Source organism: Pangasianodon hypophthalmus, chromosome 3 (genome assembly GCF_027358585.1).
Source record: "Pangasianodon hypophthalmus isolate fPanHyp1 chromosome 3, fPanHyp1.pri, whole genome shotgun sequence".
Classification (NCBI taxonomy): Eukaryota; Metazoa; Chordata; class Actinopteri; order Siluriformes; family Pangasiidae; genus Pangasianodon; species Pangasianodon hypophthalmus.
Genome location: NC_069712.1, coordinates 17,879,390 through 18,014,578, shown reverse-complemented (window position 1 = coordinate 18,014,578; position 135,189 = coordinate 17,879,390). Strand labels below are relative to the sequence as shown.

Here is a 135,189-nt window from a genome sequence, read left to right as displayed (position 1 = left end):
AACCTCGCGCTGTTTGCCGGTTAATATCCCCTCTGATGAGTAGATTATAAGCTTGGTGAAGAAACTCGGAAAAAGCCAGGTGAGACGCTTCTGCCTAAAATGGAACAAGACACCAAAGTCTCTCGCGATTCTGCTGGAGAGAGGACTTGCGCCGAGCATCCGTGTAAAAGTGGCGCGTGGCCGAGGCGGATGGAGGTGTGTGGCGCGGTGGCGGTGTGTGTGGCGCTCTGCCTCTTCTCTCTCGGAGTGTGTGTGCTGGTGTATCTGCGCACCTCGGAGCTACAGGCCAGGGTAAACAGCTTGGAGAAGCACAGAGAGCCTCAGCAGTCAGCCTGGATGGTTCTCGAGCAGGTGGAACCAGTGCTCTTAAACCGCCTGGATCAGATGCTGGAAGAGGTCAGTGCATTTGTGAGCCTGCTGAAATCAGGATATGGGAAATGGTACTTTTGATGCATGAAGAACAATCAGGTTGTTGCAGATATGTCTTGCAAGGATGTTGAATTTAGGACACATTCTTGGGCTGGTGCTAATGTCTTATCTAGATCAAGTTGACTTTAAATCATATATCACATTATTAGGCTTTAGTGACATGTCTGTGCTCTGGCTTAGAGATCTTTGCTAGGCATGAAACGTTACTTCTCTTGACTAAATGCATTTTTTATACCACAGAAGCAACTTTTTGGGCCTTGTAAAATAATTCACCTAAGAAAAAAAAACAAAAACTTTTTAACAGGACTTTAAGACACCTGTGGGTCACTAGGGCTCCACTAGCCGGCTCTTCTCCCTGTAGAGTCCTTTCTCTTTGTTATTTTACATCTGTTTGTGCACCATTCACTTCCACTGAGCACCTGGACTACACTATTTGCTACTCAATTCCACAACATTTGCCATTGCAAAGCTGATATTGCTGTATGTAGGGGGCGTAATTAATGAACATTCTAAGTGATCTCTGATTTTAATTTAATCTCTGAGAAAAATTGAGTTAGGTCAGAATAATGCTGTATAATTTGACATTTCACATCCTAGGCTCACCAGTGTGTGCTTTTTCAGTTGCAACAATATTTATGGTTATTTAGACAAGAAATGATTTTTAAACATGTTTAGCCTAGTTTGTATGATCATATGTTTTGTAATGAGCTGCACTTTTTTCTATTCCATAGTGTGCAGTTTTTTTCTTTTCAATTACTCCTGCAATTACCAATCATGTGAGCCACCCATCTTCTTTATTTGTATTTTTCCACATAAAAAATCCTAAATTCAGACTAGGAACTATCAGTGTCAAGAAAAAGGTCAGTTAAAATGCCTTAATTCTTGTCTCACAGGCCACCATTTAACCTTTAAGCATCCCATTTCACATTTTTATGAACCTCTAAGTGCTTTCAGCACTAGCCTCACACACAAAATTTGTGCAGTTTTGAGTGCGAAACAGTGAGGTGTAGAAAAGTGAGATATATAGACTCTCACAGCTATGCTTTCCTCACACAGGCCTCTAATGGTCACTCACCCAGCAGTGTGTAAAGTATGTGCTGTGCTGTTGTGTTTTGGGAAGACAGAACCCTGCTTTTGGAATCTCAGTCCATAGTTAGTAAAGCTGTCAGGACTGCAGAGGACAGTCAAGGCCTTAATGAAGCAAAGCAGACTGCAAGAGAGGCAGCCGGAATGTCTCAGTGCTAAAGTAAAGTGAGTGGGACTCATTCCAGGTCTGGGTTAGTGCTGAAAAACACATCGCAGTCATTTACAGTGGCGTGCAGGTGTCTAATGATTTGGCTCTGTATTTGAACTTATAGTGTTTATCTGATGTGGTCAGGTTAATGTCACCATGAACTAATTCTATTTTTGCCACTTATGTTTAATATGTGCATTTCAATTTTCATTACTCAATCTTTAACTTCAGAAAAACAACTTAAATCATCTCCAGACTCCAAACTAATAAAATCAATAGACTTCTTTTACTACTGGAATATAACAGAGAGAGATATTTTCTTGGCTGCAAAGTCTGGGTTCATTGAAATAACCACACATTGGATTTTAAAAAATGTAATTTAATTTTATAACTTCGGCTAAAGTACTCTGACAGCAGCTGCCTTATTACTGTGATTCCCGTAATGTCACTATTCACGCCACAGCACGTGCCAGGTATCATGGAGGCACTGAATCATAAAATAAACTGACACTGAGAAAGATGCAATAATAATAATAATAATAATGATAATAATAATAATAATGATGTGTCTGTTCAAACGGAAAAGCTTATTAAATTACAGTGGGTGTTCAAGGTTTTGCCGTGTAAAAACAAGTGGTCTCAGCAAAGACTGCGAAACTGGAAAATATGGGAATCATCGTGACAAACACTTTTAGAAATATCAGTGCACAATACTACTTTGGAAAAATAATTTGAGAAAAGTATGCATGCTTTTCAAATGAGATATTTTCCAAGCCTCACTGTACTTCTTCAAGAACAGACTCTTGCTAAACCCAGCTATTACAGTTTACTGTAATGACGTTTCTCATTTTGCTCATCTCTTATTAATCTTCATTAGCTCTATTTTTGTTTTACAAGACACTCAACCATACTCCAATCAGTGTCAGTGTTGTGGGAAAAATGCTTGCTTGTAGTGCCTGAGCCTGGTCTGTGTAAAGACTTTTGCAGCTGGGAAGAGAGTGTGCCAGTATCAACCAAATAAACCCCTGGAATGAATTGTGGTTAGCGTAAACTGGGGCCAGAGAAATATGTTGGATATAACTCTAAGAATAATTTAACACAACTATTTTAATTGTACATTATTGGGCATGTGCTGTGTTCTAATCATAGTCATAGTAACTGAATTTGTTTACAAGATTTGCAAAAGGGTCACCTGTAGGCAGGTACTAAGTTGCCACATCTCCCTTTTCTATCGAACAGAAATAATAATACGGCATTGACTGTTATAATGATCCTGATCCTGATTCTGATCCTGACCTTAGTCAAAAGGGCTTAAACCTTATTTCACTGTTCCTCACATCAATGGTCACTGATGAATAGTAGCTTCAGTATGCATATATCACCGTGGTAAATGGAAAATTGGTCTTTGAAGTATATATATCAAGTGTTGCAGCCATGTATTAGAAATGTGCCTTAAATGGGCATGAAAGTAGTGTTCGAGTAATAATAAATGTATGAATTATTACAGTAATAGCGCTACTAGCTGTGCTTGTTAGTGGCCTCAGAGAACCCAGATAAAGAATGACTCCATCTGCTATGCAAATGGAAAACATGGAGTGTCCTTGCTAAAGGTATATTGTTTATGTATTCAGGTTGACTGTTAAATTCTATTCAGACCAAGCTTGATATTATTTTATATCCTCCTGGGTGTCTGATGATCCTGATTAGTCATATGTAAGGTCATTCTTGGTATAACTGAAGTCTTCTTTGTTCTTTTGTAGAAGTTAGCGTCTCGTCTGCCCAAGACCAGAGAGACTCGGGATGTCTCCCACGCCTGTCTGTGTCCACCAGGTAGGTCTAACCATTTGTATGTGAACCCAACCATACTGACTATACAACACCTGGCTTTTGAAGAAAGCCGTGCTTACCACAGTTTAGCTTTGCTTTGTGGTTAAGTCTTTCACAGAGGCTTTTTGAGACTTCCATTCACAAATCCCACTCCTATTCTGGTCCTGTAGGTATATTTGAAGATGGCTATTTTTAGGCATGGCTGTGGGATGAAAACATATCTGATGTCAATTAGATTCCATGTCCCTCTGTAATTTGAAAGATGTAAAAAGTGTGTGTAGAAAAAGTCCATTCTTATTTATCCAAACTAAACAGAGTGCACTTGTGCCTCTGATCTGGCATCTCTATAGTGACAGGTGCAGTCATATTTTGGGCTCTGTTGGCAGTCATTGACTTTCACTTGTGTCATGGTGGGTTATGATGCAAAACAGAGTGACAGGATGGCATCATCTCAGAATTCCATTGCAGAGCAAACCGTCAAAGTCCAGAGCTGATGGCTAATAAGTCACACTGGCTCAGTGGGGTCATGTATCCTAGGATATAACCTGAGTAATACAATAATAGGAACACAATGTGGTCTAGTGATATAACAGTGACCACAGTGTTAAGGGAGGAATGTGGGCATAAAAGTAAGGAGTTTTTAGCTATTGTCTGGTTACTGATGCATAACTCTGGATCTGTAATTTCTTACCTTTCTCTGGAAAACAGGACACTCAGTAAATAAGAGTGTCAGTCATGCAGATATTTGTTTCCTTACTCCAGACTCCAGGTGCAAGCCATTAACTTGTGTGTGTGAAAGAAAAAGAGAAAGAGGTGAGACAGCACACACATCTGAGTGTTAATTTGCCCATCAGCAGTAGCCATCAGTGTGTTAACTGTCCGGATGGCCCAGATGGTGACTGTGTTTGAACATGTTTGTACTTTATGACTTTGCTGTGAGAGACTTCCTGGTCTCACGATGACCACAGTTATATTTGTTGCTGTGTGAATTCTGTCTTTTCTGATTCTGAGTTAGTCAATGCTTTAATATAAAAGTGACATGTTTATGCATAAATAATTAGTGTAAAATACTGCAGGGAAAGTTCTGTTAGATAGGATTCCAGTAGTAGTCTATGTTACATGTATGCTTACTAATGTATATGTTTACTGTGTGTGTGTGAATATAATATGAATATGTATGTATATGTAGTGCTCTCCTTCGTCCAGCTGCTGCCTGTCAATCATTCCCTCAGGCCGTGTTCAGATTGCTTCCATTCCTTTGTTTATTTTCAGTGCGAAGGGACACGCAGTAGTGGCCCCCATCCGCGGCCCTCAGACAGCTCTCCTGAAATGCACACATGCTTACATACAAAACACAGACTTCTGCTTGGTAGACAACTAAACTTCTCCAAGGATATCATCTATCATCACATAACCCCAGCATATAAAAAAGTTCATTTATTTCCTTAAAATAAATTTCCCATAACATATTTTACAGGGTCATTAAGCTCTTGCACAATACCTACAATACAAGAAAAATATTTCACCACATTTAAATGAATTTAATTTCATAATTATCCAGATTATTGCTTGCATTTTCAGTTAAGTTCACGGAACTGTCTTATTCCCATTAACTGTGCATCCACCACACGTTTGAAGTCAAACTGAAATCTGAGTTTATTCAGAAAAGCCCCCGTCTTGGCTTTTACATGCCTATCTAGATACCCCCTTTTTATTTCAAGTTCCCATGAGGAAACTCACATGAATTTGTCAACTCTGTGGTCCAGTTGGTAAAGTTAGATTTCTGTTGAGTGGCCTTGACATCCAGTCACAGTGTGTTAATATGGAAAAGCTTCAGTGTTACTGCCTCTGTAATGTTAGCTGTTCTTTGTTAACAGCTCAATGAATTGCATAAATAGGAGCTTAAAGCAAGGTTTAGCCTGGTTTACAATAGTGAAACATTATTAAATACTCCATCAATAACATTATTTTTCTTTAAAGCAAATTCAGAAATGACTGCAGTTTTCTAAATGCCACCTAAAAAATTTGGCATCATAAGAATGTGACCCAGTGAAGTCCACCTGACATTAATCAAGCATTGTGCGTCACTGGTCACTAAGGTCTGTGCCACGATAGGTCGTGTCAGGATAGTGTGTGTGTTTATGGCGAACTTTAAAAGCCCTTAATAGCTGATCCTTGAAAAACGTGATTAATTATTGCTTGCAGTGAAGAAAAATGGTGTGTCATTTTTCAGAATTTGAGCAAAATGTTTGCATGTGTTCTTTCATGTGACTAGTTATGCTTTTGCAAAGATTACTGACTGACTTGTCAAATAGTAACTGGCAAATAGCAAATTTCTGAAAGTCAGTGCTCAAGATTATAATGTTCTGTATTCTATATATCTATCTTTTTTAAGCCAAGCAAACATCATGAGATATTATATTATAGCTTAGATGTTATAGCTTAGGCCACACATTATAGGCTATGCTGTCATTCTCTAGCCAGCTGGAAAAATCATACGTCCACAAAATGGTAGTGGTTCCCAACCTTAACCTTTTGCCTTCGAAGAGCAGATTAAGCACCATTTATGAAAAGTAGCTCATGAAAGCTGCCCTAAGAAAGAGTATTTAGTGTTGCTGATTATGAAACTGTGGTGTTTAGAGGTGTGGGGACAGCAGTCACTTTCTTCTTCTCCTTTTCCTGAAGTAATATCCAAGAAAATGCCACTTAGACCTTGGATTTATTCCAGGAAGAAGGTATGCTTTAATTCAGAGAGTTTTTAAACCTTTAAATGGGTAAAAAGTTAACCTCAGTTGATCTGTATAAGATGTTCAATTAAATTGCAGGACATTTATGGCGCTTGTTAAAGATATACTGATTCTCAATTTAAATCCTACAGATGCGGTCAGTTTAACACTGCTAAACCTGCCATTTTCCAGATTAGCTTCAGAGCATAGGTTGCCTGTGCAACCGATCTTGAATCTGTGTGATCCTTTTAATTTGAATGGAAAAATCCAGATTTTCATGAATGTTAACTATGTTAATGTTAATCTAACTGTAATGCTATTAGTCAAATCCTGCTTTCACATCCAACTGTACTGTGAGCTTAGTCAAGCAGACGAGTATGTGTAAACATTATTATTCAGCATTTGGCATCAGTTTGATTGTGACTTAGATAGTGTTGCTAAGTGTGTCATAGTGACACAGTATGTGATTGGATCACTGTTGCACGAGCCATGTACTAAAACAGACATACATGTGTGCTGTACATAAAAACAATGATTTATTGATGTGGAAAGATCGATGTGTGGCTAGGTGTGTTTGTTGCCCATAATTTAGTGTTGGCTAGTGTTAGTAATGTGTTTAACTTACCATATGGATCAAAGCAACGATCGATAACCAAGGTGAGAACAAATATCATAGGTGATAACACAGTACTGGATATTCTTTGGTTAGTAAGAGATTTTCCCATGGGACATAAGCCAACGGCCGTGTGAGAGAACAGGAAAACTTTCATGACTGTTAGATTGAGTCCAGGTCTCAGCCTCAGGAGTTCTCTTGAATCGACATATTGTTTGCTGAAGAGCCGAGTGGCATTTTCTTGGACATTGCTTCAGGAAAAGGAGAAGAAAGAGGCCGCTGTGCCATCACTTTCATACACCACACACCCCCATAACTCTCATTTCCGCCTCATCAAAGAACTTCCCAAAGTACTTAGCTGCTTTGTGAATGAAATTGGACTACGGGCAGGCATTGGTTTATTAAAGAGTCTATCTTTAAATGTGTATGTCACACTCACTAATTTGACTCATCTGGAGATCCAGTGGATTGTGTTTGCTGTTTGGCTCATGGAAAGAATAGGGCAGAGTCTCATGTCTACAGAGGTCATCTGCAGTGGATTAGCCATGAGGAGAAAAGAGAGCGAGCATGGCAGGAAAGGCCAGTGGATAAAAGCCTCTAAAGCCGCACCCTTCCAGCTGCCGGAAGTGAGCTTTGACAGTTTATGCGGCCAGGGTCCGAGGGGAGGCCATGTCTAGTGTGCGTGAAACCAGAGCTGGACTGCACGGTCTCTAAGTATGGCATATTTGTCATAGCAGCTTCTACACACCAGCAATAGCAACAGCAAAGCACACAACACAATGCAACACATTATTTGCACAAAATGTGCCAGCCAGAGGAGACTCTTACAAACAAATTTTCATTGTTTACTCAAAATTTTATTCTACACAATTATTTGTTTAATAATTATGTCTATTCAGAGAAAAAAAATATTTTCCTGAAGATTTCTAATTGATATCTAATAGTGATTCTCACTTGTGTTTTATTTAGGTGTCCACTTTGTCACAAATATTTCTCATAAAATTCCTTAAGAGACAAAGAGACTCTTTATTAGAGTAAAGCAGTCAAAACACTGAAAGACTGTACATCAGCAGGATTCGAACTTGTGATCTTCTGGTCACAGAGCAAAAACGTTTCCTTCTATTGTTCACTGGTTAGTTTATTGATTTATTTTTCAAGTGTTGGCTGAAGAACTGCACGGTAATATCTTATTCAGGTGCTCACATAAATGTAAGTCTTTTGCTCACATAAAACCTAATAAATAATTTAATATGCACAATAAATAAGTAGACCTGAGTATTTAGCATACTCAAATACTTTTCTTTAATACCTGTATTACTGTGTCGGCAACTAAAACAATAGTTTACTTGAAACCTAGTGTGTCTTCCAGTATATTTACAAATAGCATATCAAAAATACAAAAGTGTAGGTTTCTTCAGATATAGTTAGACATGATAGTACATTAATAATTACAAAATTAAACTGTACATCTCTCCGATTATACTTTAGTATGTCCGCAAGTAAACTTACTAGTATATTGTGAAATTGAAACATAAGAAACTTATCAGATCCGAACAGAATATGTGACTGTGGAAATCTCTACTGAAACTCAAGAGGAGACATCCAGTATGTGAGAAAGTATAGAGATAATATGAACATCTCTTTTTAGACACACTCAGCTTGTTTAATTAACTAAGATTACTTGTTTCAGTCTGAGTTTAATTGCTTTACGTTTGTAGCAGAGTGCAAATTATACAGCAACACCTGCAGTGGGTGGGTGTGAGGGGTCAGCATGCAAACTAGCTATCATACACTTAGCTAGGTTCTAGCTAGGTAATTCTAGTTAGCTAGCTTTTTACTGAATGTGAAATATCAGTCACTTTTTAACTGATAGTGGCAGTAAGAGATGTGGAACAATCTGGCACAAAAAGGGCTACAAATGGCAGCCTATAGTTGGATAACTAGTAGCAATACAGCTAGTATTATATATTTAAGCAGCACAAAACAAGCTACCAAAATGAGCTTACTGGTGTGGAAAATGCTTACACAGTTGAATTTATATTATATGACTATTCTGGCCAGCTGCTTCACATAAAGATTTATGTAACTACATTTCCTCTTTACAGTGAATGTATATCTAGTGAGGGAGTCAAGCTTGAGGAAATACTAACAGTTAATATTAACCATACCAGAAAATGGTATGGCCCTTTGTCTTGGTGTTTAAAAGTCTTTGTCACAGCAGGAGAAACATATTTTAGTGTTTCCTGTTAAAATTATTGAACAGTTGTCATTTTTAAGAACCACTAACCTTTTGTATTGAAGTCTAAATTACAGGTGATCAGACCTGCCAAACCATCCTATACCCTGATTAATGGCATTAGCAGTGAGGACAAGACAGTCATGAATGTTGAGCAGTGTTGCGTGAAGACATTTAGACTGTTTGGTTGCAGAGGTTCCATACTGTCTCGTTAGAGTGCCCTCTTGTGTCAGGACTTTCACAGGTCAATGGTGGACGTCAAGCACCTGGCATGACGGGCACTCAGAGAACGCCCAGTGCACTGTCTGATGACAGACCCACGTAGACTGTACTGGATCAAAGAATGACTGTGTGTGTGAGCAAGTTAGAGAGATAGAGATTCGGAAAGGAGAAAGAGAGGGTGGGAAAGAATGAGAGAGCACCTGCGAGAGCACATGGGACGCATATCCAAATTAAGCCAGTCCAGTAAAGCCATTTAATCCAAATTTAAAAATACCCCTCAGATACCCTGAAGAGGCAAGGCCGCTTCACCCTTGTAAATGAGAGGCAGCTTTAAACTCCATGCTGAGGTCAGGCATAGAGGTCAGTGGCTCTGGCCATTTAAGCGCCCCCAAGTTCAACTTGTCATGTCTGCTGACAGGAAGAGGCAGTGGCAGATCTCCTTTCCTGGCGTGTGATTAGTTTACAGCTCAGCTGCCAGAGAACACTTTTACTGGGAGGAGAGGTGTTGTCCGCTAACTGTGCCCAGCAGACACACAGTCTCCCGAGAGAGATAGAGAATGTATGAGGAAAGAGCGTAGTCACAGGAAAGTCTGTAGTAGACAAAAAAACGGGTGGCTAGAGAGCACTGACAATGTGAGAGGAGGAGAAAGACAGACAGGGAACGCGCGCGTGAGTTGGAAATGAAGGAGAACACTATGTGGTTAGCCATCTGCTTTTCTCATTGAATATTGACCGAGGATCTGCTAGTGAAATCCCCCTTACTTGCCCATGCTCTTAAAAACAATGACATCTTAAACTTCTTATTATTTTATTGAGAGGAATTTGCCAGCCACCATTTAATGCTCATTTCATAACAAACAGTTTTGCAGGATTTGGCATGCATTTATATACATAATATATTCCATATGAGACTGAGGAGGATAGGGCTTGAACAGAGATCTATGTTTATTTGACCAAATACATTTCATTTTGTGTATTTTAAAAGTGGTTACACAGCATATCAGCACTCCACATGAATTTTGTGCTTGTGAAAGGCCCTCTGAACTGTTCATTCTGGCCAGAATCTAAATCATGTTGTCCCATGCATTAGGCTTTGAATATCTGGGTCTGGTTTCATCTTATTTCATTCCAGGCATGTTTCTTGAATAATAATGAGAGGAAATGCATGGACGGTTTTCTGTGTGTGGCCAAACGCGTGACTAGTTATGCTTTTACAAATAAATGCATGATAGTGAATGTGTGGACGGGGTTATTAGCCCAGCGCCACTGAGCCTGCTATGAAAATTACTCTTGGACAGCTTTTAGCAGAAGAAATTTGCAAACAAGAGTGTCTGGAAGAGCACAGTTTAATTTCTGGATAAATAAACACAATGGCGTGCTAAGTGCTGGAAAATTATTTCCACGATTTTGCGTGTTGGATTTGGAGGTTAATTCATGGCAATGTATACACTGTTTTGGAAGAACATGCCATGGATGGATGATAAATTAGTGTGCAAATACTTCTTCTGTGTTGTTTTTTATTGTAAACCTTCAGTGTTTGCTGCCACAAGCAGATAAATTATCAATGACAAAAGCATGAAATGTGCTTTTATATTTATTATTGTTTGGTGGTGTGTAATGTATTAATAACAAAGCCAGATATAAAGAATAAATGCTAAGATACACTATATTGCCAAAACTTTGTTGACACGTGACTATCACATGCATATGTGGGCCTTCCGCAACCTGTTTCTACAAGCTGGAAGCACAGAGTTACATAGTTTCCCTTCACTGGAACTAAGAGGCCCAAACCTGATCCAGCATGACAGTGCCCCTGTGCACAAAGTGAGGTCCATGAAGCGGTCCATGGTGTGCCAAGGTTGGAGTGGAAGACCTCAAGTGGCCAGCACAGAACATTGACCTCAACCCCACTGAACACCTTTGGGATGAACTGAAACACAGACTGCACCCCAGGCATGCTCTTGTGGTTGAATGGCCAAATCCCTACCACCACTCTCCAAAATCGAAATCCAAAAACGGAAAGCCTTCCCAAAAGAGTAGAGGTTAATATAACAGCAAAGAGGGGGGACTAAATCTATGATGAATATACAACAAGTACATATGGATGTGATGGTCAGGTGTTCACAAACTTTTGGCCATATAGTGTAGATAGTAGGTAAGTAAGCAGTTACACATACAGTTTAAAGTCTTCCTACAGATGCCATTAAAACGGTGAGAAGTCCAAGCAATACAATAACTCTCTTGTGTAAATGAAATGCCAATAACAGATATGTGGTTATTTTCACCATGATTGAAGAGGATGTTTCAGTTACTCACTAGAGTAAAGGATGCATCCTATGGTTTTAAATTGTTTATCCAATTGCAATGTGGATAGTGCAATCCAGTCATGTGTGTTAGAGTCACTCTTTAAATTAGATATATTGCTGAAATACAGTTGAATGTTTAACAGACATTTAAAAAACAGTCTAGCATTTTAGCATATGCTGTAGACTGTCCCATTAGTTTACAGTTTGCAAATCAGCTAGAACCCATCGGGCAACCAAACTGAAGCAAAATTACTTTTTTGCCTATATCTATGTATTTGTTCCAGCATAATTGAATTGCATGCTTCTGAAATAAAATTGAAATTGAAAGATGCTACAAAGTTGACCACCACAGCAAACTGTCTCACTACGTATTGCAAAACTGGTGAGGTTATAAGCTTTTATCCATAATTACATCTTTAAAACCCTCTTACTGATATTATGTGTAGGCCCTGGTTTCAGCTTCCTGCAAAGCAGTGTGTGTTGGCATGGTCTGAACAGGCCCCTTGCTTGCAGCAGACTTCCTGTGGGCATCAGAGCACACGCTGCTGTCCGCTGCTCTGAGGGAGCCCGTTCTTATGTTAACAGCTCTAGGCTGACTGCCAAAAACAACACTTTATATTGAATCTGAAAGTTGGAAAAAAAATCTCCCTCTGGAGTATTTCTGTCACTGGGCACAGCAGCCCCGGTAGTTGGAATTGTAGTAGCTCATTTCAGAAGGTCATGCATCACCTTTTGGAGTCCAAGTCTAATTATGGGCTCAAAGGTTCTGGGGTAAAGGATGTTGCCGGTCCCTCAATAAGAAACAGGTCCCCCTTCATAGGTGAACCACAACCTTTAAAGCATTGCAAAATTGCCCTGACATTTCCAGGGGCTCTTTATGCAGTGTAAAAGAGGTCTGTTAAAGTCTGTATGTTATTAAGCACCATTAAAGGCACGAATTTGTACGTCTCTCTGTGAAACTGTGCTGGAACAGAAGCCCATCTGCTTTGCATCAGCCACTAATTTCTGGTAACGAACGGCCTCAGATGAAATTTTATATTGTAAGGAAGTGATAGAATCTTTCCAACCATGCAGTCATTACAAAAAAAACATGAATTTCACCACCGTGACCATCATTGTGACCATTTCATAAACTGTCATTTTCAGATGAAATGATTGTTGTGAGCCTAGACAGAGTTTCTCAGTCATTGTGAAACAACAGTAGTGAGAGCTGTTATGTTTTAAGATAATTATTCTTCAGGGTCTTGATTATCTCAATAGCTCACAGGTGATTCTGGACCTTGCAACCTACATGGACAGGGCAAGAATACATGGTAAAATCATGACATAAAAGGAGAACCTTTCTGCTTGAAATAGAAAGACTTGAAGGTAGGGGTAAAAGTAATGAAGGAATCAGATTCCTGGCTAAAACCTTGCCATCAATGCTATCCTTATGTGAATAAAGACTAAACCAGATGTCTGTGCATGAGAATGCCTTACCTAGATGACTTACCTTCATCTTTTATGTCCACATCAGGCTTTGATTTTGTGAATTGGCTTTTGCCATTTCCTCTTTGGTTTAATTTCCTTCTCCTATGAAATATAAATGCTCAGGTATAATGTTATGCTCATGCTATTAATGACCCATGAAAATATTGCATCACCTGATGGTAATGTTTAAGACATATTAATTTAATCTGACTTTGATGGTTTTCAACAATATTTGAAATATTTTTAAATATTTTTTTTGTCCAAATCTATAATGATGCATGATCTATGTAAAGCAAGGTGGTGTCAGGGACTTCTGCATGACCTACAGTCCTGTGTAAAAGCCTTAGATGCCCTAATTTCTTCAGTTTATTTTAATAAATGTTTTAACACAAGATTATAAAAGTGCTATTTCTGTGCACATTGCATAGTCCTTTTATAGACAGAGAGGTTAACAAATGCATTACAAATGCGTTACAAACACCAACATCTATTGCCACTGAGGTCATTGCGTGAGTGAAGATGACGGGGTGTTATATTACAGGCTAAAGAAGATCCTCAGGGCATACTCTGACTCTTAACCTCTCACCCCTCATCTCTAGAATTACCTACAATCACTTAGTGAGGATGAAGTAGGCTTCTGTCAGCGAACTCTGCGTCTTAATGAAGGGTTTGTTCTATAAAGGTCAGCTCATAGTTAAATGAACTATTTTTTTTATTTTCTTGCTTTCATAACCTACAAATAATCTGTCCTGTGATGGTTTGCTGGTTAGTCAACACAATAGAGTTCCCATCAGCTTCCTCCTCGTAACTTATCACCCCCATATGAAGTGCTTAGAGATGTAAAACTTTTCTTCTCCTTTGCCTTGTTGTGTCTCAGGCCTGTCACCTTTTACCCCCCTTGCTCTTTCAGTAGCATTACCTTAAGAGACCTTGCATGTCTCGAGATTCTTATCTCTTTCTTGTTGCTGTTTTAATGGTTTCCCTCATCATCCCCTTCTTCTCTACTTTCTCTAGTGTGTTTCTGCTCCAAAGTCTCTTTTATTTGAAGCAACACCTCTTCCCTTAAGCTATAATAAGGGGGATATGGATAAATAAAGGTCAGCAGGACCTCTGTTTATGATACAAAGCCAGTGTTTTATTAGAGGGCTTTCATGGTTTTATCAGCGTGCCTTACGGGCATATCGGATTTATAGGTAGCAGTAGGCAATAAAATTGACCAGATTTCTATTTTGGGGTCTGTAATATGACCAGTTTGTGACTGCATACAAGATGTTTCTCAGTAGATTCAAGGAATTTTACAGACTATTATAAAATTATTTTTAAAATACACTTACACCCTACAGTCTTATGGAACAGAGATCAAATATAGAATACCATAAAAATATATATACCATTAAAAGTTCTTTGGTTTGTGCCTCTGGGGGAATCCTTAAAGGTTCTATGTTTCCCTGTTAGAGAGGGTTCCAACTAGAACCCTCATAAATTTACCCATAACTATCCAAAGAACCTTAAAAGAAAGATTTTTTGAAGAATGTATGAAGTGCATTATATATGTAAACCTGACCTTAATTGAATCTATAGTTTAATTATTACATTTATAGTTTATGTAATAAACTAATAAAAATCACAGAAATGTGACAACATGTAAATATTGTTCTCTGTTCAATTTTATTAGATTAAAATATAAGATTGTTAAAGTTGTCCTAGACCTCTTAAATCAATAATGCTCCAGTTCTGTAGAGGCTACATAAATTTTGATTTGGATGAATTTATGAACTGGTTCACAACAGATTAATTGGAAGAATCATTTCAAAAGAATGATTTGTTCATAAGTCAGATCACTCACTCATAGCCAGCCAGATTTTGTTCTTCAATATTTCCAAGAAAAGAGTCTGAGCTGTGCCTCTCAGGGCTTTCAGTATTTTCAGTAAATCAAATGGTTGTAATTGTTGGCTTTGATTAATGCAATAACTCAGTTTATGTTCAGTGAATCAACATGTTAGCATTGAGAGCATGAGAAAGTAAACCAATGATTATGTCAAAGAATTTATCCACAATAGCATGAGTCGATCGAAATCTGTCACGTGAAGTACTACACTGGCAGAGAACAGGCAGATTTTGTCGCAGATTTGTTGTCAATGCCATTTTTGAGGAGGTTAATTAGTTAGGGATTACTGATCACCAAACCAGTAACATTTGCTCAACAAGTTAAAAGTTCTGCTTGCTGATTTTAGATTAAGCAACTGAGCAGTAGCACCCATGGCTGCTGTTCTCTTTCTTAATCTAAAAACCTGTGCTCCTCTTTTATTTTTTTTGCGTGTTTTTTATGTGGTTCCACTTTTCTTCATCTTTTAAAGGAACAGTTGAATCACTTATTATCACGCCAAGCATTGCTGTCATTTTTTTTACTTTTGTGTTCTAAAGTACTTTAAATTCTTTATTCATTAGAGAATGCAAAAAAACTCCCACATAGAGTCTTGCTTTTCTACCTTTGTCTTGCAAAGCTTTTAGAGAGGAAAGTCTCAGAGGCGAGGAGTTCTATGCATTTAACAGAGACCCTGGAGCTAGACCTAGCTTCCATTCCTACTGTCGCCAAAAAAACTAGGGACCTCAGGTTGACTTCCTTATGAAAGAGAGGGAGAGAGTGTGGAAAAAACACCAGGAAGATAAACGATTAGGGACAGAAAAAGAGTCACGTTTAACTTAGCAGGGTTTCTTTTTATACTCAGAGCCAGTTCCACTGTTTGGTTCATTTGCCATGAGAAGGACTCGATAATGAGCTCACCACAACTCATTTACCTGAAAGTCCTGTTACATCGTCAGAAACACAAGATGGCATTACTCAAGACAAGCTGATCATTTTCACAGAGGTCTACCAAAAAAGGGGGGCTTACGTGTTTATCAGTACACTTGTCTAAGAGAAAGGTCTATCTCTGTTTCTGATTTTAATTTAATTTTATGACATTTCCTTCCTTTTTGAGCAGTTAATTATTTGTTGTTCTGGGTAGGAATGTTTGCTAATTTAAATAACCCAATGTAATATACCATGTTCAATAGCAGAGAGCTTGGATAGCCAATTATCAATTCACAAATACCAGAATCCAGACGGAGACGAGGCCCACAGGCTAGTGTTGCAGAGAGGTCTCGACTGCTGTCAACACAGTATCCTGTCTACTAAACTCACCTCCTATTTTGCCAGCTAAGCAGAACAGAGCCTTTATATCAAATACAGAACATGTGAAAAAAAAGCTTTCCTAGTAATATAAAGTAATACATTTCTATTTATTAAATATGTCTATATTTAATGTTGCTCTATATTTAATATCTCTGACAGGACTTATTTTATATTTAAAAGCCCTGAAATGCTACAAAATAGTGCAGAGCTATGGTTGTGTCTGGTGTAGCACCCCCCCCCCCCCCCCTTTTTTTTTTTACAAAGGAATTTAACAGCAGTTATTCAAGAAGATGTTGAATACAAGTAATAGACAAAATCACAGGATGCAGCAATCTACCAGACTTAGTCCATTGTCAGAAATTATTAGGAGTGCTCATGCCCTATTTGAAATATTAGCACAGTAAAGCAGCAACAGGAGAAACAACCAAAACTCAAGGAAATATGATAACAGAAGAAATATTTGGAATGTAGACGGATTCAGAAAAGGACTTGTTGCCTATTTGTGCTGAGAACAGAATTTTTCATCAGATGGTACAGCTGGGGATGTGTCATTTATGAACAAATCATCAGCGTAAGTAGAGAAAAGATGCTGATAATAAACAAACCCATGTGTTTGAAATGTAGATTCCACCATATCCATTGATTTGTAATGTCACCTCTTGTGCAACAGGATATTCATGACATATATGAATGAAAAATACTGTTTGAAGGAAGTGAAAGTGTTACTGAGCATTGCAAAGAACAGGGGCAATTCTGATTTAATGCAATAGCAAGTACTTGTTGATTTCTGTAAATTTGCTTTGTTACATTGTCCATTGTTAAAAGTGCTATATAAATATAATTGAATTGAATTGAATTAATCTGTATATGCATATCCTCTAAATGAGGTCAGAGGCCAACTACAGTTGTGTGTCACCTTGTGAGACTTTTTCGTGATGCAAGCTCTGGGAAATTACTTTTGCATGTGTATAGCGTGTGTGATTATGTATATTTGTGAACATTGCTGGAGAAGGAGGTGACAGGAATTACCAAACAAAGAAAAGCAATTGGGCTTGGAGATGTAAACATGGCCAGCTTCCCCTCTCTCCTCATCATTAACCTAGCCCCAGTTGGTTTGCTCATCTCACCACAAAGCATTCGTTTGATGTCCTCTAGATAAACAAGGTTATTTACAGTGCTGAGGGGATACTTTGCCCCTCACTGAGAGGCCCTCCTCTGGGAGGACAGGGTGAGGTATGTTCACGGTGTGTGTCAATGAGTATGTGTACAAGCGTGGGACAGCGTCAGAGCCTTGTTCTCGAACACAGAGCAAAACATTGATTGGACAAGTCAAATACACACCATCCACCATGGTGACAGGGATGATCTAATTGAGACCTTATGTCTCCAAGACACTTACTTTAACAGATTGTGCTTCTCTGATCTAGTGAGGTGGAAAAAACAACTAAGGAATGGAAAATGTTTACATATGTGCTCCTTTCAGTGTAGTTTATAGGACATAAGAGCACACCTCAAACAGACTCACTTTCTTTTCCACGAATTGACTATCCATATCTGTGTATGCTTGCTTCTGATCTGTGTTTGGAATTGCTGAAGGCTGCAATTCTATGCTTGGCCTGTCCATGCCCTTCTGTCAGACTCACAGGGGCCTCTCATTTTAACTTTCAGATAAAGGCAGACTGGAGGGCAACCTCAAAAACTGATATCATATTTTACTGTAGCTTCAGAGCAGCATTTGGGCTAAGCCATTAAGCAGTTAAGACATGCCTGGGGAGCTAGAGGTAGAGATTTACTCTTAGCTTTTCAAAGGGCACCATGATAATGCAACATAGTTGCGGTGTGTGTGTATGTGTGTGTGTGTGTGTGTGTGTGTGTGTGTGTGTGTGTGTGCGCGCCTCTCTTTTGTCATGTAGAGATTTCCATTTCTGTATTTGCCATCTATCAGCATCAACTCACTATGAATAAAAAACCTGATCTTAATGATCTTATCTTAATCCTGAGATTTAGAAATATGCAACAATAGCATCTAGTCCCATGGTAACAGATCACATAAATCACAGCTTTATTAGATGAATTCTTTGATTGGGATATTTTTAAGCTGGAATGCTTTGAAGAATGAGCATGGCACCTATATAATAGCAGAGTGAAAATGCCAAAATATTAACTTTACCCATAGTGATATTTTATAGACTTCTCTTTTTATTATCTTTTTATTTTTCTCTATGAAATTTTATTATTCATTAGAGTTCAAATTCAGTATGCGTGCATGATTGAGGCAAAGCTGGCCAGGGCAATCACCTCTATTCTTTGGCATCCTTGGTAATTTGTGGACTGTTGAAATATTGCGGTTCATAAAAGTATACAGAACTAAAATGGAAGGGACTCAAGAGACATGAAATACACACAACCACTTTCCTGCTTCCCTACTAAAGACCTGCAGAAATTTGTCATACAAACTCACTCATGTCCTACAAACTCACACAGACAGAAACATGCTCATTCACACAGTAAGGTCAACAATAGCTGTCTGATTTGCTGTTCACTGAATACATCACCTTATTTTGTTGTACCCATTCAGCCTGAATTTTGGGATTAAAGCATGAGATCACCTCAGGGCAAGCCACCTTTATGACCTTGTCCCGTAGCCTAAACATTGCTCTCTTTGTTTGACTCGGGTTATTTGCCTTCACGGTTGACGCTTCAGCTTCGGCCTGTTTTTTTGTGATTAGTGACGTGTGTTAAGAGGGATTTCCTGACGTGTGAGGCCTTGAGGATGGATTGGGAAGGACACCACAGAGTGACGCTGGAGGGCTGTATGCATGATCAGATCAGGATGGCGTCCTTCATCTCAAATGTATTGTGTGTGTGTGTGAGTGTGAGTGGTAGACGCTGTAGGAGACCCAGTCAGCAGTGCTGGTGTTTGGTTCCAAGTTCTGCTTGGCTGATCAGAGGATCAGAGCTGTAGAAGAGAGGATAACTTGCGCAGGAGCTCACATTGTTGTGAGCACAACAGACTAGTAGCAGATGGTTGGTGAGCGAAAGTGGTTTGACACACACACATTGGTATGTTGAAGAGCTTATAGATCCATCTTATTTTGAATTTCAGATCCAGTATATGGATTATTTATATGACATTTATTTCTCACTATAGATTTTGTTTTATTATTTAGATGAAAGAAGCTGTGGTAAAGCCAAATCTCATGAAAGCACATTTTCCCATTAGAAATGTTGATTCTGGAATACCATCCAATTAGACATGACTTTTCTGTAATAAAGATTTGCATTTAGAAGAGGTAATTGAGTTCGCGATTATGGGGGCCTGATGTCTGCTTCTCAGGCTTGGAGCAGCTCAAGGACACAGACTTTTGGATGAGTGACAAAGCAGGTCATTTGTTTTCCACAATGAGCTTGCTGACTTCCTCCGATGTTGAAATGCCTTGGGGGCAAGCGTTTAGTTCTTGTGCACAGCATTCCAGGATTCTGCTGCTGAATGAGAGAAAGGCTGTATGCTCTGGTGAAAAACATTCAAGCCAAGCAAGAGGCCTGCTCCATGTTTGTTTTAAGTGTGTGACTTTACTACAGTGCATGCATGATGGACTGTGGATGTATACAAAGAGCACTCATCTTGGTCTGTTTATCTTATTTGCATTTTAAAGCAGTGATGAAATACTGCTCATATAGGAAAGTTATGAATTTGCTTGATTCCCATGTAGCATTTGTGCATGTCTTTAGTGCACTGACTAAGATTTGAGTCCAGACTCACTGTGGGCTTACTGGAGTAAGGAGACTGGAGTGCCTCTCTACAGGCCAGTGTAGTTTATGCTTCAGGGGAGACAGAGTGTTTGGATTCCAGGGCCTAGGCTGGCACGCAGTGGTGTAAGGTGATGAGGAGAAGTTGGACTCTGTTTGAATTCATAGAGTTCAACTAAAGCAGCATTAAAGAACACAGGCGTACTTCTCGTCCTACATCACTCGGAGTAACAGAGGAAACAAGAGATAAATAACACAGAAGTGAAAAGACAGAGAGAACATTTGGGATTGGGAGGATTTTGGTTTGTGTGTATTCTGGGATTTTTGAAAGTTGTTGTGATCAGTATTGAAGCTTCCTGAATGTAGGAAATGAACAGAGCTTATTCTCTCCAAAAAACATTTCACAAATGCTTCCTCTGCATGACATCCACCTGGTATCGTGAATCACATTAATGTGATGCTGTTTCCTTTTATTTTACATTCAGACCAGACTTGGATCTTGCAAATTCCTGAGTCATTGACCTTAGGCTATCTTGTAGTTTATCTTGTAGAGCTGACTGTCAGATTGTTTACTGTACTGAAAATGGCTGATTTTTACTCTGCCTGTGTAACACAACGCAGTGTGAAACTCCAGGTCTAGGACACTAGCGTTTGTGTCACTAGGGATTATTTTGAGGTGTAATTGAGAAGCGTGTTGAAAATACATGGTATACCACAGCAACAGTCTCAGACTAAGCTATACAGGGTCACTGGACATAGCAGCAACAATTTACAAGCAGATTGTGCTTGGTTTGAGTTTGATTATTTTTGTTGTAGCTTGAGTTTTTTCAGACAGATTGTACAGCAGAGGCTGTGGAAGAACACTCGATGGCTTTGTGTTTGGGAAATGAAGGAATGTGCATGTGTCCTTCATACCTTAACGTTTCTGGATCGAACTCAGTGTTCGAGGTCGAGTCTGTTTCTCTCATCTGAAGGAAACTTGATACTTTCATGTGATTTTCTCTTTTTTAGTCCTGTTTGCCTTTTGTGTGGATGTATCATCCTTCAACAAGTCTAGGTTTATTTTGCTACCCTGTTAGAGGGGCTTGAAGTGCCTGATCGAGTGCAGACCCCTTTTTTTGGTAATGGGTGACTAAGCAATGGCCCGTGGCCTCGAACAGAAGATTTAAATGCATTATGAACTGTTTCAAATCTCTTAAAGGTAAAACAAAATCCTTTTCGATATGCATTCCAATATATTAGGAGCAAAAGGATTTAATCAGTAAAAATGCAGGTGGAACTCTTGGTTCACATTAGATTAAAAGAAAGCACTTTTGATTCTGTAGTCAGATATTTACTACAGTTCTCACCAGGAAAAAATGCTCTGCTTTACTGCCAACACTAAGCAACAGTTAGCTCAGTTTTCAAACAATTAGCACCTGCCTGCTTGACCATTGTTCATTGATGCAGATACTGAATCTAGCTTAAACATTAACAATCATGAAAGGAAAGAAAAGTAGTGTAGTTTACACAAGCAAGGGTGTAGAAATGAAAGCGGCTTAACAGAAAGAGTGACTTGCATTATTTTAACACCCTTCTGACACGTGAATGTCACAGAATTTCAAGTGTCAAAAGAAGCACCATATGAGATTCATGTAGACGCAGGCTCATCTTTCTCTTCTCAGAGCTGAAGGAACACCTTGGCTCAGGCTCTGATCCAAGTGTCACTTCACATGACAAGGGGTGTGCCCTCCCTGACGGGAGCGAAGGATATTTGTAAGCCATATTCACTGTACATTTATTTACTGTACTGGTGGTGTGTTCTCTGGCTGAGCTCTGTTTTTACTCATTATAGAAATACTTGCAATCATAAATACATTACATGGGTCATTCTGCCCAGTAACTCTCCATTTGACTGCACTCCTGCTCCCCAGTAGGTCTGAGGCTGTGCAGCTCTTTTAACACTTTAGTGCCTGTGTAATGTTTATTCCAACAGCTCTGGTTTTGCAATCAGCCAGCAGGCAGCACTCATTTGATAGGCACTTTTAACACCAGCAATGATGTGTAGAGTGCTCTTGGCCATATGCCCACTCTGGAACACACATGGTAAAAGCATCAAGATGCTCAACGTTTATTTCAGCAATGCCACTGAAGTCTGCTCATCAAGCTTCTGTTTTAATAACTCTTGTCATGGCAGTGTGCCGCCCTTTTCTCTCAGTAACCTAATAGTAGTAGAGATATGCTCCCTAAGCACCATATCACCTTTTTTATGCCCTGGGCTACAGTATTTGAATGCAAATTGTAGGTGGCTAATCCCTCAGCATGGTGGTCCTCTGATGTCCCTACATCTGTAGTCTTTCGTTTAACTGATCTGACAAAACTCAGGAACAGATTTATCTGACTTGATCCTGTTTTAGGGGAAAAAACTATGTGATACCTACCCATGTATGAATTTCATCATGAGCACATTTAGGCTATAACAAGGCTGAATTATAAGGAAGAATAATTGGTGTTTCAGGAACATATTCTGCTTGTAAATTACAACATTTGTCAGCAGTCTCTCGTAACGTGAGTGATTTTTTTTCTCTTGCTGATGGATTGTGTTGTGTACTTTCTTTACTTTTAGGGGGGATTTTTTCCCCTGGAGTACAAAGAGAAATCTGTTTCAAAACAAGAGCACTAATCTTGTCTTTTATCACCCTCCCAACATAAATAAAGTTTCCCAAGGGTTAAAGATGGCCTTTCAAATATGGACATGGCAATTAGGATTTCTGTAGCAGAACCATAAAACACCACAGATTTGTACGTGTAAAACCCTTCTGCCCTGCTGTAGTTTAGATGTTGTTTTAACCTTATCAAGGCAGCCATTTGTCTTCCATAAGCAACATGTTTGTTATTCAAGAAATGGTCATGTGTGTGTGTGTGTCTGAGTAGGAAAAAAATGGCTCCTTCATGTCCCAGGCTGCTCCTAGGCCTTATCTTTATTGTGAATAAGAGTTATAGTGTGAAATCAGAGCTCAATCATTTCATTCGGGTTTAAAGAGTTTAAAGACACCTTATTTACTGGGCTTAGTAGCTGTGTGAAAGCAGGGAAATCACTAAATTTTGCTGGACCTTGACCCTCCTGGATGAAACCTGATGGCATCTGATGTAACTTCACCATTCTCAGTTATGGGATAAAGTCATATATGTTTCCACATTGTCTAAGCAATGAGCATCAAATAAGAACTGCCATAATACTGCATCACAATCTATACTGTCCGTATCCTCTCAATCTACTGTTTCTTTTTCTTTCTGACACCTTTCAGTCATCCAGGTTCTTGGGCTGAGATCCAAGTTAACACTGGATAGTTTTACACCATAAATGTTGCTTGAAGCTATCTCAGTTACATCAGGTATTTGAAGCAATGCAAACACCAGTGTGAGACCACATAAAGTTCTTTAGGTTAGCTTGGTGGAGAAGGTTTTGACTTTCACTGTGCTGCATTCTATATACATCAACTATGTATATGTTTCTTATATTCTGTACCTGCAGCCTTTTCTCTTCAAGCCCCTGGCAGAGTAGCTGCTAAAATGTAATGTCTTAAACATGTGTAGGATCTGGTAGGTGTTAATGCAACCCTGCTCTTTTAAATCTGCATTTTATTTGTGATTGATAAGCTGAGCTCAGGACTTGTAACTAAGGAATTTCCTGTTGTGTTTAGATAAAAAGTGTGACAGTATTTCTCCCTGTGGCCCTGTTGCTATTCCTGTCACTTCAAAGTGCTCTGTTTTTCTGATAATGAACTCAAAATCTCTGTTCACTTCCTGGCTCTTTCTTTTGTGTTGTTGATTCACTAAACAGGACCCAATTAAAGTGGAGCATGTAAGAGCTTACCATGTCAAGCAGAGTTGGTGCATTTCAGTTCAGTCAGTCCATTGAAGGAAGTGAAGTCAGAACAAGCCCTTATTAATCTCTGTGCACCATAGCGAAGTCTACCCACACTTTTATGGTACATCATAACTCAACAAAAGGCAAGCTGGAGTTTGAAGCAGCACCATTCCCTTGTTTCTATGAATCTCTGGAACATCCATTCACTGGGCATGTGGACTGTGTGATGTGGTGTTAGCATGTGCAGTCATGTGAAAATTGGATTACAGAGTAACCATAGGTGTTCTTGTGCAGGCTCCATTTCTGGATTCTGGACACGTCATAGGCCTGCAATTATGGATAAATTTCTTTGGGGCTGCAATTTAATTTTCGAACAGAAAAAAAAATGAAGATTTATGTGTTGTTCCAGCACAGGAATCATCTCAATGGATTGGAGTAGGAAGCTTTTCTTCCACCCAGACTGGAAAAGGTGGTCAGATTTTTAATGTATACTTTTTCCTCCTGAGAGCAATTTGGGAGAGTGATGGTAAAGTCAGGTTAATAGTGGCTTTTCTGGCACCACCACAATGGGGCCTTTGTGGTGATCTGTAAGAGGCTTGCTATAATTATTTAATCTCAGACTTAATGGCTCAGTTCTTCATCTCTAAGGACTGTTTGGGAAAATATTACAGCTTCTATCTTGCCACAAATGAGCCTGAAAGATTGCAATAAGTGCATGTAACTTTAGCCTTCTGGCCTTTTGAGAAAAGCTGCAGTTGAGACAAGGTAAAAAATGCAGAGAATATAGTGCTACCAATAACTAATGGAATTATCATTGGAACTGCATAGCCAAATGGAACCATTTTCTGGATTACAGAAGTTGTTTTATAGCATTGCTGGCTTATGTGGTTCCCTGTTTTCACATTTTAATTTTATAATGCCAGCACAGAGGGGACATAAGAGTAAGTGAAAATGACTTGTGTGGTGATTCACCTGACTCGACCTGCATACAGGAGGAGTGTGGATGATGGACTGATGGCTTCTCTCCACGTGAGATTTTTCTGAAAATATCTAAACCTGATTTGGGTTTTGTTTACAGTTTATTAGCTCCATGAGGATAGAAGAGGTGCATGGAGAATGGTACCCATTTTTCCAGCAAGTTATTGCATCTCCTCAGCTTTCTAGAAGGGTCTCATAAAAGTATTTTTATTTGGAGAAATATATTTAACAAGGCTATATATAAAAGATGTGAAATGCCATGAAAGTTCCTTTTTTAATGTGTTCAATACACCCTCACATTGGTTTTATACATATTTGGCTAAAAGAAGAACTCATTTTATAAGTAAACCCAAACTCCACAGAAGATGTTACACCGATTTAATGACCTCAACAGTAAAAGAGGTAACGTAAGGTTAGACTGGCCATACTGTAGCCATTCTGTGAACCCTGTGGCTTTGATAACAAACCTGAGAAAGTTAACCTGCAGTTAAAAAACTCTTAGACAAACATAGACACATTTATCAAGTATTTCTCATTATACACTATATGGCAAAAAAATATGTGGAAACCTGACCATCATACCCATATGTGCCTGTTTCAAAACCCCTTTGCTGTTATAACATTCTTCACTCTTCTGGGAAGGCTTTCCACTAGATCTTGGAGTGTGGCTGTGGGGATTTGTGCTCATTCGGGCACCGATGTCAAGTGAAAAGGCCTGGTGAGACATCAGCATTCCAATTCATCCAAAAGGTGTTCAGCGGGGTTGAGGTCAGGGCTTGGGCCACTCGAGTTCTTCCACATCCACCTTGGCAAACCATGTCTTTATGGACCTTGCTTTGTGCACAGTGGTGATAAAACACGTTTCTAGACAATTGTGTGCTTACATCTTTGTGGCAACAGTTTTGGGAAGGCCCACATATGGGTGTGATGGTCACGTGTCCACATACTTTTGCCCATATAGAGTAGGATTTTGATAAAACAAATATAAGATTACTCACCCTATTGCTAGACAGTTATTTTATTTCAGGATTGAAATTGACTTGTTATTAAGGGCAGATAATTTTGATTATTTCTCTCTGTCAATATATCAAGACCATTTCAAGCTGAAAATTAGAAAAGAAATATCTAGAAATAGGCAGAATAATCTTATATTTGTTTTCTCATAATCCCATAATTAGAAATGTTAGATAGACTAGAGAAATTTTAACTTGCCAAGATACCATTTTTTGCAGTGATATAATGTTCTGGGTAAGTCAATGTTTCACAAAACCTAAAATCTGAGATTAGAGAAACATCACAGCACTTTCTCCATGCCAACAGAACCCCAGGCCAAGTGTTTTATTAAGGTTCCTCTCTTCCCCACTGCTGTGACATTCCTGTACTATGCTTACAATGCAGAAGGCGGAAAGATGACACATGTGTTCTTGGCTGGTGTGGTGTCTTTACAGGGGCTTTCAGAGGAGAGGGGAATCTGAGAGACTGGCCCAGGATAAGAGGAGTAGTGGTGGGAAGCAGGGCTTGGGTATTTTGGGGTATAGTATTCCAGGATCTCTGGAGTGGGAATTAGACGCTCTCAAGATGGTGTCCCATTTGGTCTGGGCCGCCTAGTGTATTGTACGATAATGAAGGTAAAAGGTCACGCCCATGTTGTGTCACCTACGAAAAATGAGTATATTCCTCATATTATACAGAAATTTTATTTTTTTTATCCATATTTTATGGGGTTTTTTTTAAATACTGCAAATTGTGAAGACATGCATGTAAAAGAATTGTGGCCTATGCAAGGCATCAAATGGCTTTGGATTTTTTTTATTTTTGTTTATCACTATGGACAGATTCAAGGCAGAAGGTTGTTGTATTTGTGTGTAACAATTTCAAATGGTCTCTACATGACATTGCATAAGGAGAAAAATAGGCAACAGGTGGTTGCAAATGACTCAATACTGGAGAGAGGAGAACTTCTAAATTGTTCTGTACTTTCATTAATATTGCACTTTAATATATGTTTACAGAAGCATATGCAATAACCCAAATGTTCAGTAATTCACAGTAAACAGAGAAACACTTTTGAACAGGATTCCTGTAGACACCTTCATACACAGTGTATTTAAAGCCAGTGCTTTATGTGCCTTTTGATAAAGGTTGTCTATAGATGTCCCAGAGCAACCCAGCAGAACAGGAAGTGGTAGCGAGCCCAGAATGTGTCAGGAATCTGAGTATACACTTCCACATGCTTGTATATAGGGTTTCACCTTTCACAGCCACCACTCCTCTGACCTCAGTGGCCTGACTCTACACCAAAATGGCTACTCATGCCAGCACTTTTTTGGTACCACTGCCAATCATTCATAGAAGGTTCTCTGCTTTTTGCTTCCTGTTTATCATGTGTCTGTGGTGATTTTGTTTTTAGCTTGTTTTTTTTGTCAAGTAGCATTAAAGTGTTTTCCGCTGACAGATTGACAAACATTTTTATTGCACATTCCACATTGTGCTGTGGCTCTCGCCGGGTGTGAAGATATGGCTTCAGTGAGGGAGTAAATAATTCTGATGCCTGGTCTGATTAAATACATTCCCAGTCAGGTTTAAGGAGTACGAAAATGCTTTCTGAGTAATTTAGTAAGTCCATGTAGACCTGTGGTCTGTGCCAGAACATTTCTAATCTGTAAAATTATATTGCATAAATTAAACTGTCCATGTTTATTTAAGAAAGGAGTTGTAAGCCATAATGTCCAAAATTAGAAAGCCCTAATTTAATAGAATCCAAAATAAAGAATGCTAAATTGCATGTGTAACAATATTCAAACAAAGTTTTAGCATGTGCTAGGTGTTCTCACAACTCAGAACTCAAAACTTAACTACATTTCGAAGAGACTACCAAAAGAGTGAAAATGAAACTTGTCACATTGTCTGTAATTGTGCATGTATAACAGTATTAAAGGCAGTGTGAGGTGTCGAAAAAGTGCTCTGTTCATAATATATGAATATGAATAAAATCTTTTCACATACTCTGTTTGAATCCTGTGTTCACCAGAGGTGCAATCATGTGGAATATATCAAATATGAAACCATTTTACCATGAAAATATTTAGTCATACTTTAAAGAAACTTTCTCATTATTTTGAGATACTCATACATAACACTGGTAACATAATGGTGGAAACAGGCTTATGCAAATTTAATACCTGCTCTTCAGGCATATTATTTTCCCCACGCAATCCTATTACGAAGTTACTTTGCTTTCTTTTGTAGGTTTTGTCAAGATTGCACATTTTTACACATGCAAACTTTTAATAAATCAGGTTCTGAATCTTTTTATTCAATAAGCTATTCTTTGTAAAGTATAAGGTTTTATGGAGGTTTTGAGAGTATTGTCCTTTCATGATGTCTACATATTTTATTGCTTTGGGGTGACTCAGGGTCAGTGTGGCAACATGGAACTGTACCTTATTACTTCTAATGACTTACTGCTAATTGGTTTCAATACACTGCTGCCTATTCTTGTTTGACCACGGATTTCTTGTGTGCTCCATTCTGGCATTTTCTACAAAAATACCACTTGCCACTTTGGCAGTGGTTTTGATAAATATCTCCTCTAATTACTAGAAAAACACAGGGCTCTAAAAACAGGAAAAGAAAGAATAATTCATAGACTCATAGGAAAGGTTTGTCACTGTGGTGACCGTGCCATTACTTATGCCTCCCTTAATTATTGCATATTTTTCTTCTTTTTCACTGGAGTACGTTACATTCGCCTGAGATGTTTCTCTACATAGACCTAGGAGACGTACATCTTTGTCTCTTAGGTCAGTTGACTTTAAGTTACAGATCATTTCTTTACATTTCTCATTCCATTTATCTCCATTATGGAGTGCTGGTTCATGTCCATGTCTGTGTCCTTTTTTTTCCATGGGCTATTTAAAAGGAAAGCTGTCCTACGCCAACTTCCATTTTCACGCTATTTTAAACGTAAGCAGCCCGGAAAGCAATCTATTATTCTGCTCCTATGCATTCTGCCTAAAGGAAAACAGCTTGATATAATCATTTACTTTCAGAAAAAATAGCTACCTGTCACAAATTGTTTGATGGACTAGTTTGTGCTTGTTCAGTTTTCCAGACTGATGGCTGAATGAGATGATCTGAATAATTTTATCTGACAGGAGGTATTTATTTGTCATAAGTGATTTTCACTTTTGTCTATGACAAGATTCGGAATATAACAGTGCTTTATGAGTAATTGCAAACATTACTTTCATGAGAGAACATTTTAATAAGACGATTCCAGAGCACTGCCTTTTATCAGTCCATGATGCAGTATATATGATATGGTACTCACTTGAAACTAGATTAAAGATTAGATTAGATTAGATTAGATTTGGGGTTAAATTTAGGGTTAGTAACACTATTTTATGCGGTACTCTGAATATTACCATCGTCTACTCTGCTGTGATGCTTTTCTTTCTTTCTTTCCTTTGCAATAACAGACACACTGAGTGTTTTAAGGAAAAAAAAGCAGCAGTGTAGTGACTGTAGAATTAAATATGATAAGCCAAGCAGCTGCAAAAGTACTACTTTTCTGATAAAATAGTTAGGGTTTTCACTTTAAGTGCAGTGTGTGATAACTATGTCCCAGTAGTGTGCTGTGGTACACGAGCATCCGCCTCCCCCTCTCCTGTCAGCAGTGTTTAAGACTTACTAACACACTGCCAGAAAAACCAGCTGGATCTCTTGACGGGCACTGACATCAGGCCTGTGATCTACTACTTTATAAACACAGCTCTGAAATTAAACTGCTTTATTTATGTGCAGGGCCGACAGTGTGACTCAGTACAGAAGATGTTTACCTTCCCTACAACTTTCCTCTGTGTGTCTTAGACTGAGCGGGATAAAAAGAGTCATCAGGGATGCACTGATTGCACCTGTACTGACAGAGAGCATGGCCAAGGCATGCTGTCTGGATCTTCAGAGTCATCACGTATTAGTTTATACAGGTCAAATATAGTACTAGCTGACATCAAGAGGTAAAGGGTCTAGTGTTGTTAAACTCATTTAGATTTACACTTATTCATTTTGCAGCTGCAGAAGGCATGGTGGCTTAGTGGTTAGCACTGTTGCCTCACACCTACAGGGTCAGGGGTTTGCTTCAGGGGTTTCCTGTGGGTACTCTGGTTTCCTCCCCAGTTCAAAGACATGCGTTGTAGGCTGATTGGCATTTCCAAATAGTCCGAAATGTGTGTGTGATTGTGCGCTGCAGTGGGTTAGCACTCCATCCAGGGTGTCCCCAGCTTGTGCCCCAAGTCCCCTGGGATAGGCTCCAGGCTCCCCCACAATCCCGTAACCCAGTATCCTGGGTACTGGATAAGTGGTACGGAGAATGGATGGATGGATTTTGCAGATGATTTTATCCAAACGACGTAAAATCGAGCTGAGCAGGTGGGGGATAAGGGCCTTGCTCAAACACCCAACAGTGTTAGCTTGGTGGGACTGGGCTTTCAACTCACAATTTTCAATCAGTATCCCAAAAAATGAATCATTGAAACACCACTAAACTGATCTGCTGAACCTTATTAATGTCCACATTGATTTGTTACTGCATATGACTAACACCAATCTCTCTTTTTCTCTGTTGCAGGTCCTCCTGTAAGTACAATAGACCTGTTGTCTTTGTTGCCTGGATTGCGGTAAAGTGACCCAAACTTTGTGTAGTGTCTGTTTGTGTGTGCTGTGCTGTGCTACGTGTGTGTGTGTCTGTGTGTGAATATGAGCTAGCATGTTGTATCACAAGTCACCTTGTCACCTTTACATACATTTTGATATCAAATGCGAACTACATTCCGGAGTAGATTCTTTAGATTCTTTCTACACTGTTAGAAGGGTTGCTTTGTATAATTTACGAAAAATGTTTGGAAGACTTTCTGATAAGGAAACACACTGTTGTAGGGTTGTACATAGACCTTGTATGGGTTCTGTAAAGGGACAACCGTAGAAACCATAAATGTTTTTTTTTTTTCAAAAGTGTAAGTCTTTCTGCAGCATAATAAATCTCAAAAATATGAGGCAGTAAATGGCTAAGCAGATGAAAGGAGAGAAAACGCGAGGACTTTATATGTGTGATAAAACAGCAGGACACATTCAGACCTTTTAACCACCATTACAAACCACAGTTCTCTTATACTTCTTTGACTCAGGCCAGAGATGAATGGTGCATTAACACTGAAGCTGTAGATTATTTTCCAGAGTTTGAGTGTCATCTGTGTGTCACACTGTGTGAGCACAGTATTTTGGTCCTGATTAGTCTCCACTTTTATGTTTATATTTCATCTTTATATATATGTATATACATATATATATATATATATATATATATATATATATATATATATATATATATATATATATATATATATAAAGTGCTATAAAAAATTTAAAATAAAGCATGAATAGACATAGACATTAACTCAAGCTGATAAATACAAGCATTCTTACTGATGTGAAGATCAACAAGCATACCTTGATGAGGAGAGGAGAGGTGGCACTGAGAGGACTAAAATTAGGTGTGGTTATGGACAGCTGCGTCCATGCTTTTAGAGATTGAAGGTCGAGCTCCTCCTCTAAGCCCTGGCAGTGATTAATGATACAACAACGACCACAGACATAATAAAAAGGCAGCCTTAACGCACTGGAAGAGGAATAACTGGAATAACTACTCAAAACACAAAATCAAAAATTAGCAATATTTTATAAAACAAAACAATATTTGAACTGTCTCTTGTGCAAACAATAATGCATATATCTTTCCATGGAGTAACATAAAATATTCAGGTCTTTTTAAGATGTAACTGAATCCACGCCCAAGGTTTTAGCTTGGTGTGCAGTTTATGGAAAGACAATGATAAAAAAAGAAACCCATGTGCATATTATTAATAGCACAAGCAAGCAAGATCACATTCTAAATAATAATTAAACTACAGTTACTATACTGAAAGTAAGGAATAAACACTTCAAAATGTGATGTTACATGGAAATAATCAATAACAGGCTGTTATTATAATCCACTATAGTATAATAATCCACTTCACCACCGTGAAGTGGTTTATTATACTATAACAGCACATCCCAAAGTGTGTTATTCTTTTTATTCCACAGCAAATTACCAACAATTGCAATTTTGAATTTAATAATGAAGAACACTATACTTTTTAACCATTCATAGTTACATTTAATATGACTATGACATTAATCTGACTATACATTTAATCTGTGAGACAAGTTAGTTCCTGTTATCACTTACATTATAACAGCTGTAAACAGTTGTTCCCTCCCCAGCCTCTCTTGTCATGTTACTGAGAAACCGAGAAGTCCTCTTTCCTGAAGACTCTCTCCCGTAGTGGAAAACTTACTGACACCCGAGATTCCTTCCATATATGTTAAATAAACGTCTACTTTCAGAAAGCTTCACCAAGACTATGCATCAATGATTATACATTTTTTTTTTGTTAAATATCAGCACATTTTCTTAATCCATTTATTAATCTTCTTATTAACAGTCAGAGACTTCTATGCTGTAATAGAAAATTAATCAAAACCTTGAGATTCCAGAATTCAACAGCACTGTAGTATACTGAATATGCATATGGCTAAATTTGTAATCATCAGCTAGTGATATGCTCAAATCAAAATCAGCTTTGAGGTCTGTCAGTGTCAGGAGTGATTAATTGGCAATCAGTGGTGAAGTGACAAGTGCAGTGTTTGTTTCAGATGTGGTTGGAAACAGTCAAACACTCCTCTTGAGTGATGGATGGTTTCAGCTCTTAGCTTGTTGGCTTCGTGCTGATCTACTACTATGGTGCACGAGTGATAATACTGAGCAGGGAGGTGAGGTTCTAGACCAACATTTACACAAGTCAGTTAGCATAACATACTTACAGATGTGATTCCAATTCTACAACTTCAAGAAATTGACCATTTCCTGTTGAAAGCAGACACATTGATGGATTTAAATACATAATTGTCTCTCATTTTTTACAGGTCAGCTAACGTGGGCATGGCCTTTAGCTGGGTGTGAGGCAGGACTAGTTCAAATTAGCTTTTAAGCGTCACCAGTCCACAGCCATTAAAGTCTGCACACTGAAAATTGTATCCTGTTTGAAACAGACATGAGCTTAAATTTATGCACATCATTACAAAACCTATCGTCATTTAAATAGCACATTTCATGGCAGCCCTTTGGGTGTTGTATTTACGTAGACCCCAAAATGCCACTCTTTGTTTCAGAAATAAGCAATTTTTTAAATATGTTGTCAAGTAGTCTTTTTGTCAGTAAGGAGTTTAATACAAACATGTGTGTGCAAGGAAAGTGACAAGAATGCTAAACGCTAAATGGTGGATGCTGTTTATCTAAAATCCCAAACTCTTACCAGGGTGCAGTTAGAGAGAGCTTATCCAGGCTTATCCTCATTAAAGAATCCACCAAGAAAATCTTTACTCTCATTACATAAGTCATATTCCAGCAGCTGCAATAAAGGTGTGTGGTATAAATCTGTTGGAGAAAAATTGATCCCACCATTCTGTGCTTAAAAAAATAGGTGGATTTATTTCGATCTGATATATTTCACTAGAAGTGAATGTCTGGATGTTTAGGGTCTCACTGTTACCACTGAGCGTGGTGGTACTGTAACCCCTCAGCCCCTGTGGGGAACCTAATCATTCCCCCAGAAGCACTGTAGCTGTAATGAGTGCCACATGTGTGCTGCTACCGTGTAGCACAAATGAGAGGCTCTTTTCCGGTAGCTGACCTTTGACCTTGCCAGACACATCTCTTGGCCAGTCTGAGACGTGCCCAGAAGCCACTGGTGGCCTTTTCCCACTCAGCATCTGGTTTTAAGCCTCAAAGCAGGCTATATACACTCCTACACACTTACACAAACACTTCATCCTAACCACACACACACACACACACACTGTTCCCACTTGATCGCATCTCCGTCTCTCTCTGTTTCACTCACAAACACACTGCTTTCTAGGACGCACACAGCTATTTGCACACCATGCTGCCTAGATTAGTTATTTTCTCTCTTAAGCATTTTGCTTCACACATGCTTTCCAACTTACACCACTGTTCTTTCTCATACTCTTTTTTTCAGAGCTTGTAAACACTCATCATGGTCTGTCATGATACCCATAAATAACAGATCTACAACTCTGCAATATCAGAACCTTGCCTGTAGGCTGAAAAGAGATATGTCTTACTAGATTTATATAAGGGCCCCTATTTTCATGATCACAGTGCAAGCGCAAAAGATAAGCAAGGAATAAAAAAATTGCATAATATGTTCTTCATATTCCTGTGACTATTGGCACAGGTGGTAACTTGGCAAAGATCAGTGCAATTGTAAAAAAAAAAAAAAAAGAAGGGTTGATTCTGTTAATTATTTCATGTTCTGAGCATAATAACGTCAAAAATAATTAACATTCATCAACTGAATTTTTTATTTTTATTATTTTTTACATAAAAAAACAATTCAGCTAGTTTTAAGCAGTACTTAACTTTCAGAAAAGAAAAGTAAGTAGAAATTTTAGAAAAAGATTCTTCAGGGGTTCCTCTGATAGTCAAGGTTCTTAGCTTCCTAAAAGAATTCTACTTGGAACCCTTTCTGGTAGGGAAACATGTTGTAGACTGTAGAACCTTTAAGAGGGTGTAGAACGTTTGACTTTTAAGGATTCTTCCAAAGGAACAACCAAAGTACCTTTAGGGGCTTCTAAATTTAACCTAATCTACAGCCTGTTTAAATTAAAGTGAGATGGCCGAGCAGTTGTTTTTAAGTTCAGATCAGAAAAAGGTATTGTTCTGGCATTGTATTTGTGCTAAGAGCGGGTAACTCAGCAGGTGTTCACATAATTTTAGACCAAAGTCAGTTTAAAACTGCCTCTGCTTTTGACGGTTCTGAATGTCAAAGCCACAGAGTTCCACTCTCATTTCTGCGCATGAAAACAGCAACCGAGTGCAAATGAGAAAAAAATTGGTTACACCCTACCAAATTAACAATATGCTCTCTTAGAGAAACATCAGTGTGATAAAACGTCTCTGCAGTTTTACTCTTTAAATGGCTTATAGCTTCTTCAAGCTATAAAAGGCAGATTTATTGTGAATTACTGAGTCATTTCTACAGTTTATGGCTGAATTCAACCTGTTACTTCTGAACAGATTATGGGCAGATCAAAGAGCTGATCCAAAAGACGATAGAAAGGATGTTTTGTCTCCCTAACAGTTTCCTCTCTGGCTGAGTCTTGATAAATGACTTCCCTTTCTCAATAGCAAGCCAAGAATAAGACCCAAACACACTTTCAGGGTTGAATGATCTATGACCACCACTTCCCATGATGGCATTCAATCACGAAAAGAATATTTCCATATGAGTGATATAACAGCTATTAGGTTTTGGCTGTAATGTGGTATAATCTTATAAACCCACATTTTAGAAGGAGAACAATCACGGTAGTATGGATATCTTTCTTTTTTTAAATAACTTTGGTTAATTAGGTTTCTGGTAGGACGGGAATTAATAATTCAGGGTAATAAAAAAACCTCTGCCTGCATGACCACACAATCTGTGATATGCTTTTTGCATGTGTGTGCATCTGAAATCTATTCAGACTTATACTCTCATGTTGATATAAAAACCCACAGTAAAATCACAGCGTTTAGTCTTTTATTTGGTTTCCAGTTTTATTCTTAGTAGGGGAAATGGTGCATATCAACTTAAAGCAGTCTGTTATGGAAAAAGATTTCAGATGCCAATTTTACAATGTTGGAGTGGAATGTTTTCACTGTTTGTGGAGTGCTCTTGCATTGCTTTAGCACACTCAGGCCTTGCCACAGTGAACTCACATTGTAAAATTTAAGACTCTTTTCTAATTTCCAATCTCCTGTAATATAAAACAGACTGATGAATTTAGAATTTTATTATGGTTTGGCTGGGTGTTGGGATGTTTGATTGATGACAGGTTCTTTCTTTATTTTTGTACCCATCTCTCTCACCCTTTTTCAGGGTCCTCCTGGACGAGCTGGCTTTCCGGTAATTGTCTCAGAACTGTTCTGTTGTGTGTCTGTCTTTGTCCATTTCTAGAACTTTTCCAGTCTCTAGTGTATTTTATTGAGAAGCTGTTCAATATATGATAAATTATGAGTTTTAGATTCTAAAATACAAACATATAATACATCAAAGTTCAGCTTTTCCAATAAGATAGACAATGAGACTATTTTCAGCAGCAAAGTTGAACAACCCATTAGTGAAAATACACTTGCTGTCTTTAGGATGAGCTCGTTAACGTATTTAATTTCAGTTAATTGACGTATTTAACACATGTAAAGTCAGTAAACCCAGGCAGTCCAGCATTACCATTGGCAAACTCTGCTTTGCACGTTTGTTCGCATCTTCACAGCCCCTTTGCGCTTTGCCTTAATGTCCTCTTTAGAGTTTCTATTGAAATACTAGCATTACTAACAAAGACCTAAAACACACCTGGTCTTCATTAAAGCATGTTTTAAGGAGGCTACCTAAAGCTCACAGCTGTCAATTATAACAACAGCAAAACGCTCTTACACAAGACACCTCAGCTTGTGAAACCCAATCATAAAGATCTCCCAAAAAGTGGGTGAAATGGAAGAAACAGCACATTCATTCATACATTTGACAAGTTTGAATATGAAACAGCACATATCCTGCAGATATTTTAGAAGGATTGCTCTATCTGGAAAAATGTATTCTGTAGAATATATGGGCACATGTATTAATAAATACCTTTAAATTAATTCACCAAAGCATGCATTTGCTCAGAGTGATGGCTTTGGCGTGATTATTTTATTTAATTTTTGATGCCAAGTTGTTTCAGTTGAAACTGCTGGTCCTATTTATCAGTAAACATAAGTAAAGATTGCTGTTTCATTCACTATCTAAGCCATCCTACTGAATATTATAAAGATGATTGAATAGGTAGTAGATGTTGATACTAGCTTGGCAGTTTAAAAGAATCACTTTATTCTTTGTCAGTTATTAAATAATTATGTTTCATTTGCAAGGTTCTGTTAAGTTCCTTATGAGTTGTAGTAATGAAGTAATGCACTTTGGTGTTTCTTGCCTTACTTAAGAGCAGTATCAGAGTAGAACAGTATAATCAGTGTCAGCGTATCTAGTTATTTAAATAGAATTTTTCACATCTATGAGTTGGATTCATACTTGCTATTAAGTACTATATATTGTATTGCATGTTATTTGTCAACATTGCTACATCTTTGGATAGTTCAAGAACTCAGATCTTTTGCATTGTAAAGGTCAGAATGCTGACTGCATTCAGTTTCTACAGTTATATGACATAGATTTAGCTTGTAGAGGGTATGGAGTAGCACAATAAAACTGAAATAGCATTTCTTGGAATCAGCACCCTGGACAGATCCATCTGGACTCTGTGAGCATTCCTCCGAGGACTTTTACTAATTTTCTCAAGATTAAATCAGGAAGTCAAATTAGATAGGAAAATAAATTGCACTATTTATAAGTAGCTTTCTCATAGCAGTATAAATAAATAGCAACCAATATGAAAGTATTATGTCAGAAACCATGAGAGCAAACAGAAGCCCGCTGAGCATAATACCCAGGCTTGTAACAAAACCTATATTTTTGACCAACATATTTTGGTCAGGTAGGGCCAGATCCCCTGGCCTGCACCCTGCCTGGGCTCTTGACAGCTTCCCCAGTTCCCCAGTCCCCGTCTGTGATGACTGATTGTATGCTTGAAAAGTGAAACTCTAGGCAGTGTAGATTCAGTGTTTTAGCCTAAGCTTTAATAGCTTTGCTGACCTGTGGATTTAGGGCCTCTTGGCCTACACCATTTTATCATCCCTCATTGGAATAAGACATCAGAAGGATAGCACACTGGGTGAAAAAGCTGAACTCCTAGTGGTCTGTCCAGCCAAATTAGTGGTAAACATCAAAAGCTTAAGAAAAACTTTATGGAGGGAATTTAGCAAAGGCAATGGTTATGTTGAAGTTTTTGTATTAGTTATAAAGGCATGATTATGCTATATTTAAATGGGAAAAAAAATTTAATGACAACTAAATAATCAAGACTAATAATGTGCTGATGCTGCAATGACTCTTACTGATAGACGTGATGATTGGTAACATTGATTAATATGATTAAATCATTAATAGCTGCAAATGTAGCCTTTAAATCTCTACAATATTCACCTAACTGTCAGTCACTTGGGGGAATATTGTTAATTTATTGGTATTGCATACATATGGTAGATGGTACATGTATCTGTTTTCCACATAAGATTCAGAATACAGGTTTAGGATAAAGACTATATTGTTTCTAATACATAATCTGAGCATCAAACAGTCATGTATTATATTAATAATGTCACCACATTCTTAGCAACTTCAAGTCTAAATAGCTGCAGTATGGTGAATAAAATCAATGCAGCGTGAGGGTCCGAACTGTATTAACCTCATTGTGCTTCTTTTCAGATTTAAATAATCACTGATGAAATTTGCTTTCTGATCCACTTTCTGTGTCTGTGCTTAATCTGGCCTTGCATAGTTGGCCATTGGCCCTTATGAATCAGATCATCTGTGGCATGTCTGCATCAACAGCATTCAACCAACAACTAAGATAATGCTTGAGAATCCAGAGCACTGCATTGATGTAATATCGACCAGCTTGACTTTACAAACAATCTTTACTTGTTCAAACATAGTATTTAATTATACATAAAGTGTATCTTACTAAAGCAGCTTATTTGGAAAAAAATCTTAAAAGCCTATAAATGAGATTTGTTTGTAAAGTGATGCTGTTGCTAGTAACACTAGTTTTACTGATTCAGAATTCTATCAGAATTACTGTTTCTTACTTTACTCTTGACTTTGCATTGATCATTAGGGAGACAAAGGATCAATGGGCATTCCTGGAAGAATGGTGAGTGATTTAAAAATGTGCATTAAGCCCAGCTAGTTAGTCTGTACAAGCAGGCTATGGCATTTTCAATGATTAGCTACCAATGCTCAGTGGCATGCTACATCTAATGGAAGGCTACAGTGGATATAAAAAGTCTACACACCCCTGTGAAAATGGCAGGTTTTTGTGGTGTAAAAAAATGAAACCAAGATAAATCATGTCAAAACTTTTTCCACCCTCAATGTGAAATTACAAAATATTAAAATTAAGTGAAAAACAGAAACAGGAAAAAATAGAAAAAAATAAAAAATTTACAGTAACCTAGTTGCATAAGTGTGCTAGGCCATTCAAAAACATTGATCTTCTTTAGGTTAAGCCATTCCTTTGTTGATTTGGATGTACGCTTTGGATCATTTTCATGCTGAAAGGTGAAATTCCTTTTCATCTTTATCTTACTAGCAGACACTTGAATGTTTTGCACTAAAATCGACTGGTATTTGTAGCTATTCATGATTCCCTCCACCTTGATAAAAGCCCCAGTTTTAATTTTTCACTCAATTTTTATATGATGTAATTTCACATTGAGGGTGGGAAAAATTCTGACATGATTTATCTTAGTTTCTTTTTTTTTCTTGCATCACAAAAACCTGCCATTTTAACAGGCATGTGTAGACTTTTTGTATCCATTGTATAAAGTGAGAATATTCATGCCATGTTATGTATTTACCTTTTTGTGCAAACCTTAGGCCATATGTGATATTTTGCAGTTTTACATAAGAATCTATGCATACATAAAAAACAGTATATTCTTTTACTTTTGAATTTGTTAAATCATAGTGATATAGCCACATCTTTGTGTAAATTATATGAAATGATCAGGAAATATGCTTATGTGTGCTGATGAATAGCCAAGCTCTCCACTCATATGGTTCATGGCATTTGAAAAGGGTCAAATAACAGGACTTTATTTATTAATTATTCAGAAGAATAGATTGTGATGCGTGTGCCTTCTTAAGGTGTCAAAGCAGTATCCATCCTAAAGGGATATTTAGAAAGGATTATACATAGTTTCCTTCCTCATTTAATAGAATTTTGTGTGTTGTGTGAATTCAGACATATTTCCATCCCAACAGAGCATATTATGTGTAAAAGAAATCATGACCTGCTCTAAAGACCTGACGTGCTATAAACACTAATATTTAAACAATCAAAACCCACTGTATAACTTAGCCTCTGTTCATGTTACTGTAATAGTAAATAGTTGACATTTGTGTGAACATGTAAGGTATAATTACTTCTTTATTTGAATAATAAAGCTACAGTGGTGGCCTCCAGACAGACTGGTTTATAATGGACCCCTTGTGCTCCTTTGGGATATTCAAGAATTTGGACCATTTATGTATTAAAAAAAACCAAATTCTCTTTAATAGCAGGTTTTTGGCAGAACTAAACTAAGCACCTTATATTACACTGTAGTGTTAAGCTGCTATGTAGTCCTGCAGATTCTCAGAGGAAATGTATTTTTAATGCTTATTTGCTTATTCAGCAGACCTCCTCCAAAAACTGTCTGTGTAAAAAGTTAGTGGCCCCCATCTACTTTTCATTCCTATTCATTACATAGCCTAGCAGTGTGTACAGCAACACTCTGCTCCAGTGCTTCCATGCCCCCATGGCCTCAACCACATTAAATATTCCCATCCCAGTATCCTTTCTCCCTGACCCAACCTTTCAGTGCCCCTACTCAGGCTGCTGCATGTCTGTGTCCTCTCCATGCCTCTCTAACCCTGATTCCTCTCTCTGTCTCTCTCCTTCACACTGTGCATGTGACTGTGTCTGCTGTGACTGACCAGGGCTTAAAGGGAAACACAGGGGAAAAGGTAAGTGCAGGACGGCAGCCCGCCTGTGCACAACTGAGAATTCTCTCACTGTGGGTGGTTTGGGGGCTTAGTCCAAAGTACAGTGTGTGCAGTGTCATGATTTATATCAGGGAGACTTTGGGCTCTATCTTGCATAGGCCTGGGGGGGGCTCCATTTCTGAAGAGATTTCCCACAACGGTTGGATTACGTGCATTTATTCACTCTGAAGTAGCTCTCCAAAACTTGAAGTTTCAGACACCCAAGACTCCCTCTTGTAAATAGTGTAATGTTTGGAATGGAAGAGGTTTAGAAAGACTAACTACTCAAGCTTTCATAATCCCAGTTGGTAAAATAGATCTGTGCTTTTGGTATACTCTACTATTTTATATTATATTAATTTTGCCAATATATATTATTTCTGGGAATGCAGAGTGGATTTCTAGGTACTGTTATTTGATTTGCAGTAGTTTCTGTTGTGGCATTAGACATTTATGAACCTGTAGCTAAACCAGTCCTTTGTGTCAGTGCAGACACGGTATTATGGGTTCTCATTCTCCTGGAATGGTCTATGATATCTGAATAAAAAAAAATCACAGAGAAGCAGTGTACAATCTGATTCATATGTGCGGTTTTCTACAATGCAGTCCTCAGTGGACCCCAGAATGGTCCACATCCCAGTTCGCAACACCTCTCATACAATTAATACAGAATACCTGGTACAGGTGTATTGGGAGCTGGAAGAGAGCAGAAATGTGGGCTGTCTTAGGGCTCTGGGTTGGGAAATAATCCAGGATATAGCACTCCAGCAAAGCATGATTAAGCTAGCTGGTCTCTGAAATTATGGAGAAAAATAAACCACCAAATCATAAAGTGGAGTTGTTTAAAATGTGTGGGTTTGGAGATTTTCAACAGGACTACATTCAAAACTATTTGTGCAATTTCCTTGTGTTTCTCTGTACCGCTTTTTCGGAAGTTTAGGTCATTTTTACAACTGTGGTTAAGCTATGGCTTCCTGCTGCAAAAAGTAGTGATTGAGCAGCAGATCCTGGTTGATGTATATTGCATATTTAAACAACAGTTTAAGATGTAGACACTGTCTGGAGGCATACAGTCCTTAAGCTCTCAACATCTATCCTTTTTTCAGTGATAACATATATAAAGTTCAGGGAAGCATTAAAGAAAGAAAAGCAGGAAAAGCAATAATGAATTGATTGACTGTTTCAAGACTCTCTGTCAGTACATTTCATTTTTCTTAGAAGGGCTTTCTTGAAGGAATTGAAATCGAGTAAGTCCATTTTGGTCATTAGTGTTGTTGATCTGAAAACTGCAGTATAATTTATTTGCCGGTTTTATGGGTGGATTTCACTCGTGCTTTGACTGATTATGTATGGACTTACAGCTGGGTTATTTGGCCATTTCCAACTACTAACTTTTCAAGCTCTTCCATTGTCCTGTTGGACAGATCTCTGTAAGATTCTCTTGGATTACAGCTTCAACAAATAAGCTTGGGAGTCTTTTTCTTTTTCTCTGGCCTGAATTGGCCACTGCTAGACCTCATCAATTTCCCTCTATCATAGCCAGCAAGGCCTGCAGATGCACAAAACCCAAATTTGAAAGCAAATAGGCCCCCCTGGATAAAACAGGAATTTTGTCAGAAGCATTACCTGTACCTGTAATTGGACAGATGACTGGGTCATCAAAGGTGTCTCCCTTATAAGGTTTCGTTGAAGAGAGCTAATTAGGGAAAGTGCTAGAAACATGATAACATTCTTGTCTGGCCACAGAGTTTTGTGGGATTGTGCTGGGAGGCTGGGCACACCATTAAGGACTGGCTGACACTGTGCAAATGACCTTAGTTGTGCCACAGAACCAGTCCACAGCGCCCTGCTCTGTTTAGTCTGCAGTGCACTCTGACCTTCCCAGCTATCAACACTCAAAATACGAGCATATGTTTTAGACCAAAATTCATGCAAACAACATAGACACATGCATGTTTCCTTAGTGATTCTGTTCAGACTGCCGGCTTAAGACTGTGTGCAGGCTAGTGGCAGGGAATTTTCACCAGATGTCAAACAGTGTATAACGAGCTGTTTCTGGTATGTTGCATTTGGCATTTTATGCAGAATGTAGATTAGACACAGCACCATTCTCTTTCTTTCCTCTGTTACTTCTTCTGATCATCTCTATCTTTCTGTCTGTTCTTAGGGAGCTCCAGGGGAGCCAGGTCTATCTATCATTGGCCCACGAGGACCTCCTGTAAGTGTCATCACTGGCACCAATAAAACCTCACATTACTTTCAGTTAGTCTCTGAATCTGCCAGCAGAGGAAGGGCTAAATTTGTTTAAAGCAGTATTATTGCTGTTTTGGGCAATCACAGATTTACAGATCCCTTTCTGTGCCATGCCCCACTAGTTGGTTTAGCATGGATAAATCAAAGCTTCTGTGACATATTTGAGGAGTATTATAGGAAGGAATCTGCAAGTTCTTCACTCAAATTTCCTCAAATGCTCATTTCACTTCTGCAGTGTAGCTCCTCTAATGGAGATGAATTAAACAGAATCCCCATAGCAGATTGTATGGAAATACTTAAGCTTCATTTAAACACTGAAGGGCTTTGAGTTGCCTATAATGACGGTCATTTGGAACCCCATCTTCATTAGGGAGAGAAACGAAAACATCCTAATTTACAAGATAATGATCCAGACACTAGACCCCTAGATTGCCTACTATTGTACTGTGTCTACAAATAAGTAGTTGGGGCTCCAGATGAAATGGGGCTTGTCCCAAACTCGGCACCCACACCCTATCTTCTGTCCACGTTCCAAGCAGAAGACAAAAGGGTAATGTTTCCCCCTCAGAAGTGCAATTTCCTTTCTGATTATCCTGTGAAATGCTCTGGCCATTCTTCGTCCTGCGGTTTTCCAATCCATCCCCCAGCACTCCTGGTTGACAGACCCGAGATACCTTATGGCAGGGCCACTAGACTGCTTAGGCAGGACCAGACATCTGGTTTTGAGCTTGCTGATTGCATGCCTCTCTGTACCCAAGTCCTTCCACTAGTCATAAGGCACTAGTAGGAGACAGCAGGCTGTGAGAGACAGCGTGGCAGAGGGAAATGTCAGAGCAGAATTGCCTTAGGGGAGGACCTCTCCCAGCAGGTGAGCAGAGAGCGTGGGCTTTGTGCTGAGTGGGTCACAGGGGTTGATTTGGAAGAGAGGTGTGGTGAGGCCAACGGAAATGATAAATCAGCCAGGTGGACTTGACTGAGTGCACTGCTACAATGCCTTTCTCAAACACAAATGAAGAGATTAGAGAAGAGACTGAGCACTCATGGGGGCTCACACAGACAACGTCTTATATTGCCCTTATGTTTCTACCAATTGCTTTATAGTACTAATGGTACTTTTTTTGTAATAGTATGTTCATGGTGTATTTCAAAAATAAATAAATAACATTTCAACAGAAATACAAAACTATATATACTGTGCAGCAGGCTTGTAGCACAGAAAAGCATATGGTCCCAGACATTGTGCAGTAATTTTTTGAACTCCCAGACTATTATTCTCACTTTTTCCAACTGTAGAGTTGGTTACTGCGGGGAGGGAGACCCATCTATGTTCCCAGTGACTACCTGGAAGCCAGACATATAATCTCTTTCATTACTTACACTCACCTCTTCCTTGTAATTTCTTCTAGTTTTCCTTCACTGCCTATTATCTCTTATTTTCTGAGGGTATTTAATGACTTCTTCCTGTCTTAAGAGCACTAAAGGATTTTTCCAGCAAAACAGCCTTGGTATTGTGTCCAGGGGAACGTAGCACTAATGATAATTGACATGTACTTATTCAATTTGGTGACTTCCATGTTGGTTTTCACTTATTGGATTTGTGTCTTGTTTTGTTTTCTCTAATGCAGGATTTCACAGCATACTCTAGTTTGTGACCGTGCATTTTGTTTCCACAGCCCACACAAAGGGCTCCCAATAGGCAACAGGGAGTGTTTCTTAACACTGACCTCATTCTACCGAGTTCATATAACTTATTATTATTATTAGTGTGTGCATGTGTGTGCGTGTGCGAGTGTATACCCCTCAGTAGAGGAGTTTGTGTTTTTCTATGTGCTTTTGTTTGTCTATATATTGTGGGAATGATGTGTAATAATTCTCTTTGTGTCTCTACATTCAGGGTCAGCCGGGCACTAGAGGATTTCCTGGCTTTCCGGTATGTCACTATGACCTTAACAGTAATGATTAAAATTGTGTAGATTATATATTCGGAAGTAAAAAAAAAAAAAAAAAAAAGAAAGAAAAAAAGAACAAATAAGCATCCATATTTTTCACATAGTACAGATTTTAGTCAGCAATGTGCTGCCAGAAAGTATGATATTAAAGTAATATTTATTTTTATTATTATTATTTTTATTATTTATTTAATTTTATTATTATTTTTATTTATTTTTTTATTTTTATTTATATAACCAAGAAGTCCCTTTCAAGGGAGACCTGGCCAAGAAGGCATGCCATTACAGAGTAACAAGCTTAAAAGTCAAACAGACAAAAACAAACATTTAACTACAGACAAAAAAATTACAAAACACATAATACAAAATCCAGCTTATGAATAACTATTACACTCTTCAGTTACACAATTTATCAGAGCTTTAAACTCTTCCATTGTAACAAAATGATTAAGCTGTAATGTGTTCTCAAGGTTATTCCATGACCAGGGTGCAAAATAAGCAAAAGCCTTTCTTCTAAGTTCTGAACAAATTCTGGGTACCCTATAGAGCAACCCTTGAGTAGAGCGAGAATCATAACTGCTGCTCGTAGGTAATAAAAGATTACACAAAAAAGAAGGGAGTTTTCCCTGTATAGCTTTGTAAATAAAAAATATACCAATGTTGCTGTCTCCTTAAACTTAATGAAGGCCAAGAGACCAAATCATAAAGAACACAATAATGTGTACTAGACACCGAATTGGTTATAAAATAAATGACGAAGTACAGAGGAAGCAGCATGCATATAAATAATATCTCCATAATCAAGAACACTTAAAAATGTAGCCTGAGCAAGCGTTTTCCTAACTTACAAATTAAAACATGCCCTGTCACGATAGTAAAATCCCAACCTAACTTCTGCACTAAATGCGCAACATGCACTTTAAAAGAAAGCCTGTCTTCCAACCAAATACCCAATGCTTATAAGATGATACTTTTTCAATTGATTCCCCTCCTAAAGTATGAACAGCTACAATATCTGAGATCTTGGAGTGAGCTCTAGAAAAGATCATAAATTTAGTTTTCCTTAGCATTAAGTACCAACTTAAGTTCATATAATGAAACTTGCAGCTTTTGAAAAGCAAACTGGAGCTCATCAAGAGTCTGACTCAAGGAAGAGGCAACTGAGTAAATCACAGTATCAAGTGCACTTCTGTCCAGTGTGATGATGTTTAAGTATTCATGTGTGTTTTACATTAAGAAATATCTTAATAGGCATCAGTAAAATATAAATGAACTCCCACATACAGTATTATCTTGTATTGTAATATTGTCTTTTTTGTTTTTTGTAAATGGCTGTTTTTCTTGCTTGCTTTATTTTATGATTTTATGAATGGTGATCCACGTTGTTGTGCAGAATCAGCTATTAACATTAGCTGGCAGATAATTTTGCTCGTAGATAATGAGATAATTTTTCTTATAGTATTTGCAGATATTTTGTTTATTTTAACCTAGAACGAAGAACCATTTTAATCTAGAAAGAAGCAAAAATATCTGCCAATGAAATAAGAAAATTTAAAGCTTGAAATGAGTAAAGATGACTAAAAATGGGTTTAATAATGTTAAGTTCGGTTTATTGTAATCTTGTATTAGGTAATATTAGATAAACAAAGCATTTCATTACACGTCATACTGTGTATGGTTGTGTGTGACAAATAACATTTGAAATTGAATGCATTTGACTATATTCAAGATATTTTCACTGCTAAGATATAATTTTTTTTGCAGCGTGACTCAGGTAATGTTACAGTGAATAGGTCACTACAGGTTATTAAGTTCAAGTTCGACTCGAACGATGACATGAAATACAACCATCAAGGAAAAAGTCATTTGCAAAGAAATAAATATATTTTTATTTTATCTACTTTATCTACTAGTATTTTATATGCTAAATATATTTTATATACAAAATTTTCAAGACCTAAAAACTTCTTTCTGGTGTTTATTACCATGTATAAGTTGTGATCTGCTGGACACACACATTGGGTCCACATGAACACAATAGCTTCACTGTTCTTCCAGTATGCGGTTTTTATATTTGACTTATGCCTTTGGCCTGACCTTTCGAGGAAATACCTTTTTTTTCTCCTAATAAACACCATCTTGTCAGAATAGTAGTTTTAGACAGCCATATAAGTCTTACTGCCTCTCAGCCTTCTCATTAAAGTCTCCTCTTTTTCTCCTCTTCTTTTTAGGGTCCCATCGGCTTGGATGGCAAGCCTGTAAGTTTTTTTTTTTTTTTTTTTTTTTTTTAACAAAATGTGTGATTCCCAGTGATTTAAGGGTTAAGGACCTGCAATGTTTTCTTCAAATTGTTTAAAGCTAATTGATAACACTAGTTACAATCATGACTAGGTTAATTGTGCTAACAATGATTCTGGCAATTTGTAAAATAATTGGTATAATAATGACATAAAATAAAATAACTGTCTATCTGCAATGAGAAAATAACAGACAAAAAAGTAGTTTCTGTGGCAAATGATGGTTTTTTTTTCACAGGGGCAAAATGGTCAGAAAGGGGACATGGTAAGCATCCTCGTACTGCAACTTCTAGTGCTCATAAAGCCATGTATTATAAACTCCAGTCATGAAACTGCAGGTCTAACCCACCAAGAAGCTGACTTTAAATCACACAGAAAAGTCATTATTATAAAGAGAAATGTGTCAGATTCTATAAAATTCAGCCATTTGTTCTGAAGACAGCTTGTAACTGTGATATTTATTTAGCTTGTTGAGTCTGACCACATGATGCTTCTAGGATAGTAGGGTCGCACTCAGGGTCTGGAGGGCCAGAGCACAGAGATTAGTGTTCTCCCTCTTCTGGCACAACAAATTCAGTTCATGAAGGTCTTGGTAATTAGCTGAAGTGCTGAATCAGTTGTGTTAAATGAGGCAGAATGGTAAACTCTGCAAAGGCCTTTCAGAACTGCAGCGTAACTCCCCTGTACTAAGAAAACAGTTTAGTTTGATTTATTGGCCGTGTAACTTGATAGATTCATGATGCTGTTGTTTCTGACAAAGGGAAACATTACCCACCGTTAAGTGAACTATACACTGTAGTCTAGTTAATTTCAACTGAATTTATTGGTGATAGACACAAAAAAACTTTTCTTTGTGGAGTCTTCAGAAAAAGGAAGCCATGAACTACTGTAAAAGTGGGGCATTCCTACAAGGTGTCATGAATAAAAGTTAGTCTCCCTGCATCATGGTGACACCTTTATGGGGTTAGCTTCACTGCTGAATGGCCCCCACAGGGCTTGTGACTGAAGCACAATGACTCTTTAAAAATACACACAACCTTCTGAGGCTACAGACCCACCTTCATCTGGGATTTACATTCTCTCTTTTTTTTACTGATAAGTTCCCTCTCGGTTTCAACATTCTGCTGTTTTCATTGTTTTTCCAGGGTGCAATAAAAAAAGCAGATGCACCAGTGTTTTCGGATGAACGTCATAGCACTTTGGAAGCTTTAAGCTATTCCAGTCTTTGGATCTCAATGTGTGTTTTAGATTTTCAGCTGCAGCATTCAAGGCCCTTTGTGTTATAAGCACTAGATATATACTTGTTTTATTTATGTGGAGATTTGTCTTATTTGAGGCCACTGGCAGCAGTGATTGGAGCTCCTTCATGAGAGTGTGCACCACCTCTCTTTGGCTCTGGGGTGCTGGCGGCCCACAGAAGCCCGCTCCCACCAGCCAAAATAAATTTCATGGCTGTCCACTCCAGGCCTGGACTAGTTCATCAAATAGCTGAGGCTGAATATCTGAAAAATTGATTCTTGTTTCTAACTATGAGCCCATTTCCTCTGCTTTTCCCTCTGTGACAAAATGAGAAATTTTTTAAAAAGGTGCTGAGGTTATTCATATGACCCACATTTGTAATGGTTTGAGAATGAACATTGTATTAATTTATGTTGGAAAGAACATTGTGTTTAGCTAGTGTGTATATTTGCTATGAATGTTTATGTATTTATGTATGACAGGGGATTATATAAAATATATTGACAAATACATTTCTTTTAAAAACTGTAATTAATTATTAATGTATTAATGTCATCAGGGCCCACCTGGTCCCAAAGGACTACCTGTAAGTATATTATAAACTAGTGTATACTACAGGGTGTTCCAAAAGTTGCCATACATGGGGAAATTAAACTTTTTAGCAAAATGTCTTCCAAAATTTTTCATACTTAGTATATATATATGTATATATATATGTATATATATATATTTTTAAATAGCCTTTAAAAATGCCTTTGACAAAAGAAGAACATATTGAAATCATTCTGATGGCGGGATCGTGAAGCTGTCGCATGGTTGCGATGGACATGCAATTACATGCATAACCCCAGATGTGTTAACACGAGTTCATCATGAGTGAGAGAAAGACATCTCTGTGTGTGTTTACAAAGAAATGGCAATCATGTAGAGGATGTTTTGTAAATAAAGTTACATTTTGCTAAAAGTGTTAATTTACCCTATGTATAGAGACATTTGGGACACCCTGTATTATACCATTGCACTCTACACTACTTTACAATAATTACACTTCTTGAACATTTTGTACAGTTAATTTCATTACTCACAATAATTATTGTTTTTTATTAGGGTGAACCAGGTCCAAAAGGGGAAAAGGTACAGACCAAACAGTTTTGATTGCATACTTACCTGCACTTTATAAATGTTTTTAGTTTCTTACAGGTCCTGTTTGTGTGTTTTTTTCAGGGTGTGTGTGGTGATTATACACATCGGGTGAGTGAAAGCTTTTCATGTAAGAATTGCTTTATACTGTGCTATATAATATAATCAGTGAATACTTTGAACCTTTAAGAATCCATGAGCATTTTGTATGTTATTTTGCTTTGCTTCCGTAATTTGTCTTTTTTTTTTTAACCCCAAAGAAGATACAAACAGAGTGCTGTAATTAGCTGTCTGCAAAATCAAATGAAAAGAGAACAAAGAACACTGGATTGATAAATTGGTATAATTCATGATGGATAGCACATGTAACATGTGGAGCTGGAGACCCTCAGTGCTTTATCTGGAGTACTAGCGTTCCATTGAAAACAAGACAATTATACATGCAGCTTACAGAAAAAGATCTGATAAGGCTTTCTGGTAATAAGTGCCAAGAAAAAGACTTTGTGTTCTGGTATTAACCAGCTTGTTAATTTGTTCAGTCATTTCCTAGCTAATTGTTGTGAAATCCAGTTTATTATAGAAGTGGGTTGAGGTATAGCAGTATGTTATATAGTATTAAAGCTAGGGTCAACTCTAAAAAAAATCAGAGTATGTATGACATGTAAGTACCAAATTGTTGCAAAGCAAATTGACTAGCAGCTAAAATTATTAAGATTCAGTGTTCAAGGAATAAAACTCTAGGGAACAGTGAAATGGCTTTGGTCAAGCAGGTTGCAGAGACAGCAGATTGTTTAAAGGCTCTTGTTAAGTACACTAAAAACAAGCCTCTAAGTGGGAGGTCTGTGCTAGCGGGTGGTTACAGTTATGTTGAAGGGAGCCAAGAGGTCACTAGCTTCAAGACAGGAAGAACTACTTCATGAAACAGAGATGGGAACCACTGAGTGCTTGTGTGTCTGTGTTTTGGTGTGTGCATTCATATGCGCATATGGTTGTGTGTGCGCGTGTGTGTGTATATGTATGTTTATGTCTGTGTCTGTGGTGGACCACTTTAAGCAGGGACTTCAAGTGAAAACTCTGGCAGCATTACGCTCCAGTCAGGCTCTGATGTTAAAGGTTTGTGGGGTCCTCCATCATCCCCAGAAGTGTGTGAGTGTTTCAGCCATGCTGCAAAGAGAGACCAGATAAGACCTGTCCTCTGACTAAGCCAGGGGGGACAGACACAAGAGCTTGTCTCCAAATTATATGCAATAATGAATTGAATTCATGATGCATAGCACATTTTTATGCACACTTTATACACAGTGTTTTCTCTTACTTTCTTTTTTGTATTTTGTGACTATTTGACTAGTCCTTAAATGCATTTTTTTTTAATCTTAAAGTGTAATTATTTAACTGTTGGGACATTAAATGCAAAGAAGCATTGCAAAACAAAGGCAAGTTTCAATCAGCTTCAGTGCTTCAAGTACCAGCTTATTATCGATTTAATGGGTAAGTTAATATAAGTCTGTACCTGCCGACAGGTCCGGGGAATTTGAGGGGTTTAAGTAGACTACTAAAGATTAGTGGGAATTTAGTGACTTTTCAATCTGTACTTCATAACGCTGGTGATTTCAACAGAAACGGCGTATTGTCCACCCATGTGCTGGAGGACAGGCCACAGTAAGTCTGTTGCTAAACTCTCTTTGTGGCAAGACTGAAGTCTACATAGCACTGATGCAGGACACAGGAACCAAATCACAGTGGACTGAGATATCTAAATCCAGTTAAAATTAAATACCTCCTTATCAGCACTATTCAGTTATCTGCCCTTTGGGCTTGGATGTGGCATATGATTTGGCTTCCAGTTTAAAATATTTATCTCACCACTGTAACTCAGACTGCTGGGTCCTGTTTGTCAGTTCTCATGCCTTTTTTCACTCTTTCTCTTCTTTCCACCTTGATCTCTTTCTTTTATCTCTCCCTGCCTTGCTGTTTCCCTGTTATTCACTCTTTTGCATTTATTTCTCTGTTTTCTTTTCCTTTTCCCCTCTGCATTTCGTTGACACCGTTTCCTTCCTCTGGCCTGCTGGTCAACTTGTTGCCCTCGTGACTTTTTGCACTGCGGCCCACCTGTGCTTTGTGACCTGAGCAGATGTTGCCCATCACCGTGCGCAACATGCCCTCAATAAGCCCTCTAATTCTAAAGCGCCTCAAGGTACATCTCTCTGCCACCCTTCTTACCCACTGCCAAGGATGCCAGCCACTGTCGACCAACTGCCAGCCAAACCCACCCCCAATGCCATTAGTAACCCTCCATGGCACCACTGTGTTTGCTAGCCTTCACTTTAAATGCTGGAAATGTGAGAACAGCAACGGAACTGTTCGACACCTTTACTGGGCTATTCCAACTGCAGTCAAATAGGGCTGATTTAAGTGAGATTTTACAACGGTTTCTCAGTTTGACATTTGTAGTCATGATTTAGCATTTATTGGCATACTTAAACACTGACATGCCATTTCTCAAAGCCGTGGGCTTTTACATTTGAATGTTCAGCCCTGTGCCAAAGCACACTTTCCAAGAAATGACAAATTTTCTCTCCTCACCCAGATAGCTCCATGGTAATTTTAGACAAGGAAGTGGGCAATTATTAGCACACTGAAAGGAAGTTATCTTGGAAAACTCAAAAATGAAAGAGGTTTTTCCTGTGCTTTCAGTGATGAAAAGTCTAAAACCACAGTGGACAAGAGGGTTTAAAGCTACTGATTGAGACAAATGATGTTATCTCAAGATCCGTTTCCATCACATTCTCAAAAGAATAGATTGTAACTGATTGACATTTATATAAACCTATAAAGTACAGAAAATGCAGTTCTAGAGCAGACATACCATTCTGCAATTTTCATAATGTCAGTCTAAAAGTAACAAAAGAATGGGATAGAGAGCTTATTTGCCAGGAAAGTGAGGACTGTCCAAAAGAGTATGCCAGCCCTACTTCCTGCTCTCAAAGCCTCTCTGTGCATTCAAACTGTTGTGGCCTACTTGTACACGTAGCCCTGGCACAGACCGACCTCGGCTGGCATCCATCCTCTATATTGTTCCTACAGGTATATGTGTGTGAGTGTGCCAGAATAGTGTACCATGTTTTGAGACAATAGTCGCCATTGTTGAGGGCCACTGACTAAGGGAAAAAGTGGAAATGGCTCCACTTGGAGGACTTTCTGTGCTGATTCCTGCCTGGTCTGGATAGGGATAGTGGAATGAATTAATTTAGTGAACCTCCTTCTGGGATAATAAATCATGTCTACCCAAGCCCTGTCAAAGAACTAATGAAGAAAAGATGGCTTCTAAATTTTAGGATGTGTTACCCAGATTCCGCAACTGCACAGAGGAAATGTAAAAGAGACTATAAAAAATGAAGATTTACAGAGAATATTTGTCTTTTTATAACTTTAATTTGTATCTTTAATTTCTAATTTTATTGGCCAGATAATTTGAAATGTTAAAGCTCATACAGTATGTATTTAATTATTGGAAAACAGAGCCAGATAAAACATTCTTAATAATTACATTTTAATAATTACATAGTTCCCATTTCAATATTCACCCCTGATTTGTTATGATTTTGTTATCCTTCTGTCATTTTTTTTTACACCAAAGAAATTTGTAGCAGAACATGCCTTAGATCCAGGTTCTCACTGTTGACAGGGTCCTGAGAAAACAATATGAGTGAGAGGTTTCCTGGTCAGTGGTCAGGACGCTGAAGCTTTTTAGGTGAACCTAAGCCACATTGGCATGGTTCTGATACATGTACAGCCAAAACTCAATGGCTGCGATTGTTTTCCAAACATGGTTCTCTCTCAGTGAAGGTTAATAACCACCGGTAGAATAATCATTTAAATTACCCCCATTCCAATTGTTGAAAACCACAACATGCTTTAATTTCATTTTTAACTCAGCCATAAGGGTTTGCTTCCTTTCCAATTCAGTCTCTGTAATTCATCAGCTAGATTCATTTTCCGGTTTAAATCTCTATCATGTACGGTAGACTGGAATTGAAACAGAAGGGATCCTATTGCTGATGTTGAATGTGTGAACATAAGAATATGTATTGGCTTCTCTGTCTGAGATTGTAATGTGTTGTCTCTCAGCAGGGCGAGCCTGGAGCACAGGGACCACCGGGCCCTCCTGGCCCCCCAGGGCCTCCTGGTAGCCCAGGATTGACTGGTGCTAATGGGCCACCGGTAAGAATCACTAGTGTTCTTCCTAGTGTTAGGTCTAATCTTGTAGGTTTTCACTGTAGGTCATTTCTGGCTCTATGTAGCCTTTTTACTAGTTGTTTTTTGTCTCACTAATATATGAGAATATGTTTTATGATAAAGGGAAAACCTGGAGAACCTGGAAAACCGGGAAAAGACCTGAGGGTACGTAGAAGCATAACTATATACATAGCAATATTTTAACCCAATTTTTATTATTTTATTTAGTATTTTAGTAATTAGTAATATTTTTGCTGTTTTTTTATTTGCAGATGTTGACAGGAATGAAGGTAAGCTTATGAAAGGTCTAGAGGAAATATATTAGTTAATGCTGAAACATGGTGATAGGACAAAACCCTGTGGTGAACTCCTGAAGTGCCTAAAGATACACGTGTAATGGCTTCTTGCCTGTAACTGTCAATATTTTGATTTGTCAGACCTCACACAGTACACTTTTAAGGAAGGTTTCTTGTTCAGGTTGATTAATAATCACTTTACGAACCTAGCAATTAATTACATATAGCAAATCGTGTAGTATTACTAATGCAGAGTCCTAACTTTAACCTTTTTGAGTTTTAGTCCAGCTGTGTCAACAGCATTTTTCTAGGTGTTATAAACAGGCCTAAGGTTCAGGCAAGGTTCAGCCATTTACAGGGAGAGTGCAGGCTTGTGCTACCAGTACAGAAGGGATACGCTGCATTTCACCAGTCTGTGTTGCTGTTGGATAATTCTCCGTTTCCCCTGATGCATTAATTGCCATGGATTGTTTAGATTGGAGAATTTGAACTGTTGTAAATTGAAACATGCAGGGCCCATAAAGTAGCACACCCAGGCTCTATATAAAACCAACACACTAGTGTATATCAACAGGAGCCAGACACATCTTTTGTGAATATCCAAGCCACTATGAAGGACTAACTCCCTGCAAATTGGCCAAATCATAAATGATATGATTTGACATTATTTGAAAATCAACCAAAACTCTTTACATCAAGCAAAAGAACCTCTCAGTAAGAGCAATTATTATGCAATCTAATGCTATTTTGTATTCAGTCTGGCAAAGAGATGAATGGCAATGGATTGTAATGACTATATTGAATTCTCTCACTTTTTAATTATAGGGAGAACCAGGTGTACCAGGACAAAAGGTAGGATTCTCATGTCAAAGGCATGGATTAATTTATGATCAGATGTAATCAAAGTTTTGTTTTCATGAATATGGAAACCAATTGTAGGAAAATTGTATGACAAATTTTTTTTAAATTGTAGACACTTTTAGTATGAAGGAACAGGTTTGGAATCTTGAATGCAGTGCAGCAGAGCATAGTAATGAATGTCCAAATCATCCATTGTCCATTTCATATGAGGAATTCCACACTAGAGATGAACTTGTATCATCACAGCTATTAAAATGTACTGAACAAATAGTAGTGTATAAGTAAGCATGTTCTACCACTAACACTACTGTGTCTTCTCTGTCCAGGGTGATCGTGGTGAGACAGGATTAACTGGACCTGAAGGCCCCAAGGTAAGCTTCGTTCATCTTTGATCATCATGATTACATTACAGAACAGCTCATTCGACCCACATATTAACATCTTTGTGCCAGCTTCTTTTGGTCACAATTAGTAATGTAGTCTTTCTTGGGGAGGTTTCACACATGTAGTGTCCATAAGAATGGAACCCTGGTACAGTTTCCTTCTGTGCGGTATGTTTGAGCAGGTGAGAACACAGCAGTCGCACTTTAGGATGGGCCAAAACAACCAGTCTGAACTTGTTTGACTGAGGTGGCCTCAGTCCGGTTCCAAGTGAGCTTTAGTGCAGTTCGATTGCAGTGAGAAAGTGTTTTGACTCTGAAGAGACCCAATTGCAGGAAGTGAATGAAATATGAATGTTATTTATGGGTTTTGGGGAGAATTTTTTTTTTTTGTAAATGGGAGCTTGTAAATGGGTGCTTGTAAATGGGTCATGGGGAGCCTGTAGTCTATCCCAGGGAACTCGGGGCACAGGATGGGGACACTCTGGACAGGGTACCAACCCATCACAGGACATAGTCACACACACATTCACATGCCAATTCACACATTACGGACAATTTGGAAATGTCAGTCAGCCTACAACGTCTCCAAAGTCTTTGGACTGGGGGAGGAAACTAGAGTACCCAGAGGAAACCTCTGAAGCACATACAGGGCAGGGGTGGGACTTGAACCCCCAACCTCAGAGGTGTGAGGCAAACATGCTAACCACTAGCCAACCTGCCTCCAGAGTATACACTGGGAAGTTTGTTTACTTTGTTCCATCAGCATATTTCTAGTGATTGAAAGCATGTGATGACATGTAGCATGTACATTTTCAGCCCTACATACCCTTCAGCATGCCCCATGATTTTTGGTTTGTTTTTAGTTATGTGCAGTGAGAAAACCAACCCAGATAGCAAACAAGCCGAAAGTATCAATTTCACTCTGATTGGGACCCTGTTAATGGACTAACATGTGTGAAAGTACTCTAAGAAAGCATATATAAACAAATATACATACAGAGTCAGAGAGAGATATTCACAGTGATTCAGCCCCTATCTTCCTACTTCATATTGATTTCACTCTATTTCCAAAGCCTAAAGGACTTTCCCACACTCCAATATGCCTAGTCCCTTTCTCTTGAATTTAACCATACTTTTACACATTTCCTTTTTACTTCATATGTTTTTTGTACTTCTTTCTCTTTTCTCGTACACATGCTCAGCACTTCTCTGAGTCAGATCTGACCAGTGTATGATTGACACTTTTGTGAGGATTGCTCACTCTAGCTTAAACTGCCAGTGGTTTTATTATTTGAATATAAATGAACTTTACCACGGAATAGCCCATATGCTTCCTACTGTGTAACCTCTATTTTGAACTCTGAAACAACCTACTACTCCATTCCCTCAATATCTTGTAAACTTTAGATTTCTTCCACAGACATGGATATTTTCCCATGCACCCATCCAAATAAGATCTTGAGCCAGATTATGAGTAATCATCTCATATGAGGCACAGCAGATTTCGGGAAAAACACATTGTTAAGAAATGTTTTTCAACCCAGGTTGAATGTAACCACTCAGTGCATTTTCAGAGAGTAAGTCGTGAGTTTGAACATAGACCATGCCCCCAGGTAGCTAATGTAAGACCTTAGCTGTTAGCATTGCCTGGTCTTTGTCTCAGCTGATGTGCACCTCTAGAGATGCATCATTGTGAATTTAGATTAAATATAGTGTCTTCTACATGACACAAAACGCCTCAGTCAAGATAGGTCTTGACAAGCGAATACCTCATGTCAAGTCAATTGCCTTTTTTAAAACAAAAACAGATAAATACAGATTATGTCATGATGCATGGCTAATGTATTTTTGCTCTTTCTTCTTTGTTACCTTAGGGATCCAAAGGGGATCACGGACAGAAGGTAAGACAACTGTTTTCAAATACTGAACATCATCAGGATAGTTGCACTGAGTTGTAGGGGTGTAATGCAACCATCTGTATCTGTATCCATTTAGTGCTCCAAATATCCATATCTGCATCTGTGTCTCTAACGGAGAAAACTCTATGTGGGTGTGACCTAAACCGGAAGTTTTTTTCCCCCTCTTATTAAATATGTGAATTCTGGCTCTGACAGTTACTAAGTCTCAGCCTTATCATTTGAGTTTTTTTTTTATCCCACTCACATAGTTATTATTTTAGTTTGTACCTGCCTGCAATATTTTTTTTAACAAATTTAGTAAGTTGGTTCTTTTTCGAAAAAAAAAAAAAAAAAAAAAATTAGTAGCCTAATGCAAACCACAGTGACGCTCAGCAGGCGGTTAAATAGAATGCTGTAAATGCATGTTAATGAATGTGATCTTTATTTGCCTTGCAAGCTTCATATCTGGCCATTTGCTTGCACCCACAAGAAAATAAAAAAAAACCTCCCACACGTGTGACTTTTTTGTTGCATTCCCTTTGCACACATTTAGTCTTAACCAGATGTCCTGTGAACTTTTCTGGCAAGCTTTCTAAGAAAGGAATAGTTCGCTTTCTATTGGTATTTGTATATGTATCCGTTTGGAAAACATCTGTTCATTCTGAATAATGTATTTGTATTCAGTTACATCCCTACTGAATGTAGATTTAGAAAAATCTGTTTGCTCTTCGTTGCAAGTAAAAACAGTCTACAGTGAAGATAAGAAAGCACAAGCAGTGCAGCATGTTTGGACTCTTAGTCGGCTTACTTTAATAGCGACATAGAGGATAGGTTAATACATTTGCAGTTGTGATTACACCATGTCATTTGGCTCTTTCTCAAGGGAAGTATTTTCAGTCTGTTTACACCTGCTGATGTACAAATAGCCAGTAGAGGCCAGAGAGTATCCTGTCTGTCTAACTAGCTGTGCTGAGTATTGTCTTCTGGAGCCAACAGTGCTACAGGACCTCCAATAGAACGTATCAGTGTGGGCTGCCAGCAGCAGAGTCAGAGACAGGGTGTGATATCTTAAATAAACCCTGGGCTCTTATCAGCATGTGGGGGACAGCCTGAGACCAAATGCCAAATATCAGTGCCACATTTCAGTGAAGTAGATGGAGCTTCTACCCAGTTCATGGGGTTTAATGGAATTTTCATTTCCCTTCAGGTCCCTTCTCTTTATACTCAAACACACATGCACACACACACACACGCATACACACAATGCTTTCTGTTCTGTCTCAGTCTTCCAGGACCACCCATTGGGGTTCTGATGGTTAGATTAAGCACTGGTCTCTTCTTAGCTTTTTTTCTGATTTATAACACATGATTTCTTCTCCAGTATATGCCATGAGACTTTAGGATGATAAGGTCAAAAATATTTATTTGTCCTACGTTACTTTTCTGCTTGTGTTTGCGTGTGTTCGTGTGTGTGTGTGTGTGTGTGTGAGTGTGTGTCCATATGTGTGTGTCCACTATTCTGCTAAAGATGTTTCCATCTGCGTGATGTGTAGGGAGAGGAGGGGAAGATGAGTCTTGCAGGAGAGAAAGGAGAGAAGGTATCCTCTCTGAGTGAATTCACCTTGGTGTGGATCTTAGTATTGCATGGTTTGAACCATGATTCTAATAGCATGCATATCCATAATGTGGAGATAATTCTTATCTTCATTATTATTACAAATCTAAACTTGAACCATAATCATTGGTCTTAAATGTATTAATCAGGCATGAACAGTGATGATCTTGGCCCACTCCATCTATAAATGATCAACTTTACATGTTGCTTGCTAGAAGCAGCCATATTTCCTAAGTCATGTCACAGAGAAGCTTTGCCAAAAGAAACAGAACAAAAGCCTTTTCACAGAAGAGGAGCTCCTGAAGCCATATTTGGTCCCCAGTGGTCTGATCTTTAGTCCACAGAGTCCCGCTGTCTTCACTCATATTCTCACCACAAAAATACACTGCCCCACTTTAGCTTGCTAGACATGTTGCCATGACTGTAACCAGCACTGGTTACTGTCATGTGTCAGACTCTTGTGAGGGAAATGCAATCCAGTTACTACATCATGGATTACACAGTGTCACCACTCCAGTTGTTCTGCAGGCTAGACTATCTGCAGGAGATAGTGAGGTGATGATCACAACATCTGAATTACAGTCATCCACCTCAACAGCTGAGAGAGGACAGTCTGTATCCTTTTGATCTCTATTTAATGAGATGAAAGAGAGCAGACCCACTTCACTATAACCCCCCCCCCCTTCCCCCCTTCCCCCCAACATGCAAACAAACTGTTTAAGGGTTTCTGCCAGCAGGCAGCCTTGAGTAAGGAAAGACTGAGACTTCAGTGATATCATGCCATGATATCACTCAAAAACGGAAAGGAGTATAAGATGACGATGAATTGTTGTGAGTAGCAACTAAGAGAGAAAATGAGCTTCCTTCTCCTCATTGCCTCTTTCCCAAGCTCCATGAGAAAATATACACCAATTAGAAAACTAGTTGTTTCCATTAGATCCTTCTGTTTCTGTTAAAGAATATAGATTGAAGTTGGATGCTCATATTTCCCTATTTTTTATAATCTCTGCTGGTATACTTGTCTACGGGTGTCTAAAATGTGAGGTACCAATGATGGTAAAACTACATATACTTAATTTTGTATTTATATTTACAACATATTCTCTACATGTTCACCCATACACTATATGCATTTTCTCAGCCTCTGTATCATGTTTTTGCAGATTTTGCTCAACATATTCGGATCAACATTTTTGCTCAATATATTCCCAGTGGTTCCTTTCTTTTCAGATTGTAGAATTATGAATCAAGAACCTTCATTAAGTACACTAACAGAGGTTAATCTGTTATATGGTTCTATATAGGACCCTTAAAGTTTTCTTCAGAGACAAACCCAAGAATCACTTAAGGTGCTGTACAAATAGCAATTTATTTTGGCACTTAGTCTGTATACTGAATGCAGAGAGTAGCTTTCTTCTGTAAGGGTGATGCATTCATGCTCCCACAATTCCACTGTATTCCAAAGACCTCGCCCACATAATTTCACTGCAGAGAATGACAGTGTGATAAATCATCTGTGGATGGCTTCTGTCCACACAGTGCATACTGAACTGATCCACCATCCAAAATAGCACACAGGGGATGGAGGAATAATGATGAGGGATGGAGAAGACGTCAAGAATGGTGTGAGTTGAGCATAAAAGGAGAGGATCAAAGAGACTGGTGATCCCGAGCCTGCCTCCCTCACTGGAAATGTTGAAGGCTGCAGGCATTATAGCATCTTTCTGTTTCCCTGCCTTTCACCTTACAGAACTACAAACCCTTAATCTCCACCACACACTGTCTGCAGAAAAGTGTATGTTCTCTTACACTTCACTAATTTGAACCCACCAGATTACTCTGGCTGGGTCAGGACTGGTCAGTAGTCATGACAAGCAGCTGAGCATGTTGCACTCATGTCTCCAGTCCAAAGCCCCTCTTGAGTTCCTGGGATAATTAGAGCACTCTCATACCACATATCGCTTGACAATGCACGACCCTTCCAAGATTCTGACCACTGCACCTGTTAGGGTCTCGCATAATCCAAGAGAGCAGTGTGTGTGTGTGGTCAAAGAGGAGATGATTTTACCATCCACTCAGACCCACTGTCCTCTTAAATCTGCACATGGTGCCTGGTGTCTGCCTTCCTGCAGTTGACACATATCCTTTCTGTGGGTCTTTTAAATTCCTGGAACATTTTGTTGGAAATGCACAACCCAGTAACAGAACTGGCATTTAGGTTGCAGTTCTAAAAAGCATGCCATCTAAAGATCTGTTTTAGTTGCATGGTATTTTAGATGTGTTGTGAGCCTTTGAAAAGATAGAAAACTGATGCTACTTTTCCAGGGTGAGCGAGGGATGCCTGGAATGCCTGGAAAACAAGGAGTGAAGGTAGTGAGCACTGAATGTGCCTTTAGTCATTCAGTATATTAGCTAGTTCTGCTTTATGGTTACTGCTGCTGTTCACTTGCCGTGGGTATTCAAACACATTTCCACGTTAAAGCTGGAAATGTTGTTCAAGAGCCAAACTGTAAAGCCTGTCTTGTAGTACTCACCCAGCATGCTGTCTGAGGAAGATTTCTTTAGCAGAAATGTTCAACAGGATCTTAGTGATCACACAACTGCCAATAATCTAGCTATAACACAAATATACTGCAATAACTATAGATAGGAGACTTTTTCACAAGAGACTGTATCTACTTATGTATGTGTATGTAAAGTAGTCCCCTTGGAAATGCCAATTCTTTCATTTTGTCAAGTTATTTTGAAGAAATGAGGGAAAATCAATCAGAGCCATTGCAAATGCATTGGGAATAGCCAATACAACAATATGGATTGTCTTGAAAAAGAAAGAAACCACTGGTGTACTAACAACCAGACATGGAACAGGTCAGCCAAGGAAAACAGCAGCAGTTCAGTTGATGACAGAAACATTGAGAGAACTTTGAAAAAAAAAAAAAAAATAACAGTCAGTGACATCACCAACAACCTTCACAGGGAAGGGGAGAAGGTATCACAATCCAAAGTTCAAAGAAAACTTCGAGAACAGATATATAGAGGCCATATATATAGAGGCCATACCACAAGATGCAAGGTCAAATTGGAATTCGCAAAGAAATACAGAGATGAGCCACAAAAGTTCTGGAACCAAGATTAACCTCTGCCAAACTGATGGAAAAGCCAAAGTGTGGAGAAAGAAAGGATCTGCCCATGAGCCAAAACATACCATTGATCAAGCATAGTGGAGGTAGTGTCATGGCTTGGGCTTGCATAGCTGCTTCTGGAACTTGCTCACTAATCTTTATTGATGATGTAACTCATGATGGTAGCAGCAGAATGAATTCAGAAGTCTGCAGAAACATTCTCTCTGCCAATTTACAGAGAAATGCATCCAATCTAATTGGGAAGAACTCCATCAAGCAGCAAGACAATGACCCAAAACACACAAACAAAGACCTCATCAGGGGAAAAAAGTGGAAGGTTTGCATTTCACTTCCTGAATAGGAGTCTGAAGTGAGAAACCCCCTGAAACAAACAAAAACTGAAAGAAGCTATGGTACAAGCCTGGAAAAGCATCATAAAAGAAGAATGCAATAGTTTGATGATGTCAGTGAGTCTCTGGCTTGATGCATATATTGCAAGCAAGGAATATGCATCCAAATATTAAGTGCTATTTACTTTAAGATTATCTGATCCAATATTTTGCTCACTGAAAAACTGGGTGGTCTGCCACCAAAGGTGCCATATTCTAAGTTGTTTAACACATCTTGATATAAATATCAGGAAATGAAAGCTGAAATTCTGATCTGATCTATCATCTCATATTCATCTTTTGATCTCAAACTCAAATGTCTTCAGCGTATGGCAAAAAAAAAAGAATTGGCCTTGCCATTCCAGTACTTTTGAAGGGGACTGTATACTAAACCCATTTTCTTTGTTTGTGGCTTGGTGGTCTTGAGGAATGAGAGGGCATGTGGAAGAGTGGCAGTGACTAACTGCGAGCCCTTGTATACAGTTTCAGCTGTGTCTGTATATCACTCCCTTATTTTTTGCTCATTAGTTTGAGTCAGACGTGAAATGAATACCTGTCATGTGTTCTTTACTATGAATAACAAAGCAATGTAGGGCAGCTCATTGTGGCTCTGCCAGTGATCAGCTTTGGATGCCTGGAACACACAAAGCCTGACCAGATGTTCTAAATATTGACACCAGAGCATGTTGTCCAGTAATTGTGATAGGACTAATGGCGTCTAAGGGACACCGAGACTTTACAGTTAATGTCTGTGAAGGTTGAATTAGTTTGCGCTAATTTGTGTTGATACTATGTATGAAGAATGATTGTAATAAAGGCTTTTAATAATAACCAAACATTTTAATGTTTGTTTATGAAATACGGCATGCTGTGAACTCTGGCATGAGTTTGTTGAGTTTTATATGTTAGGATCTTTTTCTCTTTCCTTACTATTACTGTCTCCTTTTTTGTGTCTTTGACTGTGCTGGTCATTCACTTCAGGGAGAACTTGGTTTTCCAGGGGCCCCTGGACTAAAGGTAAAGGTCTGAGAAATATAGACAGTGACTGTAAAACATTAGTCTTAATGTCTTAGTGATATTCAAGACAAATGGTGTGTTTTCTATCACTGTATAAAGGGTCAGACAGGTATTCCCGGCATTCCTGGGAAGCGAGGCTATAAGGTAAGCCTATAATGGGCATGAAAAGAGCATGAGGTTCATTCACAATTATTGTCATGTGTACCCCATGCTACTCTGGGTCCTTGTTTCATTGTTTGAAAATTGAGAAGTGTCACTGACTGAGAGAAATTTTTCCATATGGTGTTCATTACTGTCATGAATTTGTCATTCTTATATGTCTGGGCACTGTGTGTGAAACGCTGACCTGACTGCACTGTGAATTCATTAGAATTTTAGTGTCTAGTTCTGTAATTTAATCTATGAGTTCCTTTTGAAGTTTTTTTTTTTAGATATTTAAAAGTGGTTAAAGGTGTTTAATGCAATAAACTGGCATCCCATCAAAACTTGGCGTCCAGCATGCTCCCAGAGTTTCTGAGATAGGCTCTGGATCCAGTGCGACCTTCATGAAGCTTACTGAAAATGAATTAATGAACTGAATGAAAGTGTTTAACAGTGCACATGCTTGGTCATTGTGTTTTATTACTAATTATGTATAATGCACGGACCTGACAGTAAAGCCTGAAAAGTACAGTGATAGAATTTGCTGTGTATTTGCAAATTAGTGAATGTAATTCAGTAATACTTAGTGAATAGTATTATGATATCTCATGCCTTTGGTGTCAATGACTACATCATGCTGTAAGTAATATTGATAATTGGTAACTGGTAATTGTAACTGAAACTGGGATAATCAGCTCTTGTGTTTTTATCTCTTGGCAGGGTGAAAAAGGGGAGCTGAGCTCTTCAGGAGTTGGCATTAAAGGAGAACCAGGAGTGCCAGGACTGCCTGGATCCAAGGTATTGCATTTTAAGCATGGCTATTCAACTTGTCAGTGACCAATCACTGTTATCAACTGTTAACCAGTGTAATGTGTTATATTACAGGGTCAAAAAGGTGATCAAGGCATTAAGGTTAGTAATGTCTCCACTACTAATAAAAACCACTATAGTGTTACACTGATATTTTATAGTAACAGTTTTGTCTTTCTGTAGGGTGAAACAGGACCTGAGGGCCAACCTGGACCAAGAGTGAGTTAAAACTCAAACCATTTATAAATTTAATTAACTGAATTTAGTATGTATAGTTTTGCTGCATATTTGTTCTTTTTGCATATCAGGGTCCTCCAGGTGCAACAGGAGAACCAGGAAAAATGTTAATCAACAACAATGAGAATGTATGTTATCTGTCTAATCATATATATGAAAATTGTTCTTCTGTTAAAGAGCAATTTTAGACATATAGTATGTTTAAATAAACTGTTTGTAATCTTTGTTTTTCAGGATATTCGTAATGTGCATCTAATGGTGAGTGTTCACTATGTAAAAGAGCATGCCTTATATATATACATATATATATATATATAGAGAGAGAGAGGGAGAGAGATATTTATATATTAGAAAATAGTGTATGAGTTAGTCAAACTAAACAATTAATTTTTAATCAAATAATGATTTATGTGTGACTACAGGGCCCACCTGGTCTACCAGGGCCTCCTGGGTTACCTGGTGCCAAGGTAGTGGATCTGTCAAATTTTCACATTTTAATCATTTTCAATATTCCAGTTGGCATGCTTTTTATTAACATTCTATTTACATTTTCTTGGGACTACTTTTGTATTCAGGGTGAAGTTGGACTGCCTGGGCCTCCTGGTCTTGATGGGGAAAAGGTAAACAGTATTCAACCCCTTTTGCAATTAAATATTAAAAATAAGGTTTGCTTGTTCATTTGCTGGTCAAGTTAATTCATCAAAGCAGATTACTGATATTAAACAATCACACGTCTCAGGGTCCTCGGGGAAAAGTGGGAGAGCCTGGACCCGTTGGCCCACCTGGACCTGAAGGGCCGCGAGGAGAGGGAGGAGTTATGGGTTTCCCTGGACCTAAAGGGGATAAAGGAGACATGGGTCCCTCTGGATCACCTGTGAGTGTTTAAGGAACCTGACCAAACTCGAACTCCTAAGCTGTCACTATTAGAAAGTACATTTTCATCTAATCTGTGAAGACGATCTTAGCTCTATAATGTCTGCAAGGCCATTGTGGCAGTTAAACTATGCATAAGAAGTAAGTTGAATAGCTGGACCCCTGTGTGCCATCACAGTAATAGATGTTTAAATGTGTGGGCAGCATTGCGTCCATCATTAATCACTCAAATATTCAAGTTCAAGTTGTGTTTCATTTACTTGAATGTTCATATTTCAAATTTGCAAGAATGTCAAATCGATTCCTTCAAAATTTTCCATCCTGGCAGTACTTAACCTTTATTTCCTCATTCCTTCCCATTCTGTAGGGTTTAGATGGCCCTACTGGTGAAAAGGGGGCTACAGGGTCTCCTGGCCCCATTGGATTACCAGGCTCAATGGTACGCAATGGTGCCCCCATTGGATTGATGTTATTGATGCATAGGCATCAGATGACATCATAGTGTAATGTTTCTGATGCTCTTCCATTATGTAATGAAAATATGAATAATATAGTTGAAAAACATTTTACCCTGTTCTTTAGGGTCAGAAAGGTGAAGCTGGAGAGAAGGGGGAAAATGGAGACCAGGTAAATGTTCCTGTTTGTTTTGAAGAATCATTAAAAATTTAGAGCCGTGTGACAAACAGACAGGACAATTTGGCAGCAACATTGCTGTTCGTACAGCAACACGCACATACAAAAGAACTGTTTCCCATTCAGTTCCTATTAGAGCTCTCTTTTGGTGGTTCTCAATTGGACCAAATATATAATATTACTATTTATCGTCTATTTTTCTTAGGTATATGGCCCACCAGGACCTCCAGGACCTGCAGGGCCAGTGGTGAGGATGATATATCCTTCTTACAAAGATTTTGCAAGATCATTTTTGATGTAGAATTGCATTATTGCATTGCCATGTTAGGCAACACATTGGCGGACTCACTGCAAGTCAGTCAGTGTAGAAACATTTCACACACATCCAAAACAGATTAACCATTTAACATAAGTGCAAAGAAAATAAATGACACAGAAATATAACAACCAAAAATTTTACATTTAACAAATGTGTTAACCTTTTTATCTTCTTTATGCAACCTACAAAACTTTGTACCTTAACACTAGAGTATGCATTTACATTTGACATTTATTATTATGTGCTGTAGATAATTTAGTTGTAATTAAATACACAATTCAAACATGCATTATTTTAATTCTTCAGGGACCTCCAGGATTGTCAGGGCCAAAGGTGAGAATGACACTTTACTGCAGTGTCTACCAGTCTCACATTTTCACATTTTATTTATTTATTTTTTAAATACACCTCATAGGCCAAAGTAAGAGAATTTATTCTGTGCTGTTCTCTGTCAGGGGGAGCCAGGTCTGGGCATGAGAGGAGAGAAAGGATCACCTGGACAGAAAGGAGATAAAGGAGACAGGGGTCATCTTGGTCTACCAGTAAGTACACTTCTATACCATTCTTGTATATCAAGTATTTATTTAGCACTCAGGCTAGTAATTTATATGCAAGTATCAAAATAATGATAACATTTTCTTTCAGCTAATGCTTTTAGGAACAAAGGACATCCTGTGTATTAGGGCTGTGTTTAAAAATATGATATGATATGACTAATGTGCTGCTGCTTTCTGTGGTGTTAAGACTGGGCTTCACTGGCTGATGGCTTATTGAGTGCAATGGTGTCAAGTTGCATGAAGCAGTGAATGTCCTTGTGTGCAGAAAGTGCATGGAACAGATAGATAGTTAGCAGACAGACCAGACTGTCAAATATAATTATCCTAAAATATAGACGTAAAATATGACAGACCATATTCAGTACTACTAGTACTACTCACTAATAGTATTATCTTTTTCTTGACATCATATATATATTTTCTTATTGTGGAATAAATTAAATGCATTTATTAACTTGTAACTAATATAGCTGGATAATGTATTTTGAATAAGTGTTGTGAGTTAAGGTAATAGATACATGAACTAAACCTTACAACGTAATCTTATTTATAGATTTATCTTAATAGTATTCTTATTAGGAAAACTGAAAACAGAAAAAGTATCAGGGAAAGATGTCCAATTTTATTATTTTTTTTTGTTCCTTACATAATTTATGGTGTTCTTTGATATGTTAAAAGGCATGCAATCAGTGTTGTCCACTGTGAACTTTAGGGGGACTTTTCCTAACTTTTGGTGTCTCTTTATGGTGTTAGTCATTCAGAAACTTGTTCTAGTCACCCAATCAGTAGCACAATAACTCCTTTTGCACTTAACCAAAGTTTCATCTCAGAAATGCTGCTGAGAAATGGAAACATTTTGAAAGAAAACAGTTCATATAGATGCAATCTATCTTTAGGATATTGTTGCTGTCATAAGAAAACGTTTAAGATCCCTTTTAATCACTATTTTAATCATAATTTCAGCTTATCATTATATTGTGTGAATATTTATTGCCTAAAATGATTTGGCAAAAAGATCCCTTACTTATGAAATGTTCTACACATTTTCAGTTAGTTCATATGCAAGAGAAAAAAGAAAATTAAATACATTATATCTTTTAATTTTTACATGTTTACACTTTTACATTGCATTGCTTTTTTAAACACTATTTAACTAATTTAGGTAATATAGATATATTTTCTGATAGTGAGCATATTGGATTATTGTTTTAGGTGTTATGTCAGTCCCATGTATAGCTAACATAACTGACATAACTCTAACTTTGGTCAAATTCTCAATCTAGTAATGCTCCATGATATTGTTTGAAAACATTGTATGTCCATTAAAAATATATTTTGTTAGATAACTGCAAAAATAGTTTGAACTTTTGGAAAGCAGTCCTTTTACATTACGCAATTTAAATTAGCATAAATGGGTTTTCTTCTCTTATAAAGTGAGGTTTTCTTATGATAGGGACAATTCATAGATCAGTATACTCCTGAACCTCGACTACGTTTAGTTTTACCATTTCAGTAATGAAATAAATCATATACCCACTCTTGCTGTAATCATGTAAAAATGTTCTCAAATAATGCATCAAAGCACTTGCTCAGGTTACAGCGACCCAGAGAAAGTGACTTACACTGATGTGGAAAGTTAAAAGGAGTTACTGTCTACTTCTCACATCATCAACCACACTGTCACTCCTCCATCAAAGCTATTTTTATGCCACACAAATCACTGCTTCACTCACCCCACACTCCCCCCACCCCCCCACCATCTCTATCTCTCCACTCCACTCTCTAACTGTTTACACACTGTCCAGGGGGCTCATGGTTTAGACGGCAAGCCCGGTCCAGTGGTGAGTGGCACAAGACCCGTTCCCCTCACCTCGTCTCCTCTCATTTCCCTTCTTCTCCCTCTATCTTTCTGCTTTTACAGCCTGCCTGCATCTGGCTAAGTGTCTGAGTACATGCGTGTCTATCTGCTTGCCTCTCCTTCTCTGCTTGTTTTTGTCTTCCATATTTTCCATATTGCCCATTGGTTAAGGTCTTTGTATAGACACTTGGTGAGGCTGGATTGGCACGGGGATGGCTTTTGATATTACATTGTCCATAAGCCTGTTTGCCTGTAACCTCTTGCTTCTTCCAGAACACAGAACAAACCACACAGTTTATTAGTTGTCAGCGTTGAGCTGAGTGATTGGGTGCATGAGTAGAACACAGACAGCTCCAAACCAAGATAAATAGTCTCTTGCCCTTCCAGCCCGCCCTTCCAGCCTGCCATATTTGGTATTTAAAGATGGCTGACCTCTGATCATCACATTTCAAAGACTTTATTCTTTAAAACAAAAGTAACTTTGACCTTGAGATACCAGGAGAGCATGCTTGGATGCGGTTGCATGTTGTATGATTACAGTATGGCATATCCTGCACATGGCTGAGGATACTGCAGGAAAGTAAAAAGTCTAACTTCCCTTCTGTTAAATTCTGTCCAAGTGAAGAAATCAGAGTTGAAGATGGATTTATCATTATTTTCCACATCAATAATCTTTAGAATCTTGAGTCTTATAGCACTCCAATGGACAGTGCAGCATGTCTCAGCTTGGCAGTTTACCCATAATCCTACCATATGGTAGTCCAACCATAAGGTACAGATAGCCATGCCTTGGCGAGCCGCACTGTTTGGTGGAGAAGCACTATTAGAATTAGAATTATAGTGCCCTCATGTCATGTTGGAGTTACAGTAATTATGAAATGATGGCTTGGAGATTCTATTCTGAGCTGTTTATCTCGTTGGACTTGGAAATTAGTTGTTTTGATGGAAAGACATAAAGCTCCTTAACAGCTTTCTCACAGAAAGGTTTTATTTATTATGTGGTCAATAATAGAAAATTACCAAGCTGGTTCCCAGCTGGTAATTACAAGTTCAACAATAACGTGAACGCTTTTAAAGTTAGTATCTCACCGTAATTCCAACACTATGTGAAAGCACTATTAATAAATCTCCTGTACTTAGAACATAGATATAGTCAGCACTGAGAAGATTAAGAAAACATGGGAGAGGAGAAAAGCACATTGTCAACTCTGAAACGCTTGTTGATCTACTGGTACTTTCTCTTCCTTCATCACTGTGGCACTCAGAGCCCTGCCTTCTGTTAAAGGCTGAATCATGTAAATGTTTGTCTTTTCCTTCAAAGGGTCTTATAGGACCGCCTGGTATACCAGGACCAGCAGGACCAAAAGGAGAGAGGGTGAGATACATTTTCATCTTTGATGATAAATATTTGATAGAATTGTTAGAAAGCCATTTCTGCATCTGTATTAATTCATGTACATAAGAAATAATATTATGATTTACAATCAAATTCTGTCAATTTTTTGACATGCTATTTGTCTCATATTATTTGTGTAGGGTGAGAAAGGAGAAATGGGAGTAGCAGGACCAATAGGGCCTCAAGGCATCCCTGTAAGTACAGTGCATCCTGACTCTCATTTTTGGATTATGGCACTAAGCCACCAAGATCAGCTGTAGTTAGATATTTTAAACTATGCAGAAAATAGACTACACTTTTCCTGTGAAAAAAATTGTAGACATAAATAAATATGTGCACTACATTTTCCATTCATTCATATCATTTCCCTCACTTTATTAGGGCTTAGTAGGACCACCAGGATTAAAAGGAAACCGGGTAAGTTTTGATGCTGTTGCATCTGAATTAGATATTGAGGCTTTCATAAAAACACAGTTTGTTATTAGGGAGGTTTGTGTGAAGCCCAAAATCCAGTCTGCTCCAGTCAAATCAAATCCAGTGTAGGATGTACTGAGAGCACCTTTTGTAGTTACTGGGATTTATATTTGCATATGCATTCTATTTTTTTTGTACTACAGCTGCTGTTAAAATGAGCAAAACAATGCTGGGCTCAAAAACATCCAATATGTGGCTGTGATAGTAATGTTTATAAATCAAGCTGTGCATTGTCTATTACTACAAGACAAGTATGAATATTGTGCTATTAAAATTGGCTTTTCTTTTGTTAGTTGTGTTACTTTACTTTGCAGGTTCTTTTTACATGTACGGAAATACATGTTGATTCTCTAAATGTAGTATATAAATTAAAAGTAGATTATAAAACTGAACGATTGAAAATGCAAAACAAAGACGTTGGATTGCCTTCGACAGGAAAAATCAGCATCACCCACACTGCATTGTGGGATTGATTTTAGATGTAAACAGATGATATCAACAACCTTCAGTGTACAGATTTCTCCCTCCCTCTCAAAAGAGACCCTACATGTTTGTCCCTAATTACGCAATATTGCAACAATGACCATCTGTGCAGATGGTGACCTGATGAAGAGCAGCTCAGTTATAAAAGGGGCTGGATTAAAAGAAATACCAATTATCAATGTCAAACGCAATCAGATCAGCTCCTCATTTCTTTTAGTGAGTTGTCTGTTCCTATTTGTTGGATAAAACAATTCAATCAGTTTTATTTAGTTAGTAGTAGTTAGTAGTTGGGTGAAGTAGCATATTTTGGTAGAATTAGAATGAGTTAAATAATGTCAGGCTGAGAGCTTTTTGGCCTTGTGTCTGAGCTAAAGCTGGGTCTTTTTAGATGGTAAAGTTAGCATATTTTTGGACGAAAGTAGGTTTGCAAATGCCAGGATTTTGAAAGTCATCTGTCCTGTTGCATCACTCTACCCACATTCATGCAGATGCTTTCATTTCTGTCCATGAAGTGCTACTGGGTAAATAGAAGAATATTTGGCTCACAGTCAACTAAATTAATAATACTACAAAGTTACTCTTGTGCCTGCACAAAAATAAAGCCTATTGTCTATTAGATGTTGATGTTAATTGACAGAAAAGATTCTTGCTTCACTTGCTTCTGTTTCTGTAGGTAATAGCAGACAGCTTCAGTGATGTCTATTACTTAATGTTACTTTTTTTAATGTTTCTCTATGACATTTAATTATTTTTTTTTTTTGGAAAATAAATATTTGGAAATCTAAACTTTACTCTTTTCTATGGACAAACAATGCAGTAGATAACATTTAAGACAAAACTTGTATTAAAAAACAGGGAGCCTAGGACTTTTGTACAGTATTGAATAATCATTCAGACATAAATATTCTCACCTTGTATTAGGAGCGCAGCCCCTTAAGCATGACGTAATACCTTACATGTAAAAAGGTCCTGCAAAATGAATATTTTTTCCTGTGGTCAGAAGAGTATGTCTGTTTTTAGCTCATTCTCATTTCCATCCTCATTCTTGCCACAATATTTGTGCATCTCCTTCCTATTAACACTAATTTGTCATTGCCTGAAAACCTCCCACTTTGAAAGAATGTCAGTGATCCTCCCAGCATCTCCTCTAGAAATATTCAGAAATAGATGTAGGTAGATATTACAGACGAGAGTATGGTCAGTGATCCCAAATAAGCTAAGTTCAATGTAGCTTCCCAAAAATGTATTTGACTTTCCAAAGGTTGCTTGTTCTTAAAGAGTTTTATTAATGGTAAATTCAGTTGAAGGTGCTGAGGAGGACCTATAGGACTCAGTACTGTTTTACTGTTTTCCTCCTTTGTCTTCCTCTCTTTTTTCTGCAGGTCTTCCTCTCCCCTTTTCCTCCCCTGCACCTTGGCCTGTGATCCGTGGCTCTTTTTACCGTCCTCTCTGTCCCTCTCTCCCTCCCTGGCCTCCTCCTGCTCCTCTAATGTTCTAGTCTGGGTTACTACTCCTCCTTACTCCTCCTGCCTTCCTGCACTTACCTCCCTGCCAGCTAGCCTTTAATGTCCTCTGCCTCAGATAGTGTACACAGTTCTCAAAAATCTCATGCTTTATCTCATACAGGCCTACAAGGTTAAGGATAGGTGATTATTTGAGAGACATCATAAGTACTAAATGGAAAGAACAAACAAGATGCTACACAGTTAACAAAAGGTCTAAACAGTGCATGTATATATGCAGTATTTTGGCCCCTAATAAAGTACTAGGCGTATTTGAAAATAAGAAACTTTTTTTATATAACTCATGACACTTTGCTAGAGTGTTCAGGCTGATATACAGGGGGTCCAAAAACATCAGGAACCACTGGGAATATGTCGACTAATATGTTGATCCGAATATGTTGAGCAGAATCTGCAAAAGCATGACACAACAGCTGAGAAAATGCTTAGAGCGTAAGGGTGACCATGTAGAGCATATGCTGTAAATAATAAATACAAAATTAAGTATATGTAGTTTTACTCTCACTGGTTTCTGACTTTCCAGACACCCTGTAGTTATATCATTATGAGGCTTACTTGAAATGAACACACTTTCTGTTTTGAATTTCCATATCTTTCTATATAACAGTATAGCTGTTTTCAGCATGAGAACTGTGCACTCTGGTCAGATGCAGTTCCTAAGCCATGAAATCCCAAATTCCCAGAAACTCAAAAGCCTTAGGCTTTGGTGTGCAGACCTAAAGTTTAAAACAGACCCGTTATTCAATACTTGTTTTACAAGAGATACTTGAATGGAAGCTCAGACTTGTAGAATCTATGCCTAGGTGGATTGAAGCTGTTCCTGATGGCTCATAGTGGCATAACTTTTTAATAAGACAATCCATGTTTTTTCTTTAATTTGTCACCCATGTATGTTAGAATATACATAGGCTAAACTGGGTCTAGATGTATTTCTATATTTCTATATTTCTGGACTTGTTCAGATTATGCACCCAGTAATGTGTGCTTAGAAATATTGTATAATAGTGTTGTTTAGTAGTGCTGCTCTCCATCTAGTGGACAAAACTGTTCATTGTGAATCAAATGATGATGAACTATGGGTTGATGGACTGTAGTAGTCAAAATTTTGGCTATGAGACTAATTTAAATTGCTTATTAATTACTTGGTAGTTTATTCATGTAAAAGTCATAAGTCATAGTGTAGAAGGTCTTAAGTTTAATTTCTCAGTCCAGAATTTCTGACAATCTTTGAAGCCAGCTTACTGTAGGCCAGAAAACATACTGATAAGTCAAGTTAACAACTATAGGAGAAAAAAAACTGTTGGAATTCTCAGTTGGAATGAAGAGTCCTCTTGATACTGAGACTTAATATTGCAGCAGGCCTTACACTGTATAAAATTCATTTCTGTACTGAGCAGTGGTTAAGTGTATTATTAGGCTACTAAAAAAAAGGTTTTGCACACCAGTAGCTTTGGCTGACATCCCTTGTCCCTAACTTCTCCACTCACACCTAAATCCTTTTCTTATTATGCTTTTTCTAAATTCAGTACAAAAGACCTCATCTACTCTTATATTCTTAAAACATCTAAACATGTTTGAAATTATTCATAGTGATGGTGCTTTTTGCAATTTTTTTTTCTGCTTCAGTTCAAAAGGAGGACTAAAATCTATCTTTTTAAATGCACTGTTGTTTGCAGGGGGAGAGGGGCAAGAGAGGCAACAGGGGGGCCAAAGGGGATAAGGGAGACCAAGGAGCCCCAGGATTAGATGCCCCTTGTCCTTTGGTATGTCCTTCGTTCAATGTGCCACATCAAGGCTAAAGGTGCCAGTTGGGCTAAACAGATTCCCAGGAGCCGCAGACATCACCTTATGCCTTGATGTGTTATTAACTTATTAACAAATACCCAAAGTGGTTCTGGTCCAAATCTTGGATTTCAATATTGGCAAAATCATATTTTATTTTAGGAAGGCATGTGATGAGCATTGTATGCTTCAACGCCATACACCTAAATGGAATGTAGGATCAGTGAATGAAGTCCTTGAGCAGGGGCCAGAACTTTCTCTGGGCTTTTTCCATTTTCAGGATTGACACAATGGGGAGGTGCTGCTGAATTCACTGAGTGGAAATCATTAGCTCAAGCCTAGAATTATCTAGGGCCTTTTCCTGAGAGTATCAGGACCAGTGTGCATTCTTCAGACTGGCCTGAACTAGAGGTTAATCAGTGGCCTGTATGGCTACTGTGGTATACCAGGATGTTGATGTGGTTAATTTCATGAACAGGGTTTCCGAGGCTTTAAAGGGGAGAAAGGTGAACCAGGCTTGCCAGGCCTGGATGGGTTGGATGCCCCGTGCCCTGTGGTATGGTGCTCTCTCTCTCTCTCTCTCTCTCTCTCTATCTATCTATCTATCTATCCCTCTCTTTCCCTCTCTCACTCTCTCTGTTCCTATGTCTGTCTTTCTTTGCTCTTGCATGTTTACTTGTTTTCCAAACCCCCAATAGCTTCCTTGTATGCTTCACCTTCAACTTTAAGAGTATCTAACACATACTAGCACAGTGAAACACCATAGTGAAAATGAAGGGATTTTCAGCTCCACTCCTGGGGACCCACTGTACACAGTATACATGTATATACCTGATACGGTCTATCAGGGGCTTGATAATTAGTTAATCAGCTGGATTGAGAGTGTCAGCAGTTGGTAACATTTCAAATGATGAAAGGCAGTGGGTCCCCAGGTCTGGAATCAAGAACCTTTGTTCCAGTGGAGTGTGTGGGTAGGAAATCAGGAAACTGCATTCTGCATGTCTAAATCCTAAGGAGCTTTTATTACATAATGTAAAAAGCTAACAACTATGGCTTTATAAATCCTTTGTTGCACCTAAATTAATCCTAGTTCTAAATATAGTGAAATATGGAACACTTGATAGAGTAAGTTTACTCATTAATAAATAAATAAATAACAGTAACACTTCTTACATAACTTTTTAACTGTACATATGACTGCATGGATTATATATTTTGCACCAATATACAGTGAGTTCTATTATACTTACATGTAACAATTCTTCACACACTAACATCTACATGGGTCATCAAAAAAAGCTGTGTAGCCTGGCACCCTTAAGACATTATCTTCCAAAATATACAACAGCAAAATGGGCTTAACTAAAGCATGCATTGTTGGAAATATAAAACCTTAATTTTATAATGATTAAAATACCAACAGGAATAAAACATGATAAGGCATGCTGTTATAGGAAAATCAGCAGCAGCGTGGGGTGATTATTTTCTAGTAACAGCCCATCCCAGATTGTTTTATTCCTCTTATACCACAGCAATTTGCTAAAGATTACAGTCTTTAATTTTAATGGACATTTTAATGGAATGGTGATGAGACAGGTTAGGTCCAGTTATCACTTTCTTTATAAACAGTCATTCCCTCACCAGTCACTCCTATATTCACTCTTTAAGTAGATAATACAAGAAAATTGCAGCTTGTCATGTTACAGAGAAACTACACAGCAAAAGTCATCTATATCAGTGATTAGACGCTCACAAAACACTTTATTAGGAACACTATATTTATACTGGTTAGGGCCTCCCTTTGCTCTCAAAACAGCCTCAATTCTTCATGGCAATGTTGATATGATGACATCACGCAATTCCTGCAGATTTTTCAGGTGCACTTTCATGCTGCGAATCTCCTGTTCTACCACATCCCAAAAGGCCACTGAAGAACACTGATCTCATTGTCATGTTCCTGAAACCAGTTTGAGGTGACTTTTGCTTTGTGACATGATGCATTATCATGCTGGAAGTAGCCATTAGAATATAGGTAAGTTGTGGCCATGAAGGGATGCACATGGTTAGCAACAGTACTCAAATAGGCTGTGGCATTCAAGCGAAGAGTGACTGGTATCAACAGACCCAAAGTGTGCCAAGAAAACATTCCCCACACCATTACACCACCTCCACCAGCCTGGACTGTTGACACAAGGCAGGTTGGGTCCATGGATTCATACTGTTGGTGCCAAATTCTGACCCTACCATCTGTGTGCCTCAGCAAAAATTAAGATTCATCAGACCAGGCTATGTTTTTTCCAGTCTTCAACTGTCCAGTTTTGGTGAGCCTGTGCCCCCTGCAGCCTCAGCTTTCTGTTCGTGGCTGAGAGGGGTGGAACCCAACATGGTCTTCTGCTGTTGTAGTCCATCCGCATCAAGGTTCTCAGGAATCCCAGATCATCATCAGTTATAGAAATACTCAAACCAGCCCGTCTGGCACCAACAATCATGCCACAGTCAAAATCACTGAGATCACATTTTCCCCCCATTCTGATGTGAACATTATCCAAAGCTGCATGATTTTATGCATTTCACTGCTGCCACACAATTGGCAATGAGTAGGTGTACAGGTGTTCCTAATAAAGTGCTTAGTGGGTGTATGTTTGTTTTTGTTACATAACAACTGATTTTTGTAAAATCTATTTATTTGCTTTATATTGTAGTGAAGTGTCTGCAATAAATTCATGTGACTGAGTTACTATATAAACTAATGTATTAGAATAGGTACATTAATATAAGCCTGTAATCTGAATTACAGCCAGCACTACTCTCCATGCTGTGCTGTTATGGAAAATTAATCAACACCTTCTGACCAATCAGAGTTGAGAATTCAACAGTGCTGTGGTATAAACAACTGTAAATGAGAAGATTGTTGGCATAGTATACATGAAATATCCTGCAAAATGGTAGTATCAAATGGTTGCGTTTACTGTTTGCATGTGCACTCAGTAGATGCAACTACCTTGTAACTATGCTCAGTGCCCCAACACCTTATCAGATTCATTTACCATATAGGTGCATTTTATAGATGTACAATTACTCAGTTACTGTAGCCCACCTGTGCTGAGCACAGTTTGTTAGTCCCCCTCTACCCCATAAGTCAGTGGAAAGGGACCATCAATGATTAAGTATAATATGGGTGGTAGATCATTGTCAGCACAGCAGAAACACAGATACAGTATGGTAGTGTGTATTGCTAGTACAGGTGTATGAATGTGTGTATATAAAATAAAAAAGCCATCATCTGTGACGTTACACCTTCAAGGTGGACCAACAATGATATTTATGTGTTTTAAATATCCCTCAATGCCACTGTTCCTAATAGACTTATACCAACACAGTACCTACTACCATGTCACTATTATTACTATAGTGAGAACCACCATCCTAACTGTATATTATCTGCAGTTGATTTCTGGTAGTTTCTTTCCACTGATGGAGGGGGTACAGTGGGTACAGTTAATAATTGTAGCCACTTGGCTCCCAAGTGGTGCAACTGAAAAGTGTTCGCCCTATCGTCAGGAGATCACTAGTTTGAATCCTGATGATGCCACAGCCATCAGTGGCTGGGAGTCAAGGCAAATTTGGCCGTGCTCACTAGGTGGGGCTGATGGAATACTATCTCTCCCCTGTCAGTCAGTGTGACACTAGCCAATCCCAGGTGTCTGTGAGCTCATATATACAGAATAATGCAGATAGCACGTTACTTAGAAGTTGTTATGCTTAGAGCCCAGAGGATGCTCAGAGGATGCATGTACACTGCATTGCTACACCCTCCCTGGTTGGTAGTTGTCATGTGAGAGGGGAGAGTTAGCTAGTGGGTGGGAATTGGCAAGACCAAATGTGGGAGAAAAAAGATCACCTCCATCAGTGGGGTGTGTGTCCTATGTGGAAAATGAAGCTGATAAAATGACAAAGGTTTGTAGCTGTACCTAATAAACTGTTTTTTTTGCCTCTGTGTTTCTCAGGGTGATGATGGTCTACCAGTACCAGGATGTTGGAATAAAGTAAGTAGTTTTAGAGCTAATCTGTTGTTTTGCAGTGGATTTGTTGTGATGCAGGAATTAGCATGGTGCATTTTTTTTTTTTTACTTCCCTACTGATACATCCAGTACTGTAAAAAGTGTGTGTGTGTTGGGGGGCGGGGGGTATGTGATTCATTAATTTAGTTACAGAGGTAGAAATCACAATGCACCTCTACTATTATATTTATTATTGAGTTCTTACAGAAGTCTGTTTGACTGGTTACTTGAATTCATTGAATTTAATTTAAACCTCAATATTAATTTAAAAAAATTAAAACAATGTCAAGTTGGACCTAAAATATTCAGTTTGGCTCCAATCAAACATTTTTTGGCTCCAAAATATAGCTTAAATATTATTGTACACATTTTAATAATGAGTGTAATGTTGAAGGAGTGTGTGGCATTTATTTTACAGTTTAAAGGGGTCCCTGGCTGTTAAAAAAAAAAAAAAAGAATTTGAGAACCTGTGCTATAACAAACTAAAATACTTAAAATGGAGGCGTACTATTAAAACTGGGATGCTTTAATAACTTGATTATTGAAACTTGATTGATAATCCATACATATAATACATTTATATCTATGTATTTGTAGATTACTTAATATTACTTACAGTATTTGAGTAGTTTAATGTAAAATGGTACTACACTATTGATATATTATTGAATAACTACCTCTGTGTGTTCCATGCATGAAATAACAAGTGCTTTTTGTGTTTCTTGTTTTGCAGTGACATTAATTCCGGATTGTTGTGTTTGATTGTATATAGAATATTTATTTTTGTACTGTTTGCTTTGTTATATGTTGGGAAAAATATAAAAAATCCTAAAAATACTGGCAGGACTTTTGTACAGATTTATTTTTTATTATTGTTTATTTTTTATTACTGGCAATAATTTTTTATGTAATGGATTTTATACTGTGCCTATGCATTATGCAAAATGTTTTGATTAAGGAGGAAATATACTGAGGCAGCATATGCATGATATTTGTGCATTATGTTAACTGATATGTGCCTATTAACTTATTGTATAATGGTGTTTTGATGAGATGTAACAGACCATGCTGCACTAATCAGTGGAGCTGGATTTTTGAAGTGGCTTTTTGTGAGGAAACCCCTCATTTCTGAGATTAAAATGGACACCAAAAGTTGTATAGCACTGACCACCGCTGTAATCTGTAATGTTTACTAAAAGGGATCATTTAAAACAGTGTGCTTAGAACATATAACCAAACTTTGATGTGGCACTGAGATTTTTAACCAAGTCAATTAGTATCGTTCAATGCATAAATTATTAGCATATATGGTCAGTAAATGTTTAAATTTTTTTGATTGGGTGTTCTGAAAAAAAAAAAAATCTATTAAGTCGAAAGTTCACAAATTAACAGAGCAATTTTTGGGCAGCTTTATGAGATTATCTCTCTCTCTATGCAGGGTGCCTTATAATTATTTTTGCCTTAACAGGCCATACATAGCAATTACAGTTCAGATTTTATTTTAAGCAACTACTATTTCTTTTTTGTAAGCCCTTGCCATGTGTTAGAGTAGTGCCAAAGCAATGTTATTCACCTGACTAATATCTATGAAGACTTTTTAGAATTTTATACCATATGTATATTGCTGCTCATTGACAAGCAAGCTGCTGCATTTGCTATTATGCTTCTCTGCCTTATTGTACCTCATCTGACAAGCGGAAATCAGGACAAAAGCAAAGCCAAGACAATATACAACCTTTACACTTTAAACAGCATCCAGTCAAATGAGGAGAGGCCCAAGCTAATGTTTGTTCATGTTTTTTGTTGTCATGTGTGTGTCGAAGGAGTGATTAATTTGATTATTGTGTTTGATTGCTGCTGCTTACCATGAAAAGCATGTTTTTGAGATTAACTAAAGCTTTAATAACAATCAGATTCAGTAAAACAGTCGTCAAGGCTGTAATACCTCATATAGTGCTGCCATGCTCCTGCCCACAGGAGTGAAAGAAATATCAAGGATATGTCAAAAAAGCTCTCTAGATGAACATCAAATGCAAATAAATCATAGTTAAAACTGTATCGCTTTAAGCCAGTCTTGTTTGCTAAAAACAAAAGTCTTGCTCAGAGTTACTGTATTCATTTTTGCTGTCTTACTTTGACTAAATGTGCATATTGATTTTACCAGCAAGTAGAAAAATGGTGCCTTGTGTCCTTTAACTTCTTGTGATTTGTGTTGTTCTAACTTGCAACCTGGTGAGTGAAACGTGTGATTTCATCCCTTTAAGCCTGGTGTACTTAGACAAGAATAATGTCTGAAAACATCTGGAACATCAGCACTGTCTTTGACTTGTCTTTGTTTTATTGAAAGGGTCAGAATCCTTTCCAGCTGGCTAAGAAGTAACAACAAATTGAGACCCACCTCTTCGTAGTGAGGTTTTATTCTAAGCTATATGAAGAAACTTGAAGAGGAGATCTTTGAGTTCAGACCTGCCATGGCTGTTTCATGGACGTTCGTGAGAGTTAAAGCACACATAGCGTTCCTTGGAGGCTCCACAGGGTGGCGTAGGTGAACACCCTTCTCTTTGATAGGACTACGTGAGCAATTTTCATCTTGACATTTTTCTGCTGAGGGCTTCACCAGAGAAACTGCCACAACAAAAACAGTGTATCATTGCTCCAGACTTTATACACATTTCTTTCTTTTTATCATGTTCACTATGTGAAAAATGAGCATTTTTGTTATTGTTTATTTTTTCCTTTTTTATTATTTGACACCAGTAACTGTGATTTGAGAATTCAGCGCAGCTCACTGAACATGTCATTTAGGTGATCATGTGTTTCCAGACTAACAAGCAAAAAAATCCTTTAATGATTCCTGATTTTCTTCTTTCACTGCCTTTTGTCAGCCTGAGAGTGACAGGAAGTGTACAGAGCTATGCTGTATGTGCCTTCACTCCCAGAGGGACAGCTCAACTCATATCACGTGTTTTAAAAATGTATTTATATTTACAAACTGCTTCAGAGTAAAGAAGACATATATCCAGATATCACTACATGGCAAGAAAGACTTGCAGCTGTTTAAGACGTTTATAATTTGCTCTTCACATTTATAGATGTTTTCATGTAAATGTCATTTTCATGCCATTAGATAGGTTTGGAGATTGATATTCTTTCACTGAAGATGATAGATCACATTTGTTGTATTACAACACCCACAGCTGCGTGAGAAAGAGCTTTTCTAAATACACAGTGTGCTTGTGTGCTAGGCAGCTAATCTTTATTGATTGCTTTTTGAATAATATCTGACCTGTCTATGAAACACCTTTAATTTTTAATTCAAGAAAGTGCTCTTTCAGCAAAATGGTCACATAAAGTTGGTCACTTTTCTTATTGAGTGCTCCTTCATAGGTGTTATATAGTTTTTAAAAATTTATTTATATAGGCCAAAGTCCCATTTAGAGACTCCTGTTTGTCTGGTATGAATGTTAGTAAACCGAAAGGCACGTGTAAGCCATACACATAGTAACAGTATTGTTCAGTACATGATATCACACAAACTTTACTAAAATGCTTTATTTTTCACCAGCAATGTGACCTGGTTTCATGTGTAGAAGCTTACAGTTGATGAGGTGTTTATTAACACTGCTGTTTATGTGGATAGCCTAATGCACAGAAGCATTCCTGATGTTTTACTGTATGATGTCATACTGATGTCATCCACATATAGTGCCTATTATCAACTATATTTCCTCGTATCTCCTAAATTTGCATCAGCTAAATGTTCTGTTATCATCAGTATATGATGTTTGTACCAAAAAATCTAATTAATCCCAAATTGTCATAACAATTTTTTTCAAGATAAATTTGTTATTTCAGGATATCAAATTGGCATTAGAATGCATTTAAAGACAAAATACAGTGACTTCAATCAACATTAAGAATTTTTGGGCTGATTGAGTTGGAAATGTCCAAAAGCTGTGGATCATGAGGCCTGATGATTATCTTTGGCAATTTAAGCATGTAAATAGAACTATAACTTAATAATACTATAAAATACTCAAACAGTTTTGCAAATACCTACTTGTGACCTAACTTGCTTCAGATATATTCCTACCAAGAGTGTACAAATTCATTTTTCATTATCGTTTGCAGCTATTTAATCATTTGCAACTTTTTACTATCTTGGTTTAAACATTTTATGCAACAAGTGAAATCATCAACTACTTTACATTTACTATTTAACAAACTTACAGTTGAAGCCATCCATCTCCACTGAAGCATATGTTATGAAGTATTATATTTTATGCTCATATCATAGAGGTATTTTTGACTGTTGATTTTGCACATTGAAAGCAGTGTGTTATAATTTACTTTGTCTCAGACAGCATTTGCAATGTTTGTACTGTGTCATTTATCTTTTAAACAGAACATTTCCCTTATGACATACCTGTACTATGTCTCAGTGGTGTCCTGTTCTTTGTACAGTGTACTTTTACTATAATGTGTATACAATAGATTACTAATTAGTATAGTTCTAATCTAAACATATTCAAAACTGGTAGTGTCCAGTCAATTATGTTTTCCTTTTGTTTTTTTGTTTTTTTATAAGTCATTGCCATATTGAACATAAAATACAATAAAATCAAATCGGTTAATGTCTGCATTAGTTTTAGCTGTACTTCACTAACATTTTTGTTTATGAATTCACCCAAGCTAGAAAGAACAGTTTTAAAACAGGCAAAGTCAATTTTTTCATGTATTCAGCATCAATTCTTCATGTACTCAGCAGCAACATTTACAAATTTAAAAAGTGCCAGTGATATTCTTTATAAAATGAGATGTCTGATTTTATGTACAAAAGAGTGTGTAAGGTCACACACTGTTTAGAGTGGCCATTTCATTCTGTTTTTTTTTTTTCTCTATTTGTATATAGTATAAAGTATTGCTTTTGTATAAAAAGTATCTGATTTCCTAGCTGATCTCAGCCTGCATGGCTGTAACTGTACAAGGAGTACAGTATACTCTTTAAAGAGTTTTCTGTTACAACAGCTCTCAAGCTGCAGACTTGGATGCCAGTTTATGCTCAGTTCATTCTGATTTCTGATCTATAGAGCTCACCTTTAGCCTTGCCATGTTAGTACAGCAGACTTCTGTGACTGGTTGTGTTCTACAGTCAGTTTATGACACTACAGATTCATTCGTTTGGTTGGTTTTACAGATTGCATGCAGCATGCAAACCGGGAGGTAGTTTATTGATGTTCTCTTTGTTCTCTTGGTTAGGACAGTTCAAATAACTCAAAAAAAAAAAATGGATACAAGGGCATTTCTACATAGTAATGCATTTTAAGCTCACATGATAACAAGAACATTCACTTGCATGTTTAATATTGTTTTTATGCATTACATTGTATTCATCAACAATCTCAGTAGTCTAGCAAATATCGAGCAAATATCGATCTGTTTGCTTTCTGGGTTCTTTTTCCTTTTTTTTTCTTGAAACAACTGAGATGTATTGATTTGTTACTGTTATTACAACAGATCCATTGTATGCCTTTCTTAATACCTAAGACCTAAATATTTATTTATATCATTTTTTAAACATGTAGCTAACCTGTTTTTCAAAGCAATCATTTACCATCTGTAGCACAATAATGATAATGTCACTCAATAAAAGGTTGAGGAAAAAAAATTATGCTTGGTGTTGACTATTACTTTGCTATTCTCTAACCAAATCTAGGATCATTTTCAGTTTAGGCTGAAAGCTGCCATTGCGGCTGGGAAAGCAGGCCTTCAGTTTGTTCCAGTTTGGGTTATCTTTTTGGTTCACTTTATAAATTATTCCATGAAGATTCTCATTGTCTGGATCATTAGCAGTTTGCAGCTATTGGTTGTATAGGTCGCAGTTCTTTTCAGCCAAGGCACTTGCACTGAGGTGGCTGTGGTCATCTTGGAAGAAGCAGACACTTCGTGAAGACAGAGAGAAGCTCAGGGCCATCATAGCTAGGCTGGAGAATAGTGGAAACTGACCTTTAAGCTCCATTGGATTCTTTAGTTGTTTCAGTCACTACTGAAGGATCCACTATATCCACTGTGCTTTGTTTGTAGTTGCTAAACCCAGCAACATTATTGGTTGAGATGCCATGGATGTTGGATAGGAACTGTCTTCCTCCACATTATTTCCGTCATTCTCACTGGAAATATTTCTTAGGAGAGCCTCTGATCCAGCTACAGAATAACAGGAGGAGATTACAAGTTGTGTTTTGGTTCAGTGTGTACTCTGTGTTTCAAATCATACATATTCAAAAACACATTGGTAGTTGGATTGGCTACTCTACATTGCCCCAGTTGAGGATGTGAATGCCTGTGTGTGCATGGTGCCCTACAATGGACTGGTGTCACATTCAGGGTGCATTCCTGCCCCATGAACTGTGTTCCCAGGATAGGCTCCAGAGCCACAGTGACCCTGACCAGGATAAAGCAGTTAACGGACATGAATAGATACATGAAAGTCCTTTATGCACACTGATATGCATCTAAATGCAAAGATTTTATATCAGAGGCTACCATTATCATAGTCCCTCTCCAGCATGATGACTTGCGGAGGATCGAGCTGTTGGGGCAAAATTCATTATCGTCATCACCATCATCCGTGTCCATTAAAATTACATGTGGAGTGAAATGCTGCTATGGACATACTTAATCACCATCATCATACAACTATGATTACAGCTGGAGAGGAAGAGTTGCCTTGAACAGAACTCTTCATCATCAACAAAACCAGACCAATCAAGATCATCCAGCAAGTTCAGTGGCTCTTGTGAAGCTTGATTAAGTGCAGCATATGGCTTGCAGTTGCAGAGGAGTGGAGTCCACTTCTATGAGGGACGCATTTCAGGGCTCTTGTCGCTTCACCATGTTAATTGCAGTGCAATGTGTGCAATTACTACCAAAGTAAAAAAAAAATGTAGTATACGAATTTCTGATTGTTTGAGTTTGACGGACACAACATAAACAATACATTGACATACACTGACATAGCTCAGTATTTCTCAGTCTGGGGATCCCAGGTGGGTCCACATTTTTCTCACTCACAGCTTTAATTATGCAGCCATAGACAGTATGTACCATTACTGGGGTCCACACAGCCGACAGGAATAACAAGGAACACCTTGCAAACAATGCATCTAGGACAAAACTAGGTCGTTTCCAACTATCCATAAACATACAGAAACAAGCCCTTAATGTTGCACTTTAAGGTTAGAGACCCAAGAGCTGAACTAAAGAGTTAATGAGTGCTCTAAGTTATCTGGTTCTGAGATTGGATAAGCTTGTAACCAGCACTACTACAGGGTCTAGCGGTCAGAACTGGTTTCTCCCATTCAAATCAAACCAAATATCTAGGATTTTGATTATGTGAAACTTCAAGCTGAAGCAACAGATTAATGCTGGGCCCTACACAGAGTATGATCTGGAGGAGCATCTCCAGAGATACAAACCAATTACAGCTCTTCTTTGAGCTGAAGAGGGCACAGTGCCACCACAAAATGTACTATAACAACATGTCATCTGAGAGCACTCCTGCCAGCTACTTTCACTGGACAGTAGCTGCTCAAAAAGTCGCCAAATGTCGCTGGGTGACGTCATGCGCTAATTAGCATATTCGTGACGCCATCGCGTCGTCTTTGCATTCTGCCTAGTGTCAGCTTTTTACGTGTGTTTGCTTCTCTCCTGCTGTTTGTACTCACATACTGTACTTTAATACAGCCATATTCCCTATAAAGCTGTTTTCATTTACATATTTTTCTGCTTCTGTTGTCAGACAATGACAGAGTATGAAATAGTGACTGAAACGCGGCTCATTGAGACTACATGGTAACCGGTAGTCACTTCCAAGCCATTTCCTAGCTGCTGCTCTGCACTGCTAAAATCCTGATTTATATTTGTCGCTAGGCTCTGAAAAAAATCGCTAAATTTGTCGCTAGGCTCTGAAAAAAATCGCTAAAGGGGTCTGAAAAGTCGCAAAGTTGGCAACAATGCCAGACAGACAGTGGGTGAACATCCCCACATATTTATTTCCGCCCTCTTGTGGTTACAGCAGGAATAGCAGCAGCAGCAGCAGCAGCAATAGAAGCGCGCATGGCGTCTTTTGGCCGCTAGGTGTCGCGCTGCAGCGCCGCTCTCTGTGACTCTCTGTGACTGAGGAGCTTCCGTCAGGTTGCCAGGCGCTCAGAGAGCAGCGACAGCACAGCGCCGTCCATCTCCAGCTTCATGCCACAATGACACACATCCCGCGAATATTTCAACACAAAAGGAGTCAGAACAAGCGCACAAGGTAAGAAACTTGTCTTTCTGTCAGCAGTTTGTATTTGCGTGGAAGTAAATAACCCTGTCAGAGACTGAACATCTTAATAAGTGAATAGCGTTGAGACTTTTTTATTATTATTATTTATTTTTTAGCACTCTTACATTTTCAAAATATATTGTTTCTTTTATAACACAATGCTCATAATATTCGTTTCATTTCAGTGCCAGGTGTTTAATGTGTTTATTAGAGTTTGTGCATGTTTGAATAAACAGCTGTATTACACTGGTACAGTTCATCTCCTGTCCCTTATCACTTCTGTTATAAAACAACAGAGTGCACTGATCTCCAAGATTTATGGTTGAAAAAGTATTCAATAATAACGATTCTTAGATCAATTTAATTTTGTTGTCATTTGTATGTCATATTTGTTTACACTATATGCACTAGTCTTCTCCATTCCGAATGCAGAAGTAAAATATTATTCCTCCAGGACCAACAGCTAGAACAGAAAGCCAATAAACACACAGTACACACTATCTACAGTATACAGACCTATAGCATCAACATCAGGAAAAACTTGATGACACACACTGTGCAAACTGAATTCATGGGTGAACAATATAAAGAACATAGTTAAATAACATAACATCTGAAAAGACAGACCAGTTAAGTGGCGTATATGTGTATTTTTTGATATAGGTCTATGTGAAAGCTGTTCCTTTGAAAGAGAATGTATCTATCTGGGTGGACAGAGGTCTCTAGCCACACAGCGAGCTGCTCTGCCATTTGAAGCTCTCTCTATGGTGCGAAGTGACTCTGTGGCCATGGGGAATGGTTCTATCAAAGCCCCTCGGCTGGAGGAGACATGCTTGGCCTCAGGTATTAAAGAGTCACCGGTGTGGGAGTCATCGGAGCAGCTGAGGCTGAGGATAGCCTGGCTCGAGGAGGAGCTTACCCGCCGAGACCATGAGCTAAGAGCCCAGGAGCTTCAGCTGCAGGCTCTACAGAGGGAGCTCGAGGCCAAAGTGTCTCAGATCGACAAGCTTCAGGATGCCATCGGCTACAACAGCCTGGGCCGCTCTCCACCAGCGAGGCACAGTCACAGGCTGCTCAGCGTCATTAATCAGGGCTCAACACGCTTCCACAGGGTGGCTGTAGAGGTTCACCGCCGACTCAAAGCCAAGGAAGGGGTTTCTGCTGAGCCTACATCTGGAAAATTCTACAGTGGCCACAGGGTCCATCATGTGTCTACAGAGAGAACACGTATCCGGAAAGACTCAGGGTGAGTTCATTGTAAAGCTTTGATACCACACAAGGTCTGAGCCATATTTCATAATTTCTTAATCAAGTCACTATACAAGATGGTGACTTGCCTGAAGAGGGAAACAGCAGAAAGCTTTGTAGTGTCTTGTTCTCAGATTAAGCACAAAAGCATGGATTACCATAACACACTATAAGGGGGATGGAGAGGCTGAAGAACACAATGGGCGGGCCATCTGTATGCAATGGGCAGGATCATTACTGTTTTCATTAAGCAGGCCGTACAAATCTCGCTTCTAATTCATTCAGAAGTTCCATTTTAGGCTAATGGAGAGACCTTGTTCTTTCAGATGTGGTAATGAGAGGAGCCCCAGTGAAGAAAAAAAAACAGTTCAGTGTAAACATACAGAACGTCAGTGTATGTTACTGTGAAGTTTATCTATATAGTGGATACTTAAAGCACACATTCTTGTTGTTCACACAGTACAGCTCCATAAACCTGAAAAATGAACTTCCTTTCCTGAGTATAAATTATATCTTCAGATACACTTTTAAAATTTAAAGGATCATGTGTGTTACAAGATTTTGATTCAGCATGACATAAGATTTAAAATACCCCAAGGGCAATCTCAAATATCATGAGATATTTTGTCAGCAAATCATACAACAGCAAATAGCCAAGACAATATGCCATTTTTCTTACTAATACCAGCAAGAGTGGCGAGCATGGTGCCTTTTGGGGGCCACACTAGTAAAACATCAATCAATCAATCAATCAATCAATCAATAATAATTCCATAAATTTTTACTAATAGCCCAACCACCCTGCATTACGCAACTGTGAGTAATTTGTGGTGTATTATTCATAGCAGCTGATGTAAAAAAAAAAATCTATGCAAGATGCACATTTTTAGCAAAAAGTAAAAAATTGCCAAAAAGATATGAGTGCCAAAAAGATATATCAATATGATTTGAATTTGCAATGAAATATTGGAGTCATATCTAATCTGGTATTCAGAGATCTCTATATCCCAATATTTATTCTTCTGTCTCTTTTCTGCAGCACCAAGAGACTGATCAATGAGGCCATCATGAACAACGACTTTCTGAAGAAGTTAGAGCCTCAACACACACGAGAGATGGTGGACTGCATGTATGAGAAAATCTTTGCTGCCAATCAGGTGGTGATCCAAGAAGGAGAGCCTGGGAACTACCTCTATGTGCTTGCAGGTCTGCTTTGGCCTTTTTGCCATCAAGCAGCCTTTTCTTTTATTGTAAGTGATTTCAGAAATATTGTAACAGGTTATTATATTCCTGTTCTTTACTCCATGCTGTTGGGTGGGTACACAGAGGGCTTTTTGGAGGTGATGCAAAATGGGAAGCTCCTGGGGCAGATGCGGCCTGGAACAGCTTTTGGAGAATTGGCCATCCTCTACAACTGCAAGAGGACTGCCACTGTTAAAGGTGAATGTGTGGTTTAAGCAGCAATGGCTGATCATAATATTAGATGAGAGGGCTAAAAGCTAATATCTATCATAACAATATCTATCTATTGATAATGCAACTATTAGGGTTAAGCAATGCATTATATCATGAGGTCTCATTGATAGCATAACAATGACCTGGTGCAAACTATGACCCTTTCATTCAAACAACAGCTGCCTCTCCTTTTGTGTAATTTGTACTTAATTGGACAATATGTGTTGTTATGGGGTGTGTTGAGGGGGCTGAAAACTATCAGCCCAAATGAAGATTAAATCTTTTACTGTGTGTAATCACCTGACATGTCACTTAAAGGCTGCATGAATCTACAGTCTGGGCTAGAAAGAAATCAGCCCCAGCCTCACTTGTCACACCAAATATTGACTTTTAGTTTATTACTGTTTACTACTCTTTATAGTAATTTTTATTTAGAAATGTTTAATTTCATTATTTTTGAAGGCCTCGTTTCTTTACAGCATTTCTTTGCATGTGCCTAAGATTTTTGCACAGTACTGTATATGACGATAGATGTGTTCTGTTTGTACTTATAATATCTGTGAAACAAGACTTTGTGTTTCCTTCAATGGTTTCTGCATTTTGCTATATGCAATGCAATATTAATGAAAGATTTTAGATAAGCCCCAGGCAGACTTATTGTTATTTGAGTAAATTAATATTAGAATATTGTCAGAATCAGAATCCATATTCACCAAGTTAAAAGCTAACAAGGAATTTATCATTGAGCAAATGTGAACATAAAAGCTAATAAAAGATGATTACTCTGTACAGTTTCACTACACTGCAAAAACTATGTTAGCAAGTGAATATATTTTGAAGATAGTCAAATGTAAATAGTATTTCCTATTACAAGATTGCAACAAACCAAATATAAGCTTGCTAAAACCTACTTCTATACATTTTGCTTATTTCAAGCTTGAAATAGTCTTGTTCTATTGGAAATAACTTTGACAATTTTAAGCATTTATTTATTTATTTATTTATTTATTAGAAAGAAACAATATTGTCTGCCAACACAACAAGTAAATGTGACATTTGAAACAAGTCAATGAAATGTCTCGAAATAGGTTTAATAATCTTATTTTTTGGTTAATTGGAATTTTATATTAGGAAATACTAGATCAATCTGACTATATTCAAGATATTTTCACTTGCTAATATGTCATTATAGCTTTACCAGGCTATATCTGATATTTGTTTACTTACGGTTAAAGAGTGCATGTTCACTTGCTCTCAGCTGCCTAATCAACAGGTTCCAAATATACCCACTTACAAGCCAAGCTGTTTGGTGTGAAATGTTTTGTTTGGCTGTTGGTATCAAGTGATCATCACCAATTAGTGTCGTGATTTCCAGTAGCTTAAACTAAGCTCTAAACTAAGCTTAAACTAAGTTCATCATTTAGTGTTATTTGTTTCTTTAAATTCCTTCATAAAGTAAAGAAATGTCATATGCCAAAGGAACCTTGATTGTTTTATTTCAGAAAATTCTATGTAAGTGTATATAAGGTTACAGGCCCAAACCAGTGGCCACTGTACATGCATGTATAGTCTGCATTGATTTGTGTAATTTTCCAAATGCAGATATTTGTTGTTCAGTTTCCGGGTTTGTTCTATTCTATTAGCTGTGACTCAGTCCCACATCTGGGCCCTGGACCGGCAGATGTTTCAGAGCATCATGATGAGATCCACTCAGGCCAGACACGCAGAGTACTTCAGCTTCCTGCGCAGGTGCAACTACATGACACGAATATATACTCCCCTGTGCATGTTGATTACTATTAGACACACACACATAAACACACCTTTAGCTCTCTGTGGTTAGAGAGAATGATTTACACTCACAGAAATGATAACGTTTACCACATTTTAACAAATCTTTTTTCTTCAGTGTGTCTTTATTGAAGGACTTGCCAGAGGAGAAACTTGCCAAAATTGTTGACTGTTTAGAAATTGTAGGTGTTCAAGACTCTTCTATCTTTTTGTCTTTCACCATCTGGTTTAAGTGCTTGGATTGGGATGTTCAGTTTGGTTTATCTTAATTGTAGGATTATTTTGACAAAGGGGAGTACATTATTCGTGAGGGTGAGGAAGGGAACACTTTCTTCATTATAGCTAAAGGAGAGGTAAGATTCTGTATAAAGAAGGATGAACACTCACTGTCACTTTTTAAAATCTTTTTTGTATGTAACATGCCTCAAAAAATATTCCTAGAATTTACTGCTGTAAAATGTGCATATATTTATCTGCATGTAGTATATGTATATGTAGTAGAAGTCTACATATTGTTGGTACAGGTTTCAGTAACTCAGAGCACAGAGGGCTTTCCTGAACCACAGGAGATTAAGACCCTGGGAGTAGGAGATTACTTTGGAGAAAAAGCTCTCATAAGGTTTGGCTATTTCCTTATTCCTTTATTTTCAGCACTGATTTAATTATACATAGCCTTTGCTTCTCAATACATCCTCATCCTCTGAGAGAGTGTTCATTTAATTTTAATTGCTTGGTTTAGACTTTATTTTGTTTCCTGTGTTCCTCGGTTGAGTGCTTTATGCTGAGAGGGCTATCTGAGCGTTGATCTATGAGAGGATGTGGGTGGCGGAATGCTAGTCATCTGAGAAATCATTTTCTCACACTGGGCCATTGTCTAAGAGCAAAGTCTCATTGCCTCATTTGGCAACTGAGAGAAGCCCAAAGTGCTTCAAGTTTTATAATTGTCAAATGAGTTGCATACATGCAGAATTTTATTTCCGTTTTTGTCATTCAGTGAGGATGTTCGTTCAGCTAATATCATTGCAAAGGAGAATGACACCCAGTGTTTGGTGGTGGACAGAGAGTAAGTGTCTTTGTTAACACACAGACACACACTCCAGCCTCTACATAAATATCTGATTTGACACAGTTTCATAATATTGTCCAATGGCTTTTTACAGTAACTTTAATCAGATGGTGGGCACTTATGAGGAGCTGCAGGCATATCTGCGGGAGTATGTGGCGCAGCTGTCTATAAATGATGAGAGGAGAAATGCAGCGTAAGCACCATATCTACATACATTCGGATACACACTAGTTGTATGGAGAAGACGGATGATTAGCATAATAATAATAATAATAATAATGATAATAATAATAATAATAATAATAATAATAATAATAATAATTAATTGAACAGGATATCTTCTTTATTATATAGAAATATAGTTTGATCACCCTATGAACTTTGAGACAGAACATATACTTATACAGAACATATACACATATTTAGTCTAAAGCACTATAATTCAATTCAATTCATTTTTATTTGTATAGCGTTTTTTACAAAGGTCATTGTCTCAAAGCAGCTTTACACAAACAAAAGTAAAGTGAAGACTTTATAATGAAACAGTTATTAATCAAAAGAACTAAAAATCTATGAGAATTACTACAAATAATGAAAAATCTATGTAATAAGGTAAAACGATCCAAAACTTATGAATAGGCCAAGTTAAACAAGAACATCTTTAATCTGGATTTGAAAACACCCATAGACCTGCCACATTCCTACTCTTCTCTGGAAAACTATTCAAAGGTTTAGAGGCAAAGACAATCTTCTACCAGCTGAGCTTTGAGATACACTGATTTGAGATATATATAACCATAACCTTGTTTTCCAGAGATTTTGTAAACTATTCATGTCAGCTATTCAGCTATATCATGTACGTGATTGAGATGTAGTGCTCTGGAAAAAAAAAAAATTGTTTAGATCCACATAACCAGCTAGACGACCAGCTAAGCCAGAACAAGACAAACTCTAACCAGCACAAATAAGCATGTTTAATGGAATTTATACTGGTCTAAGCTGTCTTTTTCAACAGGGGAATGACTGTACCACAGGGCAACTAAACATATCTGTTAGCATGTTCTGCAGGGTAGGAGCTAGACTGTTGCAAATGCGAACAAATAGTGCTAGCATGCCAGCAGCGTTTGATTGGATTGATTGATCTTCCAAAATTTTGGATGACAACACACACATTTTGCTTGAAGAGTTGACTATCAGGTGTCAAATTATTCTTGCTAATCAGCTTTAATTTTTTATGTCACTCATGCTTAGCATGAATGCATATTCTTAGCTTGTGTGTGGCTATTATTACTTGTGTGTGTGTTGTGGCACTGCAGAACCCAGTCTCCTCTGCGTGAGCGAGGCACAGAGGCAGCTGAGCTGCGCAATCTGCGGGAGAAAGCCATGCGACTGTCCAGTAGCTCTTTCTTACGTGAGCTGCAAATTGTGGCCACGCTAGGCATGGGAGGCTTTGGCAGAGTAGAGCTGGTGAGAGCATGGCTACCACTTTACACCAAAGACACCAAAAACACCAAAACTTGATTATGTCCCTAAATAACACTGATTCACCAGTCAGAATTTCAATGTACATGCTAGCTTTGAAAGAGAATAAACTCCATTAAAGTTAGGTTTATGTTTGGATTGCACTGTGTGTCACAGGTGAAGCTCAAAGGTGAAGATACTGCTTTTGCTTTGAAGTGCATTAAGAAGAAGCATATTGTTGACACTAAGCAGCAGGACCACATCTACTCTGAGAAAAACATTTTGCAAATGACCAACTGCAACTTTATAGTCAGGTCAGTTTTATAAGACATACAGGAGTAAAGCTTGTGAAAACTGATCAGCTGTTTACATTTACATCAGTTACATGTTATTATAATCATCTTAAGTAAAAAGTACTCAATTATTTCTTAAATAGCTGTAATAATAGACACTATCTTGTCTGTATCTTGAGTAACTGTCAGGACTAGATTAATTAAGTCAATAATAGTGTTGCATAACAGAATAAATATTCTGAATGTTGATTCCTCACAGTTAGACGATGAGCTTGATTTGCATATGGAACACCTCTAGAAGGTTACAAAATATCACTGGCCTCATACAACATACTAAGTATTGTTATCTCAGGATAAAGTGGCCCCAGTGTACATTCAAGTGTTAGGGTGGCAAATATGGGTGGCAGAGGCTTTGGGAAGTTACTAAGGAACAACTTGAAGAATGTCATTTACTCTTGTAAAAGAGTGTGCTCTAGCTTGATATTTGCGACCATCTTTCTGGCCTTTCTAGACAAAAGTGGTTAGTTTACTGTGTGCAACAACATCAGATGATACTATGTGTTTATATCCTTTCTGCCCTTGTATGAGAAGATACAAATATATCGGCTGACTGGAACATGTTTTGTTTTCAGATTGTTTCGTACATTTCGGGATAATAAATATGTGTACATGCTGCTTGAGGTCTGTCTTGGTGGAGAGTTATGGAGCATTCTCAGGGACATGTGAGTGTAGGTTATTTTTACACTCCACTAATCTCATTATGGCTAATATACTTTATCAGAAATATAGTAACTTGATTACTGACAGTAATGATTCAGATAAACATTACTTTGCTTCAACAGTAATGAAATTTAGGTTCATTAATTAGGATTTTTCCATCTTTAATGTGATTTAGGGGTTTCTTTGAGGAGGCCACTGCACGATTCTGTATTGGTTGTGTACTGGAGGCCTTTGATTACCTGCATGGAATGGGTGTTGTTTACCGAGACCTGAAGCCAGAGAATCTACTTCTGGATACAGAGGGCTATATCAAAATGGTCATTTAACCATCCATTCTTACTTTTTTTCTAGAATATTCATTGTGTTCAATTATTGCTTCAAGGTGCAAAATATTGCAAACGTACAATTGCTAATATCTTATAAAGGGTATAGTCATATAGCATGTTCAGAGTTTCTCTTTGTCTGCTTGTATGATTCCAGACTGATTTTGGCTTTGCAAAAAGAATTGGTTTGGGAAAGAAAACCTGGACATTCTGTGGAACTCCAGAATATGTGGCCCCTGAGGTCATCATGAATAAAGGCCATGATTTTGGAGCCGACTGCTGGTCCTTAGGGATCCTCATTTTTGAACTCCTCACTGGCAGGTAAGCATTGCATGGCAAAATGATGTCATTCTTACTCATTGTTATTCTCACATTCATAATCTAGATTTCTAGTCCTGCACTGTAGCTTCATACTTCATGTTTTCTGCTTCTGGGTTGTAACTGATGAACAGATTAAGGTTTTATGGTCATTCAGTGCCTTTCGGAACATGCATCACAGTAATGATGCCTAAAAGAGATTTACCATTAACACAGGCTAATAGGGCTGTATAATTGGAGGAGCAGTAACATTGTAGCTGATTATCAAAGCTTCACGTGACAATGCCTCATTATGCCTGTATCCACATAAAAGTGAACACTGTGTAGTGAGAATGTGAAATGTAGCAATACTGCATAACACTTACTTATATTTGCAGGTTGTATTTACATGTGATGATATACACATATTAATAGGCTCTCATCTTTTGTTTCTCCAATACACAGAATATACTAACTTTTATTTACATTATGTTAGCTTCTGCTAAGAAGAAAAAGAGCTAATAATGCTAGGTCAGTGACAAATATAGGCAGAATAACAGAATAAGCTTTAGTAAAGTGTATTAAAATTACCCAACTGGCTAACATAACTTATGACAAATGCACTTTTTTTGGTTTTCATGCATAAGCGTTTATTTGGTTAATTTCCCATTTTTATGATGCCAATAAATTTGGTGAGTCTGGTATTCAATTTGGTCTGTTAGCCATTTTATTGATGCTGTTTCTATTATTCTATTATGTTCAAGATACTGTCGGATTCACATTTTGAAGCCACCAGTGAGTTGTTTGCGCTTATTCACAAAACAAATTGCTTTTATTTACAGTTAAAAATACAGGCAAATACTTTTTTAAATAGCATTTGCAATTCATAATACAAGCACAATTTTAGACCACAATCAGCCTAAATGCTGCGGTGAGGGATTTCAAATGTCACACCCCCTGCTGTGCCGTTCTACCCCAATTAGCCCAGATGCCTTCGTTTAGCACAAATGTTGAACTGAGTGAAATTAATTCTTACACCTAACCCAATTAGCTTATCAGCTAATTGTGCTTAAGTCTGCATGAGTTTTGTTTACACATGACTTTATGACATGTGACTTCTCTTCCTGTCCCTCTAGCCCTCCTTTCTTAGGATCTGATCCTATTAAGATCTACACAATGGTGCTGCATGGCATAGAGAAGGTTGACTTTCCCAAGAGGATCAGCAAGCGCCCAGAGGACTTGATCAGGAGGCTTTGCAGGTAAATCTTTATATATCTACCTGTCATATGTCATAGGCTCTAGCAGATGTATGTTTGAATCACACGTCATTTCCATCAGAAGGGCTGAGATATTAGCTATACAGATCTTCAACTTCTCATCTGCTGTGTTATACAGGGAGATTATAGACTATGAGCTGAAATCCAAACAATGCCGCAGGCATCTGTGGCCAGGCTTTCAAGAGAGAATAATTGGTCCTGTTCTCTGCGTGAGAAGGATGTGCCATTTTACTCTGTCTGTTGATTAGTGCATCACTAGCCAATCAGGGCAGTTAGTGAGGGGAAAAAAGAAATAAATTGTCTCCATAGCCTATAATCATGGATGACTGACGCAAACATCAGGCTAGATATAATCACACTGAGCATTAGATACAGTGTATGATAAATTTACAACCTGATAAATGTGGCTTGATAATGTTTTAGAGAACAGAAAACACTTTCTGTTTCTGAGATTGCATTGAAAACAGACTGTACTAACTGCACATCCTTTCATATGCATTTGTTCAGATCACCACATACATACTGTATAATATAAGCTATATACAATGCCTGTTGCAAATTAAATATGAATATATGTATTAGTTAAAAATGACCAAACTCATTCTGACAGAACCATCTCTACTCAGTTTTGTAACTGAATATTATCTGACAGAAATATCTGACATAATGTCATTAGAACTAAACCCACATACAGTACATTAAGTATTGATGCTTTTTCTCTGAACCACTGCAATATTCCTTCCTGTCTCTTATGTTTAGGCTCAATCCTGCAGAACGACTCGGCAATAAGAAAAATGGCATCATTGACATCAAGAAACACAAGTAGGTTATGTTTCACCTAGAAAAATCTGGCTCATTGAATTGAGATTATAGCAATGTCATCACAATCTTTGATGTATTCCACCCTCTGCCACAAATCCTTACAAAAGTTATCCCACTTTTATATATGTTCTCACTTTAATCTGGCCGACATATCATAAAACATGCTAATATCTCTCTTAGTTCCTAGGTGGTCTCTTTTATCAATACATTTTAAATCGGCTTCAGGTCTGCTTCACTTGGTTTGTCCTAGCACAATGGATAGTAGATGGAAGCCTTCTCCAAATTAGCCCCTCTCTGGCAGAATTGTCAAAAGCAGACCAAGAGCACATTCACAGAGGGAACAATTAGAGACCAGAATGAGACACACAGCTGTTGCCATCTTCAGCAGAACGGTGGAGCTACAGAGAGAAGGGTGATGCTGACGTACTTGGCTGATGCGTTAGCAACAATCATAGTGTTAGTGCCTGAAATACAGGTACTCTGCTTAAGCCCTGTGGGCAAATTATAGGTGGATATGGCTTAGTGTGTACAGTCAGAGGCAACTGGTTTTTAAAATTTCTTGTAGCAACTTTAATTACAGCATGCCTCATGAAGTAAGTTGATGTTGAGTATAAAGATAAAAATGTATAATAAAATAATTAATGTATAATTAATGTATAAAATAAATGTATACATTAATACATTAATACATTCATTAGATGGTCAGTGATGCATGCATGTCCAGCAGAGACTGTATACTTAGATGAGTGATGCCAGTTGTATGTACTGTATATAACAGTTGTTATTGTATACTGTTTGAGAGCCTTATTGAATATGCCATGTACTTCCATGGGCTTGGAACTACGCCTAGCCACTCTTGTTCCTTATTCACCAAAACTTCTTTTGAGTAATCTCTGTGACGATCATGCTTTTACAAAAAGTCACAAATTAACTGTTACTCTTAACTGTGTGGTGTGTTCACTATACTAGAGAGAGTATGTGCATTTCATGCCTTCTTGATTCTCAGGTGGTTTCAGGGCTTCAACTGGGAGGGACTGAGACGACGGAAGCTGACATCTCCGCTGAAGAGAGAGGTGAAGCATGCACTGTTGTTTGATGCTTAAATACTTTTTGTTTGAAATTACATTTTGTCAAAGCTGTCTATGTTTATGTTGTTTATTAATTAATTTTTATGATAAATCGTCTGTTGTATTGACCCTAGCTAAAGGGGCCTCTGGATCACAGTCATTTCGACATGTTTCCTCCTGAGGTGGAGGAGCCTCCTGATGAACTTTCTGGGTGGGATAAGGACTTCTGAGAGTCTGCTGTTTTATTATACCATGACTAAACCTGGCTTAGTGAAACCACACAGAAGAGCTGAAAGAATATTCAGAATTACAAAATGAACAAAATGTGTGTATTAATACACATTTTAACAACTAAACACTGTTCATTATGTCTCTGTGTAGACTCTAAAACACAAAGCAAACTGATAAATGCTATGACAGTTGAGTAGGAGTTGCTCCTGCTGTGGAATACAACCAGGCAACAATTCAAGGCCAGACGCATGATGACTACTAACACCACAAATGATGGAATGACTGCTTTAACAATCTTTAATGAGAAAGAAAGAAGGCAAAAAAACAGTTTTGTGATCTAATTACTTTAATCACTAACAAAAACTTAGGTGCCAAAAGTTTTTTAAACTAAGATTTTCCTATTATTTAAAATACTAACTGAAACGTATGTTTCTTTCTTTTTTCCATATAGCATTTTAGTAAGGACTTTTTTACTTGGAAACCAGATCTTCCCTGAGAGGTGCTTCTTATCAATGAGAGGCAGTGCTCTACTCGTAATTGTATTGTCTGCCATTCAGTAATCCTCATATCAGTGTCTCTTGTTAGTCTTCAATTTATAGTATTATATCTATGGTAAAATCAGCTTCATTCAATTTCTTTCCTGGAATTGATTTTATAATATGTGTTGTACTGGAGAACTGAATATTTTTAAATTGGGTTCTACACAAGTCTAAAGAAAAGGGCGGTAGTTAATAAAATTTTTGTATGGACAATATAATGTCCAGGAGAAAATAAAAATTATAATTACTATAATATTATTCTTTGAATCTAATATAATGTCTTTTCTTGTATGACTTACCTATAAATGCACAGCTATGGCAACTTTATTATTGTTTAAAAGACAATAAAATATTCTATTGCTTTCTTTTACACTATAATGGTTGTCCATTAGTTTGTATACCAAGAGAATAACTCTAAAGATCTCTTCCACAAGGTGTAATATGTGCCTCTACTATAATAATATATTCTTTATTTTCCAGAGACTTAATTATCGTTTTATTGGCCTATTTCTGTCACATTGTTTGGAACAAAGTATAACCATTCATGAAATCTGTGCAATGCAGCAATGAAGCCCTCTGATGACGAAATAACAATCAGTGCAGAGTCTGAAACCAAGAGCCAGGACTTCAGCAAGTTTGAAATCGTGGTTGGAGATATTAGCTGATGTCTGCATGGCTTATGGTGTATTGCTAATTGTAACTCACCTTGTCTGTGTAGCTTTGGAGGTCTCCAGATACAGACCAGTTTTACAGGCACTGTGTGCGAGCTCTGCTGTGCCATGACACACCACTGACAGCCTGAAAAAATCCCGACAAAAAAGTCCCGTGAGTGTTTTTTACTGTCATGCTTATGACAGTAAAAAGTCTAGGACAAAGAAAGATCGCATTCATTAATAAGGATTGCTTATCTTTGTAAATGGATTATCCTTATCAGGGCTGCTTTATTTTAGATTCTGCTTTGGTTCACTTCTTGATATATTGATAAATAGTTTGAGGTGGCACAACAGAAAGCATTCTGGGAGATCGCAAATTGGCTGTTCTCTCTGGGTGGGAGGGATGGTGTACTCTCTGTCCTCTGTCAATCACAGCGACATTAGCCAATTGTGCGCAGCTGTGAGCACATGTATGTGGAAGAGGGTAGATAGCACTTTCCTCTAAGTGCCCTGTGACGCAGCATTAGCAGCAATTTTGAAAAGATACAGTTGGATAAAATACTGTGTGGGTACATGCAAAAATGACTGCAGGAGAAGGTGGGATTGGATTTAGTGGGATTTTTAAAAACAGTAACACACACAGCTCTTTGGTAAACCTCTTTAAAGTGTAGATTGTGTGATGAAGTATGTAAAGGTCAAATGTTGCAAGAATGTCCTTCATGAAGGGACCTGAGAACAGAACTTTGTACCATGTGCACAAGTATTTGAAATGATTAGTACCTTGTATTTCAGACATTAGAAGACATTGGCTAGCAGAAGCAGCCACTAGAGGGAGACAAAGAACTTTTTTTTTTTTTACTTATAGTGTATATTTTATTACCAGAAATCCTGCAGTCCTGCTCTTTTCAAGCCTACACAGTTCCACCTTATTTTCAGCAATCTGATGGTCTTCAATTTAATTATGCCTGTTTTAAGTAATATTATCAAATATTTATTCTTTATTTATCTCTTTAAAACTATAACTTTATGTCTCTTTAAAACTGTAAGTTTTGTCTTTTTAAAACTATAAGTTTGCTAATCTAGCTCCAAAACTAGTCCACAGTTTTGTTTGATTACAGCTCACACACCATAGTTAAGGGCTTGCAAAAGCTAATTGTTTTACTGAAATTATCTGTTTCAGTCTAAGTATCTGTGTGTTGGAAGCAGAAATACTTAAAAAATTTGGACCGTCTAGAGTCCTTGAAGACTATATTAGGAAACTTGTGATTTAACTTATTCTCATTAAGCAAAAGGGATTGTATTGTAACAGTGATCAGTGTTTCACCTTTTCCTCAGACCGTGCCTCTCTGAGAATGAAAACAAACAGCTTATCAGCATCAGACTCAATGCGGTGTGACAGGCGTTTGACGTAAGGCTTATTTGACTCTGTCCAACACAGGACTTAGTTATCATGTCAACTTATCATTTCATAATACATTCTTTTTGTGATATTTCAAACTCAAACACTATGTGAAGTCTCTTCATACACTCCAGCTCATCACTGGAGATCCAGAGTCCAGACAGTTACTGAAGGAGACTGGGTTCTCTCTGTTCTCTCTGCTGACTTTAGCCAGAAAGGTGACAACAGCGCATTACCTCATTAAACACCCATACTGTAGTTATCAAGAGGAATTATTCACATTCCTGGGGTTTCTTTTTGACATGAGTTCTATTCATTACCCAGAAGTCTTCAGTAAACAGAATGAATGTGGCATTTAGAGAGTTGTGCTCATGGTTAGCTATCAGTCAGCAGGCATAGTTTTTCTCTGAATTCTTGTGGAGGAGGAGAGAAGGCCTTGTGTTCTCTCTCTTTGAAATACCAAAGCAGTCAGTAACTGGAGCTCAGCCAGGGTCTGCATTTGTGCGTGTTTGTATCTGTGTGTGTGTCTTTTAGAAATGTGTGGGCTTTGGTCTGATGTGGGAGCAGCTTATGACATTTCTGGAAAACCCATCCAACTGGCCAGCAGTCTCTGAAGTGTGCCAAGAGGCAGGGGTAAGCCAGTGCTGAAGCCACGCATTAATTGGGTTACTTCCCCACAGCTTTGCCTATAAGTAAAGTAATAATCAAAGCATGGCTTCGGATTAATTTCTGTTTAGTGATCCAATCATGACAACTCTCGGAATAGTAAAGTGATCTTGCTGGTTTTTTTTTTTTTTAGTTTATGCACAGAAACACTGTTTTACGCACACACTTTTTTTATTTATGGCTCAGAGATTATGTACTGACGTCATTCAAACAACAGCTTTGGCCTGGTTATAACAGAAATGTATTATGTGTGATTCTACAGCAGTCTAGGTTTCTTGACCTATTTGAAAGGGGTCAGAAGAACCTGAGGAAAAAGATAAGCTTATATTTTCCTAAAGCATAAGTAGCCCTTGGTGTAAATCATCAATCTGTTGAACATTCCACTGAGCTGTTTCTTCTGTGCTTGTGGTATCTCTAGATACAGAAGCCATGCTTTTATAACATATTTTATGAGTCCATTGTGTTGAAGCTGTTGGAATGTGGAAAGCAAGCTCCAGCCAGCCTGAACACTGGGCACTCCCTGTATTTCACTGGGCATGAAAAAAAAAAACAGTGAGATTCTTCATCTATGTTCAATAAACCTCTCTGTTGACTGTATGGAGGAAATACCATGGTACCTATGGTACTGATCACAAGATTGTGCTAGTTATTGACTGTCCTATTAAAGGCAGTAAAAAAATATCATTATTATGACTTAACATTGATTCTAATACAAGACAGCTTGCATTCAGTTACATATTCAGAAACTAACTTTCCTTTTCCTTTTCAGGCAGTAATGTTCTATGCGTGGTCACAAATTAAGCCAAAAAACGAGCATGTATGACAGAAGCCTTTTGTTTTTGCTTTATTATAAGGCTTTAAGGAATAAAACTATACTTCCGGTGTATTATGTAGCATACACATTACCATACCTCACCAAGTGATGGCAGTAATGTCTAGGGGTGTCTTTAACATGAAAGCAAAATGAACAATGGCACAGAATTTTAGGATGATGTCATCTGCAAGATATCTGTTCCAAGTTTAAAATTCCTACTCTCAGACAACTTGTCAAAATGAAGTAGCATTCGGCTTCAGAAATAGTTTTGTTTATTGGTAGATTAATTATGTTTATTGATAGATTATTTATTGGTAGTTAGTGTGTTTAACCATTTAATGAAACTGTTGCTGTTTATAGCAACATAGAAATGAGTATATAGTTTGCTATGAAAAGCTCTTGGACTGTACCACCATGTGTATGAGGTGTTTGATTACATAGATCCTGAGATCATGTGTGCTGCCTTTGGACTTCTTACTGTATATACAGTGTATATAAAAAGTCTATACACCCCTGTTAAAATGCCAGGTTTCTGGTGATGTAAAAAAAATGAAACCAAGATAGGGTCAATTTCAGAACTTTTTCCACCTTTAATGTGACCTATAACCTGTACATCTCATCTGAAAAACAAACTGAAATCTTTTGGGGTGGGCGAGTAAAAATAAAAAAACAAAATAATGTGGTTGCATAAGTGTGCACACCCTCTTATAACTGGGGATGTGGCTGTGATCAGAATTAAGCAATCACATTCAAACTCATGTTAAATAGGAGTCAGTACACACCTGCTATCATTTAAAGTGCCTCTGATTAACCCCAAATAAAGTTCAGCTGTTCTAGTAGGCTTTTCTTAGTCGCATCTTACGGCAAAAGCCATGGTCCACAGAGAGCTTCCACAGCATCAGAGGGATCTGATTGTTAAAAGGTATCAGTCAGGAGAAGGGTACAAAAGAATTTCCAAGGCATTAGATATACCATGGAACACAGTGAAGACCATCATCATCAAGAGGAGAAAATGTGGCGCAACAGCGACATTACCAAGAACTGGACGTCCCTCCAAAATTGATGAAAAGATGAGAAGAAAACTGTTCAGGGAGGCTGCCAAGAGGCCTACAGCAACATTAAAGGAGCTGCAGGAATTTCTGGCAAGTACTGGCTGTGTAGTACATGTGACAACAATCTCCCATATTCTTCATATGTCTGGGCTATGGGGTAGGGTGGCAAGACAGTAGCTTTTTCTTACAAAGAAAAACATCCAAGCTCAGCTAAATTTTGCAAAAACACATTTGAAGTCTCCCAAAAGCATGTGGGAAAATGTGTTATGGTCTGATGAAACCAAGGTTGAACTTTTTGGTAATTCCAAAAGGTATGTTTGGCGCAAAAAGAACACTGCACATCACCAGAAGAACACCACACCCACAGTGAAGCATGGTGGTGGCAGCCTCATGCTTTTGGGCTGTTTTTCTTCAGCTGGAACTGGGGCCTTAGTCAAGGTGGAGGAAATTATGAACAGTTCCAAATACCAGTCAATATTGGCATATAACCTTCAGGCTTCTGCTAGAAAGCTGAAGATGAAGAAGTTGTTCATCTTTCAGCACGACAACGACCCAAAGCATACATCCTAATCAACAAAAGAATGGCTTCAGCAGAAGAAGATTAAAGTTTTGGAATGGCCCAGCCAGAGCCCAGACCTGAATCCGATTGAAACTCTGTGGAGTGATCTGAAGAGGGTGGTGCACAGGAGATGCCCTGGCAATCTGACAGATTTGGAGCGTTTTTGCAATGAAGAGTGGGCGAATATTGCCAAGTCAAGATGTGCCATGCTGATAGACTCATACCCAAAAAGACTGAGTGCTGTAATAAAATCAAAAGGTGCTTCAACAAAGCATTAGTTTAAGGGTGTGCACACTTATGCAACCACATTATTTTATTTTTTTATTTTTACTCGCCCAACCTAAAAGATTTCAGTTTGTTTTTCAATTGAGTTGTACAGGTTATAGGTCACATTAAAGGTGGAAAAAGTTCTGAAATTATTTATCTTGGTCTCATTTTTTTTACATCACAGAAGCCTGGCATTTTAACAGGGGTGTGTAGACTTTTTATATACACTGTATATATATAATATATATATATATATATATATATATAATTACTCTGGAAGTGATTTAACCTAAAATATGCCATGTCAATTTTGAAGTGTCATCAATAACATTTCATTGTTTTATTGCAAAATTATCATATTTAGCAAATAAATTAGCAAAAGTGGATGTTGGCTAAACCTCTCATTGCTTCTCTTCTAACGTGGAAAGATTTTTTGCTTCTCAAAATTGTGCAGACCCACAACCATTTCCTCTCTTTGTTTTCCAGCATGATATTCATCACTTTGGCATGCATAATAGCCTATTTTCACTTAGAGGATGTTGTAGGCCTTTGCCTTTAAAGACTTTCCTGCATCCAACTAGGTCATTTCCACGATACAGAATATATTAACTGTGTGACATACTAAGCCTAAATTATTCCCATTCATTCCAACTAAATAACGTAATATTAGTTATATAAGCTAGGATCTTAACCTCAGCCAAAAGAGGGAGAGTCTTGAGATGGACACGTGTTCCACTGCATAGATTTCCACTTTAGCCAAATATGAAATTATTATGTCTTCTTTATTTTAAGCCTGTACTGACACTGTTTACAAAACAAAATAATTGAAGCCACAAGGAAATATTTCCACTTAACAAACTTGTTAGAGAATACAACACCATGAGGATCCGCTCATCACCATCGACTATGCACACTGCTTCCCTAAACAAACCATTTAATGCACGTTATGGGGCACTTCATATTAATCTGTTAAAACACATTAATCTCTGAAACTAAGTAATTACCACTTAAAAACATGTAAAGATTATGTACAGAAATATGAAGAATAAACAAACAAAAGAATCTGTGTAAAACACATATAATTTAAACTATGATAAATGTTGGTCTTGTATTGTGATTTTGAAATACACCACTGCAGAATATTTTAATGCTGTAATCAAGATTCATGCACACACATAGGTTAGACCTCGAGGCTAACATACTGTGTGTTAAGATTATTCTAAATAAAGAATTAATCCTGGTTACCCTGCGCAGTGTAATCCAGTACTGGGTTTAATCAAACCACAGAATCTTGCTGCTCCATCAGCCATTCAGATCAGGCATTTGAAAGCTAATACTGCTCTTTATTCCCAGAGTCAGGCCTTTATTAGACACATCTTCAGTCTGCAAAGAAGCTGGTATGATTCTCCTGCTAAGCTGCAGAGCCCATCTATTCTGATTGGCAGAGATTGGCATGGCAATTGCGGTGCTACTTGGAGGAAAACATCTGTCAAAAAATAATCCAAAACTGATACAAAACCACACTGTTTCTGCTTGCTCAGGCTGTGCACATGTTAATGCATGCAGATCAATGCACTGTTAAAAATATTTATGAGGACTTTAGTCTGTCCACTGGATGAAATACTCATATTCTTTGGGAGTAATGAGCTCAGGTTACTGTCTGTGTGGAGTTTCTGTGTGGAGTATGTTTCTTCTCACCTCCCGTAAATATGCCGTTGTGTTACCAGGATAGGCTCCAGATCCACCACAGCCCTGAGCAGGCTGAAGCGGTTACTGAAGATGAACAAATGAACAATATTTGTGAAACATAAATAGTACTTATTTAATTTACGTTTAAGTTTATTAAAAAAATGTTGCATGACAGACAAGTGTATGAATTAAGGTGTTTTGTACATTCAAGAGAACATCTAGCCTAAACCTTTAAAACGAATGAATATACAATTAAATAAATATCAGACAATATGATACAAATCAAACAAGCTTAAATATCATATTATTATAGGAACAAATATCAGTGCATTTTATTTATATAATTTAAAAGCACTTGACAAAAAGGACAACTGACGTCTTTTGGTATAACTCAATGGTTGTATAAATTCCCTCTTGTTCTGTAAGGAAAAGTAACAGTTTTGAGGAGGTAGAAATACATGGAAAGGACCTGTGTAGAACACTACTGCCTGAAAAAGGATTCCTGCAAAATCCTGTCAAATTCATTTTAAATTCAAACTTAACCATAGATGAAGGAATGAATGATATTTGTGAAACATAAATAGGACTGGTACTTGTTTAGAAATATCACAATTTTATTTATTAAAAATAATTTGGAATAGGAATGCAATATGCATACTGAAATATTCCATCCATTTTGATATAGTACAATACACAGTATAAGGACAGCTCACAACAAAATTCTTTTCAATACATCAACAGTCATACTTTTTTCATAGAAGCCATCTGACAAATTCATTATGTAAACTCGTAAATATGACATTGCAAGTATACATTATACAGTAAACCATCTAGTGTTTAATGCTCTTTCACCAAACCAAAATACACACGCAAAACATGCTCAAATAATGCTTACAGTTCTTCCTTTGTTAAGTCTATGTTTGACATAGTAGGTTACGATGCTACTGTTGGTACTGACTTGGCTTTGCACTGGGCATAGAAACACTTTAGCCACCATGTCTTGCTCACATCACTGCATGCTGTCCTGTAAATGTAATATATTTACATAACACAGCAGTCAGGTGTTTGGACACATTCCTGGCGGACTGGTTATGATGTAATACTTATATTTATTATCTATATCTATATTATCGTGACCATTGTGTAACACCTGTCAGTCAGGTGGACTACAGGACCATCAGCTGCAGCGTAAGCCTGTATCCCATATGTTTCACTTCTTGTTACTGTTGGGGCATTTTTTAGATATTTTACAGAAATGTTCAGAACAGACCGAAATTCAATGAAATGGTCTAAGTAAAAGCAGCCGATAGTACAGATTTTTTTTTACATAGTATATTGTTGAATTAAACAATATTCCTTTTATTTTTATTTATGTGAATATACTGAAATGTGTACTGTTCTGAGAAAAATCTCTCATTTGTTACGCTACCTTCTGGTAACACCTCTTGTGCATGGCATTGTATACACTATAAAAAATGCCCAAAACTTTAATGACTTTTTTTTAACATTCATATATAGCATCTAACATACAGAGTGAAAAGGAACCAGTCATATGTGTAGGTCCATTGTACACTCATAGAAACATACAGAAATTTCTTTTGAACATTGTGGGTGTGAGCTGTGAGGGTCACCTCAATTTTCTATCTGTACCCTTCTCTCATCAATCACAGATCACTTTCTTGTCAACATCATCTTGTCCTCCCTTTCCTTGTTCTTCCTTTGCCCATGTTCTGTACAACCTCATTGTGTCCTCCTCTTCAGGGAAATGTTTTCTCGTCATACAGCATCTGTTTAGTGTCCAGCTGGAAAACAGTAACAGAGGGTAAAGCTGTGAATACATGAGGGCTTATCAGCTCTAGTTAAGCAATATTATTAAAAGATAGCACTGCTATGCGGCACTGCTAATGCCCAATGCTTGCACGACAGTTCACTGAACCTTTATGTTTAACAACTTAAAGTGGTGGTAAAGATTATAAAACAATATTTTCTACAATTACGAGTTTATTTGACTAACCTGATCAATGCTAGTGAGGCCAATGATAGTCCAATTTTTGATGTCCGAGGACAATCATAGAGTTCCTGTCTCTTCTGGACAGTTCCATGTGCCCCAGTTCAGGCCTGTAGACGAAACAGACAAAGATTATTAACATTATTATTATATATGTTTTAATTTTGTCTGTATGCACAGGAATTATGATTAATAAACAAAATTCTACATATTTACACACTAATTGCTCAAGCACAGGTATTCAGTATCTTTAATACATTCTACATTCCTCATCTGTATATTTATGACTAAACACATGTAAAGAGTTAAGCTGTCCCCTTGACTATTTCCCCCAGGAAATTAAACTCTTTCTTGGGATAAATGTGTAACTGGCACATCCATATCTCATCTAATGAGAGCAATGCTCCTACTCCTCCAAGCATACCTTGAACCTGACACTGCAGCCCCTAACTATTCATCTGAGCCGATGCCAAAGCACGAGTGAGGAGGACTGCAGCTCACTTGCACATGAGGTTGAGGGGGCAGAGAAATAGTTGTTCTTTCAACGAGCTGTGTGACTCCCACCAGATTCCTTTTGCTAACAGACCCTTAAACAAAGCCAGGCCACTGTTCCTACATAGGATCTAACACCTAGACAATTAACTTATAATTTACAAACATAATCCTTTACTGAAGAAGAAAAAAGGAGAAAAACTTTATGAGAAAATCTGCTGAGTAAGAATGTATCACTAGGTAGAATTAGCACCCAAAGTATGACATGACTGTGGGTATGACATGACCTGATGAATAACTCCCTATTCAATTACAGAAGCCAGTACTAGTCACCAATTACCACATGAGCACAGTGCCAAAGTATGAGAAAGGAATTAGTGTATAGTTGAGATTAGGAAGCACAGGGAGTTTACAGGAAATTCATTGTTATCATGCAAGACTCTCAGCAACTTTTGTTTTTCATGTCTTAATTACAGTATCACTTTTCATTTCTCTGTGGAAATTAGTTAGTTTTGTTTTCCATGAAGGACTTCTATTTAAAAAGTTTTGTTTTAAACATTAAAGAACCCAGACATGTATCCTGTAGTATAAAGCATACACATTCCTGTTCACTATAAAAAGTATAAACTTCTTTCACTGTTTATTGTGCTAATTCATTTTAATGTCATTGATTATTATTTTAAATTGTCTTCCTATTTTTTAAGTAAACAGACTGTCAGGTAATTTCCACTGTGAGTTTTTTCTTTAATAATATTATTTTTATTTAATATGAAATAACCCTAACTCTCACATTAACTTCAGCTCACACTATTGAAGAGTGTTTGTCATAGGAGCTCAAAGTGGAGAAGTAAAAATAAAATCAAATTCATTGAAGGTTATACTATAACAGGGGTTCATGGCTGATGGTCATATTCTACACCATAATAAAGGTGTAGTGAAAGCTGTTCATGATTTTCACCTAATATACATCCTAATTTCCTTTCAAAGATGTACATATTCCATATTATCATCATGCCTACTAGCCACTGAAGCTGACATTTTCCTATTAGATTGTATGTGTCTGGGTTTCTAGAAACAGATTTAACTTCGATTGAATAGTTAAGATAAAATGATCATGATAAATTTGATTTGTTACATTAATAACATCTGGTTATACTCCAGATGAAGTGAATATGCCTGCAGATGTTTTGGGCGTCTCATACCGGTATAACTGTGGACATGACCTCTTGAAGGAGCTGGAGGACAGACCCAGTCTGCTTTGGTTCCTCAGCTTGCTCTTCTTCATCAACTCCTTCACCCTGCCCCATGCATAGTTCTCTGGCTGCACATACATATAGCAAATGAAAAAAAATAGATATTAGCTTACAAACACAGCTCAGGACAATATTAACTAAATAAATGCTGAAGACCATGCCTCTTTCTGTAATGTGTATTAAAGTTAAAGACACTTGCAGAGGACCATTCCTTCATACAGATCATTTCTAGGTTCTTTGTATTCTTGGGCTTGTGGGTATCGACTGCCTTCTTGAATTTGGGCCACAACAATAATTCTGAAGCTGGTTTGTGTGTGTGTGTGTGTTTGTGTGTGTGCATCAAAATTATTTTGATAATAACTTGGAACTGAGGTGTCTCTCAGTACCTCTGTTCCTCTTTTACAGATCATGTCATAGCTTTATGTACTGCTAACATTTATCTACACTTCTACAAAATCTACAAATTTAGATTTCATGGAGTCACTGTAATCATCACATGTACATTAAGAGTATATGATTCTTCTATGCTTTGTGTTAGTAAATAGTATAATATGACAGGATGAGTCACACTGCTGTACCCTCCCTTATAGTCCTATGTGTACTATGCACGAGTGCACATGATGACAAATCATTAGTGTTAGTCAGAGAGGAGTTTACTAAAGTTTATCAGTACACATGACTCACCCGTCTATGGGGAGCAGAGAAAACCTCTGAGCTGTCACTCAGGTATCTGGCCTCCCCCTCTGTATAGCTCCTCCTGGTAAAGCCTTTTCTCCACACAGGCATGATTTGCTGGCAGCCTCCTTCACAATCTGTCCAGAAATCAAACCAGATATGGATCCTTATTACAGGATACAGTTACACAGTCAGAAACAGTTATCACAAAGAGGAAAGAACTGTTATGACAGATGGTCAAGTGAATCAGTGATCCACTGGGATGTCTGGATTTGGTTTGGCACATGTACACAACCATACATGCACACACTCTGATTTCATACTCAGGGATGGAGCACAGAATTCCAATCCCTGTTGATGTTATACAGTTATAGAGATTCTCTCTTTATATCCAAAATGCCAGGAATTACCCTTTCAGTGAAGTAATAAGTAATAATCCACCATTCCCCAACATCCCCACCCCCACACCTCAGGGAATGTCTGATGCTTAGAAAATAAGCAAGAAAAACATTTGGAAATGACTCTAGTGTTGTTTTGAGCAGTATTACTTTCAGCTTGAGACACACCCAAGGTGAACTTGAGGGGAATATGCACCTGGAGTCCCCTGTGGTTTGTGTAAAGTAAGAAACATTGTACTCAGTCATCACATTAAAGTGAAGGTACATAAACATTCATTTAAATAGGTTTTATGTAGTCCATACTTTCTTATCATTTTACACATGTTATGTTCTCACAAGTGCTAATCAACTTGGTTCCAGGAAATTTTGAACAAATATTGATGCTCTTAAGAATGAAAACAAATACTCCAAACAATGCTGGCATTTTTAAAATTGCTGGTCTGTGTTCCCCAACAGTATCCTAAAGTAACTTTTGATTTTTGGTAACAGCCCAACTATTTCACATTGGTGCTGTACTGACCGCTGAAGGCTGGCCTGAGGGGGATACGTGTGCCCTCAGGAATGGTGGTGAGGTCAGACAGTGTGCCACTGGATGCTGTTAGGCTGGTGTAGTCACTGCGTGAATGTCTCTTCAGCTCCTGAAAAGCCAAGCTAGCCGCTCCACAGTGACAATGCTGTAGGAAGAAGTCCTGAAACAAACACAAATTGGGTGCTGTTGATTACCAAATTAGTGGAAATTAGCAAGTTAAATTTATTTTTGAATATTAGCAGTCTTAAGACTGAATTCTCAGTTTCCAATAGTGATAAGATTCTGAAACAATAATGATATGTTACTGAACCACAGGGGTCAGAGTACACATAAGAATAATTCAGCTTGTTATTGTTCACACCCATGGGTCAGGAAAAGCCCCTCAGCAGAACATACTTGGCTGCTGAACCAATCGCCATCTGTTTCATATTTATGTGAGTGTAGAATGATGTAAGCCATCATGCACTTGTGTTGTCTGCTGTAGTGTGTAGTTACAAAGTAGGAATACTTTGTTACTGTTCTTAAGAATGATTTGGTAATTTTTCTTCTTTAGTTAAGTATAAATGTTTCTGTCAACTTAATTTTCAAAAGAAATGGCTATTTACAGTGATGGTTGGCCATGATATTAGTTTGAAGGGGCTAAAATTGAATATGTATCAATAGCTCAATATGTAATTATCTTAGGTTGAGCATTATGTCACAATGTCTCATCAATGGCATAACAAGAATGATGAATGGTGAGGAAAACTATTACACACACACACACAAGGCAGGTAGGGAACTGCATTCATGATTTCTAGTTTTTTAAGTATTTCAAGTTCATAGTACCCATGCCATGCTTCCTCTGGATACCAAACAGGGTAAACAGAAAAATTCTAAGCCTTTTATTCATTCACTCAAAAAAAAAACACTAAACTTATCACTCCGGTGTCTTTCCTTTTGTGTAATTATACTTTGATTAGGCAATATGTGCTTACAGTCTTTCTACTTTTAGTTTCTCATTCAAAGCCAATAATCCATCCTGTTCACTTTCTGATGACGTGTTACAGATATGTCTGCGACATGAGCTGAAAAATAGCCCAAATGAAGCTCAAATCCAGGAAGCATTTCACTGTGTATAATCAGCTGGCACAACTGTCACTGCACATATCTACTCTCTGGGCTGGAAAGAAATCAGCCCCAGCATTGCTAATTCAAACCAGATTGTGTATGTTTCTTAGGATCATTGCACATGGTACAAAGGTCCAAAATAATCTGCCTTAAGACATTATACAACTTTATATTGATTTATTGTTCTCTTTAAAACACCCTTCTAGTATTGTTCCAGCTATTCTTACTCCTATAAAACAGCAGTACTGTGATCAACCATAGCTTTTTCCTGTTACTGTCTTCCTACTGTGATGCTGTGGTGTAGTTCACGTACAATATCAATCATGTAAATCAGCATGGTTTGAACTGTGTACCGGAAAAGGCCATGGCCTTTATATTTGAATCAAGAAATGGAGGCCATCTATCTGTATTTGTATAAATGAGAATTTCATGCCTGATGGATCAAAGGCATTTAAACACACTTCCCTGCATTCTTATGAAATGCAGAGTAGGAAAGTGACACTTCTACTGCGGTATATTATCAACATACAGTATATAGTAAAGTTAAATCAGTGCCATGTCCTTCTTTCACAGACTCTCTCTGCTTTCAAGATTGGTCATAGGTAATATGTAGTGGAGTAGTAAGAGAGACGAGACCATGTAGGTGGTAACTGCTTATTGTCTGGGTTGTGAAGGATTATAATGACTACAAATGAAAGGCTGTCTTGAGGGTGCAGAGGAGGGTGGCTGGAAGCAGCAGGGAGGAGACTGCCGTGTCAGCTGGGCCCATTATTACAGAGACTGGGGCACGTTTCAGCAGAGTTCCCCTGTCTTTTGATGTGTGTGATGGCGTGTTGTGGCCCCTTTGCCTTTTCATCCATCATACACACATAACAGGGGGAATTGTTATCCCAGAGAGAATGAACAAGCAGTGTGGTCCAGAACTTTTGCCCACCATTGAAAGCATTGTTCTGTTTAAGAATATGATACCATTGGTGATTACCTTCTACCCATGTTTACTAAAGTTTCATACAACTGTCAAAAAAGGGGCAAAAATGAACCATTTATTTGGGCTACAGAACATGTACATGATATCAGGTTGGCATGAAAAGACACAACTGTTGCAACATAGCCTTCCAAGATGGGAGAAATGTACACAGCAGGGGAGCAGAAAATTTAAAAAAATTCATAAACATTTAAATAAGACCTTTACCAGAATGCGCTAATGAAACTTGGAAACTTGAAAATGAGAGGATTCTTGGTCTGAATTCAGAATGGCTGCCTATGCCAATCCCTCACTTTCGCCTCTCTCTCTTTCTTTGATGACTTTGAAGTGCGGCTCCCCACTGAGCTCACTCACTGTGTCGCAAAAAGCTTTTCCGGACCCAGCGCCCAACCTGACAGAGCCAGTTTAGAACAGGCTTTCTAGAGAAACCATGAACAAAACAGCTCTCACAGTGGCCAAAGTCTTTAAAGGGCAGGCAGACATCTACACAATGTGCTGGCATGGGTTTTTAGTCATAGGGCAGATGACTAAAGTGGGACAAAGGTGGGTGAAGGATGATCAAGGAAGCAGAATACATTCCATAGATGCACTTCTAGTAAGGAAATAGTGGCCATTTTAATACCAAGGTAGTTTGTAACGCTGGACTGGTGAAGCACATTTCACATGCTCAGTCACTGTACTGTTGCTGCCATTTTAGATGTGAAGAACAAAAATACAACTTAGAAAATAGAAAAGATTGTAATTCACATAGAAGAACGTAATACAGCATGGTTTTTATTTTCCCAGAAATATGTAAATTAACATAAAAAATTGGACATGTTAAAACAACTATTCTTTTAAAATGTATAACTTAATAATAATCAACCCACTGACTATGAAAAGATAACAATCCAACATCTCCTGGTAGGAAGTGAAAAATCTTTTACGCAGTATCGAAACTTTTTGAATAATTTTTGAAGGACAAGTGGAAGGACTAACAACTATTATTTATTATTAGATAGCATCAGCATGAGACAATGCAAATATCTCAGCTGTGTTGTGGAGGCGGCACGGGGATGTTCTGAAATATGTGGACCATATGTGTATGAGGTTTAAACCCAGATGTTCTTTTTATTAAATGCACTTTTATCTGACAAACAACCCGCTTCTAAGGCCCGCTTAGAAATGCTAGATTTATATTGAGGCAGCATGTTTAAATAATCTCTCACTTAAGGATATAGATACATAAAACCAAGTGTCACCTGAAGTTTACATCTAAACAGATTTTTAAAAAATAATAAAAGAAGAGTGGTTTAATTAGCCTAAAGTAATATTCTTAAATCCCTAGATGAGAATAGACAGAACAATATCGGAGAGTTATCTTTAGTTTAGGTTTACTATTTAATCAGTTTATTAGGTTTACTAAGATAAAACCTAATGTATCTTAACTATTGTAAGTTCACTGATTGTTTAGTGCATCACTGTTTCTGCAACTTTTTTAATGATCAAAAGCATGAAGGATTTTTGTCCACTATGGCCAAATGTGTCAAATACGGCTGAAAAAAAGACATAAGACAAAAGTTATAATGAGCTCATTTTGGACCTACCTCTTTAGTTTTCTTCATCTTGCTGTCCTTCTGCAGGATACAGATCTGTTTCTGCAGCTTGAGATTGTGCTCCTGAAGCTGTCCGATTTTCTCGATTAGCTGGCAGATGTGTTCCAGGTATCCCAGTCCTGAGCCCAGTGGGTTGGACTGAGCCTGGTTCACCTGACACACAGAAGGAAAAAATTCTACATTTAGAATTGATCAGACTAACACTGATGAGAAAAGACCTGCAACATAATGTGTGGACAGTATAACTGTATTCACTGGATGGCATACTTAACCCATAAGAAATGAATTAACCTTTTTAAAGTTACAATTTAAGAAAGCATGAAGAACCAAGTACAAAGTGGCATGTTAGTAAAATTGTAAATACCAGTGCATGAGATAACTCCCACCCAGCATTTTATAAAGGTATTTTTATGTTCACAATGGAATTTTATTTGGACCTTAACAGCTTTAAAAGCACATTTGAAGCAGGTGTTTAGAATTAGCACTAGCACTATTAAAATCATTGTAAATGCCATGTGCACAAAGACTTCTTCACATCATTGCTCTGTTAAAACACTGATGATTGCTAGCAGTCCAGTCATATAAGGGGGTAACACAATTTTTTCTCTCACTAACTTACAGTGTTACATATTGACCCAGGACATAACTAAACTCCGTCTGATTCCTATATTCATTTTTCTTCAATATTCAGCAGTGATTACATTTCAGGACAAGGCTTAAGGGTTTGGCTATATACAGAAACTTTGGACCACTATTGTGAAGTAACAAACTGCACCACAACCACAATTTTCAAGAAAATGTCGCGATTCTGCAGATATTACGCTTCTCACTTCGCAGGTCTTAGTCATTGAGTTAATTGTGGGCAAGAAGACCACATTTCTTTGAGGTACAAAGCAATGATTGCCATTGTTTGTTTGTGGATTCACAGTTTGCATAAAAGCTGCAAATATCCATGTTTTATAAAATATGAAAAGGAAATTTTGAACAAATATTTATACAATCATCCACATTCCAAAAAGTGCCCCGACAAAAGCAGGATATGAGCTCAGGTCCAGGGCTTTTTTGTCTCCAGAAAGCTTTTCCGTGCCACTTACATCCCCAAGCCCACCATCAGTGGAAACACAGAGGCTAAACAATAGAAGACAAAATCATAACAGGGAGCAAAAATGCTGGGAGCTGACATCACACATTTCCTTTGACAGAGTGTGAGATTCTTAAGAGGTCACGGTTACACACTTATGACCGTGAGCTATAGTAATTTATGAATAATGCCTTCCTATATCACTTTATTATATACAGTATGCGAACATTCCTGTTATAAATTTGAAGGCATGCATAACTGCAGATTTATATTTTATATTCAATGTTTGCATTTAAGGGTGGCACGATGATACAGCAGAGACAGCTCCAGGGTCCCTCATACAATCCAGATCTTGGGTTACTGTCTGTGCAGAGTATCTATGCATGTTCTCCCCATGTCCATGAGGGTTTCGTCTTGGTTCTGCAGTTTCCTCCCACCTCCCAAAAATATGCCCAGCTAGGTGAAATTGGCCCTAGGTGTGAATGATTGTGAGAATGTGTTTGTGCGTGGTGCCCTGTGATAGACTGACGCTGTGTTCCCAGGACAGGCTTTGGATCCACCGTAACACGACCAGAGTAAAGCAGTTGCTAAAAGTGAGTAAGTGAGCATTTGCATACAGTTAAACCCTTAAGCAGAAAAGTGTGACTGTCATATTATTTATTTATTATCTGATTGATTTGTTCATTGATACTAGGTCTATGAATACTTGTCTGTGCTTCAGACCACCTCTCTGTCGAACAAGTGAGATAGCTAGTGCTTCATCCAAGACAGCTATGCTCTACTGATTATTAAATAAAAATGAAAATGTGAACATTCTCAAATGCTGAGTAACAAGAACATGGGAAAACCATTAGGTTCTTACTATTATTCCCTGACCCTTAAGGATGAGGTTTACCAGATCTTATCCTTCTCAGGATCCCAAGTGTCCTGGGTAAGGGGAAAGGGGAAGTGCGCGGGAAAGCCCCACACCCTTCACTTCCTCACCCTCAGCAGCATGTATTACACAAAGTAAAACTGAACAAAACTCAGGAATTTTGTTATTATATTGTGTTTAAGACCCATAACTTCTCAAACTCAGGAGGTTGTCAAGAGTTCCAATCCAATTAAAAACAGCTATGTTTTAGTGTTTGGGTGGTATTAATGCAACACAATTTTTTATAATTAGTGTTAACAAGTTTGAATAGAAATTATAGATCTATTCAAGTTCTCTGTTCAAAAAAAAAACCTTAGTTTCCTCAGAGAATTTACAGCACACCTCTCATGCACAAACATTTTCCATATTTGTGACTCTATCGAAGTGGAATGATCAGCCAGATGTGGGGTGTGGTGAGTGATATGGAAAAAGGTGTATGTCTTTTTTAGTAGAAACCAGAACAAACTAAGTCAAAACAACTGTCAGATACTTCCACATGTTTTGAAAGTTGTGTACTGAGATAAACAAGTAATGTTTTTTTCTCATGTAAACAATTATTTTTGTGCAGTCTGACTAGTTTTTACTGATTACATAATTGTGTTAGAGTATTTGTGATGTGAGACAAACATTTAGACTGATCTGGAGAGCTGCACAAGCAGCACTATGTGTATGTACACATCAACATGAACCTTTTTCAGAACTGCTTTTCTAAATTAAAAAAAGAAAAACATGCAGATGCAACCAGAATCCACCCTCATAATGATATTCAGTCATTCCACAACCTGTTATCTCATTCAAAGTTTATTTATGGCAAGCTACAGTCCTTTATATCAGGGGTCATCAGTTCCAGTCCTGGGGTGCTGGAGTCCAGCAAAGTTGGCTAATTCTCTCTAATACACTTACTAAGCTTGGTGATTAAGATGAGTTCAACGAGGTGTCTTTGAGCAGGGAAATCACAAACTGTGCTGGATTGTGGCCTTCCAATATTGGAACTGATAACCCCCACTAAGAGTACATTTCCCGTCTGTAAAAAGACTTTAGAAAAATAAATGCTTGAGGGAGGATCCACAAAATCTGGTGTGATACTGAAGTATTCAGAAAAGTCATGGTGTGAACTTTGGTCCACTGACTGTCATAAATGAACTTTTGTGACTCCTGTAGATTCTGTAGTATTCCAGTTTTATGCAAAGTGAATAAGCGGGTAGTACTCTGACCTGCAGTGGTGGCTCATCCATAGGGACTAGCAGCCATTCAACAGATATTAATCTTCATAAAGTCCTCATTCACTACTCTATACTAAATTTTAAATTTGATTGACATTACTATTCACCAATGATTATTATTATTATTATTATTATCGTTCTTGTTGTTGTTGTTGTTATTATTATTATTATTTGACAGATATAGAATAAGCCAATGTTCCATTTATTTGCTTGCCATAATGGTCAAAATGGCATGGTCAAAATGGTCATAATGGGACTGCAACAAGAGCTAATAGATGGCCATTGGTTCAGGAATCATGCTGTCCCATGCTCGCTCTATGAAAATTTTCAGCTAATCGGCAGTTAATGACAGGGTTGCAAGGTTTGTGGTTTTTACTACCACACTGGGCTAGTTTAAAAATACTTCAGCCACCGAGATCATATTTTATAGTAAATAATCGGAAATAAATCTAATAAATTTCCATAAACAAGGGCAGAGTATAAGTGCAGACAGTGTGTCTATGGTGTACAAAACCAATTTTTTTACATCTTTTTTGGTTTAATTGAGTTGAAAATTTTACTGAAATCTGGCAACCCTGGTTAATGAACAAAAATATGTCTAAAACTCAAAATAAACTGCTAGAGTGTATGCTGGATATGTTGTTAATTCTGAAATGCTTATTACAGGATTACTAATATCTAAAATTTCACTAGATAGAAGCCTATAGCATAAATCAAGAGTGATAGCCTCTACACTTAATTTTGTTTGAGACTATGTCATTATTATCCTTATGCTGCAGCAATAAAATCTATGGTCACAAACCACTGCTGGTGACATCCAACAGTAAGACATAGCATGTGATATACACAGTTTAGCTCTTCATACCTTATCCAAAATTAGATGAAAGCCTTTCTCTCTTACACTATGTATACACATTTTTTGCTATGTCAAGTGTAGACATGCTTTGAATGGCACATAGACAGAGCCACATGCATAAGAATTGTCAGTTCCCTTGTATAAGTCCTGATCCCTTAAAGGATCCAGTCCTTTGATGTTGTCAGGTTGGATAGAAATACATGCAATATATCTCCTTCTCCTTTCCTTAAAAGCAGCGCTGCAGCCATGTTCTACTCTCATAAGGAGGAAACAAATCAGATTAGCAGAAAGGTAGAGAGGAGCCCTTTGAAGTTGCTGTGTTTGAAGCGGATGGGAAAATATCTTTAAGCCCCATTCCAATATCCCTTTCCTCAGTCCAAGGGCTCCGTTTAGTGGGCAGAGGAATTAGTTTATTAGGTGTGCTGACAGGTACTGATGAAGCTAGAGTTGACTGCCCAGTCTGCCTGTCGTCACTGTGCCCCTAAACTCTAGAAACACTGTTTTAAAAACACAACTCACCAGCCCCTAAAAGATTAATAAACTACCAAAAAGGGCTTTACCTGGGTACATATTTTAGTAATTTGAACTTTTTGACACCTGTCTGATATATCCAGGTAGGCTAGGGAAGGACAGGGTCCAGACGGCATGGACATTTGGTTATGCTGGTTTCATTCATCTCAGACATCTGCACAGTCACTCAGCACAGATGAAAAGGTGCTGGGTGATGTGCGGCTCCATAAAAAGAAGAGAAAACTACACCACACACACAATCCATGACAGCAGTACTGTACTGTACAGAAGCAGAACACCACATACCCCATACCATGGCCATGCTGGAGAACACTATGTTCTTAGGTTCTCAAGGCCTACTCCAGGGAATTACTAAACCATATTGAAAACCATTGTAATAACATCAGTTTTGCTCTAGAAAGATGAAAATATGATCTTTCTGGAAACCGTATTCGTTTGCCAGATCGAATTTTTTAATTACATATCTTTCATTAATCACTTTATTGTATTAAAGAGGCTACATGTGGTTCATCGAACCAAATGAGCCATTACACTTGTTCCAGCTATTTATAAGAGCCAAGTGAATGTGTGAGCCTATTTATTGAGAGAGATAGAGTGGCCTCAAACTTTAAAAAAGGCTATTCAGGAATTAAGTGAGTTTTGGTAAGTTTTGATTATACTTACTATTTAAAACTGACTTAAAACTGATTTATTTAAACATTTAACATAAAACTGACATATTATCATATCCTTATGATCTAAATAAAGCATTACATACAGTAGATTTACATCTGATACTGCTCTTCTTGCTTTTACAAATCACCCTTAAAAAGTCCATATTGTTGAAAGTTGAATATTCTTTGCTTATTTTTCTGATCTTATCCAAGATTTACGTATGGTCACCTATTCAGTTTATAGCAGCATGTCCTGCTCAGTCAAACTGAAGTGCTATTACTGTCGTCTGTCACAGAGTTATTTGGACAGCAGGCATTGGGGGAAAACAACCAAACATTCTGTTCATCAGTAAAGAGTGGCAGACATTTATTGTTTATTTGTTCTGACATCCCTGAGGATTTCAGTCTGTTTCTTAACCATTGGATCAGGATATTTCAGGCTCAAGTCAACCACACAGTGCAGGTTTTTCCAGAGTCATTGCTGAATTCCTACTTTTAACAAGACAGCAAATTTCTATCAACAAATACTATTTCAATCTAATGTTTTATGTATTAACAATGATGGCACTGCTATAAAATAGTGTCTGACCAGCTACCAGCTGCTACAACACATGCATTGCTGGTCAAGCTGGCCATCTTTGGCAGCTGTTATTTTCCAGTGTTCTTATTACTTGACCAGACTGATCAATAAATGTTTGAGATTTTCTAATTACCTTACTGTTGTATTATTTTCTTAACAATAGCATTATAGCATTAGTGTTAATAGAGGTAATTCAAAAACTTACCAGCTGGCAAAGATAGTCTACCATTTTGACCATCTTGGCCTGTGTTTTGCAAGCTGGTAGCTGGTCAGAGTTGTCTGGATTTTCCAGCAGGGAAGAAGGCACATTTATCTGTACTACTGATGAATTATTGGTAATGTGCTAGCTAGCTACAACTTCGCTAACATATTTGACAATTCTGTATTAACGTAATGGTAATAATTCTGTCCACTTATTTATGTCTATATTTTAGTGATTCGATCTAGTTGACAGTGCAAAAGATAAATAAGACTCTCACAGGTTTAGTATTAGCTTAGTTTTGGGAGTCTTATATCAGGGATTTTTGAGAGTGTCTGTATGTAAATTCCATTATATAATTTCTAGCCATCTAGCTCGCTAACATTAGTTGGCTACAAGCTGTATATATTGCATTTAACTCAAGTGGGTGTTGTGTATCTGAGTCAAACAATCAGAACAAAGGTTTTACTTTAATAGTTGTTAGTGAAATCCATTGATTAAATCTCTTGTGTCTGTGGTAGTGGCTACTAGGAAATAGTTTACTTAAACATGAAAGGAAGACATGTTCAACACATCAAACAGGTTGTAGCACAGCTGCCAGGTGCAGAAAAGGTGGAGTTCATTACCAGGCGTCTACATGAATGAGAACACTGTTCAGAGTATCATGAATGTGCTTCTATAGCTTTTATAAATGTGTTATAGAACTCTTAATATCAAGCGTCATATCCTGAAAGGTCTTGACAGTGATACCAATTACCTGATCTTTACACTAATATTTTCGCTTTATATTTATTTATTTAGTTATTGCTTTATGCGTTTTTGACTTCTACACAATTTCACAAGCCAGGAATGAATTTCCTATTTGCATGTTTATGTGTGACTTACATGGTTTACATGTGTTTCCCACCCTGAAATCCCAGACCAACTCTATAATCAACAGATGAAATTGCTGAACGGTGCTTATTACTGACTGTTAAAAGAAAAAAGAATAATAAGCCATGTATCAGTCATGCTAGCATGCTACCTCTAAAAGTGTGAAAAATGCAATGGCTGTGAATGCTTGCCAAAAAGAACTACTTCTACTGCCTAAATGTTGTATTTTGCTTCTGTAAGTAATGTTCATCTTAACATCTTGTCACTGTGAAGCTGTGTAGACAGTGGTGATCTGCTTATAAAAAAACTGGACACAATCCCAAGTCTTTGAGTAAATACCATCCAAATTTGGTAAACTGTTATAGTTACCTCACTAAGCCTGCAGCACTCCTCCATGTATTCATCCAGACTGTCACTCGTTGTACTTTTCCTTAATGGCTGCTGTTGGAAATCCACTTCCATGTTCCCGTCATATGCATCAGTGGCATGGATAATTGATCCTGTGTCCTCAGCAGCATCACCCTCTGTTATTGTATCTACTGTCTCTGCACATATTGAGCCATCCTCACTGCTTTCTGAGGCTTTCACCAAGGTTCCATTTTCTAACCTTTCTGAATCTCTTACAACCTCCAGTTGAACATTATCCATCTCATCCTCGTCTGGTAATACTGAGAGATTGGTTTCTTGGACATATGTACATGATGCTGGTTCAGTCTGTAAGGAGTCTGTACTCTGTTCCAGTGAGAGGAGACAACTGCTGGCTCGTATGTGAGGGTTTGGATTTCCAGAGTCACATGAAGACTCTCTACTGTGAACGACAAAGCTCTGCTCTGAACCCGTTGGAGTAGATGGTGAGTTCGCTCCACTAGGCATCTCTACCCCAGAGTCCTCAGATTCAAATTTGTACAAACCTGGCAACTGGGAACTGGAAAAAATTGCAGATAAATAGTCTTTCTTTGACTCCACCATGTTTGGTTCAGGTGCCACACTGTTGACAGAGATTTCTTCTTCAGCCTTGAGTGGTGTAGGGATATCCTGCTCAGACATGGACAGGTTTGACACAAGGTCCTCCGTATTTAAGAGTTTCTCATGGAAGTTTTTGAAGAGCTTCATCTTCGTCAGCACAACCTCACTTTCTAAAGCCATGTCCCCTTTGCCTGCAAAAAGATCAAAAATATTTTTACTCACTTCACTCAATATATCATGCTATCTACTAATACAACAAAAACAGAGAGCCATGTGTAGTTGAGGAAGGAAGGAAAAAGAGGAATTTGTGACCGCCCAGCTTTTGAGTAAATTATTAAACAAATGGTAGAAACTTCTAAATCACATATCCAGAACATTGGAATGAGATTGTATTTGTCATTTATGTGAACAAAAGGGGTTTGTTTTTTCAAGATAGGTAGGCACTTAGTGACAAGAACAGAATAGGTATTTGAAAAATGCTCTTTTCTTCTTTTGGAAGACTCCTGATATGCCACTGCAGACTCAAGCTCAGCATTCAAATTTTATATGAGGGCATATATTCAAAAATCTGTTCACAGTGCTGAAAGCTTATCTTTTATACTATAAAGCATTCTTTAACATCAGAGATTCAAAAAAGGCTCAGGATGCAGTGAGCCCATAGTTATGTGCATAGTTATGCCCTGAACTGTCCAGCTTTGATCTTGTGGCTTGGTTAATGACATTACAGGGTTCAGTCATATGTGACTTCTCCTATTTCTTACCTTCAGCAATCTGATACTTTTCAGGTGTCTGTCAAGTATTCCTTTTTTGTCAGAATTTTAAAGACCTGTTACCTGGGTTCTAGGTCCTGCTAAATAATAAGCTCCCTTCCCCAAACAACTAAGCGTTTTAACAGCAGACTCAGAAATTATCTATCTGGAAACTGTAATTAGGCCGCTGCCTCTGATCCTTTAAGCAATGGCTGTAGGTTTGACCTCTCAAAAGACAACATGTTTTCATATGTTTTTGTTTGTCATTACATCTAAACGATTTATTGAACACTTAATTAAATGTATTTAGAGTAATATAAACATCATTCAGTACATGTGTGTCAGGATCACACTTAGAACTGTTTTCAGTTAAAAATAATCAGTCATTTGACATCCCTGAGAACAGAATGTGTTTTTTCATTCAGATGGGTAGTTGTTTTCAGATTGGATAGTTGCTCTGCACAAACAGTGATACCATTTCAATCATTCGAGGTCATAAAAACTTTGCTCCTGGTCCAGTTTTTTTCCCCAATCCAAAACAATAGCTGTGTTTTGCCAGCTTTTTCTCATGAACTCTCCTGACAGGACCCCCTCAGGCTATCAATACAAGAACAACAACATAAACCTGGATGGTATGTGTTCCCAACTATCTGTATGTTTCTTTTAGCAATGTTCCATTAATCTGAAGCTAAGTAATTCAACATTTTCTTTTACACATCATACATTAATTAGTCTTAGATAACCCTGAAAGAACACTAAAGTGCACTTTATAGCATGGCTGTCTCCCCAGTGGTGTTCTCAAAAAAATTTCTTGCATGGTGGCTTTAGGTACAGGATGTGTACACTGGCCCTAAATGAAAAATACTACATATAGTATATATTGTATTACATATTCCTATGCCTGGTATGGCAGTGAATACATGGAGGTTGTTAACTCTTCCAGTGCAATGTGTGAAGTTGATAATATCACTTTACAAGCAGACCAAATAGACAAACATGCATTAATTGAATTCTTGGTGTCAAAGGCCCAGAACAAAATGGGCTAATTCAATTTAAATGGTCAATCAGAAAGGTTTGCCTATCCAGATCCTCATGTAGCAGTGTATGCCAGCAAGAAATACAGAACTGCTGATGGTGGAGCATTTTTTGGTCCCACTCTGTAGGAGAAAGCAATCTGCATCTCAATCCCCCTTGGTTTTCAATTAACATCCCCAAGACCTGGCTGCTGGTATAGAGAGATCAAACAGGCCCTCATCCAGACCCTGGCAGGCAGGAATGTGACTAATGCTGAGGTCCTACGTGCACCAGAGAATGAACGCATTAAAAATACAAACAAGCAAAAAAAAAAAAAAAAAAAAAGGCAGGTTAATACCATTGTTGGAAGAGAATGTAACTCACATTTTTCTGGTCTCTTATCGCCCAGGAGGTTTTATTTGAGTAAATTATTTCAAAAGCACCTGAATCCAAATCCATGGAAACTGTGCTTCCATCCTCTACACACCAAAACATTTTTGGTTTTGACATACAGCTTTGACCTTGTTTTCTTGCACAACTTTTTTCCTATTGTAAAGCAAGTATTTTAGTCATGTCCCACCTGGAGCAGTTGTTTGGCTTTAGGAGACCCGGAGATTTTTCCCCTCCGTACTACTGGAAAATATTTCACATTTTTAAGTTGATAAAAAAAAGTCAGTGCTCACTCAAGAGTTATGGAGTTATGAAGCCTTTTGCTTTGATTTTTCAACTTCAGCAATGATTAGGAATGTGGGGCCACTGATATGAAACAGAAGGACACTATATGTCTTTAAGCAATGTTTAATAGCTTTTCCTTGTGGACATTTTGTGAGACTTCACAATTCAAAACATATGTTGTCAATGATTAACACTGGTCATGCTCATTCTTTTGACCAAAAATTCAAGAATGATTGGGAACTGGAGGAATTCTTTAGTCAAAGTGATATTATGGACATACTGTATTTACCCTAACTGATCTGACTCACTGATATTTAGTGTTTTTGAGCACTTCTATAATTACAGCTTCTTAGCTATAGAGGCATGAAATTAGAGAGTGATGAAGAGTCCCTGAAGAGTCTTACACTCTGACTAATCTTCATGCAACAATGTATTGCCTTCTGTTATCTGGTTGTATTGAAACAGGTGTTACATCCAGCTCTTTAAAACCGAGTTGTAACCCCAAGCATGTATTTCATCATACATTATTTGTACAAAGTACAATTTATTTTAATGATGTCATGTCAGAGACTCAGTGCCTTGGGTTCTTTAATGTAAAGTAAGCTAGTATGTTGCGCTCAGAAAAAAGGTAGATTCTCAACCAGCAAAAAGTCTCATGGTCTGCTGACTTAGGACTCTTTAGTGTTGAGTGCCCCAGTGATAAGTGTGATAAAAGAATAGATATGTAGTCGTAAGTAAAAGACTGTGCCCTAGTCAGATTTGCCTAGTCTGTCTCTGAGGTGACCACTGACAAGAGACAGCTCTGAACAGAGACCCATCGTACTTAAAGTGTCTATATTTTCATATAAGAAAAAATATCATATGGAGCTTGTTTAAAGTCCAAACCAAAACTTTTTAGATCTGCACCAACTGCAAATATAAGTTACATCTCTGTTACATCTAGGTGTGTTATAGTAGGCTTATTGGCCAAGCCTGATGTTCTCACATAAATAAAGCTTTCTCTAAGCCTTGGGCTAGGCTGTCCCATGGCTCAGACCCTGAGCTCCTGGGTGGAGAGGTCAGAGGCAGGCCAAGACAGGTCTGCTATTTTTATGGTTAAAAGAGCTTAAGAGAATGTCAGAAGCTGGCTAGCACTATGGGTGGTCAGACTCAGTGACCACAAGGTGCAATCTCTGTAACTCAAAATGTCCAACCTTGTACATCAACCAAGCTGTTTTCCTGACTGAATTAAGCTTTTTATTTTTATATACAATTTAAATTTCACATTGTGTTTAATATTGATTAATGGGTATGGTGGAATTATTCAACAATAACATATTTTCTTTATAAGTAAGTGACAAATTAAGATTAGATTAGTTAATATTAAGATGAAAACTACTGCTATCACTCCTCCCTAAATTATACACCTTTCTCAGCCACACAATCAAATTGTTTTAATTACGTTTAAAGTTGATCAGTTTATTCAGCCAATCTGAAAGAAAATTGTTGCTTCTGACTAAAAGTCATTCTCAGCTCAGACTTTCTGGGTAGTTGATAAACGGTTTGATGGAATTGCTGCTTTTCCTTGGCCTTATGTGTCTTCACTTTAGATGACAAAGACCAGATGTCACGTTTCATGAGGTGCGAAATGCAGCTGCACACCTTCCCACCTCCCCCACCCTCTTTCTATAAGCTCGGCACTTCTCGCCTGTCTGTCTCAATGCGATAATGGAGTATTTCCCCTCCATTCTGTGGCTGGGATGGGAATCCTGAGAAGCCCTTCCAGACACATTATCAATGTGAGCTGGAAAGGTCCAGTCTTTCATTATCTGACGTTTTTAGGATAAGAAAAGAATGTGCAGGAGCAGTAACTCCAGTATAGATTTCCTCAGATGCATATACACTCACAGATGTGTCCTAAGCATGGTTTAAATCTCTCCCTGCCCAGAAATACTGGCTTTATGGATCAGTCCTAACAAGATTCAAAATCATTAGAAACCATTAGAGTACATTTAATACTCTGATTCACAGTCAAACAGATTGGAAAATAATCTAAAATGCCTTAAAATTGTGGACAATAATTTAGTCTGCGGTCAACACCTGGCTTAGTGAGTCATTTATATCTATAACCATGGTTTGATATGAGATATTTACTGAAACAAAAAAAGGTCATGGCAGTGTCTGTCCTCTCACAAACATTCACATGTCACTTTTGTAATCCTGGTTTGCCTTGGTCTAATACTCTTATGCAAAATAATTATTTTACATAAAATGATTTTAGCACCTCAGTAAAAATGTTCACAAAACTATTAATGTACTTGTGATAACAATGTGCATCAATCACTAATGGCCTGCTAGTGAACTGAGAATTTATAGTACAAATGCAATACACAATCATTAAAAAAAAAAAAAACATATTCATATTGTCTGCAAATTTCCTCTTGCACAAACCTGATCTCACCCAAGAAATTCCTTTACTAAAGTGAAGTTATATCCTTGTGAGATAGAAATGATTTCTCTTGATGAGGAGAAATATGCAAACATCTCAGAATAAAGAATAACAACACAGCAGACCCTTAAGTATAAACTTATGTTGATTAAACAATGAGGTTTTCAGTCTTTTGCTTTCAGCTTGATATTTGTCACGTTTTAAAATGGTTGGAATATGAAATGGCATATAAACGGCATCCAGCTATTCAGCATTTTCAATTCCAAGAAAAATAAAAGCATTTCATGATCTCTCAATTAACCCACAAGTATTCTACATTTATTAGAGAGGCGAGGACTCCATTTTATGCCACACATAAACATGTTCATTAGATTTACATTTGTAACAGTGCCAGAAAAGAGAAAGCCTGCTGAATTAGATCTTGCTGATTAAAGCCAACTGATTACTTTATGTGAAAAATCACATTCCAGTATGCCATGCTTTACTGGTTACTACTGAGCCACAACAAAACAGACTGTAAGGAATTAGGTATATTGACTTCTTTTTGGTTTTTACTTACTGTAAGTTTAAAATCTCATTGTGTAGACACAAAATGTGAATAATTAGTATCACAAATGCCTGATGCATTTCTTGGAATTCTTAATATATCAATAACCAGTCATATAATTTATATACTGAAATGTCTGATGAATTTCAAGAAATGCATCAGGCATTTCAGTATATAAATTATATAAAATGTATATAATATAAATAAATATAAATTCCTAATCTTATGAAAATTAAAATAAAATCCTCGTTAATTAGATATAATTGAAGTTGTAAATGTATGGCAAACGGCTGGATGTAAATTTGGCACACAGCTGCTGTTTGCTTGCAAAAAAAAAAAAAATCTGACACCTCAGCCACAAAAATTACTACCTGCAGCCACTAATCCGTCTGTTATTCTTATCTGACAATTAGAGGTAACATGATCTCACATAAACACGGTTGCAAAGCAGGTAGTCAGAGTCTTACCTTTCCTCCAAGGTGCAAGGATGGTAAATGACTTATGCCAGCTAAACACCATGCTTGATTTTCTTCTTTTCAAGCTCATCATGGAATTCCAGTACAGTTGTTCCAACAGTCTTCACTGATGGGAGTAAGGAAAACCTCCTTTCTGAAGTATTTAGATGTTCAGCATATTTTGAGTACACCAGTGTAGATGTTCCATTTCCTTGATTTAAGTGTTGAGTAAAATTAAGGGTTAAATAGCCCACCAAGATCCATAGCAGTGTGAAAGTCTTTTTTTGGACATGTTGCCAAAATACCTATCTGGATACGAGTGTGTAAAAGCCTCTGTGTACTTGCCTTTATGAGAATGTGTGATATTGTGAGAAGAGTCTCTCAGTGAGGAGAATGTGAACGCCGGCCTCCAGCAGCATGACCACTCAGCAGCTGGGAGGAGGGGTGCCTGAGCACCAAGGGGCGGGAGAAGAAATGTGTAGGAGAACCCAGAAGGGAGGTAGGGTGAGGTACTTTTAAATGTACCAGTGGATAGGACATCTTTAGTTTCTTTTCAGTGAAAATGAGAAACGGAAGATTTGTTTCACTAGCCCACTGTCTGATATATTGATGAGAAGGTATAACTCTGATAAGATTCACTGAAATGAAAGAACAACATCTTTTCTGTTACCTTAGTGTCCTTTATAGTTACATTTGACTGGATTCCCTCCCTGATCTGTAGATAGCATCGTTAGACTGGCAATCATTAGGCAAGCCTATTCCTGCCTATTCCTGACACTAGATATTTGTTCATAAGGTCTTTTATTATACTTTTTAAAAAGCAAACCTTCTTTCAACATTAAGAATTTTTAGTTATTTTAAAGTTTTTTCAATCAAATGTGCAGCATCAATGTGGTCATACAACCTTATGAGGAACATTAGCGGGTCTTTGTTTTGTACTTCCAGGCAAACGCTTAACTAATACAATGTCAGTCCCTATAATAGTTTCTTTGTAAAAAAAAAAAAAAAAAAAAAACTAAAAAGAATTGGAATTCAGCCACACCTACAAGGGTCAACTGAGCTGTAATGCCATACTTTCTGAATCTCCCCCTCACTTATAAGTGGGAGGAATAGTAAGTTATCTGTTGAGACATTCTTTCAGTTTTCAGTGAGGCACTGTTCTACAGGAAATACATGTGGTTAGTAGTTAATGTTTTAAAAAATAATCTGTATACAATTTTCTCTAAGGGCAGATGAGTTTTTGTTGTTTATTTTGGCACTGGCTTGGACATCTGAAGCCTTGTTGGCACTCACTGTTGTTTTAGTAAGCAACAGGTGAGGACATCAGTGGGGGAGACAGACAGAGAGAAGCAGATCTGAATGCCCCAAGGCACCCTATTAGACTATTTGTGAGAAAGCACTGCTTATCATAAACAGATCTGAAAATGCTAAAGCCTCCCATAATCTGTCCCTTTAAAACAAAGTGGAAAAACTGCTCTCCTTTATGGAAAAAGTACATACATTTCACATGTGATTATTATTCACCATGTTATGCCTGAACAGGTGGTATCATATGAAAAATATGTGATCACTTGAGGGAAAAAGCACATGCCCTACATTTACATGTGAAAAGAAGCATATCACTTGAAAATAAATGAATCGTAAAATAAATTAAAACCACATGCCCTACATGTGAAAATATAGCATGTGAAAATGAATCATGGGGGATAGGAATCATATTAAAAAATAAATGCCCTACATGTAATAATAAGATAAAATAAAATGAAATAAAATAAAATAAATCAAGTGTAAATAAAATTACATAAGGAAAATTCCACATGTGAAAAATGTGAGGAATAACGTGTGATTTGTCAAAAAAATATTCACATGTGAAGTTCATGTGAAGTTTTCTGTAAGGGCAGTTCACTGCTCAACGTAAGTTTAGATAAAAAGCAAATGTTCTGATTTTCCACTTTACTGATGTTAACATCTTGGGAAATCACAACCAGATTTTATTAAATTTATTAGCAGCTACAGACACCTGCAGTTTGACCAATTTGACCTGTTTGGTTTTGAGAATCCCACGAAGACATAATGTGTAAACACAATATTGTCCAAATCTCCTATTACAAGGAATCTTCCGGAATGATTTTTTGCAGAGCCTTGTTGGTCTTGGACTCTAAGTATCTCTATCTCCCCAGGTTTGACGCTGAGCATTTCACTTATTTATATAACTCTTTAAGAAACATGCAGCAGAACATCTTGTACTGCTTTGGCCCTTTGAGTACTTTTTCGACAAAAGGATGCCTTGCATAAGAACATGATAATGAAGATGACAAACATAGACAAAAGTTCATGAGAAGGATGGTTAGAAAGTCGAGCTCTCCTATGAGAATCATAGGTGTATGATTCTATTCCTCTCCCAGGTCAAAGAAGCAAAAGATCCCTTGAAAAACAAGTGTAGTTACATTAATGAAGAAAGGAAAAAGCAGGAGAGATCCTAAAACATTAAGGGAAAGAGATCACTCTTGATTTGTTATCAATATTTCTGAAACCTCAACCACCAGTTAGGAATAGTTTTCACTCCCTTTAGGAGTGCCATCATTTCTGTTATGTTATTATGGAATCACCTATGAAAATGAATGCGTCATTCACATCATTAAATGTACTGTATTAATAAACAATGACCAAAGATGATTCTGCAAACAATATTTCATTTAGTTGCTGTTCAAGCAGGGAGATGCCATATTTACATTTCTCACAGTAAATTAGCTAAATAAGTAGTAATGACACCATGTTTGTGCAGACTTGATTATGTCTTGATTGTGGCAGTTGAATTTTTCTCTGCTTAAAAATTTGTGGGAGTTAATAACAATTGGAAAGTTATACCAATGACCACAAGGGGCTGTAAAAAATACAAGGGGCTACAACTACTGTGAAAAAGAAACTGCAGGAAAAGCTTATCTCATGGGCTAATAGCTAGTAGTGACAAACAGTGCAGTTAGGATGCAGGATGGCATGTTGTCAACTCCAGTTGGTTGCTATACCTTAGACCAGATCCCTGTGGTATCAGATAGCCCAACCGATAGCCCCTATTTTGTGAGGGACATATACAATGTGTGGTGATTATCTATATGGTGAAGAACAGCCCTGAACCTGACTCCTTCTGTTAGAAACACCAGCATAGCCAGAGGGCTAATGACTAACCCCCGTCTTCTGAGGCAAGGATACCTTTCAGTCTGTAGCGGTTGGGGTTCAGTTGCAGGCTGATGACCCATCTCTGGAATGACTGCAGTTCTAGCATGCCTAGGGGACTGTGGCTGCTGTCATCAGTCCAAGCATTCTCAACAGAAGCTGATACTGTAAACAGCCTCGCTGGCAAGCATGATTATATTTGCCACATGCTGGGGTGGCTAGCAGTCTTAGTAGGTCCAGCTTCATGCCAGTGAATTGCTTTGGTGTTTTGGAGTTCACCATGAGCTCAGGTGCCACAGTGTGAGACAGGACGATGGATGAGTTTTGGATGGCTTGCTTTTTAGTGAGAGCACACAGCTTGTTGTCCAGATATGACAATATCCTGATGTTAGTGGCCATCTGAGGAGACGAGGTCAGCTTTATAATTGGAATGCCTGACCTTGGAAGGCAATCTTTAGCAAAGATCTGTGCAATGGGAACATCTACATTTACATTTACAGTTTTGGCATCTGATTGACATTGAAAATTGGACAGGAAACCTCCATCCTTCTTTGGAACAAGAAAATAAGAATGAATACAATCCCATTTTGAACTGCGGGGCCCAATTTTATAGAGCACTTCTAGACCACTGATGGTCCAACCCATGAACTTCAGGTATGTGCTCAGAGCCGCTTTCTAGGGCCCTTCCTATTAGATAGATATTGTGTACTCAAAGCTTACCAGAAACATGAGGGTTTGCGCCCTCCCCACATCCCCCATGCTGAGGGCAGTGGGAGGCAGGCGAGCATGTTATAAGAGTTTAAAAACACCATGTGGATGATCTGTTTGGCCGCACAGGCTTTATGATAAAAGCATTAAACTTCCCGAAGTACACTAGAATAAATATCTGAAATACAAACAGCAGCAACAAAGAATGGAAATACAGTATGAGTGGGCTATCCACAGGACGCCTGTAGCTCCAACAACAGTCACAAGCTGCCTAACAAATACTGCATCATACACCTTTATGTGACCTTGTTGGAGTATGCATGCGCACACGCACAAGGGGTTATTCCCTGCTGGCTAGGAGGGGTGAGATAGAATAGCAATTACAGAGAAAGAGGCATTGTCAGCTATTAGACTTGCTTCCACATGTATAATGTACAAGCAAATAGTCTGTGATTATATGTTGAACAGGAGATGTGGATTCCTTTCGTTGTTGTTGTTTAAAAGAAAAACAGAAATGTAAAAAAATTACAAGTGCAGTGCCAGGAAATCCTGAATAAATACTGAAAGAATATCTGCATTCACTGAAATCTATACAACAAATTTTGAAGGTAAATAAGCTTATTAGCCTTTATTGCCATAGTATATTAAATATACCTGTTCTTCTGCTGATCAACTATTAAAATCATGTATGTCAGTATTATGGATTATGTCTGACCCAGAGAAGTGCAGTTTTATTGTATTATATTTTAATATCTTTTTTTGTGTTTTTTGCATGATTGTGTGATCAAATAAATATTATTATACTGAATGTTCATTCAGTACTACAATAAGCACACAAATTCAGATGTTCCTTGAATAGGTCAGAGCTCTGGTAATCATGGAAACACGTGATAACTCACACATTTGAACTCACACACATCACAGCTGCACAGAGACTTTGGCTTCCTGTCACCCTCCAAACACTATTTCCATAAAAACACACACACATCTCATTTCCTCACACTCTGGAAAATATAACGGAGATCAAATGGAATAACAAACATCAAATGAGAGCTGATTCATGCCAGTACCAATGATATGTTCCTGCACACGTGCTAAAAAGGTTACATTTTTCCTTTGGGAATTTGTTGTCGGGTTTTCTTCCATATTTAAAAGGGTTTTTTTATTTGTTTGTGGGGGTATGAACATGTGTTTACTGGTGAAATTAGTCTAATTTCCTTAGAGGCATTTTCAGTCAATTGTGAGTTGAACTTAAAAGGGAAGAGGATGCTGACTAAACTAGCAACAATCAAATTAAGGGCAATTAGAACTTTTTCCTGCAAGAAAATGTGAGCCATCAATATCTCCTTGCAAATCTCACATGATTATAGTTGTTGTGCTTTGTGTTTGCACGAATCTTACAGGAACTTGGTCAGGCCTTGGTGGGGTGGAGGAGCTTCCATGACATATCATCCTCACTGTTGGCAAAATGCACAGCATCAGTTATTAGATTATGTCTGGTGTTATCATTAAGCCAGCTGAGATCTTTTAATAAACCTGACAGTTTTTCATATTATGTTAGAAAAACACTTGGTGTTCCTAAACTTTTGACTTGTCATACAGCTGCTAAGCCCTACAGATATTCATCAAATTCATCTAAATTACTATTTTTTTTGTGCTCATTTGCTGAATATTGTTTATATGTTACATTCAAGCATATACCATTTTTACTAACAAACCTACAAATTATATATGGCATATACACCGATCAGCCATTACATTAAAACCACCTGCCTAATATTGTGTAGGTCCCCCTTGTGCCACCAAAACAGCTCTGACCCATCAAGGCATTGACTCCACAAGAACTTTGAAGATGTTCTGTGGTATCTGGCACCAAGACATTAGCAGCAGATCCTCGATGCTCGATTGGATTGAGATCTGGGGAATTTGGAGGCCAATGTTTCCCAGCAGAACACTGCCCAGAGCATCACACTGCCTCCGCTGGCTTGCTCCATGGTCCAGTTC

At 37.8% G+C, this 135,189-nt stretch overlaps 3 protein-coding genes across 5 annotated transcripts; 2 read left to right on the top strand and 1 right to left on the bottom strand.

Moving 5' to 3' along the window:
• The first annotated feature begins 30,448 nt into the window (after positions 1-30,448).
• On the top strand, positions 30,449-81,357 carry col13a1 (collagen, type XIII, alpha 1). Its single transcript, XM_026935428.3, has 42 exons — positions 30,449-30,453; positions 35,862-35,888; positions 38,755-38,790; positions 40,620-40,646; positions 42,832-42,882; positions 44,812-44,847; positions 47,098-47,124; positions 47,402-47,428; positions 48,962-48,988; positions 49,510-49,536; positions 49,627-49,653; positions 51,674-51,736; positions 53,671-53,763; positions 53,902-53,943; positions 54,051-54,068; positions 54,900-54,926; positions 55,262-55,306; positions 57,193-57,219; positions 58,770-58,814; positions 61,157-61,201; positions 63,324-63,359; positions 63,459-63,503; positions 64,221-64,298; positions 64,386-64,412; positions 64,494-64,529; positions 64,619-64,675; positions 64,782-64,805; positions 64,970-65,014; positions 65,123-65,167; positions 65,287-65,421; positions 65,788-65,859; positions 66,003-66,047; positions 66,259-66,300; positions 66,679-66,705; positions 66,828-66,914; positions 68,735-68,770; positions 70,109-70,162; positions 70,324-70,377; positions 70,565-70,600; positions 74,340-74,426; positions 78,453-78,491; positions 80,854-81,357. Exons 3-42 carry the CDS (start codon positions 38,770-38,772, stop codon positions 80,884-80,886), a joined length of 1,815 nt encoding a protein of 604 aa, XP_026791229.2. The 5' UTR covers positions 30,449-30,453; positions 35,862-35,888; positions 38,755-38,769; the 3' UTR covers positions 80,887-81,357.
• Positions 81,358-83,083: 1,726 nt separating this feature from the next.
• Positions 83,084-99,794, top strand: LOC113538666 (cGMP-dependent protein kinase 2). Of its 3 annotated transcripts, XM_026933933.3 has the most exons (19): positions 83,084-86,817; positions 87,490-88,072; positions 89,114-89,280; positions 89,401-89,514; positions 91,173-91,278; positions 91,439-91,502; positions 91,596-91,673; positions 91,845-91,939; positions 92,315-92,383; positions 92,481-92,579; positions 93,703-93,853; positions 94,025-94,161; positions 94,773-94,862; positions 95,036-95,177; positions 95,341-95,504; positions 96,617-96,739; positions 97,517-97,579; positions 98,586-98,652; positions 98,781-99,794. In XM_026933933.3, exons 2-19 carry the CDS (start codon positions 87,591-87,593, stop codon positions 98,874-98,876), a joined length of 2,307 nt encoding a protein of 768 aa, XP_026789734.1. In that variant the 5' UTR covers positions 83,084-86,817; positions 87,490-87,590; the 3' UTR covers positions 98,877-99,794. The 3 variants fall into 3 exon arrangements, 2 of the variants coding, with proteins under 2 accessions (XP_026789734.1, XP_053088948.1); XR_008301526.1 differs by having other exon boundaries at positions 91,596-91,939; positions 97,830-98,652; positions 98,781-98,857; XM_053232973.1 differs by having other exon boundaries at positions 91,596-91,939.
• A 7,314-nt stretch (positions 99,795-107,108) lies between these two features.
• On the bottom strand, positions 107,109-129,707 carry si:ch211-250c4.3 (uncharacterized protein LOC100535981 homolog). The gene is made up of 8 exons (XM_026944655.3): positions 129,316-129,707; positions 122,839-123,626; positions 115,552-115,713; positions 111,862-112,030; positions 110,953-111,080; positions 110,218-110,336; positions 108,530-108,633; positions 107,109-108,317 (listed from the first exon to the last, which is right to left on the bottom strand). Exons 1-7 carry the CDS (start codon positions 129,395-129,397, stop codon positions 108,540-108,542), a joined length of 1,542 nt encoding a protein of 513 aa, XP_026800456.3. The 5' UTR covers positions 129,398-129,707; the 3' UTR covers positions 107,109-108,317; positions 108,530-108,539.
• Between the last annotated feature and the right edge of the window lie 5,482 nt (positions 129,708-135,189).

Bases quoted from the DNA above. Each gene is read 5' to 3' on its own strand.
- col13a1 (XM_026935428.3), top strand. From the start codon at position 38,770: ATGGGCATTCCTGGAAGAATG. The intron at 48,989-49,509 runs GTAAGTATATTA...GTTTTTTATTAG, and splicing joins CTGGTCCCAAAGGACTACCT to GGTGAACCAGGTCCAAAAGG. The intron at 63,504-64,220 runs GTAAGCCTATAA...ATCTCTTGGCAG, and splicing joins CTGGGAAGCGAGGCTATAAG to GGTGAAAAAGGGGAGCTGAG.
- LOC113538666 (XM_053232973.1), top strand. From the start codon at position 87,591: ATGGTGCGAAGTGACTCTGTGGCCATGGGGAATGGTTCTATCAAAGCC. The intron at 91,279-91,438 runs GTGCAACTACAT...TTTTTTCTTCAG, and splicing joins TACTTCAGCTTCCTGCGCAG to TGTGTCTTTATTGAAGGACT. The intron at 93,854-94,024 runs GTGAGAGCATGG...TGTGTGTCACAG, and splicing joins GCTTTGGCAGAGTAGAGCTG to GTGAAGCTCAAAGGTGAAGA.
- si:ch211-250c4.3 (XM_026944655.3), bottom strand. From the start codon at position 129,397: ATGATGAGCTTGAAAAGAAGAAAATCAAGCATGGTGTTTAGCTGGCAT. The intron at 123,627-129,315 runs GTAAGACTCTGA...ATCTTTTTGCAG, and splicing joins CCTTGCACCTTGGAGGAAAG to GCAAAGGGGACATGGCTTTA. The intron at 111,081-111,861 runs GTCAGTACAGCA...ATTTCTGGACAG, and splicing joins CCTCAGGCCAGCCTTCAGCG to ATTGTGAAGGAGGCTGCCAG.